General features: G+C 41.9%; 1 protein-coding gene across 5 annotated transcripts; it reads left to right on the top strand.

Annotated features, from left to right (window-relative positions):
• Positions 1-29,482: 29,482 nt before the first annotated feature.
• Positions 29,483-131,213, top strand: LOC145392977 (uncharacterized). 5 transcript variants are annotated; one of them, XM_080267272.1, is made up of 8 exons: positions 29,486-29,515; positions 44,739-44,916; positions 47,021-47,217; positions 60,815-60,902; positions 90,031-90,152; positions 93,201-93,353; positions 115,984-116,094; positions 130,845-131,211. In XM_080267272.1, the coding sequence occupies exons 3-8, from the start codon at positions 47,026-47,028 to the stop codon at positions 131,031-131,033; spliced, it is 855 nt and encodes a 284-aa protein (XP_080123398.1). In that variant the 5' UTR covers positions 29,486-29,515; positions 44,739-44,916; positions 47,021-47,025; the 3' UTR covers positions 131,034-131,211. The 5 variants fall into 5 exon arrangements, with proteins under 5 accessions (XP_080123400.1, XP_080123398.1, XP_080123401.1 ...); XM_080267273.1 differs by lacking the exon at positions 29,486-29,515 and adding an exon at positions 29,607-29,629; XM_080267274.1 differs by lacking the exon at positions 44,739-44,916 and having other exon boundaries at positions 29,483-29,515; positions 130,845-131,213.
• Positions 131,214-136,076: the final 4,863 nt, after the last annotated feature.

Below are 136,076 nucleotides of genomic sequence, written 5' to 3'. Positions count from 1 at the left end.
GCCATCAACATCTGCAAGTGTAGGGTATCTTGTCGTGGACATTAAAGAGGGAGATGGTCTCAAGGGGTAGTAGAGAGGCATATTTCCTTCATACCTTGCTCCCCTAAGCTCCCCACTTTTGGATGTGCAAGAGAAGTGCTGGACCAAGTACAGAAAAAACTCTGCTGCCTAGCTTGCATGATATAATTTCCTCATCCCTACCTGTGAGCATGGGCATCATTCTGTCATAGCCTAATATGCACTCACAAATGCCGCTTACTTCCCCTCCTCCTCAATGTTGCTTCAACAGCACCAGCAAAATGAAGCAACAGTACTCTCACTATCTCCCAAGTAGCCAGCAAAATGAAGCAACAGTACTCTTACTATCTCCCAAGTAGCACCCTGTACATACTCGCCTCTTCACTCTCCTATACAGTATAAGCACCAGCCCCGGTGATGGGGAATCACACAGGAGCAGCACTGGTTGAAGTTAGTTTGATGTCACTTTTTTTTTTTTTTTTTTTTTTTTTTTTTTTTTTTTAAATAGAAATTCACTGTCTATAAATAATTTTGGAGTTGTCAGGTAAAATCTTGTTCATTGTGTAACAGCAATGCATTTTTCACAAGGATCTTCTTTTCCCATCACCAAGAGTTCCATTTCAACATTTTAGGGGGTGCTGTGGTTTCCGGGGCAAGAGGTTTTGCCTACCAAGGGTGATATTCCCAAAAGCTGCTCAGCCAGTGCACCATATGGACCCGCAACTCCAGTGCATGAAGCACAAGACTTTCTTCATTAGCTTTTAAGTACTATATGACCCAAAGAATAGTTAGGGTTATGACTTTGGCTGATGACAGTCTTCAAATTATCCTAAAGGAGGAGAAAAGTGCCATAGAGCCCTTGCTGCCCTTTAAATATTGTTTAACGTAAGGAGCTCCTAAGCTGCAGAAACTCGTCACTGATACCTCATAGTAGGCCTACCCCACTGGAAAAGGAAATACACGCTCATCAGCCTATGTGACTCCCCATCCCACTCCACCCCCCTGCTTAGGCAGAAATTTACATCTACCCCATTGCCCACATGCAAGCAAATTGAAAGGGAAACAACCTCATGGGGTTCCTTGCCAATAGAAGTTGAACCCCTGCCTTCTCCCTTGCCAGGTCCACCCAAACTAAGCCTTAGTAAGTGCAACAACATTCTAACCACTCAAATTTGGTGGCTGTGTCAGAGACAGATGACAGTGATGACACCACAAAATCTGCCCTGTCAACTTTGCACAGTAAACCCTCACTAAATCAGACCTTCGCTCCAATACCAAGCCTGTTAAAGTCATGGGGCGGCTCTGTGTTCTGGGTTGGGGCCTGGTGTTGGGGGTGGTGGGGACCTGCTTCCCCCGTCCTTGGGTCCCAGTCCTTGACCCCACTAATTTTTGCTTGGTCCTTTTTCTTCTCTTCCTTCTTTTATCTTCTTTTCCTCTTGCCTTCCTGTGGTGTGAGAGCCATGCTGATGGGATGCAAGGCTGTCTCTTTTGTGTCAGTCACGAACAGCCTCAGGGAACCATGGGTATGGTAGCCCTTTGTCTCTTTCGCCTTTACTCTTGACTCGGACTCTCAGGAGTGGACTAGTTTATTTACCGTGTTGTACAATTTGACTCATCACGGTCATTAATGAATCTGCTCCCCTAATGCAAGGTGCAACGGGAGATGCTCCTTCTAAACCTTCTTGCGGTCAGGTGGATCCTCCTTCTCCTAATTTTCCGCCCCTTTCCTTCTCATCCTATCCTTCTGTTTCTTCTTCTTCCTCCCCCTTCCTCCTCCCCTTTTTCTGAACCCTCCCACAATATCTTCGATTTTCAGACACCAGACATGGACGAAATATTTCAACCAACGACGAACAACCTCTCTCTCCATCTCTCTCCTCCAACAAATAGGTCCCAATATCGCATTCTTTGCGCCCTGAAGGTGACCGATTCCTGACTGTTCAAACTGCTGTGCAGGCTAAGATATTATCACTTACTGACCCCTCTGGTCACCCTGTCATTGCAGTTCCAGATGTCCACCTAAACTCTACCACTGAAACTGTTCTGATCCCGTCCTATATATCCATAGGTGACCGCAATTTTTCTGACTAATCTGCTGATATCCAAGCAATCTTGTCTTCTTAATACCTTGCTGTACCTTCTGCTCAGTGCTCCATGCTTTGCCCCTCAGGGGCATCACAAATATTCAGCTAACATAGCAAGCAAAGATCACATTCAAGGGCTGCGACCTTCCCACCTCTGTTATTGTTGGTGGTACATTATTTCGGGTCAAGGAATACATGCCTTGTCCTCGACAATGTTCCTGTTGGCGATATGGTCACCCAGCTAAATACTGTAGGTCAGAGGCGGTCTACCCTGCCTGTGCTCAACCCTTCCACACCTCTTCAACCTGCGTAGCTGAGACACAAGTCTGCCCGGACTACCAAGGCTTTCATGCTGTCTCGTTCTGGAAATGTCCGGTCTACATCTTTGAAACTGAAGTCCCCAGTATTCATTGGAAAGAAGGTCTCTACCCCCCATGCAGTCCGTCAACGTGCCCATGACTTAGGAGTCTCTTCCCGTACCCCGACCTGTCTCCACTACCTCTACTGTCTCTTAGTCCTGCCCAATTGCAACTATCACAGCCTCTAACTTCTTTTCTGCACTCACCTCCCTATCTGACTTTCTTGCTCCCTTGGTGTCACCAGTCTCCAGCTCCTCTACTGTCTTGGCCTCTTTGCTTGTCTCTGCTCATACCTCTTCCTTACTTGTCCTTCCGTCTGTCACTGTTGTCTCCTCTCCCTCTGTTTCTGATTTCCCTTCTTCCTCCTCCCCTTCTCCCCCTTCTTGTTCTACTCCCTACTTTCAGGCCCCTCCTGTTTCTCGTTCCACCTCTTTCTCTGTTCTAGACTCCTCCACTCCTACCTCCTCCATGTTGCTTTTATTATCCACTCCTCTTTCTTCCCCTCATCGCCTTTCCTGTTCTGCTGCTCCTCCTCACTCTTCCTTTTTTCTCTTTATCAACAACCACTCCCTCTGCCACAGCATGGTGCCCGCCGTCCACCTCCCTCTGGTAAACGTGGGCTGCCCTCCACTGCTTCATGGGCCCCACAAAACCCTCACATTCTCCTCTGGCTAGTAAGATGCGTACCACCTGTCTCTTGTTGTCTGTGACTACTACACCAATGAAGATCCCTGTCTCAACTCCACGGTCTGGTCTCATCCCTACCTCAACTCTGCAAGCCACTCTACAACCTGTTCCCTCTACCCTGTCGACACCGCAGACGACACTCCCTACAATTGCCAGTGATGAAACCCTCACTGACATCATGGATTTTCTGGTGACTCTTTTTACAGGACCCCTTGTGTCCCGAAATCATGCTTCATACGGCTGATGTCCATTTGGTTTCTTCTGATCTCCCTCCTTCCCCTCCTGCCTCCCTCTCTTTTTGTTCTACTCACTCCCCTTTATCCCTCCCTATGCCACTGGGCTGTAGTGACTCTCCCACTCGTCCGCCTCTTCTGCCCTCTGCTCCTATTCCTACTATTGTACTAACTCTTTTTTTTTTTTTTTTTTCCAACTCTGGGCATAGGCTTCACAGCCTGCTCTCAAGGCCCAGTAGTCCTCCTGCATACCATACACCTGTACATGTATGGTACTCATCAGTCATAGATTTTATTTCCTGTGTATTATATTTTATCTTTTGTGATCTTTCTTGGGGTTTTTTACATTTTTTAGGTTTTCCTTTTATTTGGTGTTGTAAACTTTAGTTTGTCTGTTTTACAGTGGAACCTCCGAAGTTTTACGGCTCATTGTAATGACCTTCGTTATCTTCTATCGGTTCACTGTCCTTCATTAGTCGGTTTACAAGAATCCTGTTTGTCTTCCCCTCCGGTACCTTTACCTGACTATTGTTTCTTGTTTTGTCTTGCATCTCTTCCTGTTTCAGCTGTCTTAGTCCACAACACAGTTCCCCGTGAATGTCTATCCCTTCACACCACGGTTCCTTGTCATTTTATTTGTGTTTTTCTCAGATGTTGGATTACAGTGGTTACCATTTACAGTATTTCTCTCCTTCCCAGCCTATTGCTTTTCCTGCCATATCTCTTTTAATGTCCTAGTTACCCATCCCATTTTTATTGTTGGGAGATTTTAACTGTCGCCATGCTTTATGGAGCGATGCTGTTACTGATTTTTGTGGCCACCACCTTGAGTCTTTTGTTCTTAGTAAAGATTTCTCTTTATTGAATATGTGACCTTACGACGCATTTTGATGCAAGAACCCATACTTTCTCCTGTCTGGATCTCTCTTTCTGTTCAGCTTCTCTTTCTTTAGATTTTCATTGGTCTTTTCTTTCTGATGCTGCATATAGTGATCACTTTCCTATCAAACTTACTTATACTTCTTATTGTCCCATACTCAGACCTCCTCAGTGGTGTTTCCCGAAGGCTGACTGGCTGTCTTTTACTTCTTTAACGGTTCCTTCTGTACCCCTTTCTTCCTTTTTACTATTTTAGATATGCTCACCTTTTTAATGTTTTAGTTCTGAGTGCAACTTTGACTGCGATTCCTAGGTCATCCCATCCTTTTACTTCTAAATGTATGCCTTGGTGGGATTCTGATTGTACTGTGGCACTCCATGTTAAACGCCAATGTTGGAAAAGTTATTTACATAAACGCAACACCCCGAATGAACAGAGTGCGTTTCTGTTGTTTAAAAAGGCCCACGCTTTTCTTTGTAAGACTGTTAAATGGGCTAAACGCTGTAGCTGGAGGTTATGTGTTTCCACTATTACTCTGAATACGCTCATTGCTTCCATCTGGAAATGTTTACATAAAATATCTGGAAAGCATCTTCCCGTGCCTTCCCCTGTCCTCCACTTGGATGGAGAGTCAGTTGCAGATCCTCATCTTGTTGCCAATGGCTTAGGTCTTCATTTTAGTAATGTTAGTAGCAGCTCTCATCTCTCACCTGAATTCCATGCCTTTAAAGCTATGTCTGAATGTACGCCTGTCTTATGGCTGTCATCTAGTCAGTCTTATAATGCGCCTTTCACACTCCATGAATTGTCCTCCGCCCTTCACCTTTGTAAGAACACTTGTGAGGGTCCTGATGACATACACTGTAATATGCTCCGTCACCTTCCCCCCCAGGCCCTGGTCTAATTATTAGCTATTTATAATCGTATCTGGACAGAGGGTGTTTTTCCTCTTTTCGTACTGCTGTCATTCTCCTGTTTCTTAAGCCGGGAAAGCAAGGCCATGCTCCTCAAGATTATTACCGTATTGCTCTTATTAGTTGTCTCTGCAAAGTGTCCGAGCATGTGATAAATCGTCATCTTACGTGGCTTCAAGAATCCAAGCAGCTTTTGTCATCTTCACAGTTTGGTTTTTGAAAAGCTTGCAGTACCTTAACTCCCCTCCTAAATCAAGGGACCTATATCCATTCAGCCTTTACCACTCATGAATATGTTGTCACAGTGTTCTTTGGCAATGAGAAAGCTTATGGCAGCCTGGTGCTACCATATTTTATACACAGTTCATCCATGTGGTATTGATGGTAACCTTGGTGTTTTCTTAAAGAATTTTCTATCAACTCGTTTCTTTAGAGTCTGTGTTCAACATACTTATTCGGATCCATTCCCACAGTATAAAGGTGTTCTTGTCACTACCCTCTTTTTATTGGCTGTTAATGGGATTGTTTCTTATCTCCCAGTTGGGGTTCACTCTGCTTTGTACGTAGATGACTATGCAATACTGTACATTCCTCAGATTCTAACATCCCTGTCCTTGGTGCTCTTATTCAACATGCAGTTTCCACTGCCACAAAGTGGGCTAGTACCCACGGTTTCCGATTCTCTCCAATTAAGTCTCGTGCTTTTACTTTTACTCACTCTTGTTTTATTTCTCAACTGCCTCTTTTTGTTTTTCCATGGCATTCCTCTCCCATACAAAACCTCTGCTTTATTTCTTGGCCTTCTTTTCGACTCTTATCTTACTTGGAAGAATCATAAGGCCTCCTTGAAAATTTCAGCCTTGCAATGCCTCCGTCTCTTACAGACTTTGTCTCCTGTGTTGTGGGGTGCTGATCGGACTACTCTCCTTCGCCTCCACATTGTTCTCGTTCTCTCCAAACTTGATTATGGTTGTCAAGTTTATTCTTCCGCCTCAGACATTGTTTTCCAGTCACTTGATTCTATGCATCATTATGGTTTGCATCTGGCTCTTGGCGCTTTTAAATCTTCCCCAGTTGAGAGTCTCTGTGCTGAATCAGGAGTTCCTTCACTTTTCCAGTGTCATGCTTAACTTTCTCTTCGTACCTAGCTTTACTTTCACTTCGTACCCATGTTAAGCTGCACTGTTTTCCTAATACCCCTTCTCTGTTTCCACCCAGCCCTGACTTAGACACATTTTCCTCACATCCTAGGATCAAGCCACCTTTTGCATTTTGAGCTCGTACTCTTGCACTCCTCCCATACTGCTAGTAATGTTTTTTCTTTCTGCACAAGTCTTTTTTCCTCCGTTGCTATGTCCACAACCCTACTTCTGTCCTTCCATTTTCCATATTCCAAGTCCAATTCTTCTTCATTCATTCTTCATTCTCAGTTTTCCAACCATCTCTCCTGCCACTCCTCTGCAGTCCCTATATAAATTGATGGTTCAAAAACCACTGCAGGTGTTGGGTTCACAGTTGTCTTTCCTGACACCTTTTATCATTTTAGCCCTGCATATGCGAGTGTTCTAACAGCAGAGCTTTATGCCCTCTTGTTTGCATTCTGGTATATTGGTCGTGCCTCCTCTCCCTCATTTGTGATATTCTCTGATTCATATAGTGCTCTGTCCTTTCAGTCACCTTCTGCTTCTCACCCTTTAGTCCTTCGTATCTTGGAATGGTTGTTCCGTATCTCTTCTCGTCATAAAACAGTCCAGTTCTGTTTGATCCCAGGACATGTGGGCATCATGGGCAATGAATGTGCTGATCAGTTGGCTGGCACGGCTGTTGATGGAGATGCCTCTCCTTCCTTCCTCATTCCAGTCTCTGATTTTCTTCCTGCCCTCGTCCTTCCTTCAACACCGCTGCAGTCTTGTTGGGACTCTGTCACCAGTAATAAACTCTGTGTTGTTAAGCCCTTTATTTCTCACTGGTTGACTCCTTGCCACTGTAATAGGAGATGGGAGACTGCTTTAGCTTGTGTTAGAATAGGTCATACTAGACTTTCATTCATTTCATTCCTTGCCAGACGCCATGTATCCCAAACGGGGTGGCCAAGGGCTTAGAGTTAATTGTTTTACAGGGAGGGGCACTAATCCTCCACCAACCCCACTTGACATGTAGGGATGCCAACAGCATCTGGTGTTCCCAGGCAGTCACCCATCCAAGTACTAACCAGACCCAACGTTGCTTAACGTTGGGTCTGGTTAGTACTTGGATGGGTGACTGCCTGGGAACACCAGATGCTGTTGGCATCCCTACATGTCATACTAGACTTACCCACTGTTATTTGATGTCTGGCAACCGCCCTCCCCTCTGTACTCATTGCAGTACCATCCTCTCCGTATGCCGTATTTCCTCAGTTATAATAAACACCCCTTGTTAAACCCTTTATTTCTTGGTGGGTGACCTCTTGCTACCGTAATAGGAAGTGGGAGACTGCTTTAGCCCATCTTAGAGTTGTTCATACTAGACTTACCCATTCTTATTGATGTCTGGGGAACACCCTCCCCTCTCTACTCATTGCAGTACCATCCTGTCCTTATGCCATCTGTAAGCTGTATTTTCCTTGATTGTCCTCTTTATGCTCTACAGCGACATATTTCTTTTCCTTTCTTGTCTCGCCTCTAACGTCCCCCCCTTCTTGCCGACTTCCTCCGAGAATCACAGTATTTTTCCTTCCATACCTCTGTTGGTCTTCTTTCCAACATCTAATTCTGTTCCCTACTTCGGTAGCTCCGTCTGTAATATGATATACTTCTTCCATTAACTCATTTCTTTCATCACGCTGCATCTGTGTTCCAGCCTGCCCAGCATACACAGCTTGTAGCCAATGCTCCAGCTTTGTGCTGGATTTTGGCACTAGGTTCTTATTGTTCTAAATCAGACCTCAACACACCAAACTCTGGCTATATTGACCTTTGTGTGTCTACAGAACAATATTAACCCTTGCCAAGCTGCTGACCTCATATGAAACACAACAAAGGTCTGCACAAGCCAAGCTGTAAGTCTTATATAGGGTACAATTTACATTGGTTATAAAACAGTGATTCAGGGGAGGTAAACTGCCTTGTTAAATAAATCGAACAAAAGGTTGGATTTATCAAGGTGACACAACCGTCAAACTGAATGACTATGTGAGTGGCGGGTGTTGTTTTTCTTTGCTGTTGGTTCTTATGGACAGAAGATATTTTTTTCTAAACTTTATCAAGGGACAAGGTGTAACGCTGCAAAAAATTCAATTGGAATCACATAAAAGTATAATTTTGTTAGGTCCACCAAACAACAAGATTTGGTATAAATCAAACCTGGTGCCATTGAAGTCCATTCTGATGGACATTAGCTGTATCAAATTATCTGCTGTATTGTCAGTTTTTCCGCTCAGTTGGTTTATTTCAAGGGTTAACTGTACCCAATTTTAGGGACAAGGAACCTCCCATTTTTCTCAGCCTGGAGGGCCCTGTTGGAGGCAACATTGCTAGATTGCTAGAATTTGATAACCTCACCACAAACTCTGTGACCCAGGTGAGCATGCACATATGAAACCCATCCTCCTTCACTGGAAAGGGTGAAGGTACAGGCTGGATTCCAACTACAAAGCCACATAAGTCGCGGATCAGAGCAGATGGTCAAGCATAGGGCATCAACTTCCATTTCTAGGGTTTCCTGTCCTGACTTTAACCCCCACGGGGCTGATTCTTTGTAAGGTAGTTTACCTCCCCTGAGTCATTGTTGTAAAACCAGTGTAAATTGTACCTCATGTGAGGCTTGCAGCATGGCCTGTGCAGACCTTCATTGTGTCTCACATGTAGTCTGCAGCTTGGAAAGGGTTAAGACCAGACACCTTGACCCAACCAAACCTGCCTTCTGATGTGTGCAGCATATCCTTGCATGCTGAGACAGAAACGTGGGACTTGATTCCTGTGGTTTAAGTTCTACAGCACAGTTGATGAGTATAAACCATTTCTTAGGGGTGTCACAAACACCTGGGCCCTAGTCATCAGGAATTAAAGTGTGCGTAGTCACTGGTGAGACATCTCATAACTGATGAATTGGGCAATTTAGGTCCTTGGAGGAGACCAGTGAAACATCTAGCTAGCTACTTAAAAGGAAAGCTTGAACTAAAAGCTGAAAAATGAGAGTTTGCTTATCCATTCTATTGTCTGTATTGGGAATGACACCAAATTCTAGGACTCGTAGTGAGAGTTCCTATAAGCCCTAACGAAAAAGGGGGGGGGAGGTCTTGACATCTATAAGCAAAATAAGCTGGACATGCTCTACGAACTGGATGGTTCTTGCTAAACTAACTTTCAGTGGCAGAATCCTTAGAAAGTTCTCTAAGGTCCCGGACCTCATAACAGGCTCGAGGGCCAGATCTCTGGATATTCTCTGTATCCACAAACCCCTACCATCTTAGTGGGAGCCCTGTATTCTGTGTGACTACTGGAAGGTTACTCATGAAAACAGTCATGGAAGTGGCACCAGACCTATATGGGCATCTTCAGCTCCCTGTTGACTTCCTCCATTCAGAGATGTTGGAAAGAGATGTTTGGCAAGATAGAAAACTTCACCATGACAGTGGCATTCCCTCATCCAGTCATGCAACTTCACTGTTCTCAGGCACATACCCTTCATGTAGTGAAGAAGAGCCACTACCCAGAATCTGAAGGTGACAGCAGGTGGTAAGATCACCCAAGTGCCACCTCCAGCCTTAGCACTCCTTTGACCACAGAGAACTCATGGCCACAAAACCTCTGGAAATGGAAGTCCAAGGAGAAGCCTCCCCAAGGATACCCAAACAAGCAAGCTGAGACTGACTGGAAAGGGTGGATATCCAAGACTCCTGGAACATTGCTGTCCATCCAGGACAGTAATACTATGATGAAAGGAAAACGTACAGTTTCAAGGTTATGCACCATTTAACACAGTTAACATCTGTGGCATCAAGCGCAATATGTGCAGACACCTTGAGCCGTGGGTGGGGATATGACTCCACATAGGAACATGTTCAGTTCAGCCAGTATTGCTGCAAAATACAGAGGCTATTTACTATGGCATCAAGTGCAGTATACTGTATACAAACACCTTGAGCCGTGGGTGGGGATATGACTCCACACAGGAACATGCTTAGTTCGACCTGTATTCCTGCAAAATACAGACGCTTTACATTGACCTCAAAGAAGTTTCAGTCATCCTTATGTTCCTACAAGGAAAATAGGATTTGTCACATGACAGCATTCATTTTGAAATGAACAACATTTCAGCAGTGGTGTATATGAGCTAACAGGGGTTGTCAGGGTCTCCCCAACTCTTGGTAAAGTTGAAAAATCTTTACCCTCATGGCCAGCAGACAGCTCCATATTTCAGTCTCCCACAATGGTGGAGCCAAGAATCAGTGGTCCATGCCCATTCCCACCACAGGAACACAAACAATGAAGAGGTACTTAAGCCTTTCCTCACTGTCACAAAACAGTTGGGCCAAGTGTGTAGTGATCTTCATAGGACCTAAAGTTAATCACTGATTAAATATTCACACTGTTTCTCGCATAAGCTTCCACCTCATGGGTTTTCCTGAGAGAATTTCATAGGACAGCTCCACTGTGTTGCATCCACATCCTTGGCCATTGCATACACCCATGGTAGGGTCACTAGTTAAGTCTTCTTTCAGGTTGCCAGGTCATTATTTCTACATATTTGGACTTTGCAGTGTGATATAACCTATTAACACCCACTTTGGCATACAGAGTACATTAATGTAAGTCATGGCAAGCCTGCAGCCTCAGACACAGAACCAGGACCAGATGGTCTGTCCCCACTTTCAGGCATTACTAATCAAGGTAAAGAATACCTCTTTCCTCTTGAAGGGGCTAGCATCTCCTACTATCCCTTCTGCCAAGATTTACTAATTAGCCCATTAACATAGCTGCGATGCCTTCATACATTGACTTAATCAACACTGCCCATGGAGAGTTGTGGTCCTTCACTACATAAAGACTACCAGCAGCAGCCTGCATTCCACCCCCCCCAAGTTCTTTACGGCTGTTGTCATAAAAATGAAAATCAATGTCTCCTCTCTGTATTACCACCTGCAATTCATATTTTTTCACCAAGAATCATCACACCTGAATAAATGAAGAAGAATGAAAGAGAGTACAGTATACGGAAACCTCTGCAAGTAGGCATCCCACAAGTCAGAAATACGTACAAGTCGTAATGGCACATGAAAATCGTTGATGAAAATTATTTTAAATGTTCGAAATCGGTCAAAAAAATATCTTGGAAAAATTTCCCTGAGGTCGTAAAGTGACATCTAATGGAAGGCCCATCTTGGAATGATGACACATCAGTTTAGGCTGTGAGGCTTGTGTTGCTCCACAAGTCAGAAAATTCTCGTAAAACTACCCCTAAGACATGAAATCTCAACTAAGGAAGCCATATCTCAGTATGATGACACGCTGGCTGATCATATTCTAGCCTGTGAGGGCCCGCCAGCCACCTCCCACCCAGTGTTGCTAATATTGTGGCTTGCCCGCTAAATGTAGAGTTAAAAAAAAAGTCTGGGGGATAATAAATGATAAAGCTTACTCTGTATCTGGCATACTGTAGTCCTGTCTAGCACTGTTTTCCTTAATGTTCCCTAATTTCCATCTGTGTGGTTGATTTTTATCACCGTTTAGGCCACTTTAGCAGATTTCTGTGTTGTTCAGTACTGTACATTGTTTGGCAGCGCTGCTAAGTCCCACAACCTTCCTCCTCACTCTGCCGGGTCTGCCTCAGTCTGGCATCTGTTACTACTCGCATCAGTATTCTCTCGCATTCCACCCTGTATTCCACGCTTTTATTCCTAACCGGCGTGGCTTCCAAGGCTCCCAAGGTTCCTTTAGGCAGGAAGAGGATGAAGCTAAAGACCCTGAGCATTCAAGAGAAGCTGAAGATTTTGGAAAGGATTGATGTTGGTAGTTCGATGCCTGCCATATGTGCAGAATTTAACATGAAGCCAAACTTGTTTTACAATATACAGAACTATTGTTCAATTGTGCTTATGGTTAAGAAATGTTGCACAGAAGCGATCATGTGCTTCCCTAGCACCTCTACATACTACCATGAAGCCCTTCTTATGCTTGGATTACACCCTCTGCAAGCATAGTGATTTTTGTTTTTTTGTTTCTGGTTAGTCAGAAATCTCACATTTCCCATAAGTCAGAATTATAGTCAAGTCGGAATGGTCTCAGCCCCAATTATTTCGACTTTGAGAGGTTTTACTATATAGAGAGCAGGGCTCTAGCTGTTGCCTCCTGTCATGGACCAGCAAGGAGGACTTCCATACCCTATGTCCAGTCACTAGCTTCCATAATTAATGGCAGTCCTCATTTAACAGTTTGGATGTTTGTAGGTAAAAGATTACTTAATTGATTCTAGTTCATTAATCAAGAACAATACAATCATAGCACAGGCAATCCTTCAACATAGCCAACAAAAGACTTCTGGAAACAACTATTGAAGTGGCCAGCTTCCAGCAGCGATCCACTGGGTTCATGTCCAGATGAGCCTAGGGTTGCAACCTCACACAAGATGCACTTATATGTGACAATAATAAGTCACATGATGACTGTGCATAGGTTTGGTCCCAAAGAGGTCACAGGATTTTTTTTTTTTAATATGGTGTCTTTATTTCTTTATTATTTTTATGTAATGCTGTCTTGGTAAATAGGCTGGTCATGTATCCTTAAATGCACTGGACTGTGGTAGCCTAACCTCTGACTCTTACACCTCAAAGGGGGCAAAATAGCAACACTAAGTGAACACATGCAGTAATTCATCAACTCATTATTGATGCACCAACTACCTTAACTAAATTTTACATAAGTGATGAGAACATGTACCCTAACTACTCAGCAGCCTATGTAAGAGAGAGAGAGAGATTCTGAATCCAGAGGTGGGACTCAAGTATTCCCACTCTCAGCAGGAACATCATGAAAGAAGCTTTAAGAACAACCGACACAGTGGGAATTTTTCATTTCCTTGAATTGAGGATGTAGATGGCTGGGCTCATGTTCTAATGTATTAACATATCCAACAAAGGAATTAAAACTACAGAGTTTTCGAAGAACATGATTAACTCAAAAAGTATCACTGCGGTGCTGGTCCCTTTCCAGAGCAGATACTATTAATATAACTACGTGTACTGTATAGGTCACTGAATGTACGTGGCCTAAATTTGTAGTTTTCCCTTTACTAACCTCACCAGGGAACATAATCTGCTGGGACTGAGGAGTCAGTTTTAATGTACTATTATAATAACAAGGGACAGATAAATGTTCACACCTCTAGGAGAGGTAGCACTTGATTATGTGAACGCTACCAAGTTCCCTGAGGGTAGTCCTGGTCATTCTCTGAATTTTAGTCATCTGAGGAAGAAACCAACAAGAGTTCCCCCACCCCTTGTTTTGAGGTCTTCCTTTAGGTGACACATAATTGAATAGGCTTTTAAAAAAATGTTTTATCACAGCCAGAAGCTGTTTTTCTTGTCAGGAAGTCAAATACGAACCTTATCAGGTTTCCAGCCTAATGGATTATGGACCTGCTCTTCCTCCCTACACCACCACCTTTGCTGGGTGTTGAATACTCTGGGGTGTCAGAATGTTAAAAGAGTTGCACTGACCCATTTCAGTCAGTGGTGACCTTGGCTGTAGTATCCCATGCACATGGAGCCAGTGCCAGATTTTAAAAAACTTCAGGGATAGTTTCTCCATTCAATATTTATGGGCAGAACTGAGTGTCACCACTCCTCCTCTTGGCTCTTGACCATGTAAAGATGGATCCTTCAGCACCATTGCACATATTTAAAGCAACTGGTGATGGAACCTGTACTAGTATCCTTTAGGTGTTTTAATGAACTGAAGGTATGAAAATGGATTTTTTGGCTGAGCAAAAGTCTGTTATTTTTGTAGCTGGAGTGGGTTTCTCTGATGGTGCAAGAATGGAGAGCCAAAGGTTGAGGTGTCGGAAATCTATCAAGCATATTTTGTATCACTGCATTTTCAGTCCTCCATTACGCTCCATTCTAATAGTTTAACACATTTACCCCTGACTGAGAGCAGTAGTGATATGAACACTTTACCTTAGTAGCAGAGATGTAACAGTTTCGTATGTAAGAAATAGTTTTATGTTTTCAAAGGGCTAAATGACATAAATGAAAATTGGTAGTTATTATGCAATATCCCTTGAATGCTTTTGTAAGTGAAAATTATTAGTGTCATTAAGTAGTGTCTCTTGAATACTTCTTTGTAATTAGTCATTGGTCTTGAGTAAAGTTAGATGATTATGTTTTCATCAATTCATATACCTATAGGATGTTAAGTAAAACAATTTTGTATTAACAAGAATAAAGATTTTTGTTTATTGATCAGCCACTTTCAAAATTTCTTGTCATTCTTACGGCCCAAGGGCATCATTTAATGTACTCTTGCTAGTGGACAATTTTACTCAATGGAGGAAAGATCTCTAGTTGTGGGTGGAATTTATCATTGTTATATCTAACCCCTCCAGCTAGAAAAATCTATCAAAAGATGAATACAGGTGTCTGGAGATGGCAGAAACAATTTTTAGACATCCCATTGTATGCACTATAACAGTGTTAACCTAGGCATCATGGCCAAGTGGGAAATAAACACTACAGTTAAGCTTCATAAAGGCATAGCCTACTGTGTATCATACCATAAAGCATACACAAAACAGTTGCATTAAAGAGGTTTAAAGCAATAAATAGGTGGGAAATAAGTACTGTAGTGTACTATGCTGTACTTTAGGTTTGCGTCCTAAGGTTATAACTTGTTGCACAGAGGTAAAGCAGATATTAGACAACGACATTCAAGAAGTTTAAAGGAGTTAATTAATTGGTTTAAAATGTAATGTCTCTTGGGTTGTCACTTCTGCCAGTAGAGAACTATGCTCTTTTTATCCGTTTTCCATATGTACAATGTTTCTATCTGCACTTATAGCCACTGTGCATACAGAATCCATGCATACAGAGGGTGATTAGGCTGAACTTAGGTAATACAATTTACTGCTTTTGTTGTCATCATTTTGTTTGCACTGATGAAGATAAGCATCTTCTGTGATGGTTGAAGGTGACACAACAGCACTCGGGTGCACTAACTGAACTAGATCCCTGTGGAGAACCATAAGTCATACCTCATAATCTTAATATTTCTTCCAGCAGAATAGAAGAAAATTTTCAAATGAAAATAGTATATCTTCAGGTTCTCTATATATGAGTGATTAGCACATGCCTTTGATCCTGAGAAATACTGTACTACAGCAACACTGGATGCTTAGATTCTAAACATTATCAGGTGAGACTGGCTATACAGTATTCAGTTTCTTTTAAGTACAGGTATTGTACTAACCAGATTTTATTCAGCATTAGTCATGATTGTCCATTCTCTCTTAGCCTTCCCCTCATTGTGTGCGAGAGTAATGCATTGTTGCATTTAGGTTCCTTTAATTTGGTAAGTAGAATATTTAAGACAAGATTCAGTTTTGTATTTTGTTCCAAGGAAGTTTTCCAGCAATATGTTTATAAACTGTATTAATATAATTGTTAAAGAAATGTGTAAGGTGTGTAATATAGCTTGTGTAAAGGATCTGAAAGTCTTGAACTGTGTATATATATATATATATATATATATATATACTGTATATGTTTTTACTGTGTCAGTGTAAGATATTATGATCAGTAAGGAGTTATATGCCAAAGAATATTTAAATAATGTAATTTACTATGAATTCTTAAGTTTACTACTTATTTACTCTAAAAGGGTACCTTTGAATTAAAGTTACTTGTTTCAGCGAATGCATAGCTGTACAGTTGTAGCTATACTAGTACTGTATTTATATAATTTTGCCCCCCCCCCTTTTTTTTTTTTTTTTTTTTTTTTTTTTTTTTTTTAATGCTATTACAGCAGTGCTTGAACAAATCGTATTGAATGAATTATATTTTTAAGTGCTGAGAGAAACTTGTTTATATGTCTTTGTGATTTTATTCTTTAATAATGTAACATTAGTTTATACAAGTTCATTTAATACATAAGTATAAGTCTACTGAGCTGTAATATTTTTCCTAAGACTCGGAATGTTATGTTCACTTAGTTTTAAACTACCAGTACTTTTTTACTAAGAGAGTTAGTAGCTTCTTTATTTCTCCTCTCCATATCACAGTTGTGATGTGTTTACCATTTTCATTCAGCTAAGTTAATGGTTTGAAATAAGGAACAGATTTTTACTGGGAAACATCAGCTGATTCAAACTTAAACGTTTTCATTTGTTAAACGGGACCACCTGGAGTACAGAGTTCTGTAATCATCATCTCTGATGCCTTGTACCCACTTGGGAATCCCCCACTTGGTGTTGATTTCCTCTTCCCTCTCTCTGCACTGTTATATGCTGTTGTATCATCTACTTCCATGTTGCATATGTATTCTTTTCCCGTGTTACCCTGACTCTGACTTTCCAAGATGTTCTTTGACACCCAGTCTTTACTCTCTCAATGTACTTTCCTCTCAGCAGTGGCACAATTCATTTCAGTTACCATACCCTTTCCTCCATTCAGGTTTGCATAAACTTTCACGATCCATACTTTTGCTGCTGTTATGTTAAAAGGCATTTTCTGGATTGTATAACCCCAAATATCTTCTGTATTGTATAACCTACAAGTTTTTTTGTCTTGTTATCCAGGTTTCATTCTATACAAATGTTAAATAGTTCAGCTTCACATAGGGTCCTCATCATCCCCACACTAACCATCCTGCCCTCCTGGTTCTCCCTTAGTCTTCTGAAAGTAATGTCTTTTCAACTTCACACAGCATTTTGCCATTACACCTCACCCCCCAGATATCAAAAGCTTTCAGTCTTCTGAAGTACACTGCTCCCATTTTTAAACCCTTGGCTGCAGCATACTTATCATGTAGGACATCCATAGTGTGGGGTACTTAAGAAAATTTGATCCTTTTCACTTTAAGAATATTTGTAGAAATACCTACCCAACATCAATAAAAACTGATATACAAGTAAATCAGTCTTTCATCTTGCAATTGAAACAAACTAGAAGATTGTAGGTGCTCTTGTTCATATAAGATGAGTTTAAAACACCTTGTTTTGGCTGTCGAAACACGTTTTGGCTGACTAGCACCAGGCATGCAGGAAATAGCCACTCCCATCCACTGTGTGAGAGACAAAGGTTTTGTCCGTCTTGTCTGGCCACTCATCAGCCATAAACACTCATATCACCCAGCCTTCCTGTGTTATCAACTTAGATTTGGGTTGAGTGAAATACAGATGACACTTGCTTCTCTTGCAGAATGGGCCCACACTACATAGCACACATAACAGAAAATGGCACAGCACACATTACACTGAGATGCCAGCACAACATGAACAGTGTAGGGAGCCTATGGAACAACCTTATTGGAGCAGTATCTTATCTGTGGCCAACAGGTCTCCTTGGCCAAGCAGAATGGAGTTAAGCAGCAGCAGCAACAACAGACACTTATATTATGCCATGAGTAAACAAGGAATATTTGAAAAATATGCCGAGATTATGGAAAGCATCCTACAACCTACAGGAACTATCTTCTGAATGGCATGTTATAACCCAGGGGCTAATATTTACATATACACAAGAACAGATTTTAGGGAAAATGGATAGGGCTGTTGCCTGGGGCTGAGGTCATGAGATGGTTCATAATTAATGTACAGCATCAAAAACTATTATCATTGGAGGCAGATGAGAAAGATGACTTCCTATTTATTCACCGAATGTAATATAAGGTAACCATGATGAAAAGGAGTGAGACAAATCCTCTCCCCCTCCCTCCTCTCTCCTTGTACACATCGGTAAAAGGATTTGGTAACACCAGTGCCCATCACTTGTGTTTCAAGCAGTACTGTACCTCCTACAGAAGAAAAAGAGAGCAAAATTGACCTTTTTATGCACTTGAGAAAGAACCAAAGGCTTTTAGCCTGCCAAGTTGTTCTTTGCCGGGAACACTACAGCAAAGAGAGTAAAATTTAAGAGCCATTCTTTTTGAGGTGCCTGGACTCATTACATGTAAATGATTGAGGGTCACAGGCAGAGGGATATACAGACTGAGGAAGACAGTTCCAAAGCTGACCAGTTACATACATAAAGAAACGAGAGTACTGGTTAACTCTTGCATTAGAGAGCTGGACAGAAAAAAGATGAGAGTTAACTGCCAGATGGTGCTACAAGCACACCATAATGGACAAGGGATACAACCAGATAGTTCAGAAGAGCAGTGACCACCAAAGTAACAAGAGTAATGAGATAAAGGTGTAACAGTGTGGCAAAGAGAGAGAGAGAAGGGTGAAAGGGATTCGGCAAGAGGAAGGGAGTTAATGATAAAAAGCTTTTGATTCTTCCTGTTTAGCAGGGATGTGGGGAGTTACTCCACATGCGAGAGTTGTATTCCACACTGAGGCAAATAAAACCTCCATGCAAAGTCAACAACAGTGCAGGGTTAAAGAAGACCTGGAACTGGCTTAACATACCCATCTCATAGTTGGGGATTTTTCACAAGAGATAATGTTATCTTTTGATGATAAGTCCAGATAGCATGAAACCCAAAGGATACTGAGGGAAGATGATTGACTGAGATTCTCTTCTGGTTATTCCCCAGGGGAATACTGAAGGGTTATTCTTTGGATATCCCCAGCCCATGTGAATGTGGGCAATATGGTGAGTTGATGGTGATGATTATGATCAGAGATTGTAATCCCATGACTATCAGAACCTCACAAATTAATTACAATATTGAGGTCATTCCTAGCTAAAACTGTTGCCAGATTCTTAAAAGATTATAGAATTATACAGTTCCTCAGTTGACACTTTCACTCAACATGTTTTTCACTATAAAGTAAATGTGTAATCAGCAGGGGAACACTTCTCATGCTGTTGTTCATTACTGTCAGGATGTGGAGTGAAAAATTAGGGTTAGTACAATTCACACTAGCATTTATCTCAATATATCACTTATTTCTTCAAACTGCTTATGTACTTCAATACTTAATGCAAACAGAAATGTCAGTCATAACTTTCATTAGTATTTGATAATCACTTGCTGTCTTGAATATGATTTTTGAAATATTTGAGATCATTTTTCTTAATGGAACATAGACCTCACTCAGAGCCATTTGCACTTAAAGCATTAGTTGTAAGAAACACATGTACAGTGTTAAGTAAGAAATTGTATGTACTGTATATATCTACAGCCAGACACTATCCCAGAGAGATTGGCATGAATAAATCACATCTTGAACCTCCTTCCATCCTCCAGTATCAGACCGCCCTCCCTCAAGACACATCTTCCTTATTCATGTACCTCATGTATTTGTCTGCCCCGTCCCACCCACCCCATCCTTGGTCACTCTTTCCCTCTCTTCCCCTCCTTATATGCTTTCTGATATATAATCTTTTATTTTTCTCTTTCCTTTGTTGTTTTTCCATACCTGTCAGTTTACACTCTATGCTGTCTCCAGTCAGCATCCCATCATTCTTCATAGTTTGGAGTGGTTGTTTCATGTGTCCATCCTGAAGAACACGGTACAGTTTTATTGGGTTCATAGCCATGTTGGTATATCTTGTAATGAATGAGTGGATGAACTAGCTCAGTCTGTTATTCCATTTCCTGTTACTGTAACATCTTTGCTTGTGTCTCATTTTCTTCCTTGTGTTATCAGTTTTTATAAGGGGTCATTGCCAGTCCTTTTCTTATTCAGCTGGTTTCTGTAAATACTGTAAATCAGTCAGTCCATTTGTTTCTCCTTCATCTGCTCCTGGCCATTGAGAGTGATGCTGGGAAACTGCACTGGTTCGTCTTCAGAGTGGCTGTTGCAGGCTAACCCACTCCTGCTTTGTATCGGATGGAGAGTCTCCCCTTCTCAGTACTCATTGTTACTGTAATCTCATTTGTCAGTTCATCATATTTTACTTGACTACCCATTGTGTGCCATTTTGCACATTTTTTTTATTTTTATTTTTTTCTATTTTTTTTTTTTTTATAGTGACATTCTGTGTGAATCTCCTATATCTTTTCTGACCCGCCAACATATTCTTTCCAAAATCTGATTTCTTCCTCTTTTCTCTATGGCTACTCTTTTCTTTGTATAACCTCTTTTCTTTGTTTAATTACAATAGACCCATGCTATATCAAACTAACTGGGGGGAAGCCTTGCTCAATAAACCCAAAGTTTGATCAATCTAGGGGTCACCCCCCAGGTGGGAATTCAAACACATGATTGAAAATAAGCGACTTCATTATAATATTCTAATACTGTAAATGAAAACTATCCATTTTTCACTAACGTGGCCCATAATTTCACCCTTTTGCAGCTTATTTCACATCATTGTCATAGCACTCCGTCATGACTAGTGCAGAATTACTGTAATCTCTTATTACAACTTAGCAGCCACAGTGGGGAGAGGGCAGTTTCATGCCAGGTTGGAGTAGAATGGGTAAGAAATATATGTGTTAAGAAGCGAGATTTGCCAGTTAGGTAGTTAAGGAGCATCTTGATGTTTCTCGACGTTTACCGTAGGTATTGGTACAAGTCAGAGTTGCCAGTTTGCCTGCTGTTTGTGAGTGTAGTTATTTCGTAAGTTGTGCATTAATTTTTCTGCTCTTTTTCTTTATAATGTTTTATTTAAGTGATTGCTTGTTAAATTATGTAATTTAAGTTCGTATGGTAAATAATTTACAGTGTTATGTACAGTAATGTAGGAAAACTCTAGCATATTTCGATGTCTCCTTGTTGGTACCTGTTGTTGCTAGGGGCTGATATAGGACCAGCATGTCCTAGAATGTTGGAGAAGTAGATCATTCTAGTACAATGCAAGCTTATATAGGGATGCAGAAGAGACTAGAACAAGCTCAGTCAGTCTTGGTTAAGTTTGAGTGTAATGCAGTGTCAGTGAAGATTGTATATTTTCGGTACTTGTGAAAACAGCGGAGTGTTGGCAAATAGTGAAGTTTATCAACAGTACCTGTGAAATTAGTGGAGTGTTGTTGTCAAACATTAAATATAATAACAGTGAAATGTTGTCAAGCATCAAGTGTAATAACAATGAAGTGTTGTCAAGCATTAAGGGTAATAGCAGTTTGTAAAGTTTGTACAGCTCCAGTGCTTATGAGAAAAGTGAAGTTGGAAAGCAGTAAGTGGAATTACTTGGAAAATAAAGACAGTGAACTTTAAGAAGCCAGTGTTTATTTTCGCCTCAGCTGATCTTGTGTGCTGTACACTGAAAGGCTGACCATAGGAAGAGTAACTGACAGGGCAACGTCCTTCCTTACTGAACTACTGCTGTTGGAGCCTTTGGCAGTGTGGGACAGGGACGTAACATTGGTGCCAGGAGTGGGATTATTATTAGGGGCTACAGTGACTCTAATTTTCGACATGGAGGCAGAAGGTGTGCAGACAGGGTCTCGAGCTGGGCAGGAGGAGGAAATGTCCCTGACGACAATTGTGAAGCTATTACAGGCACAGAATAGACAGAAGGAATTCCAAGCACAGTTACGGGCCCAAAGTGAAGAGCTCAGGAATGAACTCAAAGAACAGTTACAAGCACAGAATGAAAGACTACAGGCCCAAAGTGAAGAACAGAAAGAGCTAAGAAACGAAATCAAAGTACAATTGCAAGCACAGAACGAAGAACAGAAAGAACGATATGAACAACTTCAAGAGGCATCAGAGGAGCAGCAGAGGGTATTACAACTGGGGATGCAAGGACAGCTAGATGCTTTCATGGGGGAAGTAAAGGAAGAAAAGGAACAATTGAAGGAGGAAGTATACGCTGATATATAGCAGCAGAAGTATGAGGTAAGCAATAATGTGACAGAGTGCAGACAGCATGTAGAAGACCAGTTGAAGACAATTAGTGAGGGCATAGTGATGAAATGCAGGAGAGCCTTGATGGATAGTGTGTGAAAAGACGGAAGAACAGACGGCAAGGAGTGTAGTAGGAATGGGAATCTTGACAAGAAATGCTGCGATGTGGTTGTGACAGGGTCAGCGTCAGATACAGAAGACCTGAAGGAGATACAGATTTACAACTAGTGCTAGGGTGGCTGCAGCAGAGTACAGTGCAACCATCTTGGGAAGAGGTTTCCAGGTTAAGCCCTGCGATCAAGAGCTAGTGGAGTCAGTAGGACCTTCTTCGTTTGTACAATGGACTACTGGAGCGTCAGTGGGAGACATCCGATGGCCTCAGCATGTATTGGCAACTGATTGTTTCGAAGAAGATGAGGGCCAAGAGCTTGGATGAGTCCCATAACCAGATCACTAGTGGGCACCTGGGAGTGAAGAAAACTCTAAGCCAGCTGGGACCGAGGTTCTACTGGATTGGCGTGCGTCAGGATGTTGAAGAGTGGTGTCAGGCCTGTGATGTGTGCTGTTCCAAGAAGGGACCCAAGAAATGTGGTTGCGCCCCTCTCCAGCTGTACCAAGTGGGTGCACTGATGGAAAGAGTCGCAGTGGACATTGCTGGACCTTTGCTACTCACTGAGAGAGGAAACTGGTATATATGTGAATACTACGGCACATCCCGCACTCTCAGAAACCGGCATGTCTGCCCCTTTCACGTCCCCACCTCTCCGGATCCGGCCCCGCACCCCACCCCAATGCCACCTTCCTCTACCTCCTACAACTGCTATATCTCCCCCTCCCCTTCTCTCTCTCCCTCTCCCTCCCCTGCCCCCCCCATCTCACCCCCGCCACGTCCAGCACCTCATCTGACAGCTCACCAACACCACTGAGCCCCCGCACCTCCCCCACCCCATCACCACCTAGTACCCGGGCCACCACGCCCGACACCAAGTGTCCCACCCGTGCTCTCGCACCCTCGCCGCCCACCACACCCCAGCCTCAACCTCGGCCCCCCTGGCAACAACCAAACCCACCAACTGCCGCCCGCCCACACCCCCACGGTCTCACACACCCCAGCTCCCATCCCTGCTTCCGCCAGAGCCGCCCACATGCCCACCGCACCAACCCCAACACCCACCCCCCGCTCCCTGCCTTGCGCTATCCACCCACCAACCACCCCCAAGCCAACCGCCCGTGCCCCACGCCCATACAAGCAGGCCGACGCCGCATGCCTCCATCGCCGCCCACACCCACCCTCAGAACCACTACTACCCATTCTGGCTGCCTCTCCCACCCACCCACCCGATATCCCCACTCTCCCACCCCACCCGCCTCGCCGCAAATTCAAACGCCAACTCCTACCTTAAGCCCTCTCACATACATGATACACCAAGTTCAGATCCCAACCACCTATACTCCCCAGAGACTCCACGCCACATTAACCCCGTCTTAAAACTCCACACTTGCCCTCCATCTCCAGCATTCAGCACAGCCCAACACCCGAGATGACACCTACCATGAAGATCTGCTGAGCTTTAAGGGCACTGCCCTTTGGGCGCAAATGGTGTGTCCGAGGACCTCGCCACCTCCTATGCCTCCTCTGCTCCTCCACCGACCAATCAACCTTGTTCATCACTTACGATGAACAGCATGAAGAAAATCCTGCTACAACAGCCTGGCATGCCCTCCTCTAACACCTCCAGCCAGTCTACACCAACTATGATACAAGAGTTTATCACCTCCAGTCACGAGGCCATGACTTTTTCCCAGCCGAAGGTGGTAAAATGCAGCAGGACGTCAAAACAGACCGCAACGAGCCACCAGAAGGAGCCCACGGAGGAATGTACATGGCGCGAATGAGCTTCAGATGGAAACGGCTTAAGTCATCCCAGGCCGTGCGCCCCTATGACATGGAACTCGCCCACCGCCACCATAACAGAAATACAAGATGACCTGCCAGGCAAGCTGGCCACAGATCAGACCGGGGTGGAACTGTTTCTCCAGTTCCTAACAGCACCCCTGAAACGGCCGATAGCCACTCACCCTCCTACAGGAGACGGCCGGAAGCCACTCTGGAGGAAACTAGCAGACGGTCTGATGCCGCTCCCGTCTTTGTCAGTAGACGGCCTGAAGCCGCCTGGAAGGTGTCCCTCGGAGAGATGGCCTGCAGCCGCTTTCCCTCCTACAGGAGATGGCCTGAAGCCACCCTGCAGGAAAAGAGGAGACGGCCTGAAGCCGCTCCCGCCTTCATCAGGAGACAGCCTGAAACTGCTTGGAAGGTGTCCGTCGGAGGGACGGCCTGCAGCCACTCACCTTCCTACAGGAGACGGCCTGAAGCCACTCCGGAGGCCAATCAGGAGACCGCCGGTAGCCGCTCCCGCCTTCGTCAGGAGACAGCTGGAAGCCGCTTGGAAGGTGCCCCCGGAGAGACAGCCTGTAGCCACTCTACCCTCCTGCAGGAGGCAGCCGGTAGCCGCTCTGAAGGTGTCCTGAGACAGCCACGGCCAGTAGCCGGGCCCTACCGCCAGAGACGGCCTGAAGCCGCTCCTTCATCAGGTGCTGAGCCTGGTCCACCTACCCACTAGTTGGAGGGAGCCCCCAGCCTGGAGGAGTATTGGAGATGCCCTGTGACCACCACCGGGCTCTTCTCCCTACAGCCGGTGGAGACGCTCTTGACGGACCCCGACGCCGGCTGACACTGCAGCTCACTCCTGATGACGTCCCCGACCTGCGGGGACCGCAGCCTCCTGACCGCCCCTCAGACTCCTGGGCAGGACCTCCCTGCACCCAGACGCCGGAGATCCTCATCCTCTGTCAGGTGCTTGACTCAGAAGTTCAGGCGACTATTTGGCCCCAGCCCAGAGGGCCGGACTCCCACCCCGAGCCCAGAAGCCTCGGGCCCCTATGCCCCCAGGAGCCCTGGATGAGACAGGACGCCCCTACATGCTGTCCCCCGCCCCCGGGGACCTAGCCACCCCTGGCGGATCCCAGCCCCGTCAGTAGGGAAGCTGAGACTCCGCTGCCGCCCATGCGGCTGACTGTGACGCGTCCCACCTGACAGTGAGTGGAAGTGAACACACGCAGCATGCAGACAGTGTAGGAGTGGCAGAGTAAAGTGGGCCGGTGGTTAGAGCATAAAAGAAAGTGGTGGAAAAGTTAGTGCAATAGTTAGACAGTGAAGGACGGGCCTACCATAGTGTACAGTGCCGCCGTAAGACAGTGAAGATCATACCTAGGCCCCTATGTTGAAGTTCCGGTACCGCCAGCTCCACCCGGGTACTTAGTAATGTAAAAGTGATCTATGGGCCAAGGCGCAGTGAACACTATGCAACAGTGACGGCACGTCTCGATCAGGTCATGCTTAGGCCCAGAGTCAAATATTAACGCTACTCTGGGAAATCAAGATAACCACCACCACCGGCCTAGGAAATCTAAACTCCCCCACCAACATAAGTGAGCTAAAGCGTCGTTCTCCCTAACCAATCTGATCCTGTACAGTATTCCATATCTGCAACCCAAGAATTATAATTGTTTAGCTTGTTTGTATTCGTGACATCGGCTCATTCCTGTGTAAGATTTGTAATACACATGTAAGATGTTGCCTTGAGTTTTTGTGTCCTGCCTCTCTCTTATTTGTCTAAACTCCGGTCTAGAAAGCGAACCCAGCTACTCACTAGGTGTTCTAGGGACGGGAGGCCGACATTACAGTTATCAAATCACATTCCAATTCACACGTTTAGAGGGTAGGTGGCGGGCACGAGTGTAGATGACGTCATAAACAGGGCAAACCATTGAAATGCCCCTGCCCAACGTCGACTGGACAACTACTACCTCACCACAGCTCGGTCTGCCGTGTGAACAACACAGGTGTGCCTGGTTGTAGCCAATGGCCGCCGGGGACTGCTCGATCTGGAAACACTGCTAAAAAAGCGAGGGATATCCACTCAGCCGGATGTGCCCGTCGGGCACTGCCCCCTCGTGTGGACGGGCCTAACCTTCTATTGTCACCTCCTGATGGTGTCGTGTCACTGCTCGCTGTTATCATTTCAGTTGTTCCCCTGTGTTTTTATGCCCTGTTCCTCTCGCAGTGTCTAAGCTCCGGTCTAGGAAGGGAACCAAGCTATACCTTAGGCGTTGTTAGGATGGGAAGCCAGCCTAAAAACACCTAGCCAGCATATCACATGTAGGTTTTGATCACGGATTGTGGTGTGAGTTATGCGGGGTGTTTTTAGTCCGACCTCTCGTCCTAAACACGCCCGTGACTGAGCGGGGTCCTCTTTCCGGACCGGAAGTAAAGGACCCACAAAGGAACAGGGCATAAAAACTCTGCAGTATACCTTAACACATCTATTGTCTTAGTTCAATACACCTTACAATATAGGAACAGAGAGACACTGGATATGGTTTAGACAGGATAACAGAGTTGACTTCCCAATACAAACGTATACACATACATCAAGGGCAGAGCATGGTGATATTCAGACATACACAGACTGTGAGTCACTAATACTCGTACACAACACCAGTATTACAGTTTGGGCATAATTGTCATTTAATATTCTGGACCGGATGCACTAGGGGTGGAAAGGACACAGGGTCAGGTTGGTGAATGTTACTATAAACTTGTCAGGGTGCGAGTCACGACACTCAGGATTGTCACTTAGCTGCAGCGACACTATTTCACTGGTTTCTGTCTATTCTCGGCACGCCACTTGTATAGACCCAGTGTTTCTGATCGTCTTTATGCCGTACTTATTAATTCTTATTTTCTGCCTGGACATTCATGTAACTGTGTGTCACTTATATTATTATTGTCTTCACTGTTTCACTGTCACTGTTCACTCCCGTCTCTGTGGTTAAGACATAAGAGAGGTGTTGAGGTCATCACTGTGCCCTTGGTTCCTGGGCTAACAGAGGTGGGACCCGGGCATGGGAGGGGCCCTACTGGGGAGCCCTCCTGCAGGAGGCAACGAACCACCCGCAGGGGTGTTGTCGCCCGGGTCTTCTTCGTCAGGGGGTGCAGGGAGGCTCTCCCGTCTGGGGGCCTCGACCTGATAGGTGGCCCTCGTGGTGGGGCCTCGTCGGTGAGGTGCAGGGAGGCCCTCCAGTCTGGGGGCCTCAACCTGATAGGTGGCCCTCAGGGCTGGGGCCAAACAACTCCAGGAGACGGGCCTGCCGCCTCTTACTTCGGATGGAGGGCCGTGGGGGAGTGGGGCCCAAGCGGCCCTGCTCTGGGGCCTGCTGGCCGGACTGGGGAGCCTGGGTGCTGCGGTTGCCTACAGGGCGGGGCGCCGTCAGGAGTAGACTGTGGCACCTCCTCTGCCGGGCATCCGTCAGGGACCGAGACCATCCAGGGGTAGGCTGCAAGACCGGGACAGGACCACGCCACCACTCTTAGAACGGCAGCACCTCCGGGGAACCACACACGGAGGGAGAGAGAAAAGGGCGTCCCACGCATCCGAGAGGTGGAGGGCCACCCGCACAAGGGATCTTCTCCTCCGGGAGAACCCCAGGAATCACGGATGAAGGGCGTACAGTGGCCGCTTCTTCCCCCACATGCACAGTGGCTGTTGTGGCGGTTCCGCAATTCCTAAGGGCAGCAGCTGAAGGGCATACAGTGGCCACTCCTTCCCCCACACGTACAGTGGCCATTGTGGCGGCGCTGCTCCTGAAGGAGGAAGAGGCAGATGAGGGGCATACAGTGGCCGCTTCCTCCCCGGCACGTACAGTGGCCCTTGCTGTGGCTCTGCCTGCCCAGCGGGAAGTAACTGAAGGGTGCACAGTGGCCGCTCCTTCCCCAGCACGGACAGTGGCCGTTACCACGGTGTTACTCCCGTAGGAGGAGGAGGAAGTGGATGAGGGTCGTACAGTGGCCATTATCGCGGCTCCACTTCTTCCTTTGCCAGTCGGAGTGCACTCAATAGCTAATGCTCCGAGGCCGTCTCCAGATGTGGCTGTAGCTGAAGGGCATACAGTGGCCGCTCCTTTCCCCACACATACAGTGGCCGTTGTGGCAGTGCTACAGGGGGAAACAACTGAGGGGCATACAGTGGCTGCTCCCTCCCTGGCATGTACAGTGGCTGTTACCGCGCGGTGTTGTTTGGGACTGAATCTGGAGCAGTCCCACCCCGAACCTGGTGAAGGTTGCTCCGCCCGCAGGGTCGTCTCTTCCTCCTGCGTGGTTGCTGTCGGGCCGGTTGGGCGGAAGAGGGACTTAAGGTAGGGGAGCCCCGGCGCCCTTCTCGCTCTGGGTCAGTCTCACCGTGACCCGGCCTGCCGTATTGTCCTCCTGGGGTCGTGGTGGGGCTGCGGCTCGGCGGTGGGGTGGGGGGTGGCGGGGTGGTTGGTCCGGCGGCGGCAGAGAGTGTATTTTAGTGTGTAATTGGTTATTGTTAATATATACGCGTGCCTTTGACCAGTCTTTATCATTCTTTTTCTGTGCCTGCCCTCCTCTCTTCCTATTTCTCCCATCTTTCCTGTCATTACTTATTGCTTTTCTTTCCGTTACAGGTGGCCTTACATTGAGTGACAAGCCAAATGGTTTCCTGTAAGCCAAGAAACCATTTACAACGCTGGGTGGTAACCATATAACCGAACCATACGTGCTCCCTATGTGTCAAGTGGGTTGGTGGAGGGTTAGTGCCCCTCCCTGTAAAACAAATAACTCTTAAGAGTCAAATGACCACCCCGTACGGGATTATGGCGTCTGGCAATAGATAGATAGATAAACAGCCTTTGACCAGTCGTGTTTGGACTTCCCTTCCTTGTCTGTGACTGACCCGGTCGAGAACAAAGAACCCAAGGCTGCACCGTACCTGAACCCGAGAAGTCGGGGCTCAGAATACACTGCATAACAGATCATATACACTAAATTTAGGAAATACAAATAGAATCACGGAAAGTGAGATGTGTACTGTCAAGTGTGGTTGGTGGAGGATTAGTGCCCCTCCCTGTAAAACAATTAACTCTAAGCCCTTGGCCACCTCGTTTGGGATACATGGCGTCTGGCAATAAATGAATGAAAAAAAAAAAAATTAATTAGACTGCGCAGGATATACGGCAGAAAGAACACAACTAATAGAATTACAACAGCCGTGTATAGAAGAAAGAAGTAACATAATTGGGAATCTCTTGTATAATAGAGGCGATATAAAAAGTGCTGGAAAAAGAGAAAGGAAAATGAAGGAGCTAGCTCAGAATTCGGGCGACTGATTAAAGTACGCATATACCCCCAGAAGAGGAGGCGTGACTACACAGAAAGATGCAGAAAATAAAACCATTTAGAGGAGCCATTGTAAAGGCAACACCTCAGCACCATCACATCACGGGCGGCTTGTAGTAGATCACCTGTGTATTCTGTTGTCAGGTAAGAATTGCCTTCACTAGCCAAAAGAAACTGGTGTTTTTCACTGCTCGTTTATCCTGGAGTGTGTGCATATTCAGCGAACGGCAGTCATCAACAAAGAGGAAGAAAAATAAGGTTGTTGTTTGATATTGGGACTTTAGAATTACGGTACTGTAAGATTGCGATATGTATGATGCGGGAGGGATTATCTCCTCACTGGTAATGGGTAGATTATCAGCATTGTTTTTAATGATCTAGGATTTTGGAAAAGGCATACGAGGATCTCAGAAAAACTAGCTGACCTGCCAAAGAATTTTGTTGCTGAATAGCCTATGGTTTGTCTATGTCAAGTCTATCTGTCTATCCATTGTAAGACGCCATAATGCCCTAAGGGGTGGCCATTTGACATTGAGTTATTTGTTTTATGGGCCTCCACCAACACACTTGTTGACACGTATGGTTTGGTTATATGGTTACCACCCAATGTTGTAAATGGTTTCTTGGCTTACAAGAAACCATTTGGCATTTCACTAAATGTAAAGCCACCTGTAAAGGAGAGAAAGGCAATAAGAAGTGACAGGAAAGATGGGAGAAATAGGAAGAGAGGAAGGCAGGAACAGAAAAAGAATGATAACGGCTAAGGAAGAAGTAGGCGCACTACATTGAGTGGATGATGGTCGCCACCACCTACCACTTGTAAAGATATATTTCTGAGTTTCAGTACGGTAAATTTCTTTCACTACCACAAACTCCCATCAGATAAAAATTGTGGCCAAACTGCAAGAGTGCCCCCATCAACAGTATCCCTGCTTGTCGTACGAGGCGACTAAAAGGGTTGGTGGTGGGTTAGTGCCCCACCCCGTAAAAAGAACTAACTAAAAAAGCAAATAAAGCGCCTCGGACCCGGACGGACCATATGTTGACGACTAAGGAACGGACAAAGGACATTCTGAGAGTAGGAACGTGGAATGTGAGAGGAGTGAATGATGAAGTGAAAGAGAGAGAGATTGTCCAGGTGCTTGAGGATGCAAAAGTGGATATATGTGGATTGACTGAAACTAAATGGAAAGGTGAAAGGATGAGAGAATGGGAATACGGTGTAGGTATATGTGCGGGAGTCAGTGAGAATGAGAGGGCAAGAGAGGGAGTATGTCTGATGATAAGCAAGAAGTGGAAGGAGAATATAAGAGAGTATGGAACAGTGGGTGCAAGGATTGTATGGGTGAGGATGAAAGTAGGTATACAAGCATGGGCGATTGTATGTGTGTATGCTCCAACAGAGGATCGAGTGGCAAGAGTGAAAGATGAGTTTTGGGGCGAGAGTAGAAGCATGTATGGACAAGTTTGAGAGGAGCGAGAGAGTGCTGTTGATTGGAGACATGAATGGCAAAGTCGGGAATGTACGAGTGGATGGAGTGGTTGGTCAGTGGGGGTGTGCCAGCAGAAGTAGATGGGAATGGTAGTGCTTTGGTGGACATCTGTGCTGGTAAGGGGTTGGCAATACAACACCTACTTTCTGCCATAAGATGATCCACCGGTATACATGGAGAGAAATGAGGAGGATGGATTGTGAACTTGTTGAACTAAAGGCAAGGAAAGACTACGTAGGTGTGGATGCGAGAATGAGAAGACAAAAGTTGGATGCAAGGTGTGGAGAGGGTGGGGGGAATGGAGTCTCGGACCATCACTTAGTGATGGCCAAGGTAGAGCTGCAAAGAAAGTGGTTGAGGAGGCGAAGGGAAGACAGGAGGAAACAGCTCCTGTGAGAAGAGTGGAGAAATTGCAAGATAGTGAGAAGAGGACAGAGTATAAGAGCATAGTGGAAGAAAGATTGGGATGGTCTGATCTAGAGCAGCTGGTAGTGGCGGACGACATATGTAAGATATTCACGGAAGAGATAAGCGCAGCGTGTGAGGTGGTTTGTGGAGTGAGGAGGAGATGCAATGGTGTTCAAGGGACAGCATGGTGGAATGATGAGGTGAAACGAGCTGTGGAACAAAAAGAATAAGGCATATGGTGAATGGTTGGCGGGTAGAGGTAGGGGAGAAGATGAGAGAGAGAAGAGAGAGGTATATGTGAGCAGGAGAAGGGAGGTTAAGAGACTGGTGAAGGAGAGTAAGAAGAAAAGTGGATGAAGAGTTTGGGAGGAATCTGAGTGTGAAATGGAGGGAGAGTAAGAAATTGTTTTGGAAGGAGGGTAAAGAAAGTAAGGATGTGTGAAAGGGGAAATAGTAGGGGAGTGAAAGATAGGAATAATAGATTGTTGGTAGAGAAGAGAGAGAAATTGAGGAGATGGAAGGAGCACTTTGAGGATTTGTTGAATGTAGAGAGTGAGAGCAGTGTGAGTATAAGTGGTTGGGGAATGGCTGGGAGAAGAAGAGATGAGAGGAGGGAGGAAGAGATCAGTAGGTCGGAAGTAGTGGAAGACGATGAAGAAGATTAAGCTGGGAAAGGCCCCAGGAATTGATGAGTATGTGGTGAAATGCTTAGGTATGGGGGTGAGATTGTTGTGGAGTGGATATGGAAGTTGTGTAGATTGGCTTGGGAAGAGGGAAGGGTTCCAGAGGACTGGAAATCAGGTATAATTGTTCCTCTGTACAAAGGAAAAGGGGAGAGAGAAGTATGTGGTAACCATAGGGGTATTTGCCTTCTTAGTGTGACTGGTAAAATATATGGTAGAATACTCATTGATAGGGTTAGGCATATGACAGAGGAGCTAGTTGGAGAAGAACAGGGGGGGATTTAGGAAGGGAAAAGGTGTGTGTAGATCAGATATTTGTTCTAAGATGTTTAGTGGAGAAGTATCTAGAGAAGGGAAGGAAAGTGTACGCTGCCTTCATGGACTTGGAGAAAGCTTATGACAGAATAGATAGGAAAGGTATGTGGAAGGTATTAAGAATATATGGAGTGGAGGGGAAATTGTTGAGTGCTGTGAAGAGTATGTACGAGGGAGCTAGGGCTACGGTGCGAGTGGATGGTGAGCTGAGTGAGTTCTTTGATCTCAATGTGGGACTGAAACAGGGGTGTGTAATGTCTCCATGGCTGTTTAATATATATATGGATGGGGTCGTAAAGGAGGTACAAGGTAGGGCAGTGGATGTGGGGGTGGCCCTAACGAATGAGGGTGAGATTTGGAAGCTTCCGGTGTTGCTGTTTGCTGATGATACAGTATTGTTGAGTGAAGATGAATGGGAGTTGCAAGGTTTGGTGAATGAATTTGGGACAGTGTGTAGGAGGAGGAAGCTGAAAGTTAATGTAAACAAAAGTAAAGTTATGGTGTTTGAGAGGAATGAAGTCACAGAGTGTGCAGTGAGGTTGGATGGTGAGGATATGGAGAATGTGAGTGCATTCAAGTACTTGGGTAGTGTGATGAGTAAGGATGGAACTTTGGGGGATGAAGTGCGTGAAAGGGGTACAGCAGGGAAGGAAGGTTGTAGGCATGCTGAAAGCAGTGATGAGAAATAGGGAAGTGAGTATGGAAGTTAAGAAGTCTCTGCATGATGGTATTGTGATCCCTACCCTGACGTATGGAAGCGAGGCGTGGACCTTGCAAGAGGGGAACAAGTCAAGAGTGAGAGCAGTGGAAATGAGTTACTTGAGAGGAGCATGTGGAGTGACATGGAGGGACAGGTTGACGAATGAAGAAGTGAAGGAACGTTGTGGGGTAGATGTGGATGTGGTTGAAAAGATTAGGAGAAATACACTGAGGTGGTTTGGACATGTGGAGAGGATGGAGAGTGAAAGACTGACTAAGAGGGTGTATGTGGGTGAGGTGGAGGGAGGGAGAGGGAGGGGTAGACCGAGGATGAGGTGGAGGGATGGAGTTGAGAGGTATATGAGGGAGGGGGGGGTGAGTTGGGGGGAGGGGAGTCAAATGGTGGGTGACAGAGTGACTTGGAGGCGTTTTGTCTGCGGCCACCCTTTGCGGGATTAGGGCGTCGGGCTATAGATAGATAGATAGATTTATAATAGTGTCTATGGAAATATTTATGGGTAAACATACACTTTATTTGAGAATGTAGAAGCACTTTACCAAACTGGTTCTTCTTCCTGCTAGTCTGTTATATTTTTCAGATTATCTCTGGGATGGTAAAGGAACGCTTCTTGTTAAATCCATTTCCTCGTTTTTAGCTATTCTTCTGTGACAACTCGTTTGATTCGTCAGTGTTATGGCGAAAGAGACTGCACAAACCTAAGTGTTTAACAAGATCAACTCTGATGTAGCTTAACTCTACCTAATAATTTCACCTAACCTAAGCTGCATTTAGGATATTGAGAAACAAAATCCACCTTAGAGTACATTGAGTGAGTTTCTTCCGCCAAGCCAGAAAGGAAACAGTCATAGGTACGGCTTAACCCGTTAACTGCTCTATACAGCCTGGGCTGGTCCGAGTGTGACTGCTCAATACAGCCTTGGCTGCGCAGGTGAATTTCGAATATAGTGCCATGGTGACCAAGGCTGACCCATGCAAGCATGTTTGAGCCTTCAAAACCGAAACCGAAAACCATACGTTCCAATAGGGAATCAGACACTTCAATGTTCATCCATGGCTTTATCAAGGTACCGTAAATATTGAGCTGATATTTTGTTACTATGTACTTTGGCATGTGTTCTCTCAATTCCTAAGACAAAATTTGGCCTTTGGGAAATTTCATTTTTACCCCTATGTCTGCACCACGGACACCTCCCTAAACCTGCCATGTGCAGTTAACGGGTTAAGGAACATGGTGATAAAAACACTGGGAAATTTTCAGCAGGAAAAGGTAATTTACAACACAGGTAATAGAAAAATACAAAAAACAGAAGAAATATGAATTAAATTGGTAAGGTCCTTCCACTACGGTACCTCAAGGAAAGCATACCGGTACACTTGCCTAGTTGTGTTATTGAAGATTGTATAATTCATTTATACTCCCAATAACATTTGTTAGCTACTAAAGAGCACCAGGTTAGGTTTGTCAACTTCAGCAGTTGTGTCCTGCAGAGGGCAGTGAGTTTAGTCAAATGGAAAACTCATTCATCCCCTGACCATTCAAGTTAGTTAGGTTAGGTCATTATTATTATTAATTACGGTACTGTATTATTATTATTATTATTATCATAGTGGTAGGTGGTGGCGACCATCATCCACTCACTTGATGTAATGCTGCCTACTTCTTCCTTAGCCTTTATCATTCTTTTTCTGTGCCTGCCCTCCTCTCTTCCTATTTCTCCCATCTTTCCTGTCACTACTTAATGCTTTTCTTTCCATTACAGGTGGCTTTACATTGAGTGACAAGCCAAATGGTTTCCTGTAAGCCAAGAAACCATTTACAATGCTGGGTGGTAACCATATCAAACCATACGTGCTCCCTACGTGTCAAGTGGGTTGGTGGAGGGTTAGTGCCCCTCCCCGTAAAGCAAATAACTCGGAGTCAAATGACCACCCCGTACGGGATTATGGCATCTGGCAATAGATAGATTATTATCATCATATATTATTATTATATTTTCATGCTACCTCACACTGCCTTTTTTGTTTCTTTGTTCAGTTGAAAGATTTCCATGTGTAGTAAATTATTTGTAATTATTATTTTTATAAAAAATAATTATTAACATTGTTTAAAATGTAATATTACTGAATCATTGCAATTTACTATGAATATTATATGTATACAATATTATAATCAATATTATGTACTAATAGATTAGCATATGTCAATGATGATTGCTGTCGGAGGACCTTCAGCGGCGTGGCTGAGCAATGTAATGAGTCCATATTATAATTACAAATCATAATAGATAGATAGACAGCTCCATGCAAGCCTGGGAAAGGGAAATGATCATGCAAGTTAACTGAGGAAATGTTGACGACACATAGGAAGTAGCGAAGTCAGGGGATGATGTAGGTAGTGTGTCAGCGAGATAGCAGGGGAACAAAGCCTAATGACATACACACATACTCACACACAGGTTTCTGGAACTTTCCAACCACAGTGTAACACACGTGACACGACCCCTGTTTCACCAGAATTTAGGAAGCAGAGAGGCAGAAGGAGGCTAGCATTTGAACCAACAGGTAGTGGAGAGAGTGAACAAGAAAGAGGGGCTCAACTAGACTTACTTATTATATTGTCTCTGTAAGACATACCCTGCTCATCTTAGATTTCTCTGAAGATAATAAATTAAGATCCACTCACTGTATTCATCTTTAATTCCTACTACAAGAAATCGAGAGTGACAACTAAACAACAAACCTTCTCTACAAGTAACTACAAAGTCTTTTATGACAACATGACGGTATCGTGATACTAACCCTAACGTATGGTAGTGAAGCTTGGACATTGCTGGAAGGACACAAGTCAAGAGTGAGAGCAGTGGAAATGAGTTATTTAAGAGGAGCCTGTGGAGTCACATGGAGAGACAGGCTGACAAATGATGATATAAAGGAGCGTTGTAGTGTGGATGTGGATGTGATAGGAAGCATTAGGAGGAATACACTGAGGTGGTTTGGCCATGTGGAGAGGATGGAGGGTGAAAGACTGACGAAGAGAGTGTGAGTGACGTGGAGGGGGGAAGAGGGAAGGGGAGGCCGAGGATGAGATGGAGGGATGGGGTGGAGAGGTATGTGAGAGAGGGGGGGGTGAGTTGGGAGCGGGGCAGTGTAATGGCGGGGGACAGAGCGACGTGGAGGCGATTTGTTTGTGGCCACCCCGAACGGGATTGAGGCGTCTGGCAATAGATAGATTGGTAGATAAAAAAATGCCCTGTTTATCAGTTTTCAACCTCCCTTCCTGCAGCATAAAAAACAAAATGGACAACAATGGCAATAAAAAAGTGACAACAGCAGTGAAAAAAGTCACTCGAAACACTTGAAAACCAATATAAAAACTATTTATCTGTAGCCAGATACCATGATCCCGTTACGGGGTGACGGATGTTTTATGGGGAGGGGCTCTAGCCTTCTGCCAATCCACTTGTTGACACCTGGGGAACATGTATGGGTTGGTATAGTCTGTCTCAGGAAAGATGAGGGTAGAATATCGTCTATTTTACTCTAAAGTCACTGTCAAAGGCCGAACGCATCTGACTTAACGACCTGTGGGAATACAGGCTGGCCAGGGACAAGGCCTGAGGGCAAGAGGCACACACACACACACACACACACACACACACACACTGGTGCAGTGGTAATGTTCTCGCTTGCCAACTGGTGGACGGGAGTTCGCGCCTCGCTCAGGTTGCGAAAAGTTTCACTGACGAAGTGGGTGGTTGCTGTCCCCCTTGAGCAAGGGGACGGGTATGTGCGTGTGTGAAGGTCACAGCCTTGCCCTTAGATCGGACTATATGAGCTCTCAGCTCCCTTCCGGGAGGGTAAAAGCTGACTATCACGACCATCAAGTAATCCTGACCGACCCGGTGAATTACACACACACACACAATGAATGGGTATAAGTGACCCCCTATGCTCACAGGTCAGTATGAACTGTGGTTTCTGTTTTTGGATGCAACTTTTTTTTTTTTTTTTTTTTTTTTTTTTTTTTTTTTTTTTTAAAAAAGTGCTAAAAATAAATGAAAAATATTGGGCCAGTTATTTGTTGTATATTTAGATTTAATAGCATATTATTCCTTTTATTTTACTTTTTTTTTTTTTTTGAGCTTGATTCACCTGTCATCAAGGATTTCTAAGTTGGCATCTCAGGTCACAGCACCTCCTGACTGACTCCTGGGAGATGACAAGACAGAGTTGTCTGCAGTTTTCCCCTTGCTTCAGTCAGAGCTGGATATCCATATTCGCATTATCCTGCAGTCCACCACCCTCCTTGAGACTTGAGAGAGAGAGAAGGAGAGGGGAGGTGGCAAAGGAAGGATGGAGAGAACATGAAGGAAGGAAGGACGAGAGAGAGAGAGAGGAGGTGGCAAAGGAAGGATGGAGAGAACATGAAGGAAGGACGAGGGGAAGGAGAGAGAGAGAGAGAGGAGGCAAAGGAAGGATGGATAGAACATGAAGGAAGGAAAGGCGGTGGGAAATGAGAAGGAAAGAAGGAAGGCGAGGAAGGAAAGAGGGAAACTTTGGTCAAAATATATCGTGTATTCATTTTACTGTCAATTTTAAATTTTATGGTACCCGTCGGTGTGTGTGTGTGTGTGTATGTGAGAGAGAGAGAGAGAGTAATCGACTGTAAATGTTCCGGCAAGTACTGACAAAAGAGGGTTTACAATGGGGGGAGTGGAGGGAGGGAGTGGTGGGATGTGGAGAGAGAGAGAGAGGAGGCAAAGGAAGGATGGAGAGAACATGAAGGAAGGACAAGGGGAAGGAGAGAGAGATTGTATTTTCATTGTAAATTTTAGAGTATAATGAATATTTATTAAGGAAATGCTACTGTTGATCCTTCGATCAGTAAAACTATCGTAAATCAGTTTATGTTTTTTCATTACATTTTTTTTCATAAAGAATAGTAATAAAACAATAAAATAAAATAAAATAAAATAATTTTTCTTCTTCTTCATCTTTCATGGCTATTTCATTGGCTTCCTTACCCTAACCCTCCCCACATTCCGACCCGGGCCACTCCCATCCTTCATCCCTCCTCATATGGACCGATATCTGGGCACTGATAGATAAATAGAGGCTACACATTGTTTTATTATTTAAGCGTCGTGTGTGTGTGTGTGTGTGTGTGTGTGTGTGTGTGTGTGTGTATGTGTGTAGAGGAAAGAAAACGGAAGAGGGAAGGAGGAAGGTCCAGAATCCCAAGGGGACCTCTTAATCCTTCACACGGTCACTCGTGTTCCGATTTTGGCAAAGGCTTTGTAAAATTCTCTCCCTCATGTTTCCTGAGACAGACTATAGTGTGGTTACCACCCACCGTTGTAAATGGTTTCCTGGCTTACAGGATGCCATTAGGTCTGGCATTCAATGTAAAGCAACATGAAAAGGAAAGAAGAGCAGTAAAAGTGACAGGAAAGATGGGGGAAATAGGAAGAGAGGAGAGCAGACACAAAAGAAAAATGATAAAGATGAAGGAAGAAGTAGGCAACACTGCATCACGTGAGTGAATGATGGTCATCACCACCCAATATAAAAAAAAAGTTTATAAAAAACTGCCACAGCTACAAAAAAATGGGTATACCTAACTGATGGGTCATTGTCCCACCCAGAGCACCCCCCATGACATAAACCATCCAAACTGCCACTAAACCTAACCTTAGAAAGCCACAGCAGCGTTAGCTTTTTATTCTGTTCATCTGTGCCAAATTCGACATGGATTAGGATCCTGCGCCTGGGGCACAAGCGGTTTTAGGAATTTTTGCATTGCCGCTATCTCTTGTTCGCATCATAATACGAGCACACTGCATTATACTTAGGACATGTCACTTCCGTAGTTGTAAACCTGTGATTGCAAAATACAGTAAGACCCTACTATAACAGACCACAGTAATCACTCTAATATCCGGACGCCCAATATCCGAACATCCCCACTATCCGGACATAAGAATGTTTCATACTGTACTTTTTTCATAATATACTTACCTCATTTCACTCTATAATGTCCTTTATTGGTGTGAATAGGGTGTTAGGAGCTATGCATATGCAGTAGGAAGGTGTTTTTCTGAGTTAGGCTAGGTTAGGGTCCATAAGTACCAGTCCAGGAGCCAGTCACCAGAATGTTTATTATTGTATGAACCTACTTCTAAACCCTCATTTTATGTTTCTTTTGCATTTATTTCAGTCATTTATGTGCCTTATTGGTGTGATTTGGGTGTTAAATAGGTGCTATGCATGTCCAGAGGGAGTTGTATAGGTGTTTCTCTGAGTTAGGGTCCATAAGTACAAGTCCATAAGCTGGGGCCCAATATCCGGACAGAACCAATATCCGGACCTACCTATGGCTCTATTACGTCGGATATTGGAGTGATTACTGTAATTGGGGCCCAAGCCATTCCGAAAAACTCGAAATTCCAATACAAGCGACATCTGGACTCCCCCCTGCTAACCTGGACTTTTTCCAATATATCTGACATTAGTCCAGATCGCATGAATGGTTTTTAAACTGTTTTGACTACCATTGCGGTACTGTACTGTGTTATAACTTCACTACATTAATCAAATGGTATAATATATATAATAGTACTGTACTGTACACTGATAAGCATGTCTTTCATTTACCTGGAACTGTCTCCCTCTGTCTGTATTTCCTGCTAGCTATGATCTCCAGTCCTTCAAATGCAGTGTGTCCAGGCATCTCGAAATGATCGGATCTTGATTTTGGCTCTCTCTTGTATTTTGTTTTCCTCTTGGAAGGAACAGTTATTGTGGGCTCGTGGCCTTTGGTTCCTTCTTCCTAGCATAAAAAAAAAAAAAATTATTGTGGTGAACATACCTGAAGTGGTCAGGCAGTCCAGACTGCTTCTGGCTTTATTGGACTTTTTCCGATGTTTAGGAATTTAGTCAGGTAGCTCTTCGAGTCCGATAACAGCAAATTCCAGTCTATTGAAGTGTGTTATATCGAGGTTTTACTGTATTTCAAAGCTTGCCACATTATTTCAGTAGTTATAAACCTGTGATTGCAAAATATTTCAAAGCTTGCCACATTATTTTGATAACACCACTGGAGTATGTCCCAGTGTACTGTACTGGAGCATAACCCTTACATAATGGCGACATATTTGAAAAGATGTGCTTGTTGTCGCAGGCAAACTGAGTCACACCCAGTATGTCCAGGGTGAGTCATGTCATCACTTCTCACACTGGTTCATTCAGGAATGATTAATAGGGTGGGAGACGGTATGAAATAACAACCATAAAGATTGAGAGAGGGCATCACAGTTGCAGATCACATTTTGGTTGCTCCTGCAAGATCCAGATCCCCATACCATAGTCATGGCGAATACGGTAATTTTCATAGTGATAATGAAACACCATAAATAAGTATAGAGAAGATCCACCATTTTGATTAGATAATGTCATGTAATGCACTGGAGAACCAAAACAAAAAAAATTGTAAATTAAGCTAAGTTAGGTTAAGTTGTTAGGTTGGGTTTGGTTAGTCAGGATGAACAATTTTTTTTTTTTTTTCCGACTCTGGGCATAGGCTTCACAGCCTGCTACCAAGGCTCAGTAGTCCTCGTTCATGCCATGTACCTCTACAGTACATGACACCACTTCGGCGCTAACACCCACTGTCCATATTAAATACATGCTAGGGCTGTCTCTCACAGGACTGGTGTAATGGTATTAGCGGTGGTATTTTTAAGACATGTAGGTGGGTCTTATGGTAGATCGGTAAAGTCTGATTTAGTGACATTCAAATCCTTAAACTGTTCCCTGCCCCAGTGGGGATTTGAACCTGGGTCCGGTAGGGCTGCAGGCCACCTCTCTACCGATTGAGCCACTGCCTCCCCCAGATTAGTGATGGATTGACTTTGAAGCTGAATCAACCTAAAAGTCCAGCATGGTGGATGGCTGCATGGCACAGTTTGAAAATAAAACTGATGAGGTTGTCTTCAAATTTATGCATTTCTGCAACTTTTTCAGTTCTTTCACAATGATACAGTTCTTTCACAGATATACCTATACAGTATATTATAATTTTGCATCATTTCGTATTGTTTATAAATCGCTCCAACATACTTGCATGTGTTGACACTGGAACCTAATGCAAACATGTTGGAGCCTTTATTGAGGAAAAATACAGTTGTATGTTCTGTGCATGGGAGCTCTTCTGCAGTTTCAGTAGAATTGTTTTCCCAAAGTTTTTAGTGTAGTGCATTTAATTGTGACAACCATTTCTACTGGAATACAAATACTGTACTATATTAATCTAACCTAACCTGGTGTCTTTACAAAGAACCGTATGGCACCCTCTGTGTGAGATGCAATTTCCATCGTAATTTAAACAGACCAAAATTTTTAAAGAGAATTAAATTTGATTTGCAATGGGTATTTAGCTAGCTACGGTATAAGAGAAAAGTTACTTAGAATAATAGGTTATGTTATGGAGGTCAGTTGGGCTTTCTAATTTGGTGTAAAGTTATTATTTTGTATATTTTTATTTATTTATTTTTTTTACAAGTGGCTCATAATGACTTGTTTTTACATTTGCCAACCCAGTGACTTGACATGTGATGTTACTGCCCCAAATTGGTATTCCCAAGTCTCAGTCATTCTTAAGGTTGAATTACACAGGTATAGCTTAGGTAAAGTACCGTATGGTCTGGTTACATTAATGTAAAAAATAGCTGGTTGTATTTCACTTGTTTTCCTGCCAGGAAGTTATTGTCATGCCAGTTTATAATTATGTTTCCACCAAAAATCAACATCAGAATCAACTGTATCACATCAGAATCCATCAGAAAAACTTGTGTTTCATGACCAAAACCATTATGGACAACTTGTAAAAGTTTACTAAGAACTCTGGGATATCATTAAGTAGTTACTGTATCTTGCCTTTTATTAAGAGTTTTTGGCTTGATACAACAGTACTAGAATATGCATGCTGCATTTTGGCCTTTAGGCTACTGCTTTTTCAGTCCTAATTGGATCTCATCAGTACTAATCTATGCTACAGCTATACACCCTATCCAGTGCATCGATAACTGCTGCTTCGCCAGACTGAACACAAGAAATAGGGGAACATTCCCACAATCCGAACAATTTGAATGTCCATTGCCTAGCTAGTCTGACACCGAGCCTCTCCCTAGGTTTGAAATGAGGCTCTCCCGGTCCTCTCATCATCCCTCTATCCCCTATCTTCTTTCTCCCCTGTCCCTCCTCCATCCCCCACCACGCTCAGCTCTGCCAGGTATGTCTCCCTCCCTGTCCCCCCTGCCCTCCCCCATCCCTGGTTATCTCCTCCATCCTTCAACCCTCCCCCACCCCCACTTGGTGCACTGCCAGGCATGTCTCCCTCCCTTTCACCCTGCCCTCCTCCACCCCTGGTTATATGTGTGTGTGTGTGTGTGTGTGTGTGTGTGTGTGTGTGTGTGAGAGAGAGTGGTGAGTGAGTAGTGAGTGAAACTGGGGGCAGGGGGGGGGGTGAGAGAGTGGTGAGTGAGTAGTGAGTGAAACTGGGGGCAGGTGTACTAAAGCAGTTTGGCTATCTTGTCTCCTTCCCTGTCCCCCCACCCTCTCCAACCCCCAATTGTCTCCATCCCCCACCCCTGCTTGTCTCCCTCCCCATCCCCCTGCCCTCCCCCATCCTTGCTTGGCGCACTGCCAGGCATGTCTCCCTCTTTTTCCTCCTGCCCTCCCCCACCCCTGCTTGCCTCCCTCCATCCCCCCACCATCCCCAACCCTCACTTGTCTCCTGTGTGTGTGTGTTCTTACCTAATTGTATCTGTATAGGAATGAGTCAAGCTTGTACTGTCCCGTGCATTAAACCACTTTTATTGTACATACCCTTGAATTTGTGAATAGTTTTGGCACTTACTACTTCATTCGATAGTGCACTCCACTGATCAGTTGCCCTGTTTGGGAAACTGAATTTCCTTACTTCTTTATCACCTCTCTTTTTATGTAGTTTTTTGCAGTGTCCTCTTGCTGATGCTTCCACATAGGCTATATATTCATTTATGTCTATTTTCTCTTTCCTTGAGGTGCATTTATATAGCATAATTATGTCTCCTCTTTTCCTTCTTTCCTGTAGTGTTGGTAGATTCAGTTTGTCTGATCATTTTTCATAGCTTAGATCCCTTAAGCTTGGTATCCATCTTGTAGCTGCCCTTTGTGCCTTTTCAGTTTTATCTATGTGTTTTTTGAGATGAGAATTCCATACTACTGATGCATATTCTAGGGTTGGTCTGGTGAATGATGTTATTATCTTTCTCAACAAGTCTTCATTTATATATTATGTGAATGCTATTCTCATATTAGCAAGCAGTGTATACATGTTACGTACCTTCTCACTGATATAGGGCCGATTCCACAGTTGTTTGTAGTGGTTTGCAAGCACCCAAACAAAAGAAACTGAACTGTGTAAATGACTTATGACTGAATTATATGATGATTTTGGTGACTAAACTATGTAGCAATCTTAATTATCTAACCATTTGACAGGGGTAGTGAAAGTGGATACTGAACTTTTTGGAAAAAATGTAGTTATTAAGTGTGGTTGGGGAGGAAGCAAACAAACGAAAACTACTGTGGAATCGCCCCATAGTCATCTAGAGATAGTCTGTTATTGATAATTACTCCTAGGTCCTTCTCTCTTTCTGATATGTGTAGGGTTGATCTTCCCTACTTATAATCCCGGTCTGGTCTCTCCTCACATTTAGCAAATTTAATTACATGACACTTGTCCACATTGAATTCCATTTGCCATTTATTGCTTCATTCATGAAGCTTGTTTAATTCCTCTTGCAGCTTTTTGCAAGAATATGTGTTAGTAATTTTCCTTTGAATTTTTGCATCATCCACAAACATATTTAGATAGCTTCCATTTCTAGTGATACTGTCTGTGTCATTTATATATGCTAAAAACAACTGGTGCCAGCACCTAGCCCTGTGGCACTCTGCTGGTCACTTCATGATGAGTAATTTCCCCTTAATATTGTTCTCATTTCCCTTTTTCTAAGAAAATCCTGCATCCTACAATTCATATTGCCTTGGATACCTCCTTGATGGTACAGTTTCCATAAAAGTCTTTGGTGCGGTACTCTGTCAAATCAATCAATCAATCAATTGCCAGACGCCATAATCCCGTAAGGGGTGGTCATTGACTTTGAGTTATTTGTTGTACGGGGAGGGGCACTAACCTCCACCAACCCACTTGTTGACACGTAGGGAGCACGTATGGTTTGGTTATAAGGTTACCACCCAGCGTTGTAAATGGTTTCTTGGCTTACAGGAAACCATTTGGCTTGTCACTCAATGTAAAGCCACCTGTAAAGGAAAGCAAAGCAATAAGAAAAAGAGACAGGAAAGATGGGAGAAATAGGAAGAGAGGAGGGCAGCCACAGAAAAAAACAAAAACAAATAAAGGCTGAGGAAGAAGTAGGCAGCACTACATCAAGTGAGTGGATGATGGTCGCCACCACCTACCACTATGCTTTCTTAAAATCTATTTAGATACAGTCCACCCATCCTTCTCTTTTCTGTAATGTTTCCGTAACCCTATCATAGTAGCTTAATAGATTAGTAACACATGATTTTCCCTTTTTAAAACTGAACTGCCTCTCTGTTATCATACTCTGTTCTTCTAGATGTTTTACCTAAACTTTCCATGTCAGTTTTTCTAGTATCTTACTTACAACACTGGTCAGAGAGCCGCTTCACCACTGTCCATCTCCTCTTCGGTGGTGGTGGAGCTGTATGGTGAGGTGGTGATGGGTTCTCCTCATTCTCCGAGGAGATGTCGCTGTCACCCTCCTTGGTAGCAGGAGAGTGATACCACTCATCACTATTCCCGTCATTACTCCCCACCATACTCTCCACCTCCAGGTGAGACCCAGTTCGGTCCTCGTCGCTCTTCCCTCCATGGGAAACAGCTCTGCCCTGATCTCAGGGCTGGTGAGCGGCCAATGGGGCCGGGGAGGGCGGCGCTGTGTGGAGGTAGGTGCAGGGAGAAAGGTGGAACTCGGACGTCCACTCATCACAGAAGTGCGTGGTGTACTGACGTGTGAGGTGTATGGGAATGTTGGGTAGGTCAATCTGAAGACGTTTAAAATGTTCATTCACTTCCCAAAAATTTTCGCCATTTTTTTATAGGCCACACCCAAACGATGTCTGCAGCCATGTATTGGCTAAGCATCATTCGACACCGGCAGCCACAAAGGGGTTAAATAACCATGATGATGTTGACAGCCCTGTCTCATTCATGCTTTTACCTTACACCAATTCTTAATCTGCCTTTCACACACACAACTTTTACTGCCTTCTGTAACCTCCCCATGACTTTAGATAATAACAGTTTTCACAAACCCTTCCAGTCAGCTTTTGTTTTATAATTTTTTCACACCACGAAGGCAGTGCAAAATTTTCTCTTCTTCATCGGATGCTTTTCAGCTAGCTTTATTCATTGCGGGTTCTCCTGGACCATACTTCCCAGTTGAGTGGCACTGAAACCATACTGGAGTGTGGACTTTCTTTACTTTTATCAAACTCAGTCCAGTACTGCATATTGTAACATGAAAAAAATCTGGACTAATGAATGGATAACACGTATTATATTAATAAACAGTCAGCTTCATCCCATTGTACAGCTCAGCCTCGCTTTACAACAGAAAACCAGTTAGATGGAAATTGTATATAAAATGTAGGGATCATAGCAATTGTATAAGTGAAATCAGCAATCGGATATCAAAAAATGGTGCTTTATAGAGGATTTTAGTGATCATTTAAACAAAAATGGAAATTGTATATTAACCCACCGCGTGCCAGTGCTGTTTTAAAACGGTCAAAAATAAAAAACATCACTGACCGCATTCTTCAAGATTTGCGGGTAAAAATTGGCAGGCATGTAAGGTAATTGTTCCTCTACTATCTCTCAGGCTGTCAAGGCCATACACTCACTCGCTCCCTCCCCTCGCGCTTACTCTGCCTTACTCTGCCTGTGTGCCTCACCCGGTGCTGTACATAGCGAAGGGATTTTGTAAATATTTTCATGTAAGTGTAAGTTGTAAATATTTTCTTGTAAGTGTAAGAACTATATAGTGAAGTCAAGTTGTAAATACCTTCTTGTACGTGCCAGGACTGTACGTAATGAAGTCAGGTTGTACCTGTCTTCCATTAAGTGTAAGATAAGGCATTCACAGTGAGAAAGACATGCAAATTGTGATAAATTCTGAAGTAATAAGTGATCAGAAAAGTTTACTGAACATTGCTATACCTTCCTAGCATAAATACCTGAGTGTACCATACATAGAAAACGGCTTTCTCTCACGTACTTGTTGAGCGTGTTAGAGTGGCTATACCTGCAAACGAGTATGCAGGACTGAATAAAACCGATTTCCGACCCTCGGTGAGCATTTTAATGGCAAAATTCGTTGTTTCCACATCAAAATCTATCATTTTAGCCAAAAAAAAAAAAAGGTTGAAAAATGGCCGGCACTGAGGTGACCCAGAGGGCTAAAAATGGCCGGCATGTGGCAGGTTAAAAAAAAAATGTGCTGAAATTTTGTGATTGTATAAGCAAACTTTCTTAAAATGAAGTTGATGTCTTAGGTACCTTTTTCTGTCATTGCTGTGATGTTTTTACTCATTTTAAGAGAGATCACTAATGTTTTTATTGCAGGACAGCAGCTGGAGTTATTGCTTGCTGTCTCACACATTTTCAAGGCACCTGTTAATGTATAGCCTGCCCACAACATTACTCTGCTGGGGAGTAGGGTATCTCTTGCAGAATGACACTCTGACAGCAGCATGGATATTTTATCAGCTTGCTACTGGGGTTCTGGGAGAGTCCTGAAATTAATACTGATGCAGATTCCAATATTATTTGTCTCCATGTTACAGAGGGATTTGAATATCTCATTAAGTTTTTCAGCTTAATAGTTCTGTGATTGCTTAGCATTTTCTGTGAATTATATCCACTGGCATTCCACAGGAACCATGTCACTTGGGCAGCTTACTGCAAACTACACTGACTCAGAGGGAGAGGATGAGGACCGGTTAAGTGATGACATTTCACGCAAATCAACCCCTTTAGGTGGGACCAGAGTGTCAGAGCTACGTGATGAAGGCAGCCGGCGAGGCACTCCACTAAGTGAAGAATCAGTTGGCTCAAGCACACCACAGAAAAAGGCAAGCCCATTCTTAGTACATCGTCAAATGCAGTATAGTTCCTGCAAATTGTTTCTTTTGTTAAGTACAGTGGTCCCATGGTTATTGCATGTAATTGGTACCGAGCCTAGTGTGTAATAGTAAAATTGCATGACAGTGAAAATGCTGAACCTGTGGAATTTGTCTTAATTAGAACTGGGTACTGCACTCGTAAACCCAGATTTTCCTCTTTACAACAATTGTGGTAAGTAATAGAAACACACACAGGCATGGTTAGGTTAATAGAGTGTGATGAAAATGGCTCGGTGAGATAGAAACACGTATCATAGAGAGACCTCAGGTGGGCTTGAGGCACGGGGGCGGAGAGATAGTGACCTTGACCATCAGGGATTAACTCCTCAAGTAGGGGCACATCCTTGAATCTCATTAAACCATCAGAAACCACAGTTACTACACCATCATTATTGGCAGTAACCAGCTCAGGTGTGTGATAATGATTTTTTTTTGTTTTTTTCTGAAAAATGCACAATAACAGCAAGAGTGCAGATCTTTATCTTGATAATGAAAACTGGCATAACCAAATGCACAAAAACCAAGGGATCACTATGTCATTATTTTTATTGTGGTAGGTGGTGGCAGCCTCCACCCACTCATATCATGTAGTGCTGCCTACTTCTTCCTTCACCTTTGTCTTCCTTCCTCTCCCTGCTTTTTATTACTCCTCTTTCCACTTCACTTAGCTCAACACTAAGTGGCAAACCTAGTAGTTTCCCATAACCAGGAAATCATTTACAACTCTGTGTGGTAGCTATATAACCAGATAACAGCATGATGTGGAGCTTCCTGTGGTGCCCCTGATAGCTGAATGGAGAGATGCATCCATCTAAGAACCAAACCTCCACACTTTTCCCAATGCCTCACTGCGGGGAGGTGGTGTCCACCACACAGAAGCATCATTTCATCGCATTTTACAACCCCGCAGCGGTTTCTTGCCTGTGGTTGATGCACCTGCTCAGCCAGGCATATCGGGTTACTCCTCAACAACAACAGAATTATCTTATATTTCCATTATTTATATACTGGATTAATATATAGTCCATTCACTTAATATGCAAATTTCTGTGACGCAAATGGCTAGAGCACGACAGGGGGGTGGGGAAAAAAAATTCAGTAGTGCACGAATTGGTTTTGAAAATGTGAAATCTGGGCGGCAAAGTGAGCCTTATCTGGTGTCGCACCACAGAGCGCGACCTACCCTTGTAGAGCACTCAAGGAAGTGACATGGGTCATGATGTTAGCGTCAGTCACGATGTCACAAGCCATGGCTGTGGGTAGTGAAAATCTGCCGATCCGAAACATAAGCAAAATTCTGGCAGCCTTTGACGAGTTTAAAGATGAAGTGACAAAGAACAAAAACTTTAAAGTGAGAGCTCAAGAGGCTCTGGATGCCATGGAAAACAGCCTCCTTTACTGCTGAGACAGGCATGCCAAGGAAGTGAACTGAAGGCATCAGACTTTGATCACCACCTCCTGTACTCCACCACAAGAAGATGATCCAGTGTCCTTAACATCAGCCGGAGATGATGACGATAGAGCATTAGTTGTGTCTGCCTTGGACTTTGAGGGGTTCATAACTGATGTTGAGCCTGATGGTGGTGGTGGTGATGGAGTCTGGTGGTGTGGAGGATGCTGGGGCTGGGGCACAATTACTGCCTCAACTTGCCTCGTAACCCCATCTCTTCAAGTCAGCTAAGCCTTTACTGCATAAATTTTAAGGTAAGTGACTGTTGTGTGGATTATGCTTACTGTGCACATGTGTTTAATATCCCAAAATACAGAGGCAAAATGATAGACTAGGGGACAAACGGGTGACTTTTGAGGCAGCCACCCCACCAATTAGAATTTTTCCTATAAAATATGTTATTTGTAAAACAAAATTTCTAGAGAGCGAGAACTTCTACCCCCCAAATTCTCGTGTATTAAGCGAATAGACTGTGTGTGTGTGTGTGTGTGTGTGTGTGTGTATACATCCACCACAAATTGACTTAGGACCTTTACACAGAATTGCTATGGGAGAGTTGTCTGTCTTTGCTTTATGTTTCCACCTCTACCAAGTGAATTTTGGGGGCAAGAAGTAACTTGCAACTCCTCTGGTGTTGGCGGTAGGTGGTGAAACAGCTCGTCAGTGCTTGCCCAGAAACGAGAGTGGGAATATATGTTCCCATTGCTCCAAGTTTGCACGTCCCTCTTTTTTTGTATGCATTACTGTTTGCCCCGTCATTTTCCTAGAGTCGAGTTTTCATGCCTGGAAAGTACTGGTCAAGGGATGAGAGGGTCCGTAGCATTGCATGAAGGCAGGATAATGTCCCTATCAACATGATTTGTGAACGTACTGGATGCGCAAACTTTACCGTCATGAAGATTCTTACTGCAGCGCGCGGCCTGCCACCTGATGTCGTACGAGAGCACAAGCATGGCGGTGGACGACTTGTAGAGGTACAGATACGTTTCTGAAAAGGGAAGTAATCAAGAATCCTCGACTGACAGTAGCAGAATTGAAGAGAATGTATCCCCAGCTGTTACAAGACGTCTCAATTCAAACTCTCAAACACCGCATGCAGAAGGAGCTGGGTTTTGCCAAGCTGCACCACCCAAAAACATGCTTCTCACTGAACACGTGGAAAAGTAGCGCATTCTGTTTGCCAAGAAGTATGCACACTGTACATCGGATGAGTGGAGAAAAGTTACGTTTTCCAATGAAAGCACATTTCAAGTGTTCCAGGTGTGCTCTGCCAAGGTTCGTTGCCCTGCCACCCACAGTCGATATGACCCTGCTTACATGGTGCCAACTGTTAAGCACCCACAATCAGTAATGGTATGGGGGTGTTTCTCAAATGAAATGGGAAGGGGGGGCCTCTACTTTCTTCCTAAGAACTTGATGATGGATGGTGGCTGATACATTCAAGTTCTGAAAGATCATTTGTTAAACTTTTTTGCTATTCATGGGTGCGAGTTTTTCATTCACGATTCGGCTCCTTGTCACAAGTCAAGAAAGGTGACAAAATGACTTCAGGATAAATAGATTGAGGTCCTTGACTGGCTTGGCAACAGTCCGTATCTAAAACCGATAGAAAACTGCTGGGCAAAGATGAAGAAAATCATGGCAGAGAAGAAGACACCCAATCTGGACAACCTCAAGACTGAACTGACAAATGTTTGGTGCAAAGAAATGTCCTTAGACTACTTTAAAGAACTAAGTGATTCTATGCCAAAACGCATCCAACTGGTCCTGAAAACAAGGGAAACATGATTTCATAATAATGAATGGCATTTTATGAACAAACATTGTGATATACTATGATTTCTGTGTTTTTTAATACCGTGTGGGGGGAGGTCCTAAGTCAATTTGCAGTAGCTGTATATATATATATTTATCTATCTATCTATCTGTCTATCTGTCTATATATATATATATATATATATATATATATATATATATATATATACATACATACATACATACATACATACAGTAAAATCTCACATTTCGACAGTTTAGAATTCGATGATTCGAATTTAGATGCATTTTGGAGTGGTCTGCCTACCTCACTTTTCAATGCAAAATCGCGAATTTTGATGCTGTCATGGACTTCATAAGCAGAAACAGTCAAAGATCATCACCTTCCTCAGGCCAATTACTAGGGGTTGCAAGATATAACCATCCAAGAGGGTGAGGGGGAAGATGTTGACACTGCAGATGTCCAGATACTCAAGGATGATTTTCATTTTGAGGAATTTGGGTTGGATACCTCCACAGAGGAGGCTACTTCAACTAAGTGGTCCACCCCTGCCACACACCACCAACACCAGCCAGCCAAGTGATAATATTCCATAACCTAAGGTTAGTACTGTATTGTACAGTGTGCTGTAACTACTGTAATAAAAACTGTGACAGGATACTGACAAACTGTAACAAATTTTGCTGTATTCTACACTACAGTACAGTATGGCAATACAGTGCAGAACTACAGTTACTTAACCAGATTTATAGTTCATAAAATTTCCAGGGAGTGTGGGCAAAAATATCATGATTTTACGTAGTGAAGCTGGGAGGCCCTGGACCAAAATTGATTTTTCCTATAAGAAGTTCAGTTTAAATTTCGATGTTTTGAATTTAGATACGGTTTTTTGGTACATACGTCCATCAAAATTTGATATTTTACTGTATATGAATATATATATATATATATATATATACCGGGTATACAGTAATCCCTCCAATATCCAACATAATAGAGCCATAGGCAGGTCCGGATAGTGGTCCTGTCTGGATATTGGGCCCCAGCTTATGGACTAGTACTTATGGACCCTAACTCAGAAAAACACCTATACAACTCCCTCTGGACATGCATTGTACCTATTTAAGACCCAAATCACACCAATAAGGGACATAAAAGACTGAAATAAATGCAAAAGAACCATAAAATGAGGTTTTAGAGGTGAGTTTATACAATATTAAACATTCTGGGTACTTATACAAGTCCTTGGCTCCTGGACTGGTTTGAACCAGTTTGCAGTCCACAGTTAATCCTCTGCACTCTAAATTCTAATTTCTTAACACTGCACAACACTGTAAATTCCTGTGTGTTCTAGTGGCGAGGTATTGCAGTTTATTTACTGTTATTCACAAAAAACAAGCACCTGTGGCTTGCACTGCTATGAGCATCTGCTCTCGATCGGAGTTTGGCTGTGACTGTTGATGATGGCGGGGTAATAGAGTTGCCAGATCTCAACGGCCACATTACCAATCTCCTCAACTTTCATTACCAAATTTAACTTTTCATTACCAAATTCGTAAAGCTAGCATTTATTCTTCACTAATTATATATACAAGTGGAAATACATGTAATCACTCTCCTTATAATTAACACCATGTTGATTATTTTCACGCTATGTAGGGTAGCAGATTAATCAGAGAGAGCAAACAATCCACCATCTCCATCCTGTGTATCCTCATACATGTGAAAAATCCATTTGGTAATGCATTATTCTGATTCATTACCAAACGAATTTTTCATTACCAAATTGTCCCACACTTGGTAATGAAAAATACCAAATGGCAACCCTGACAGGGGAGGGGGGAAGGAGAGGAAGGAAAGGGGGAAGGGACCATGGGGAGGATGCAGCGGTGCTCTATCGGACGTCGGAGGAATGACGCGCCACAACAATGCTTTCCCGTGCTGTGTGCGGCAAGTTCAAATTATGGGCGGGAAAAATTCGTTTTTTTATTTTTGGGGGGTTTTCGGACCATTTTGGGACTATTGGATCCCGGGACGATTATGTCCGGGTAGTGGGAATGTTCGGATATTGGGCGTCCAGATATCAGAGTGATTACTGTACCAAAAGTTCTTCAATTCGGCTATCACGGCTTCGGCTATAGTGCAGCCATAGCGGGACCAATTGGGCGTGATAGGCGAGGGTTGAGTGTATATATATATATACTGTATATATATCTATATCTGTCTATCTATCTATTTATCTATCTATCTATATCTATCTATCTATCTATCTATATATATATATATATATACAGTACTCGTCAGAAGTATTCAGCGTTGTCCGCCAGGCGCGCAATACTTATGGCCCAAAAAGAATCACCCATTTTTGGGGGTAAGAATTGAGCCACAAGTTTGAGCTCCGAGCATGACGTCACGGTAGCCTGAGGCCTTCCGACACGCTGGTTGGTTCCCGCCTCAGTCGCCCACGGGCTGCCTGAGAGAGAGGAACTCCGCCGAGTGTCCCTCTCAAATTGCGCCATTTTTTACCGAGTGTCCCGCAGTGTTTTGGCCTTTAAAGCTTTGTTATGGCACCTACCCGTGAACTATCGAGTGAAATCATATCCCAGATCATTGCTCTAAAGGAGGCAGGCCACCAGACAAAGGAAATTAGTGAATTGGTTTGTGTGGCACGATCGACAGTGTGTCGTTGGTGTGCGCGGTTTCGGGAGGAAAACAGTGGTGAAGTTCCCACAAAGAAACCGAGGTCTGGTAGGCCTAGGAAAACTTCCCCAAGGTCTGTTAATGTTTTAAAACGTGCAATGGAGTTTAATCCTCGTGTGAGTGCAAGGAAAATTAAGGAGAGCAACCTGGAAGTGTTTGGTGAGGTGTCAGTGAGAACAGTGTCTCGTAGGGTGCATGAGCTTGGTTACACAAGTCACAGGCCTGTGAAAAAGCCTCTTCTCTCTAGCAGCCAGAGAATTCGTAGACTTGCCTTTGCTAATAAATATCTAAACTGGGGTGAGGAGCAATGGTTGTCAGTGTTGTGGTCTGATGAGGCAACGTTTAGTGTTACCTGTAACAGAGGAGCAAGCAAAGGTAGTGACCCACTTGACCCACGGTATGTAGAAAGCACAGTTAAACATCCTGATTCACTCATGGTATGGGGTTGTTTCTCAGGGAAGGGTTTGGGGAAGCTTGTTGTACTTCCCAAGAACCTCAGAGTGAATCAGGATGTTTACCTGGAGCTTCTGTGTGATCATTTACCAGACTCCTTCAAGCTAACAGGTGCACGAGTGTTTCAGTAGGACGGTGCACCTGCTCACAAGGCCAAATCGGTCACCAATTGGCTTCGTGACTGCGAGGTATCATTCATGACAGACTGGCCAGGAAATAGCCCAGACCTCAACCAGATTGAAAACCTCTGGTACCTCGTAAAGAAGAGTTTCCAAGGGAAGGACGTGAGCTCTCTGCCTAAGCTGGAAGCCGCCATTCGTGACTCCTGGGACAAAATACCCCTCCAGCACCTCAGGAGCCTCGCCCTTTCACTTCCAAGACGTCTCAGGTCCATGAAGAAACGTAAAGGCTACCCTACGAAGCACTAAAGGTAAATAAAATGCATTATTTATATGTTTTTTCAATGTTGAAAGGTTTGTTTCTCAGGAGGGACGCAGGGCGCTCCATACTTCTGACGAGCACTGTATATACAGTAATCCCTCAATGATCCGGACATAATAGAGACAAAGTCATGTCTGGATAGTGCAACACCCTGCCACACCCAGATCTTACCTATACCCACCTCCAACCTATACCAAACTTATTTGTACAATTCCTGTTCTTAAATTGGCAGTGTTTTCTAGTCTTTCAGGATATTTAGACTTCAAAGCACACACAGGCATATCGAAAGTAATGGTAAATGCCAAGAAAACCATGCAGAAAAAACACTGAAAACCAAAAAACACTCTACCTATACATTACTGTATGTACAGTACCCCTCATTGTTTTGGTACTGTTTTCAGGTCATTCTGGCATACTTTACCATCGAAACATACATAGGAATATCCTAAATAATTTTCAACACCAGGAAAACCATGCAAAAAAAAAAAAAATCTGAAAACTAAAAGGCACCCTACTTAACCCGTCATGTCCCGAGCTATTTCGCACCTCTGACACCCCCCAATCCCAAGGTATTTTCAAAATTTTTTTTGGGGGGTAAAACCTCCGCTTTTGGTGAGAAGCATTGAAAATTCATAGAGAAATCGCTCAACCTGAGATTTAAAATACTCGATCCAGGTACCAGTACCTCCTTACCTGACTGGGTTTTCTAACAGGCTGGCACCAAAGAAAACGAGTTCTATGGGAGGGTAACTATTTCACACCACTCATAAACGGTATTTATTTATTTACTTGGTACGAATTTATATGTAGTACGAGAGTATATTGGTTTTCAAACAATAATATAGGCATTATAAGCATTGTTTCACTCACTAACTCATCACCATACCTGACCTTCTTTTGCCACATTACCTGATCATTATTTCTGACTGTTTCTTCCTGTAATGCTATGTAAACTTTGTCCTCCACATTGTCATCGATTGGGGAATCACTCTGGCCCTGAATGTCTTTACTGGCCAGGTCACTGGTAACAGGTGAATTGCCGAGACAATGGCATGAGGGGGGGAGGGGGAGGTTATGCAGTGTAAGGCATTGTCCCTGCTTGGCATCTTGAAGAGGAATAGAGGAAGGTGTCCCGTATATACGTACGAAAAATCAAGCACGAAAATTGAAAATTGTGCAAATTAGAGACCTTGCAATTGCACAACGTACCAGTACGTCGCCGGGACTGGCAAATGCAAAATGTTGCTACGTACCCATACGTCGACGGGACGGGGCGGGTTAAACACTAGTGTATGTACAGTACCCCTCCTTATTTTGGTAGTGTTTTGGGGTCATTTTGGGATATTTTGGCATCAAGACATACATAGGAATATCCAAAATATTTTTCAGTACTAAGAAAACCATGAAAAAACAAAAAAAGGAAACCATAAAACACCATACCTAAACACCACTGTATGTACAGTACCTCTCCTATTTTTGGCATTGCTTTTCAGGTCATTCTGCCATATTGTGTCCTCAAAACACACATAGGAATATCCTAAATAAATTGTAGCACCAAGGAAACGATGAAAGAAACCTAATGCTACCTGCCGAAAGACATTCGATTGGGGTACTTACCACCCAGTGCACTGCTGCCAGGCATCATAACCCACCACCTCCAGCAGGTTGTCCCATGTGGTCTAGTGGCAAACACTAATGCCTAACAGAGGTTAAAGAACTCGTCCTTGTCGTCCTCAGCCTGCTGGAGCTGGGCGATGACTGATGATGTGCAGTGCAGTGATGGTGGCGTACCCACCTCAGGAGACTCTGAAGCCAACAGCAAACTTATGTCTAACGGAGACTCAGTGGCTGTCGACGTGCTTGGTTGCAGGTCCTAAGGTGAATGGGGGAAACGAGCTGGTGGTGGTAGTAGTGGTGGTGGTGAGAATGGGCTGGCACTCATGGGGGTCACAGAATTGATGAATGAGCCGATCCTGGTCTGGCGGTAGGACCAACGATTCTGCCAGAGGATGACAGCATCCCAGACTGCCTGCAACACCATCACCAGGTGGAGCGGCACCAACTCCCTGTCACAGTTTGGGTGCTCGGCATACTTCAGCACCCCTTCCAGGTAACCACAGAGGACACTGAGACAAGGTACAGAAGGAGTTATGGCAGGCTGCGAGTCAGGGTCCTCATTGTCATCCTTGTCGGTCCCGCTGTCCTCTTGCATGCCCACAGAGGGAGCAGTGGCGATATCCTCATCAGACATGGTCAGGTAACCAGGATCACCGCTGTCGTCTTCCAACCAATCCTGCACGTCATCAACGTCCATCTGCTCTCCTGCCTGTCTAAGGCATCTGTGGAAATCATCCATGTCAAAGCCCTTGAAGTCGTGCTTGGCTTCGATTTCCTGCAGGAGTTGAAACCAACGGTTCACGAGGGTTTTGACGGAGACTTCCTTCCACGTGTTCGCCCAGTTGAACATGGGCGACTTCAGATCATAATTCCAAAGATTCTGCAAGGTCTGCTCCCCATGTGTGTTCTCCACCACATCCTGGTCCTCCAGCACCACCATCATCTCGTTCATGAACCTCTGGTGGTACAGTCTCTTGGCAGCCACGATAACACTCTGGTCCATTGGTTGAATCAGAGCAGTCGTATTAAGTGGTAGAAACATGCACCTAATCCACCCATCATAAGTAACCAAATCCTTCTCAGGCAGAAACACAGCAACATTGTCCAGGAGCAGGAGTGCCTTCACCTGGTCGTGAGCGATTCTAAGGACCTCTGTTTGATGACGGATAACCTCCTCGACGAAATGTCTGTGGAACTAATCTCTGAACATCTTAACTAACGGTAAATGAGGCCTTCACAGAATGATACCACACAACAGGCAGGCTATCCATCAACCCACGGAGACCACATGGTTGTTTTGGACGCCCAACAACAACGCATTTGAGGCGGTGTGTCCTCTTAGCATTGGCACAGCACAAAACAGAGACACATTGTTTGGACAACTTCCGACCAGGCACAGACTTCTCCCTTCCTCAGCCAGGGTGTGGGTGAGCAAGGAGCAGTAGAACAGATCAGTTTCGTCAGTGTTATAGACTTGACCAAGGGCAAGGCCCTCATCCTTGATCACGCGCTGCAATTTCTGGCAAAACGAGTCTACTTCTTCCACTGCTGCGTCTAAGGCTTCACTGTGTACCTTACGGCCAGTAAGTCCATTGTGTAGTATGAAGCGATAGAGCCATCCCTCAGATGCCTTGAAGTCCTGCACATTGTGCAGGCATGCAAACTTCTCTGCAGCAGCCTTCACCTCAGTCCCACGCACTAACACACCGGCACCACGTTGCTGACGAAACCACATCAAAGGCGACTGGTCGATAATGGCGTGCCGGGCCTGGGCCCTGCTGTCGCCACGATGTGTGCTTTCGGCAAAGTCCTGTCCGTACTGTGTAAGCTTGTTGTGTGACTTCTTGATATCGAACAATGTTGAACAGGCTAGATCACATTCATGAAGAATGCCTCCTGTGGTCCAGCCTGCGTCAACCTTGCCCAGTATCTCATGCTTCATCTCCAGACTCAGAACCTTCCTCTTCCACTTCTCAGGTGGTGGTGGGGCCATCACCACACACACAAGAATACAGCAGAGCAGGGCCACAACCTGAAGAAGGTAGGGAATCACCACAAATGCAACCGCAGTCATGGCCATCATTGCAAGCAGAACCATTCACAAGGGACGGAAAGGCAGGAACTGAGGTGTGGACTTCAGTTCACAAGCAAGTAGTACAGTACAGCGCTGCCATATCGCATCCAACGGTTGCTTTCGAGCAGAGAGGAAGCAAAATGCAGCAGACTGACATCTGTCTATAAGGTTCACTTCCGTTTGCCCAGGCAAGGGTTAGTACTTGACGGCAACAGCGGATGACCAATAGCTCACCACCCCAGGCAGTGTATGACTCATGTGGCCTGCCAGGCGACTCTGACCATTCGGTAGGGAATCGGACAGGTATGTGTGATGGGGGGTTTCCGCACTAATCCCGGAAGCCGGGGGACTCCCGCCTTTCGGTGTAGAGGTGGATGAGTGGTTTTACTGTACATTTACTTGTGGGTTGTGGTCTGTGTTACACACGTAGTGGCCACCAGTACCCCTCAGCCGGGAACAATGCTTGCCTCCTCCGTTCAAAAATGACCATAGAATTTTCTTGAAAATATGCTTGATGTCCTTCCTAGGCAAGATTACATAGGATATCTTTACCTAACCTTACCAAACCTAACCTTTCCTACTAGGGCTGCTTGGCTAAGGTGGCTGACTGTGGTACTGAAATGAATACCCATACCGAATGGAAGTGTGTTGTACAGTACAGTACCATACAGTACAGTATTGTGCTGTACACACATACTGTACTGTGCTGTGTACTGTACAGTACTGTAGTACCATCATATGCATTGGTACATTATTACTGTACTAATACACTTATTGTAATCATAGCATGTGAAGGAATCTCTTTGTGTGTGAGGTGCGTTTGTCTCCTGGTGGCCACGCGATTTTTGACCTTCAGTGGAGAGGCAGACGGTCGCTGTCACCGAACATGTACTTGTGGGTTGTGGTCTCTGTTGTACGAGCGGTGGCTTCCTGTGCCTCTCAGCCAGGAACGACGCTTGTCTCGTCCTTTAAAAAATAACCATAGGATTGTCTTGAAAATATGCTCAATATGTTTCCCAGGCAAAATTACATAGGATAACTGTATTTTACCTTACCAAACCTAATCCATCCCAATATGGCTGCTTGGTAAAGGTGGGTGACTGTTGCATTGAAACGAATACCCATACGGAATGGAAGTGTACTGTACAGTACATACAGAAATTACTGTACTGTACTGATATTCTACTCAGTGTGAGAAGGTCTCTCTCTCTCTCTCTCTCTCTCTCTCTTTGTTTGTGGTGCGAGTGCCTCCCGGTGGCCGTGCGATTTTCAACCTTTGGTAGAGAGGCGGACGGGCGCTGTCACCGAACATGTACTCGTGGCTTCTGGTCTCTGTTTGATGGTGGTAGCCCTATGGATGTGCGACTTTCTGAGTTCAGTGGAGAGGCGGACGGGCCCTGTCACAGAACATGCACTTGTGGCTTGTGGTCTGTGTTACACACGCTGTGGCAATGAGGAAAGAGCTAGCCCGGTGGCTGTGCGATACTAGACATTGGGTGGGGATGTGTTTGGACATTTTGGCACCACTTGCAGGTTACACTCATATTGCTCGGGTGCTGGAGGTTCATTGGGAGTGATCGGACGATCGCGCAACTTTGACCATTAAGTTCCAGCTCATGGCTCGAGTCCAGCGGCCACATGTCGGCTGGACATGTCGGCTGGCCGGCCAAAGTTCTTGGGCACTTATACGTCTGGATAATATCAAGTTAATTTGGATAACAGTTTAATAGAGCCAAGGCCCAGCTTCCGAATTATGAACATGTCCAGATAATTGTTGGATCACTGTATATGTACAAGTACATAAAAGTAGCCCCAAACAAATATTTTTCTCATATTCACGTTTTTCTTGTTTATCCCTTTTGTTGTTATTATTGTAAAGTTAGTTGCTGTCTGTGTGTCACAGAGGAGGAGAAAGATGATACAGTAATCCCTCCAAGATCCGACGTAATAGAGGCCAAGCAACATCCGGGACTTGGTCTTGTCTGGGACTTGGGAAAAATGCCCCTGGACAGGTACTTATAGACCCCAACCCAGCCTAACTTTGAAAGCCACCTAAATAACTCCCTACTGGACATGCACAGCACCTGTTTAAGACCCTATTCACACAAATACGGGACAGAAACCTTAAAGTAATTGAAAAGGAACCAGAGAATGAGAAATTAGAAGTGAGGAAGGAAAACATTTAGCAGTGTACAGGGTACTTACGACACAACCGTGGCTGTCGCGAAGATTAATCCTTCCCCTCTATGGCTTTGACAGTGGTGAAGGTGCTCATAAAGCACGTACAGTAATCCAGTGTTGCACTGCACTTAATCTTTTGCACTGTGAATTATAATTGTTTAACACTGCACATTCCGTTCTTACTTGCGTCACGCCAGTTGCAACACACCAGTGTTGCATTCTGTGCTTAATCCTTTGCACTCTGAATGCTAATTTCTTATCACTGCACAACACTGTAAATTCCCATGTGGTCTAGTGGCGAGGTATTGCAGTTTATTCACTGTTTATTCACAAAAGTGAGCACGTGGGCAGCCATGGCGATCAGCTTGCAGTCACAACGGTAGGTAGGTTGGAAATGGGAAGGATGCAGGGGCGCTCTAGCGACATCGCTGGAACCACCTGCCAAAACACAGCTGTTCATCATTGCGTGGCAAATATAGATCAGGAGATACCAAAAACTGACTTTTAAAAGTGTTTCATGCAGCGGAAAGAACACTGGGCTACGTGTGTCAAGTCAGAAGGGGCCTACTCTGAGGGGGATTAGTGTACTAGCTCAACAGGTTAGCTGTTTATTTATTTTTTTAGAGCTTAATGTCAGATACTTTCTGAACAGACCTCATGCTAAGGGCTTGGCTCTCCAAGGTATGGCATCATCACCATCGTCATCGTCATTTTCATTATCAAGCATACATTTGTAAATAGGCTATATAGAATTCTCAGATTTCCATAGTGTGATTATGTCTACATGACTGTGGTAGTTAGTGCATCAGATTAAATCAAGTATGTCATCATACTGATTCGGTTTAATTTGCAGGTTAACAGATTAGTTTCATATGCAAATGAAGATGAAGATGAAGGGGAGGATATGGACAGAGAGGAGGAGGACGATGACTTGGATGAGAGTAAGTCTAAATTTCAATATTATACTGTACTTGTTTATTTGACATTTCATTAATCATTGTTGTGTTTGATGCATTATAGCATTGACAGTAGGCATCCAGCATCTGAGTGCATGCCATGGTCATAGCATAAAATGTCCTGTAACCAGCTGTTTTAGAGTTTTATTCAAGCTTTGACCTTTGTTGTAGTCTATTAACTCATATGCTTCAAGTGCCATATATGTACTGCAGCAGGAGGAAGCAGCTGTGCTTTAGCTGCTGTTTATGTGGTGTACCAGGTTTGATGCCACATATTAAATCCAATATGATATAGTTTTGGATTATAAAGAATGCCTTTATGGTGTCTCATTAATTGCCACTTGTCAGCAGTCCTCTTCAGTCATCCATAGGTATCTGAAGGGGAACACATATGTTTCTTTTAACTGCTGCATTGCTATATTGCATAACGGGTATATGAGGGGACAGTTAAATAAAATTTTGTGAGGTATAGCTAGATTAGAGTTATTTAAAGAGTTTGTGATGAATCTTAAAATATTTTGTGAATTTCATGGTAGTGTGTATAAAAAACTATTGCTATTGTCCAACCCTGGTCCATCTGATCAAGCAGACATGTCAGCTGCAGGTAAGCAACTGCCTTTATAGGATTGTCCCATAGGTTTCCTGCACCAGTTGTTGTGTCTGCATCCTAGTGTGGCATGTGCTGCGCAGTGCTCCATTATAAGTGTTAGATTGTGTGGACCTAATCTAAATATTGTGTGGACCTGATCTACAAATTGGGCACTGGTCATCGATGATTTCATCCAACCCAGATCTAAGCTGGTAGTTGAGGAGTGCTGGGCGATGTTGTGCTCTAAGCCTAGCTGAGTGAACTTGATCATCACTACTTAAAGACACATCCAATGGGTGGATGTCAGGAGGGAGCATTTGTAGTATGATATTGTGATCGAGATGTTGTATTGCCCTGTGCATGAAGTGAGTATGTAGATGTTTTTCCATTGCTAGTGTTTGAATGTCTGGAGATGGGATTTTGTATGTGTGTGTGTGTGTGTGTGTGTGTGTGTGTGTGTGTGTGTGTGTTTCTGGCTCTAGGCATAGGCTTCACAGCCTGCTCCCAAGGCCAAGTAGTCCTTCTACGTACCATACACCTTCTGCATGTCACCACTTCAGTGCTAACACCCACTGTCCATATTGAATACATGATAGGGCTGTCTCATTCAGGACTGGTGTATTGGTTTTTGCGGGGGTATTTTTACGACATGTCGGCGGGTCTTTGGTAGATTGGTAAATTCTGCTTTTTATGAAATTCAGATCCTTAAACTGTTCCCTGCTCCAGCAGGGATTTGAACCTGGGTCCGGTAGGACTGCAGGCCACCTCTCTACCGATAGAGCCACCGCTTCCCCCATTGGCATTGAGGGTGTGGTAATTCTGCAGGTTTGTCTAGGTTACCTCCTGAAATGTTGAAGGCCTCAGGAGATATGAGTAGGTTTAGCTACTGGTTTGATAAATTTGATTACATATGAGTGTGTTGTCCCATATAACTGGCAGAAGAGTTTAATTGTAAGAACCTTTCTCATAGTCATCCCCAATGCCCTCCCCAACAACCTACGCAGCTCTGAATACATGTTTTGGTTTTCACAGTTGCCCCCAACCACCCTTCATTCGCAGGCTATGTTTAGGCGTTCGTCAGCATTATTGGAACATTCTCTGGGGAGTATGGGGACTTCCAAACAAATGGGCCAGAATCAAATAAAATAAAAGAATCATTTCATGCATATTTGTGTCATTGCTTTCAAACATGATACCTGATGTTATATTGCTGAGATACTTAGTCATCCTGTAAAGAAAATACCCCATATTAATATGCTTTTAAGAGACTATAATTTACCCAAATACAAAGCAACGTATTGCAGTTTATTTCTCAGCCTGTTGGAGGTCCTAAAGCGGACAGACCCAAGAGATATAAAAGAATCATTTTCTAATGGATATTTTCATCAAAACTGTTATATCAGTTGTCTGTTGTATTACTTGTATAATTAATACACCCCAGTTAGAAAATGTATCTATCTTTCTATCTATTGCCAGACGCCTTAATCCTGTAAGGGTCGGCCACAAACAAATCACTTCCGTGTCACCGTGTCCCCTGCCATTTCACTGCCCTGCTTCCAGCTTACACCCCCTGCTCTCATATACCTCTCCACTTCATCCCTCTATCTCATCGTGTTAACCCATCCCATCTGGGTGTCACATATACTGTACATGTCCTCCCAAAACCGTCTGGCATGTAGACATGATCTAGTAATTCGTGCCTATGTTTGAATATTCAGCTGATTATTTCCACCACGCACAGCAACTGGCAACCCTCTGGCACATCCCAGCCGCGCTTCAGTTGCCTGTGTATCTATGTCATGGATAGACCTATGCAAACAAGTTTTCTTGTGACCGGACCCTCGAGTGAGCGCCCGCAGCTGCTGACTTCAACACCATTGAAGTCCAAAGGCGAGAAAAGAAAAGGCCTTAGTGATATTGCAACAGGGAGAGAGCTTGAAGTGACATTATCGCCAATTGTGAGTGGAGAAAGTGACTCTTCCTCTCAGGAAAGCGACCGCCACAATGAGTGTTGATATTTATGCTTCGTGTGAGGAGGAGGTGACTCCTCCACTGTGTGAACATTGTTTCCCCCAGTATGTTCATCTGGCATTTCCGATGATGGGAATGGTTCAGAGGTTGTTGACGATCCTGGAAAGGGGGATATTAGCACAGTCGAGGAGATGGAAGAGGAGGTAGGGAGTGGAGAAATGGAGGAGGGAGGAAGGAGGGCGGAGGAAATGTGGTGCGTCAGGCCTCATACGGCCCCTCTGCCTATTTACATGAATAATGGAAGCAGAAAGTTTGTTACATGATGAAATCAGTGCCTTATATTTTATTGAGAGGTTTTGTGTGTGTATGTTTGTTATGATGAAAAAGTACAAATCACAAAAAAAAAATTGTTATAGTGGAAAATATAGTGGAGTGGAGAAAGGGAGGAGAGAGGAGGAAATGCGATGCTCCGCATCACAGCTGTCTGTTTATGTGAATAATGGAAGCAGAAAGTTTGTTTCATGATGAGATCAGTGTCTTATTTTTTATTGGAATCTTTCGTGTGTGTATATTTTCTTACGATGAAAAAGTCTAAATCACAAGAAAAAATCACAGGAAAATACAGTATTTTCGATTATGGACAGTACGTGTATAACTATTTTGTTCACAATTTTTTTTTTTAGGTTTACTGTAGTAGTAGTAGTAGTAATAGTAGTAGTAGTAGTAGTTGTAGTGATAGTTGTAGTAGTAGTAATAGTAGTAGTAGTAGTAGTAGTTGTAGTGATTGTAGTAGTTGTAGTGGTAGTAGTTGTAGTAGTAGTGGTGGTTGTAGTAGTGGTAGTTGTAGTAGTAATTGTAATAGTGGTAGTTGTAGTAGTAGTAGTTGTTGTAGATGTAGTAGTAATAGTAGTAATAATAGTGTTTGTAATACCCCGACTTCTAGTTGCACAGCAGTGCCAGAATCGAGCAACGATGCAAGCCAAACGAACATCTCCGTGTGTGTGTGTATTTACCTATTTGTAGTATACAGGAATTGAGCAATGCTCATGTTGTCCTGTCTCCATATCCACATTTATCAAGTCTACCTTTACACACATGAATATTTTTCTCATGCACCACCTCTTTGTCTAAGTCATTCCAAATATTTAAGTATCTACCTAATATACCTAATTGTGATATACACGGAATGTACTATGCTCGTGGGTTTCTGTCGCTGTTTCTCAATAAGTCAAATTTAACTTTAAACTCGTTTAAGTTTTTAGACTGGACGAAGGAAAGCTATATTTCTTGATATCCTTCAAGCAGCTTGACTTTTTCAATTTCATTCCATGTCCTCTTGTTGCTCTCTTATCCCATACAAACAGATCTTCTTTGTCAATTTTATCTACTCCCACCATGGTCCTGAACACCGCAATCATGTCTCCCCTCTTTCTCCTTTCCTCTAATGAAGGCAAATCCAGTTTTTCCAGCCTCTCTCTGTATGACAGGTCTGTCAGACTGGGGACCATCTTGGTTGCTGTTCTTTGTATTCTCTCAATCTTGTTTATATCTTTCTTTTTGTGTGGGGACCACACTACCGCTGCATATTCTAACCTGGGGCAGATCATGGCCACTATCAATTTTTTCATCATTTCCTCATCCATATAATGAAATGCTACTCTTATGTTAGTATGTTAGTCAAGAGTTTATAAGTCTCTCCAACTATCTTGTTAATGTGCTTTTCTGGTGACAAACTATCTTGGACCAGCACTCCCAAATCTTTCTCTTCTCTCCTTTTTGTGATTAATTCATTACCCAAAAAATAATTCAGTGATGGTCTCCTGGTACTTTTACCCATTTCCAATATTTTACATTTCTTTACATTAAATTTCATTTCCCACGTCCGGCTCCAATTATGTATCCTATCCAAATCCTCCTGCAGTATTTTACAATCCTCCTCAACCTCTATCTTCCTCAAGATCTTTACATCATCAGCAAACAGACTTGCATAACTGTTCACTCCATCTACCATATCATTTACGTAAATCAGGAACATTACTGGCGCCAACACTGAGCCTTGAGGGACTCCACTTGTTACTTCCCTCCATCCAGACATCTTTCCCTTTATTACTGTCCTCATTTGTCTGTCTCTCAAAAAGTCTCTCATCCATTCCAGAAGTTTCCCCTTTAGTCCTCCTATATATTCTAGTTTCCACATTAGTCTCTTATGAGGTACCTTGTCAAAGGCCTTCTCTAAGTCTAAGTACACACAATCCACCCAACCATCTCTCTCCTGTACCACATCAATCGCTCTTGAGTAAAAGCTCAACAAGTTTGAAACACATGACCTTCCACTTCTGAATCCAAACTGACATTCAGCCAAAATATTCATCTCTTCCAGATATTTTATCCATCTGTCTTTCAGGATTCTCTCCCACAATTTTGCGACCATGCTGGTTAGAGACACTGGTCTATAATTCAGGGGTTCTTCCCTGTTTCCTCCCTTGTAAATTGGTACCACATTTGCCCTCTTCCATTCTTTTGACACTTTCCCCTCTTCCAGTGAGCATACAATTAAGCTGTGAATTTTATCCGCCAGTTGTTCTCTGCATTCCTTCAGTACCCAATTAGAAATTCCATCAGGTCCTGGGGCTTTCCTTACATCTTGAGTTTCCAGTAATTTATACACTTCCTGTACCTCCACTTTTATATCTTTCATCACCGGAACATTTCTAATCACTCCCTCCCCTTCCACAAGCTCCTTTTCTTTAGTGAAAACTGACTGGAAACGTTTGTTCATTATTTCTGCTTGCATTGCCGCATCCTTAAAGACCTCTCCTTCTACTTTCAGTTTGGTGATTCCTTCCTTTTGTTTCAGTTTGCCATTAACAAATCTATAAAACAGTTTGGGTTCATCTTTGCATTTGTCAATTATACCTTTTTCAAAATTCCTTTCTTCTTATTCTTCCTTTGTTCTGTCGTTACCTCTCTTTCTCCAATTGTTCCACGCCTTATCTCTCTCTTTTTTTGCTATCATACACCTTCTATTAAACCACTCCTTTTTCCTGTTTTCTTTCCCTCTTACTCTTGGTACAAATTTTTCCACTCCCAAATTATAGAGGTCTAGAAAGATATCCCACTTCCTCTGTATCTCTCTTGTTTCTCTGAATTTTCTCCAATCCGCATTTTCAAAAAAGTTTCTCAATCCTGTAAAATTTGCTTTCCCAAAGTTGTATCATCCCTGTCTATGAAGCTCGTCTCTTGGCTCGACGTTTCCTATTAACATCTGGAACTCAATGACCACGTGATCACTTTTTCCCAAAGGACAGAGATATTCCAATGATTTTATTACATCGGGTTCTTTGGTGAACAGTAAATCTAACCTTGCTGGTGTGTCCTCACCTCGAAACCGTGTCTCTTCTTTGACCCATTGCGTCATCACATTATTCATTATTATATTTAATAACATAGTGCCCCACGAATCCTCGCCGCCTCCCGAGTACCATTCCTCCCAGTTCACCTCTTTACAATTAAAGTCACCCACCAAAATTATATTATTGCTTTTCTCAATTATTTTTTGCAAGTAGCTAGCCATATCTGACAACATCTCATGGTATTCGTCATCCTTCCATGCTCTCGTCTTTGGGGGAACATACACTACGGCCATATCTCTCTTAACATTCTCTCCAGTTTCTAATTTCATATACACTCAACCCTCGGCTATCACGGGTTCCGCTATAGCGTATCTCGCTATCACACCTATATAAAAAACTACCCAAATACCTTTATCACGCACTAAATGCCCGCTATCGCGCACCAGAAATGCTCGAAATTTTCAAGAAGGCCGGGCTCCGGTGCTCCGCCCAGCCAACAAAAGCTTCACTCCGTGATTGGTCGTGTGATGTCAGCGGCAGCCAAGCGCTGATTGGCCACCTGACCGAGTCTCCTGCCCGCCAAACCATTCAAGTGTGCACCCCCAGACCGTGAACAGTGACAGCGAGAACAATAATCTTTTTTATGATATGACCATGGCCACCATACCCCCTCCCTGTCCCACTACCATCACCCAACATAATGCTGCGGCACCTGGCAGGGAAATAAAGAAAAGGAAGAACCTAAGTTATGCAGATAAACTGGAAATGTGAAACTTACAGACAATGGAGAGACCAAGCGAAGTGTGGGGAAGAAAAATAACATCAGTGAATCAAGTGTGAGGGGTATTTATAAGAATCATGATCACATCATAAAATATGCTATTTTTTGGACTATTGTATGTTAATATGTGGTACAAAATGGGTATCTTAAGGGTAACGATTGAGGTCATGGCACCAATTAGAATTATTTCCATAAGTTCTTCAATTCGGCTATCACGGTTTCAGCTATAGCGCAGCCATAGCAGGACCAATTGGGAATGATAGCCGAGGGTTGAGTGTATATCACTTCAGCCCTGCCTTCTCCCATTTCCACAGTATCTACATTTATGTTGTTCTTCACTGCTATCATCACTCCTCCTCCCTTTTTACCTTTTCTGTCTTTTCTCCACAGTTTGTATTTACCATCTCCCAAATGAACATCAGTATCTTCTCTTAATTTGGTCTCTACAAAGCACATGACATCAGGTTCATGTTCTCTCAAGAAATCATTAATTTCGATCCTTGTCGATATGAAACCATCAACATTAGTATATATCACCTTCAAATTATTTTTGACATTATTAATACCCTCTTCTCTCCTACTCTGTCCGTACCACTTCCTCAACTTCTGATCTTTCACAGCCATCCCCCCTAGTTTCCTTCACTTCTATTTCCTTAAATACCATTTCCTTACTTTCATATCCAATACTCTCCAAAAAAAAGTATTACATTCTTCCTCTGTCCTCTTATCATTTTTTTCCTTTACTTCTTCCTTTAATGATTTTAAAACTTCTCTTTCTTCTTCATTCAGATCTTTTCTTATTATAATATTTTCCATCCCCGCCTCTTTGCTTAATTTCCAGGTCACTTTAAGTATCTCATTTATTACACTTTCTGATGTAAACTTGACTCTCATTGGTCTTGTTTCCCCTTTCTTGTAAGGCCCTATCCTCCTTACTTCCTCAATTTCTTTTACCCACTTGTCTCCTTCGGGGTCAATCTTGCCTAATGTTCCTCTCACCATGTTCGTGTCTCTCTCGAGTCTTATGAACCTAACCTTTTCTTCCTCTTCCCTGTTTCCAAATACTACCACACATCTGTTCCTTTCTACAGTTTCTCTCACTATTTTCTCTTTTTTCTTCAGTATTTTCACTACATTTTCTTCCATTTCTTTCTTATTCATTTCCCTTTCTTCCTGGATGATCTCTCTTAAGCTGACCACTTCTTTCTGTTCTTCTTCTGTGTGTGCCCACTTTGCCTTATGTTCTTCTAATACATTACTCACCTTCTCCGTTTTATTAGTACTGTACTGTCTTCTAGTTTCCTCCTCAGTTCAACATTTTCCCGCTTCAAATTCCTAATTTCTTCATTGGCTGTTTCATTGGACTGGATCAGACTCTGTATGGTGGTTTCCGTATTTTCAGACACATCTTTTATCACTAGATTCTCTACTTTCTTTTCAAGTTCACTAATCCTCATAATTAATGTTTTAACCAAGTCCATAACATGGTATTAGCATCAAATCCTTGAAATTCCAGTCCCTCATTGTTTATATTTTCGGCCATGTTTAACCCTTTAACCGCGGGTGTCATTCCAGAATGACGTTGCAAAAACTGGACCAAACCGCGGGTGTCATTCTCGAATGTTTGTGAATATTTTGAATACCCCGCGTTTTTTCCGTGCGCCAATTGTTTCAAGGGAGAGTAGCTATTAAGTTCTTTCACTCCAGCTGACCCCCACCTCCCTCTTCCCCCCCCTGGGGCCCCACCTCCCACCCCCTGGGCCCCCCACCCCACCCCTGACCAAGCGCGCATCAGTATCTGTCCAGCTGTGTGAGTGACAACACATGTTGATGTGGCAGTGAAGTGCAGGCAATTACAGTGCCTTTTACCTGTCTCAATGAACACAGAGTGGGTGTTTATCGTATGTGCAGTGTTCATATATGTTTATAGTATTATTATCAGAATGTGATTGGCATTTGGTAATGGTGTGTGAGCGAAAAATAGTGATTACAACACCGCTGATGTGGCAGTGAAGTGCAGGCAATTACAGTGCCTTTTACCTGCCTCAGTGAACACAGAGTGGGTGTTTATCGTATGTGCAGTGTTCATATATGTTTATAGTATTATTATCAGAATGAGGTTGGCATTTGGTAATGGTGTGTGAGCGAAAAATAGTGATTACAACACCGCTGATGTGGCAGTGAAGTGCAGGTAATTACAGTGCCTTTTACCTGCCTCAGTGAACACAGAGTGGGTGTTTATCGTATGTGCAGTGTTCATATATGTTTATAGTATTATTATCAGAATGAGGTTGGCATTTGGTAATGGTGTATGAGCGAAGGTAATGATGTGTGAGCGAAAAATAGTGATTTTACACCCCTCACTTCTAACGGCACTGCCCGTCCTGTGAAAGTCAACAAAGTCATGAAACCTACATCAATGGAAAGCTGAAGGTTAGTACTTTCTAATGGTACCTTATTTTTTTCTCTAGCTTTATTCTGTGCAGAGTTATTAAGGTTTAAAGGTTTGTTTACATTTGGCTGAAACCCCCGCGGGAGAGGACAGTCAGACCAAAACAATACCCGCGGTTAAAGGGTTAATGTAAAGTACCAAAACAGCTGTTACCGAAAAAACTACAAACATTCATGTATACTATAGCCAATAAATCTTTACATTATTGGTAGTCTATTAACTTTCATTATTTTAAATTTAAGGCAAGACCTTAGGAGTGTGTGTGTGTGTGTGTGTGTGTGTGTGTGTGTGTGTGAGAGAGAGAGAGAGAGAGTGTCTGTTTGTTTGTCTGTAAGGGTATGGCCACACTGAATGCCTTTGCTGGGAGGGTAGTAGGTAGCGGCCTGCCTAGCTGGTGAGAGGCAAGAACGAACACATATTGTCTAAAGCGACTGGGCACACCGCACACGGATAGTGGGTTCCAGCCAAGCGTAACCGCTACCCTCCCCGCTACGGGACTGACATGTCGGTTAAAATCACTTAGACACTAGCGGGACACCATACACTCTTGACCTACACCTGATCCAGGAATGAGTAATGAGGAGTTAATTGGTGCAGTTTTTCAGAGGAGGGCACTGTGGGACCCCACGGGCCCCCTACATAAGAAATGTAGGTGCCCTTAAAAAACTTTGGGAAGAAATATGTAAACAGCTAAATATAACAGGTAAGTTATAAGTTGTGCTGACGATTAATATCTTATTAGTTGGGCCACATTTCACTGATGGATACAGTGAATCACTTTTATACCTTAGGAATATTGTTGAGCATGTAGCTGTTGATTCATTGTGTAGTATGGCATGATTAGGCTATACTAACTTATTCTTTGATACAGCCAGCCATGTTTCTCTAATGAATAAAATGAATTAATGATGGACGACAATGCAGTTTTTTTATGAATACCAAGCATGCAACCCATTCTGCTATGCAGTATGAGTACTTCATATCTGACAAAAAGCTTTGTCTGTGTCTAGTATAGACCTACATTAGACAAATGGGGAACAGAATTACAGGCTGTAGTAACTTTGAACATATTTATTGAGCTTACAGATATTCTCACAGAGCACGTATAAAATAAAGAAAAACAGTATGCAATGCCGGATTATGGTGTGTAGAAATTAGACCCAATGGAGTTATTTTTCCTGTTACTGATTATCACTGACTTAAACATGTGAGTAATGCAGTCCAAGTATATAAAACAAATATTCTCCATGCAACTGACCCTGGCTAAACATGAAATGTGCTATGTCGTACATTATAGTTAGCCATTTCCTGTAGCCAAAATGTTTTCTGTTAGAGCATAATCATTTTGCCAGGGGACAGCTCCAGTTCCCTAATTTTTTAGCGTTATTTTTGAAATGATACTGACAGCCTCGAGGTTGTAATGTCCTTGGAACTAGTTCTATAGAGACACATAAATGACGTGAGTCAGGACCTTCTTTCTCAAAAATGTAGTTGTGTAAAACACAGACAGCCTTAACAACTGATGTTACTGTTTTAACATCTGTTTCAGTTGCCTTTAGTAATACTCTCCATTTGCTACATAAAATCACAAAACCACACTCAACACTTCTGCGGGCTCGTGATAAATGGTAGTTAAATCTTCTCTTCCTGTCATCAAGCTGTCTTTGGGGAAACGGTCTCATGAGATAAGGTAGCAGTGGGTATCCTTCATCAGCTACTGTGACATAGGGAACAGTGATATTAGTGTCAGGAAGTGGATGTGGAGATGGCACGTTAAGTTCTTCCTTTTCTAAAAGTTTGTAGAGATGATGATGATCTGAAAACACTGGAGTCACTCTGTCGACCTACCCCTCCAACGTCAACAGTGAGAAATTTACCACCGGCGTCAGTCATTGCTTGAAGAGATATTGAAAAATATTTCTTATAGTTGAAATATTTTGAACCACTCTTGACAGGATACTTAAACTCACAATGCTTTCCATCTAAGCTTCCAATGCAGTTTGGGAAATTACATTTTTGTAGATAACTTTGTGCTGATGCCAGCCATACCTCTCTTGATGGGTAAGGTAAATATTCCTCATGCAGGACCTCCCAAATAGCTTTGCATGTTTCCTTGACAATGGCAGCCACAGTGCTTTTCCCAACACGGAAGCGTATAGCCAGTGATCGGAAGGATTCTCCAGTAGCCAGAAACCTAAGGAAATAATCATAAATCTAATGTAAGAAGCAAATACACAGAGTATATTTTATGTACTCTCACTCTTAACAAGATTGTTGTTGCATTTCACCTCTAAAAATGGCAGAAAGCAACAATGATCAGCACGTATTATTATACGTGACGTAATAGCCTCATTAGGGCATTGTTCTTTGGGGATTACAATCTGCCTGTATACTGTGTATAGATAGATAGATAGATAGATACTTTTTTTTTTTTTCCAGAAAAAGCTGCCAAGGGCAAATGGAAAAACCTTAGAGATTCCTACAAACAAGAGCTGAAAAAACAGGGGGCAAAAAGATCTGGTGCCAGTGTTCATAATGTGAAAACTAGTACATGGCCCTATTTTTGTCAGATGTTCTTTCTAAAAGACATCATGAACCCTGACTCTAGAGGTTCAGATTTAACACAAGATGAAATTGCATCAGTACATGATGAGGAAGATGTCAGTGTCAACTTAGGTAATGAAACGCAGATTTCAGAAGTAAGTTATTATGATGAGTTAGCGTCACCTTCTCCACGGCCACAGTCTCCATCAGACACATCTTATAATACTCTTTCTGGACCATCAGCATCTTGAGATTCTAGTGCTGGATGAAGAGCTAAACGACATCCACTGAGCCTTCAATGCATGAACAAAAAGAATGATGCACTAATTGCTATAGAAAAAAGGAAACTAGAAATTCTGGAGAAGAAGCAGAAGGATACTGAGGATGAAGATCTACATTTTTTCAAGAGTTTGCTGCCATATATGAAGAAATTGACTGGTACAAAAAGGCTTCGAGTTAGGTCCCAAATGCAGAACCTGCTGTTGCAGGAACTTGAACAGTTGGAGAATTATACCCATAACTCAAGTCCAACTTCTCCAGTATCAGATTCTAGCGATGTACACATGCAACCAGTTATACATCACCACAAGCCTCCAGTGCTTTTAACATGTTGAGTTACCAGTGAAGTGTTACAGTTACTTAGCATATATTACTAAATTACGTAAAGAACCATTACAGTTATTTGGCAGATGTTAGATTTTTTTTTTTTTTTAACATAACTGCCTCGCATATGTTTCTTACTTACGTAAATTATGAATTTAGAAGTGATATGCATAATATGGTCTTCAGAGAGGAAAATTAACAAATGATCCATTACGGCTGCTTTTTATCATATACGTATGAGATTTTTTACGTATTTTTGAGGTGTTATTCAGTTGATTCCTTATAAATGAACAAGAACTGTTACATTTCACTACCTTTGTACAAGTATTAACCATTTCTTTACAGGTTTGTTTAATTCCTTTAATAAGTCTCATGTACATTATGTCTGCGTGGTTGTGATTTATCTTAAAACTGATACAATTATGTATTATGTGTTACATCAAAAGTATGTATCAAAATTTTATGAAAATGTGTTACATCAAAAGTATGTATCAAAATTTTATGAAATGTGTACCATGTTCTGCAAGGAAGAAAAATAACGAATGAACCATTGAAGGTATTTTTATCTGATGTGCAAATGAGAAATTAGATTTTTTGTTTCAAGTATTTTTAAGAGGCTGTCCAGTTGATTCCTTACTCTTGAACAATTACTGTAACATTGCACCAATTATTGCACATTATTCTTTACCATTTCCTTAAAAGTTTGTTTAACTTGTAATGAATTTGATGTATGTTATGTATATGTGGTTGTGATTTATCTTGAAAAGTCTTTACCTCAAAGTTATAACCAGTCTCTGTTCAGCACTAAGTGGTTCTCTGAATTTGGTTGTCATTTTTGTAAATTGCACTTCCAGTTTATTCAGCAAACAATCAAATATTCCCTGAGTCATCCGTAGATGCTCAAAAAACTTATCGTCGTACATTCGAGCTTGGCAGTATACATTGTTGAATTCACCTGTCTTTCTCGTTGCTTATTGAACTCGTGAATCCAGCAAGATCTGTTAACATTCAGGTCATCAAATTTCAAAGGCACAATTTCACCTAGAAGCAATTTTCTGGAGAGTTTTGACAGTGACATTGCACCGAGTGGGCGTGGCAGGCACTGGTCACGACTGACTTTCCGCGCAATTTACCCACCTCCGATGTGGCTACAGCATTGCTTACCTCTATCCACTAGGCAACCTGCTACCTGCTACCCTCCCAGCAAATCGCGTTCAGTGTGGCCGTAGCCTAAGGCAGGGTGGTGGTGAGGCAAGCAGGCAGCCTGTCTCAAGGTCATTGCTATGGTTACCAACCACCAAGCAGCATGTACACCCAATTATGGAAAATTTTTCACGTAAATAGTGTTTGTGGTGGATTGCGGTCTTCTGGAAGTATTATCGAATTGGTATTATTGTGGAGGGCTAGTCTAAGCCATAGTTGTGTTACTGAACCTTTGCCATGCATGTGGACACCAGCAAAAAAAAAACAAAAACTGCCCACTTTCTCCAGTCACTCACTCTCCCTACATGCGGACCATCTGATGCAATCAGCTTGAAGTCAAAGGATTGTTGAGTATTATGACACTTCATTTATTATTTTTGGCTAAGTATTAACTGAGATATGAAGGTTTAAAAATAGACGATTTTCACAATTTTCTTAGGAATGCCCGGCTGTGGGAAGGGTTCGCGGGAAGATGTGCCAGACGGGATGGGTTAATATAGTAATATGATACCCGTTAATAAACCAAACCATCACTCAGACGTTATTATATATTGTTACTTTTCCATAGTTGTTTTTATTTATTCTTTCTTACAGCACTCCACTCTAGATATCATCCCTTTGGTTTTATCCATATTTACTCTCAAAACTTGTGCCCCCATTCTGTCTCTTCACTTCCTGCATCTTTCCTCTGCCTCCCTTTCATTCTCTGCAGTCAACACAAAGTTATCAGCATACAACATCTCCCATGGAAGGCCACATTTGAAGTCACATGAGAGAGCTTCAAGCACCATAAGGGGCCCAGGATTGAACCCTGATGCCTGCCAACAGTCACTGAAAATTCATCACTCAGATCTCCATTCACTCTCACTTGGGTGCGAGCACCCACATATATAGCCATAACCATTCTGACGAGAAACTCCTCGATCCCAAGCTTTCTCATTTCCCACTTCGCCACCTCCCTAGGGACTCTTTCAAAGGCCTTCTCCAAATCAACAAAAACAAAGTACAGATTCCTTTTCTTTTTTATATACCTTTCCTGAAGCTGCGAAACAATGAATATGGTATCAGTGATCCCTTTGCCTGGCATAAACCCAAAGTGCCTTTCATCAGTATTGACCCTTTCCCTATACCTTCTAGGACCCTCTCCATTATGTTCACTATCAGGCCCATAAGTTTTATGCCACTATAATTTACTCTTTCCAGGGCATGACCACTTCCTTTGTACACATTTACAATGACAGTCTTCAGCCAGTCATCAGGGACAACATGCTCGTTTATAATCATATTTTTCAAATTAGTGACTAATCCCACTCCTATAGAGGCATACCTCAATATCCGGTGGTTCTGTGTACTGGTGGGAACGTTCAGACAGTGAGTTGCCAGATACAGAAGCAATTTTCCCCATGAGATATTGAAGAAAAGCTGGAGATGCATTCCAGGCCCAAGCTCAAACTCTCATATACCTCACCCAGTGAATAGAGACTGACTCAGAAACACCATGTTTATCCTCATAAACAATACTGTTGCTAAAAAATGAGACATCAAACATCACATGTAGAAAGGTAAGGTGGTGGGAGGTGCAGTGCTGAGTTGCATTCAGGGCAACAGATACAGCGAGAGTCGGAGAGTGTGTGTCGTGCAGGGCGGGCAGGCTGCCTGCTAAATTGGGGTGAGGAACAGGAGGGAGACAGGGAGGGAGACAAGCAGGGGTGGGGGAGGGCGGGGGAATGGGGAGGGAGTCAAGCAGGGATGGGGGAGGGTGGGGGGATGGGGAGGTAGACAAGCAGGGGTGGAGGAGGGTTGGGGGACGGAGGGAGACAAGTGGGGGTGGGGGAGGGTAGGGGAATGGGGAGGGAGACATGCTTGGTAGTGCTGAGCATGATGGAGGATGGAGGAGGAACAGGGGGAGGGGGGGGAGTCGGGGATGGAGAGAGGACGGGGAGAGCCGTGCGCACCACCACATCCACATTCGGATGCACTCATTTCAAACATAGGAAGTGACAGGGTGTTCAGACTAGCAAATCGACAGTTGTTTGGATTGTGGGAATGTTCCCCAGTTTCTTTTGTTCAGTGTAGCAAATGTTCAGTTATTGGGGCACCGGATAATGGGGTTTTCCTGTATCTCCTGATGTCTTCATCATTACAGCAGTCAACTCAGGCACACCTGCCACCTTCCCAACTGCATCCTGTCATTTGCCCTGTGCACAGTAATGGCATCAATCAAAGACCAAACACAGGATCTGTTGCCAAACCTTCCTCATTCCAGTCAAACTCCTCATTCATCAACTGATTATAATGCTCTCCCCAGGCATCTTTAACCCATTAGCTCCCAGAGTTCCTGTGTGGGGGGCTGTGCTGAAAGGGTACGAAGGGTACTGCCCTCAACCTATCGGCTTATAGTCATGAAGCTTATGGGTTCCTACCCCGGGGTTCCCTTCTTTGTTATCTTTTGAAAATGCCCAGTTTCATCCTATACTGAGGACACTGGGAGTAAATGGGTTAATATCCTCACTGTCCACTATTGCCTTCCCCTCTATCATTCTTCACGCATTATTCACCTAAAATGTATCTGTTTTCTCTCCTTATGTGATTTGCCACCTTAAATGCCATATTCCTCTTGTGTTAGGACTATTTAGGTTATCCAGTATAAGTCTTGTGATTCAGATTTTGCCCTGTATACCTCTTTTCTAATCCTACTCTTGACAGCCAAATATTCCGCTCTGTTACCACGTCTTATCCATTCCTGGAAAACTCTTCTTTTCTCCTTAACTGCGGCTTCAACACCCTCATCCCACCACCATGTTACCATATGTTGATGCTTTGATAAAATATTTCAGGGAATATGATTGGTGAGAGTTTAATGAAACAATTTGATGTGGAAAATAAATGCTATCAGCTTAAGGAAGAATACATTGAATGACCAGCCAAATGATTTCCTGTAACCAGGAAATTTTTCAGTACTCAGGGTGTTAACCTTATGACCAATCAACATGTGTTCCCTACGTGTCAACAAGTGGGTTGACAGAGGGTTAGTGCCGCCCTTCCCTGGAAAACAACTAACTAAATATACAAACAAGAAGCCTTGGATCAGGATGGACCAACAGATGACAATCAAGGACCGGACAAAGGACATAGTATGGACTGCAACATGGATTGTAAGGGCTGTGAATGATGAGGTGGAAGGGAGAGAGATTGTCCAGGTGCTTGAGGGTGCAAAAGTTGACACATGTAGATTAACTGAGACTAAATGGAAAAATGAAAATGTGAGAGAGTGAAAGTATGGATGGGGTATATGTGTGGGAGTAGGTGAAAATGAGAGGGCAAAAGACTGTATGGACTGCTGTGTACAAGAGATGGAAGAAGAATATAAGAGAGTATGGATCACTTGGTTCAAGGATTGTGTGGGTAAGGTTGAAAGTGAGAAGACAAACTTGGGCGATTATGTGTGTGAATGCGCCAGTGCAAGATCGTGCAAGCAGAGTGAAAGGAGAATTCTGGGCAAATGTGGAAATGTGCATGGAAAAGTTTGAGAGGAAAGAGAGAGTGTCTTTGATTGGAGATATGAATGGAAAAGTTGGGAATGTGAAGGTAGATGGAGTAGTTGGTGAGTGGGGTGTGCCTGCAGAATGGCAGTGCTCTAGTGGACATTTGTGTGGGGAGGGGGTTGGTGATAGCCTATACCCTCTTTAGGCAGAAAGTGATCCACAGGTATACATAGCAAGTGATGAGAAGGGTGGGTGGTGAAATGAATGGATGGAATGCAGTGATTGATTATGCATGTGTGGATAAGGGAATGAGAAGATATGTAATGGATGCAAGAGCATCCAGAGTTTGGGGGAGTGGACTTTCTGATCGCCACTTGGTGGTGGTGAAAGTCAAGGTTCAAGTGCAATGGAGGCAGTGGTGCAATGGAGGCAGTGGTGGGCAGTGCAAATGAAGAAGGACCTTGCGCAAGCACAATGCGCAATCCACAGTTCACTACCTTGCGCAAGCGCAAGTGCGCAATCTGACAAATATTTAGCTTGCTCAGTGTCGCAAAGCACAAGCACAAACCATTTGCATATATTTGTGGGAATTACTGTAAAATATTGATATATGATTAAAATAGCATACTTCCTTTCTTCTATCTATCTATCTATCTATAGCCCGACGCCCTAATCCCGCAAAGGGTGGCCGCAGACAAAACGCCTCCAAGTCACTCTGTCACCCACCATTTGACTCCCCTCCCCCCAACTCACCCCCCCCTCCCTCATATACCTCTCAACTCCATCCCTCCACCTCATCCTCGGTCTACCCCTCCCTCTCCCTCCCTCCACCTCACCTGCATACACCCTCTTAGTCAGTCTTTCATTCTCCATCCTCTCCACATGTCCAAACCACCTCAGTGTATTTCTCCTAATCTTTTCAACCACATCCACATCCACCCCACAACGTTCCTTCACTTCTTCATTCGTCAACCTGTCCCTCCACGTCACTCCACATGCTCCTCTCAAGTAACTCATTTCCACTGCTCTCACTCTTGACTTGTTCCCCTCTTGCAAGGTCCACGCCTCGCTTCCATACGTCAGGGTTGGAATCACAATACCATCATGCAGTGACTTCTTAACTTCCATACGCACCTCCCTGTTTCTCATCACTGCTTTCAGTGTACCAACAACCTTCCCTCTCTGCTGTACCCTTTCACGTACTTCATCCCCCAAAGTTCCATCCTTACTCATCACACTACCCAAGTACTTGAATGCATTCACATTCTCCATATCCTCACCATCCAACCTCACTGCACACTCTGTGACTTCATTCCTCTCAAACACCATAACTTTACTTTTGTTTACATTAACTTTCAGCTTCCTCCTCCTACACACTGTCCCAAATTCATTCACCAAACCTTGCAACTCCCATTCATCTTCACTCAACAATACTGTATCATCAGCAAACAACAACACCGGAAGCTTCCAAATCTCACCCTCATTCATTAGGGCCACCCCCACATCCACTGCCCTACCTTGTACCTCCTTTACAACCCCATCCATATATATATTAAACAGCCATGGAGACATTACACACCCCTGTTTCAGTCCCACATTGAGATCAAAGAACTCACTCAGCTCACCATCCACTCGCACCGTAACCCTAGCTCCCTCATACATACTCTTCACAGCACTCAACAATTTCCCCTCCACTCCATATATTCTTAATACCTTCCACATACCTTGCCTATCTATTCTGTCATAAGCTTTCTCCAAGTCCATGAAGGCAGCATACACTTTCCTTCCCTTCTCTAGATACTTCTCCACTAAACATCTTAGAACAAATATCTGGTCTACACACCCTTTTCCCTTCCTAAATCCCCCTTGTTCTTCTCCAACTAGCTCCTCTGTCATATGCCTAACCCTATCAATGAGTATTCTACCATATATTTTACCATTCACACTAAGAAGGCAAATACCCCTATGGTTACCACATACTTCTCTCTCCCCTTTTCCTTTATACAGAGGAACAATTATACCTGATTTCCAGTCCTCTGGAACCCTTCCCTCTTCCCAAGCCAATCTACACAACTTCCATATCCACTCCACAACAATCTCACCCCCATACCTAAGCATTATTTATTATTATTATTATTATTATTATTTTCTATTATTTGTAATTTGCACAAGTGCTCAATCTAATATTTAGCTTGCACAGTGTCGCTAAGTGCTAGCGCAAACCATTTGCATATATTTGTGGGAATTACTGTAAAATATTGATATATAAATAAAATAGCATACTTACTTTCTTACTTTTATTTATTATTATTATTTTCTATTATTTGTAATTTGCACAAGTGCACAATCTAATATTTAGCTTGCACAATGTCGCTAAGTGCTAGCGCAAACCATTTGCATATATTTGTGGGAATTACTGTAAAATATTGAGATATTTAAATAAATTAGCATACTTTTATTTATTATTATTCTATCTATCTATCTATCTATTGTCAGACGCCTTAATCCCGAAAGGGGTGGCCACTGGCCACAAACAAGCAACAAATCGCCTCCATGTCACCCTGTCCCCGCCATTTCACTGCCCTACTCCCTGCTCACACCCACCTCTCTCATATACTTCTCCACTCCATCCCTCCATCTCATCCTTGGCCTCCCCTCCCAATCCTAACACTTCCTATCACATCCACACCACAACGATCCTTCACTTCTTCATTTGTTAGTCAGTCTCTCCATGTAACTCCACATGCTCCTGTCAAATAACTCATTTATATCCACAGCTTTTACTCTTGACTTCTGTCCCTCCAACAAGGTCAAAGCTTCACTTCCATACGTTAGAGCTGGTATCACAATACTGTCATGTAGTACCTTTTTCACTCGTGGAAGTTCAAACAGAGGAGTGAGCGGGGGCTGCGAAGCGGAGGGACAGAGAAACAAAGGCTGTGATGTTACCGGTTTCACTTTTATCTGCATTTTCGCAATATGTTTTATTCATATACAATAACGTGTGTAATTCCTTACAAAAATCATTAAAACATTTAAATCAAATATCCACAGCCTTATAAATTATTAGGCTGTGGATATTTGATTTAAATAATATGTTTTAATGATTTTTGTAAGGATTTGCATATCCAAATAATTTATAAAATATTAAAGTACATTATCTCTGTTGAAGCATTTTAAGAAATGCTACTACCCTCCGTCCCTCCCGCCTCCCCCAGAACCCTCGCGACCAGCCCGAGCCTTCCCCATCCCTTGTTCAAACATACGGGAAGCTCCCAAGACCACCTGTCCCTTGGACTGCTCAGTGCGCAAGCCACAGGACAGGTGCGCAAGGCAGGTGCACAAGTGCAAATTTAGCTGTGCAAGTGCAACTAAATTTGCACTGGTGCACCTGCCTTTTCATGTGCAAAAGTGCAATATTGCGCATGGTCTCATGCGGTGCGCAATGCACAAATGATATTCACCGGAGCACAATGGCGCACAAGTGTGCTTTGCGCAAGTGTTTGCACACCTGCCCAGCACTGAATGGAGGAATAGGAGGAGGGAAGGACAGGAGGAAGAAGTCCATACAAGGAGGGTAGAAAGGTTGCAAGGGGATGGAAAAAAGACAGAAAATAAGAGAGAAGTGGAGAAGTGATTGGCTATATATGATTAGGAGCAGATCGGAGAGGTGTAATTTGTGTGCAGGATATTCACAGAAGAAATCTGTACTGCGTGTGAGGTGGTGTGTGGAGTGAAGAGAAGACAAAAAGGGGTGCAAGAGACAGCATAATGGAATTATGAGGTGAAGCAAGCTGTGGCACAAAAGAAGAAAGCATTAAGTGAGTGGATAGGAAGCAGAGGCATGGAGGAATTTGAGAGATGGAAGAGACAGTGATATGTAGAGAGCAAGAGAGTGGTGAAAAGATTTGTAAGGGAGAGTAAGAGAAGAGAGTGGATGAGGAATTTGGAAGGAAAAAATTGAGTGTAAAGTGGAGGGAATGTAAGAAAATGTTCTGGAAGGAGGTAAAGAGACTTAGGCAGGGTAATAAAGAAATTTGTAGGGGAGTGAAAGATAAAAATGGTAGATTGATAGTGGAGAAGGGAGAAAAAGTGAGCAGATGGAGAGAAAACTTTAAGGAATTTTTAACCTCATGACGCCTCTGTGTCGCCCTGTACCCCGCCATTTCATCACCCTCCTTCCAGCTCACACCCCTCTCTCTCATATACCTCTCCACTCCATCCCTCCATCTCATCCTCAGCCTTCCCCTCCCTCCCCCCCACTTCACTCACATACACTTTCTTTGTTAGTCTCTAGCTCTCTGTCCTCTCTGCATGTCCAAACCACCTCAGTGTATTTCTCCTAACACTTTCTGTCACATTAACTCCACACCACAACATTCCTTCACTTCCTCTTTTGTCAGTCTGTCTCTCCATGTAACTCCACATCCTCTCAAATAACTCATGTCCACTGCTCTCACCCTTGACTTGCATCCTCCCAATAAGGTCCAAGCTTCACCATCATAAATTAGAATGATATCAGAATACTATCATGCAGTTACCTTTTTACATCCATTCTCACTTCCCTATTTCTTATCACTGCTTTCAAAGAATCAGGCGTCTTTCTTTATTTTTGTACCTTTTCAAGCATTTCATCCTCCAAACTTCCATCCTTACTCATCACACTACCCAAGTACTTAAGTGCACTCACATTCTCCATTTCCTCATCATCCAGCCTCTTTGTACATTCAGTGGCTTCATTTCTATCGAAGACAATAACTTTACTCTTCCCTGCATTCACTTTTAGATTCAATTTTGTACACACTCTCCCCAATTCATTCAACATTCCTTGCAGTTCCCCTTTGTCTTCTTTTGACAATACAGTATCATCTGCAAACAACAGTACAGGAAGTTTCTAAACACTGCCCTCTCTCATTAGGGCCATTCCAACATCCACTGTACCTTGCACCTTTTTTATAACCCCATACATATACAGACTGAACAATTATGAAGACATGGTACATCCCTATTTCAATCCAACATTCAGACAGAAAAATTCACTCAGCCCACTATCCAAGTGCACTGCAGCCTTAGCACCCTCATTTATACTCTTCACAGCATTCAGCAACTTCCCATATGTAAACAAATGAATTAGAGAAGGTGCAAGGAGTGGCTACAAGAATTATGCCAAGCTTAAGAGGTTTGCAGTATGAAGAGAGATTGGAAAGGTTGAGATTGACTACAAGAAAGAAGAGAAAGGTCTATCTATCTATCTATTGCAAGACGCCTCAATCCCATTCGGGGTGGCCACAAACAAATCGCCTCCACATCACCCTGTCCCTCGCCATTTCACTGCCTTGCTCCCAGCTCACACACCCCTCTCTCATATACCTCTCCACCCCATCCCTCCATCTCATCCTCGGCCTCCCCCTCCCTCTCCCCCCCTCCACCTCACTCACATACACTTTCTTCGTCAGTCTTTCACCCTCCATCCTCTCCACATGGCCAAACCACCTCAGTGGATTCCTCCTAACGCTTCTTATCACATCCACATCCACACCACAACGGTCCTTTATATCCTCATTTGTCAGCCTGTCTCTCCATGTGACTCCACAGGCTCCTCTTAAATAACTCATTTCCATTGCTCTCACTCTTGACTTGTGTCCTTCCAACAACGTCCAAGCTTCACTTCCATACGTTAGAGGTGGTATCACAATACTGTCATGTACTAACTTTTTCACTTCCATGCTTACTTCATTGTTTCGTATCACTGCTTTCAAGGAACCAGCAACCTTTCTTCCCTGCTGTACCTTTTCAAGCACTTCACCCTCCAAACCTCCATCCTTACTCATCACACTACCCAAGTCCTTAAACATACTCACATTTTCCAATTCCTCACCATCCAACCTCGCTGTACATTCACTGACTTCACCTCTCTCAAAGACCATCACTTTACTCTTCCCTACATTCACCTTTAGATTCCATTTCTTACGCACTCTCCCAAACTCATCCACCAAGCCCTGCAGCTCCCCTTCGTCTTCACTCAACAACACAGTATCATCTGCAAACAACAGTACAGGGAGTTTCCAAACACTACCCTCTCTCACCAGGGCCACTCCAACATCCACTGCCCTACCTTGTACCTCTTTTATTACCCCATCCATGTACAGATTGAACAACCATGGAGACATAATACATCCCTGTTTCAACCCAACCTTCAAAGAGAAAAATTCACTCAGTTCACCATCCACACGCACTGCAGCCTTAGCACCATCATACATATTCTTCACAGCATTCAGCAGCTTCCCATCTACTCCATATATTCTTAATACTTTCCACAATCCTTGTCTATCCACCCTGTCATATGCTTTCTCCAAATCCATGAAAGCCGCATACAACTACTTTCCCTTCTCTAGAATCTTTTCCACTTAAGATCTAAGAATGAATATCTAATCTACACAACCTCTTCCCTTCCTAAAGCCTCCCTGTTCTTCTCCAACTAATTCCTCTGTTCTTTCTTTAACTCTGTCAATAAGTATCCTACCATACACTTTTCCTATAATACTAAGAAGACAAATGCCTCTATGACTACCACACACTTCTTTTTCCCCTTTTCCTTTGTACAAGGGAATAATTATACCTGACTTGCAATCCTCCGGGACTCTGCCTTCCTCCCAGGCCAATCTGCACATCTTCCACATCCATTCTACTACTATCTCTTCCCCATGCTGCATTTCACTTCACACTCCATCAATTCCTGGGGCTTTCCCCAATATAACTTTCTTCATTGCTTCCACAACTTCTGTCCTACTGGTTTCTTCCTGTCTTCTCACCTCCCTCCTTCTCCCAGCCATTCCCCAGCCACTTATACTCGCATTACATCCATCCTCTATGTTCAACAATTTTTTAAAGTGTTCTCTCCATCTGCCCACTTTTTCTCCCTTCACCACTAGTAATCTACCATTTTTATCTTTCACTCCCCTGCTAACTTCACTTCCACCCTGTCTTACTCTTTTCACTTCTCTCCAGAACATTTTCTTACAGTCCCTCCACTTTACACTCAAATTCCTTCCAAAATCTCATCCACTCACTTCTTACTCTCTCTTACTAATGTTTTCACCTCTTTCTTCTCTTCACCTCTTTCCAGAACATTTTCTTACAGTCCCTCCACTTTACACTCATTCCTTCCAAATTCCTCATCCACTCGCTTCTTACTCTCTCTTACTAATGTTTTCACCTCTTTCTTTCTACATATAACTCTCTCTTCTGCCTCTCAACTTCTTGCACACCCCTATTTCTCATCCATTCATTGTATGCTTTCTTCTCTTGTGCCACAGCCTGTCTCGCCTCTTTCCACCATGCTGTTCCTTGCACCCCCCTCCATCTTCTCTTCATCCCACACACCACATCACATGCTGCATATATTTCTCCTGTGAATATCCTGCACACCCCTTCCACGTCCCCCATCTGTTCCAATTCATATTTGCCCAATCATTTCTCCAGTTCTCTCATATTCTGCCTTTTTCTCATCCTCTTGTAACCTTTCCACTCTCCTTGCAAATACTCCTTCTTCCTGGCCTTCCCTTCTTCTATTCTCCATCTTATTTGGATCTTTATTCTGGCCACCACCAAGTAGTGGTCAGAAACTCCACTCCCCCAACCTCTATAAGCTCTTGCATCCATTACACATCTTCGCATCCTTTCATCCACACACACACATAATCAATCATTGCCTTCCTTTCATTCATTTCACCACCCACCCTTCTTATCACTCGCCATGTATACCCGTGGATCATTTTATGCCTGAAGAGGGTATTGGCTATCACCAACCCCCTCCCAGCACAAATGTCCACTAACACACTGCCATACTCATCTATCTCAGCAGGCACACCCCACTCACCAACTATTCCATATATAATAATAATGTATATGTACATGTGGGGATGGGCTTCCCTACCTCTTATGAATAAGGGTAGAGTTAGTTGCTGGTACAGTGCAATATTTTTTCCAATTATAAATGGCAGAATGGATGGCTCAAGCCATGTGCCACTACACGCCTCGGATAAACCTCATTGGTTATGATACAGCCACTGCGCAAATGATGATCCTGGAAGAAAAATAAATGTAAACTACACTGAAAATAGGAAATTATTTTGGAAAGCATTTAAGAATGTAGAAATGAGGGTAGAAAAAAGTGTGAAAGTTTGAGTGATGAAAGTGGAAGAATGCTAGGAGCTAGAAGTGTGGTAAGGAGCACATTGAAATAATAGTTTGAAAGGTTAATAAAAAGGAATAATGCATACAGAGTGATAGAACATGACTGGTTTTTGTGGTGTGCTGAGAAAAAACATTGTGTCAAAAAAACGTGAAGTAAAGAATTCTGCGATTTGGCTGAAGAATGGGAAGGCAACAGGTGTTGATGAGAGTGTATTTATATTTAATTTAATTGAAGAGAGTGGGGTAAAGTATTTTCTAAAAACATGTAAGAAAGTTTGGATAAGTGGAACTGCACCAGTAGAGTGGAAGAAAGCTATGACTCTACTCTTGTACAAGGGTGTAGGTGACCAAAGTAAATTGAAAAAAACATGCTGAAGAGTTGAGGGGAAGGATGGCATTAGAAGAATGGCATTGGAGCATAGTGGTGTTGTGATAAGGGGTAAAATGAGATGGTTTGAGCATGTGGGGATGATGAAGAATGGCAATTTGTTGCAGAAAGTGAGAAGTCTGAGCAACCAGGGTAGGGTTATGAGAGTCACACCAAAAAAAGATGTGGAACAAAGTCAGAGAGTGTCACCTCAGAGATAAGAGACTGAATAGGGGTGCTGCCAGAGATTGAGCAATGTTTAGAGCTGCCATTAAGTGACCAAGGCTGATGCATGCGAGCATGTTGGAGCATTTATAAATGATATGATGTGAAGTCTGTTGAGTGTGTTAAAAGTTTTATAATGGTAATGAAGCCTATGTGAGGGTAGGTGGTCATCTAGGTGAATGGCTTAATCACGTTGTTAGAGTTAGAAAAGGTTGTGTGATACTGTTCAGTTTATTGGATTTGGTAATACATAAAAACTTAAGTTATGGAGAGAGGAATTTGGATTGAAGTGAATGGTGAAGAGTGGAATATGATGCTGTGTTTCTTGCTGATTGTGAACAAGAGGTTTACAAGAGTGGTGTAGCATTGTAATCCCTAGCCGCTGGGTGATGGTATGGACCAACAGAGAAGAGGTGGGTGAGGCTGCTGGGATTCGGTAGGAACCACACTTGTTTTCCTGGCACAGTTTGAAGTGGCTGCCACTTTATCTCATTACCAAAAGCTGGGAGGGACTCCCACCACTGAGCCAACCATACCTCATTTGTCTCTGTGACTTTGCCAGGTGTAAGACGATGTTTTCTTTATCCTTCTCGTCCTATTCCGTTCCCTCCTTACGTGGACTTTTGCCTCATCCAGCCTTGCCAAGCCTTTTTCCAAGGATATTAGGAAAGGACTCAGTGATAGTGCCATAGGACGTGCCTTGGACACCGCTGTGTCTAGTTTATCTAGTAATGGAGAAGTTATCATGTTGAGAGCGAAGCCAAAATCAGGGCTGCATTCCAATGCACAAATACTGCCTACCTCTTGTGCCAAAAATTCCTCATCATCATCATGTCATTACTCGTCGACGTGATGACCTACAGACCTGGGGATACTTCCATTTGCAAGAAGAAGAGTTGGTGAGTAATATGGCCTTTAATTTGTTTCCCTAACTGCTATAGTTTCCAAAATATTTAGGTTTGAAAACAGGCTGTTTTCGGAAAAATTCCCATAGTGAGAGAACAACGGCGCCATAAATTGCCCAGTGTTTAGGAGTTAAGGGTGTCTGCGAGCATCATGCCTTGAAGATAAATTTGGATAAAAGTAAAGTGATGTTTGTTGAGAGAGAAAGTGACTCCCAGTGTAGTGTGATGTTGAAGGGATAAAAGACGAATTGGTAAGGGAGTTTAATTATCTTGGTGCAGTGATAAGGAAGAGAGGTAAGTGTGCAAAAGAGCTAGAAAGTAGAGAAGCACAGAGATGGAAAGTGGCTGCTGCTATGAAGGCCTTTATAGGAAACAAAAATCAGAATGTGGCAGCTGTGGAAAGACTGAGTGAAGGAATTTTAAAACCCACATTACCTATGAGGGTGTCTGGGGTACAACCCCCTAAGTGCCATGAAAAAAAGAAAAAAAAAAAAAAAAGGAGAAAAATGCAGTTAAAGTTTTTCCACTTTCAGAATGCCATAGCATCTGAAGTTAATGATATATCTTGTTTTTTTTTTTTTTTTTTTTTTTTTTTTTTTTAATGGCTGAAAACATCTACTCTCACAATATGATAATTTCAATATGAAAAGAATGTAAATGCAGAACTGATTAAGAAAAGTGGTGATAAGCACTCAGATTGGTGGAAACAGCGTCTTTCCCGCTCTCATTTGCCACTGAGTGCTACACGGTATGGCTCAGGGAACATCATTGGTGACCAGCACCAACACCATGCAGGTGGAATTAGTGGTTTGTACCTCCAAGCTCACAATGCAGTCTGGTTGGCTGACAGTAAGGACAACAAAAAACAGTGTTTTCATAGGAAATTCACCCTTACTGATATTAGGCTTTCAACCTCCAACATGTGCTCCAGAAAGAGGAACACTGGGGCATAATAGTGGTATACTAACTCAATCTCGACTTCTATTGGCCAACGTTAATGCTTGTGTGGGCCGACAACAAAGACGACGGTACCCTGCTAACAATAAGAGTATAGCCTCTACTGATATTCTTATTCCACCTTCCAACCTGTCCAAATACAACTACCTTGGGACAATACAGTGATATGCTTAATTTTGGCCTGGCTGACACTTAGGGAGTTGTATCCCATTATGCCACATATGGGTGTGAGACTTTCGTGTGGTGTGAAAAAGACAATTTACAAGTAACAGCAGTTGAAGAATACTTGTGTGGTATGGAGAGTGGATAGGATGAGGAGTAATGTGATTCATGAAATATGTATAATATGGAATTATGTAGACACTGGATTTGAAGAGAGTGCACTTAGATGTTATGGTCACATGGAGAGAATGGAATGAAAAGGGGTATGTCTGAGTAAGTTTGAAGGTAGAAACATGGTAAGCCAGGAAAAAGTTGGCTGTATAGTAAATGATCAGTTGAGAAAGCTAGTTATGAAAGATGATAAAATAAGGGAACAAATTGGGATTGAGCTGCTTAGAATAATTTTATACAAAGGAGTGCATGGCAAGGGTTCGGTGCCCTTAGTTTTACCCAGTGAAATGATAGTTATCGGATTGACTGTTGCTGTTTGGTAATGTGAAGTGTATGAGTGTGGAATTATGCATATAAGTTGGAGTCAGGATTCCCCGGGAGCTTGAATGGTGAGTAAATGAGAGTGATGCCCATTCACTCTTTCCTTGTCCTTCTGCCTACGGGTGACTTTATACTCCCTCTTCTGTCATTCTTTCCTTCATTCTTTCCTCTTCCTTCTCCCTGTGGGTGACTCTACACTGAGAGACAAGCCAAATGATTTCCTATATACCAGGAAACCATTTGCTATGCTGGGTGGTAACCATGTAACCAAATTTTGGTGCCTGGTGGTTTAGTGGGTACTTATGAAGCTCCAGTTGGACTGAGCCAGTGAAGGTTTATATCCAATGGGTGGTTGGGGTTGATTGCTCATGTAATGCCACTCAGGGATAAGTGAGGCTGGTCACTGTCATCTTAAATGTTGGGACCAACTGCCTAGCCCCGGGCTCCTACGCTCCTCGTGGGGCAGTGTAGGATTGGATGATAGATGGATGGATGGATACCTATTTTCTTTTGCATACTGTTGATTAGTTCTTCATTATTTGAGTTTTTCTTGCTCCTCGGAGTGTGGATCATACCTCACCCTGTCATTAGATGGGAAAAAGAATTCAAGATGATGGTGATGATAATTTACCTCCCAGAACAGGAATTGGACCTTGGCCTTATACAACAGTTCAGGATTACAATATACAGTAATACTGTATAAGTGCTCTCCAGTCACCAAATGGGCTAGGTTCAGTTCCTTAGGGATATAACTGACATAATAGTCACGTAAGGGATTTTGTAGTATCTGAGTTATTAGTTATATTTATGTTTGTTGTCTTGTAACAGTGCTGACCTCGGAACCAATGGACACGGGCACGGATGAGGGGGAGGATGAGAAGACTAAAGTCAGTAATTTAGGGGTTAAGTTGCCACCAGCACCTGCAGGAAAATGTTCTGCTAAATTACAGGCAAGCAGAGTTTATATCATTATTTTTAAATAAAAATGTAATCAGGAATTTCATATTTCTTTAGGAATGGTGTACTTGTAAGTGCAGATAGTGTGAATTATGAAAGTTAAGATACAATAGAATTAGTAAAAATGTTTGTTTACTCTTAGGATGTATGTAAAGAAATGTACTTCAAATGTGGTATTGAATATTGTCTGTCATGGGTGTATTGTGGTGTGGTGTTTTAATATAGGTGATCCATTTATTTTAAAACAAGTGTTAATTGAACCATAGAAAAAAAAAAAAAATGTATGTTAAGTGCATAGACATTTTTAGAGAGGGGAGTATCTCTAGGAGTGGTTCAGTTTATCAGTCACATCTGAGGATTGTAATGTGTGGATTGCAAGCCACAGCTCAGGCTGGGTAGCATTGCATTGCAAGCCACAGCTCTGGCTGTGCTGGCCGTGCATCACCATTAACTGCTCCACCACCACGCAAACTTACGCATGGCGCTACGCAAAGATAGAGAGAGAGAGAGAGATTTTTTTCTTTTCACCAGATGATGCCCCAGATGTTTATCTTCAAGTTTATAATGAACATTTTTTTTTTTTTTTCCCACTACTCCCCTACATAAACTTACATATGGCCCTACACAAAGATGGAGAGAGAGAGAAAAAATATATATATATATTTTTTTTCATCAGATGATGCCCTGGATGTTTATCTTCAAGTTTATAATAAACAAAAACTTTTTTTTTTTTTTTCTTCCCCACACCACGAGGTGGGATAAAAAAAAGGGTAACTGCACAATCCATGGGTTAACAAGCAAGATGGTTCACTCTAATGAAGCCCCATACTGTATAATGTGTCACTACAGTAAACTCTCAGTTATATGCCACAATTCAGCCAACCTCCAAGTTGGATGTTGCTTAGTATCCCCCCATCAGCTCAACATCCAGCGTCAAGCCGGATAATTTGTTACTATCCATCTCGACCCTGTATCCTAAAAACTTTCTCACAAGTAAAAGATGAAAATTAGGCATAAAGTAAAATACAGTATTGATACAGTCACTAATAGAGTACATAGTGTACCATGTTATCACCTAGTGTTGGTATCAATGGAGGGTAGAGTTGTACACTGTGCAGTACAGTACAGTGCAATTAACCGCTAAAGGGCGGTCAGCATTCCCGAATGTCCGCTAAGGAAAGGGCAGTTGATGTTCCGGAATGCTTTTCTTTTGTGTGGGCCAATTATGTGAAACAAATGGGAGATATGGCAACAGTGCCCTTTAGGACGTGAATATATCTCATGACGTCACCTTGAGTCACTTCCAGTTGATGCAAGTGGCCGTAAACAACAGAGGAGGTGTGTTGTGTGCAAGAATTCAGTGAGACGCCCAGGTAAACGCAGAAATGTTACTATGTGATTCTCTGAATGTGGTGTAGGTCTCTGTATCAATTGCGTTACAAAATACCACACACTAAAGACATATTAGTGTGAACAGTTGTAATATACAGTTGTACATAGTATGATGTACATATGATTATAGTTGTAGCGACGTAAGATAAGAATAATTTTACATTATAATGTAGTGTGTAGTGTTCAAAGTGCACTACAAAGACACAGAACAGTGTAGATAATGTAAAAATGATATATTTTGGGTTGCTGTTACATATAAGAGCAAAAAACAGGACTCACTGCTCACCTGCTCTCAGTTGCATGCCAATGAGAGTGAACTTGATGTACCACCACCTCTCTCACTCACCACTCACCACCACCCAGCCCACGCACAATTTGAAGAGAATATTATCAAATTCTTTGTTTTTTCCAGTATTCTGATCCATTTATGCATATTTTGCCTGATTTCATAACACTTTATTTTTCCAAAATAATTCGTCCCATATGGATGTAAAATTGGGAAGTAGCCTTCCATTTAAGGGTTAATCCCTTACGGTCTAGGCACTGTTCGTACAGTAATTTCAGAATCGCAATAAAGCACCAGGACACTAGGCACGGAGAGATCTAAAGCTTTGCAACAATGTGTGAGGCATGGGAGGCCACAGAGTAAGTTACAGCACTAGGGCTTTGGCACTGTGTGGTCACGAACAGAGCACACAGATATGTCTTCTCTACACGAGAGCTATGGAAGAGAATGAGAGAGCAATGGTAGGCTCGGTGCACTGGGTGGGTTGCTTCTGCAACGTATTCTGATTGGCTGGCTGGCATTGCCAGGTTTTCCTGTGTGCCGGATGGCTCCTGCATCTGAACCGGATGCTACAACTCACTGCCAAATATTGTATAGGCCCACCAGTTGCTTTCTGTATCGGCGCTGGATATTGCCAAATTCTGCCAGATATTGCTTTAATAGAGATGAGCAAAAAGTGCCGGATATTGCATTGAACCAGTTACTGCGACGGTGGATAATTGAGAGTTTACTGTATCTTCCTAAGCGTTTTCACACACAAGGTACTTCACTCTATTGAAGCCTCATATGATCCCACATCTATCTAATACTTCTTTACTTGTTAAGTGTGGACATTGTAATTGAAGTATACATACCATACTGCAAACATGACTGTGATTAAAACTGGTCATTTGGTGGTTCAAGCAAGTGATAAAAGCTATGAAATCAAAGGGGATTTGGATTGGAGTTGTAAATTTTGAAGGCTTGAATGATGAGTGAATGGCTGGATGATCCATTTCATAGGGAAGTGTGTTGATAGCTTCTTCTCTCTTGTTTTTTCATCTTTATGTGGGACATTTAATGATGGATAAATTGGTGCCACCGTGGTATAGAAAACAGGATAAAGGCATAGAGAGAGTGAATGAACAGCTTTGAATACCAAGTAGAGTAGACACTGTGAAGATGCTAATTTTCAAGAGACATAGTTTGTCACTTCTCAAAAGAAAGAGTACTGTATCAGCAAGTTGTGTTAGATTTTGAGAAATACTTAAATTTCAAAACTATTCAGTCTATTATAGGCCAACCTTTATGTGTATACAGTACTGTATATGCTGTTTTATACACTGTTAATACAATATTTTGTTTATATCTCCAACCTCCATAGGAAAGAGTGAGCAATCGCCTAAAGGAAGTGATGCAAGGGAACAAGGATTACAATAGCTGGATCCAAAATAATAAGGAGTTTCGTAATCCTGGAATTTATGAAAAACTTATTGACCTTCTTCAGTTGGACGAGATGGGCACCAATTATCCTTTGGTAAGATGAAATAATATATATTTTATTCAGTTTATCTCCAGTTATTTTTATTCATCCAAGGAAGGCCCTTACACTGAAGGGGTTAGGAACAGTCTCCACAGACCCTTTCAGGACACTGCTGTCTCTTTTGTACCTTAGTTTATTCTTGGTACTGTATTTCCAAGTAATAAGTTTCTTCACCTTAGTGGATACCTCATGTAGTATTGTTAATGAATACTGTTTGTATGCTTATTGTGTTCTGTACTCTGAATTACTACAATAAAACCTCAATACAATGGACTTCACTACACCGGAACTCACTTTTATTGGATCCAGGAGCCGATCGGACTAATGTCTGATGTTTCTGAACGAATTCCGAAAAATGTGACCAGTCCGGACCAGGGAAAGTACTCTGTATCAGAGTATTTACCACACGGTTTGTGTGGTCATCCATCTGTCAGTGGCAGGCTGGCAGCATCAGTACTTGCCTCAGTGTCAAACTTTCTCCTCCAATTCCACCTTAGACGATTCCAGTGCTGATCCTCCATCACTTCCAGCCTCTGACTTCCTCATGGCTGACATTAAAATTTCTTCAGCTGATGTATTTTCTGCCATCACTGGCCTCAGTACTAACAAGGCATATGGGCCTGATGGAGTCCCTCCTGTTCTCCTCAAGAACTGTGCTTCTGTGCGTACACCCTGCCTAGGTAAACTCTTTCACCTTTGTCTTTCAACTTGTACCTTTCCTTCTTGCTGGAAGTTAATTCAGCCTGTCCCAAAGAAGGGTGACCATTCTCAACCCTCTAACTATCGTCCAATTGCTTTAACATCCGGTGTCTCAAAAGTTTTTGAGTATTCTTAACAAAAAAATTTTAAAATATCTTTCCTGTCACAACCTTCTTTCTGATCGTTAGTATGGGTTCCGTCAGGGACGCTCCACTGGCAATCTTCACACCTACCTTTCAGACTCCTGGTCATCCTCCTTTCGGGACTTTGGCGAAAGCTTTGCCATTGCACTTGACATCTCAAAGGCTTTCGATCGAGTCTGGCACAAATCTTTAATTTCCAAACTGCCCTCTTACAGTTTCTATCCTTCCATCTGTGCCTTCATCCACAGCTTCCTTTCTGGTCGTTCTATAGCTGCTGTTGTAGACGACCATCATTCTTCTCCTAGATCTATTAACAGTGGTGTTCTTCAGGGCTCTGTCCTATCACCAACTCTCTTCCTTTTATTCATCAGTGATCTTCTAAGCTGTACATCTAACCCTATCCACTTGTATGCTGATGATTCCACCCTTCACCTTTCCATTCGGTTCCCGCAACGTCCATCCCAGCAGTTACTTCAACAATCAAGAGATGAGGCTATGTCACTCCTAATGTCCTACCTGGCTCGTATCTCTGACTGGGGTAAAAATAATCTTGTTTTTAATGCATCTAAGACTCAGTTTTTGCACCTATCAACCCGACAGAATCTTCCAGAGGAGTACCCGTTAAAATTTAATAATATCCAGCTCAATCCAGCATCATCCTTGAACATGCTTTGGGTTTCATTCACTCAGGATTTGTCTTGGAAAGATCATATTACATCTCTTGTAAAATCTGCTTCCAAGAGATTAGGTGTGCTAAGCCGACTCTATACCTTCTTTACCCCTGCACAGTTGTTGACTTTATACTTGGGATTTATTCGCCCCTGTATGGAGTACAGCTCTCATGTGTGGGGAGGCTCCCCACATACAGCTCTTCTCAGTAGGGTGGAGTCAAAGGCATTTCGTGTCATTAACTCTGCTCCTCTTACTGGCTTCCTTCAACCTTTGTCTCTTCGACGCTCTGTTGCCTCTTTATCTCTTTTCTATCGCTTCTTCCATGGTCACTGTTCCTCTGAACTGTCTACTTGCATTCCTCCACCTTTACGATGGGTGCATAGCACCCGTCTAGCAATAAACTCTCATCTTTTTTCTGTCCAACTCTCTAATGCAAGAGTTAACCGTTATTCCCAATCCTTCAATTATGGAACAGGTCAACTCTGGAACTGTCACCCTCTGGTCTGTATTTCCTACTTCCTATGATCTCCAGTCTTTCAAACACAGTGTGTCCAGGCATCTCGAAATGAACAGATCTTGAATTTCTCTCTTTCTCTCTCTCTCTCTCTCTCTCTCTCTCTCTCTCTCTCTCTCTTTCTCTTTTTTTTTTTTTTTTTTTTTTTTTTTTTTTTTTTTTTTTTTTTTTTTTTTTTTGACGTAACTGTTTTGTGGGCTCATAGCCTTTGTTCCTTCTTCCTTGCATAAAAAAAAAAAATCAGCGTCATTTCCTGGTCTGTGGGGCAGTAGGGTAATTTAATACAAAATCTTAGCAAAATATAGGGTAATTGCAAATTTTTTGTATGGGTGATACCTTATTTTGCAGCAAAAGATAATTGGATAGGGACTATGCAAAAAAATAAAAATAAAATAAAACAAACAAAAAAAAAAAAAAAACTTGGCTATCACTCCCAATTGGTCCCACTATGGCTGCGCTATAGCCAAAACCGTGATAGCCAAATTGAAGAACTTATGGTAATAATTCTAATTGGTGCCATGACAGTAATTCTAATTGGTGCCATGACCTCAATATTCACCCCTAAGATACCATTTTTTGTACCACATATTAATATATAATAGTCTAAAAATGAGCATGTTTTATGATGTGATCATGATTCTTATAAATACCCCTCACAGTTGATTCATTGATGTTATGTTTCTTCCCCACACTTTGCTTGGTCTCACCATTCTCTATAAGTTTCACATTTCCATTTTATCTGCATAACTTAGGTTCTTCCTCTTCTTTATTTCCCTGCCAGGTGCCGCAGCATTACATTGGGTGATGGTAGGGGGACGGGGAGGGGGTACGTTGGCCATGGTCCTATCATAAAAAAAGTTATTGTTCTCGCTATCACTGTTCAGGGTCTGAGGGCACGCACTTAAATGGTTTGGCAAGCAGGAGACTCGGTTGGGCGGCCAATCAGCACTCGGCTGGTGCTGACATCACACGACCAATCACAGAGTGAAGCTTTTGTTGGCTGGGCGGAGCACTGGAGCCTGGCCTTTTTGAAATTTCAGAACATTTGCGATGTGTGATAGCAGGCATTTAGTGCATGATAAAGGTATTTGGGTAGTTTTTTATATAGGCGTGATAGCGAGATACGCTATAGTGGAACCCGTGATAGCCGAGGGTTGAGTGTATATATATATATATATATATATATATATATATATATATATATATTTGTTTAAAAGTGCTTAGGATTATGGCAGCTAGAATTTAGCAGTTATATTTGGTGGTTCAGTTAGGCTGGAAATAGGTTAGGTTAAGTAAGGTTAAGTTAGGTTAATACCACTACAGTTTAGCTTAAACTGTAAAATGTAGCTATTATGTATGATGGTTCAGTTAGGTTAGAATAATCCTAACCACTGGCTTTTAAAAATTCTCTGTTACCCTCTAGAGTCTGCTGTCAAAAGAAAAACTGCTTCAGCGATAAGTAATAAGTCTCTCATCATCATAGAAAGTGCTTCTTATGACTGTGGCAGCTGGCAGGGCAACAGCTGCTCAGGCCCTAGTCTTGCACAGTACAAGAGGAATCACATTTTTTTGTTGTTGCTATACTGTATACAGGTATACCCCAAGATATGATACCCCTTTATGCGATACCCTGGCTTAGCGACTATTTGCTTCAGCGATAAGTAATAAGTCTCTCATCATCATAGAAAGTGCTTCTTATGACTGTGGCAGCTGGCAGGGCATCAGCTGCTCAGGCCCTAGTCTTGCACAGTACAAGAGGAATCACATTTATTTGTTGTTGCTATACTGTATACAGGTATACCCCAAGATATGATACCCCTTTATGCGATACCCTGGCTTAGCGACTATTTGAAAAATAAGGACAGTGAACTTAAGAAGCCAGTGTTTATTTACAATGCCTGTGCACTGCTTCGCAACAGTAAGAGTTGTCCGTTGTGCTGGGGTGCTCCCGACGCGATGCTTGCCACCACAGCTTCCTGGTTTTTATTTCTCTTGGAACAGTGATGAATCCTTTTTCTTGTGTGATTCTGCTTGTGTTCATGCAGTGGAAAAAAGAACCAGTGGCAGGTATTTCCTGACTTGGCCATGATGAAGCAAACCTTGGCTTATCAGCAGAACCATAATCACACAACTTAACTGGGGATCACAGTCTTGTTTTGTCTCTGGGTTTGGCAGTTTCTGACGTCACGGCCACTCAAGGCTCGTGCTGCCATCAGCCTCTTTCTGCAGCTTTGAAGGCTTACATCTCCAAATTTTTACTTTGGCATGTCAAATTAAATACTGTATATCATAGGATAATTCAGCACATTTATCACACAAATAAATTGTTTACTTAAAAAAAAAAGTAGACTCAACCAGTCCATTGCCATGCTTGACTACAAGTGGTTTATTCCCGGCTAGATATTGTTATAATGGTGGGACGTATTACACAAAGCATCAGAAAAGCATCATCATTGAGGCTGCATCCACAAATTTTGTGTAATTTCCATGAGTTAATGATGTTGCAAACTGTTGAGTTAATGATGTTGCAAACTGTTGCATGATGTTGCTGCGTATTATGCATTCACTGTTTAAGATTGCGCGATTTAGGAGATTCCACTGTACTGTATATCTGTGTCACTACATGAAAGTGTCTCTCTCCAACACCATGCATTGTGTTAAAAGCTGGAAGTATAGCATGACATGTGTAATAGATGTTCTTACCTATTTATATCTTTACAGGAATGAGTCAAGCTCATACCATCCCATGTATTAAACCAGTTTTATCATACTTATCTTTAAATTTATGAATAGTTGTGGGACACATTATTTCATGCGGTAGTGCATTCCACTGTTCAGTTGCCCTAATTGGGAAACTGAATTTCCTTATGTCTTTATCACCACGCTTTTTAAGTAGTTGTTTGCAGTGTTCTCTTGCCGATGCTTCCCCATAGGTTATATGTTCATTTATGTCTGTTTTCTCTTTCCCTGAGTGCATTTATATAACATGATCATGTCTCGTTTTTTCCATCTCTCCGGTAGTGTTGGTAGATTCAGTTTTCTAGTCTTTTTTCATAGCTTAGATCCCTTAAGCTTGGTACCCATCTTGTAGCTGCCCTTTGTACTTTTTCAATCATATCTATGTGTTTTTTGAGATGAGGATTCCAGACTGGTGATGCATACTCCAGGGTTGGTCTGATGAATGATATTATCTTTCTCAGCATGTCTTCATTTATATATGTGAATGCTCTTCTCATGTTTGCCAGCAGTGTATACATGTTATGTACTTTCTCACTGATGTGGCCAGTGGGATATAGTCTGTTACTGATAATCACTCCTAGGTCCTTCTCTCTTTCTGATATGTGTAGGGTTGAACCTCCTAACTTATAATCCCAGTCTGATCTTCTTTCACTTTTACCGAACTTAATTACATGACACATGTCCACATTAAATTCCATTTGCCATGTATTGCTCCATTCATGAAGCTTATTTAATTCTTCTTGTAGCTCTCTGCAAAAATCTGTGTTAGTAATTTTTCATTGTATTTTTGCATCATCAGCAAACATATTTAGATAGCGTCCATTTCCAGTGTTACTGTCTGTGTCATTTATATACTGTATACTAAAAACATAATTGGTGCCAGTACTGAGCCCAGTGGAACTCCGCTAGTCACTTTTCTCCGTGATGAATAATTTCCCCTTAGTACTGTTCTCATTTCTCTATTTCTGAAAAAATCCTTTATCCAACAGTACAGGTTGCCTTGGATTCCTCCTTGATGGTACAGTTTCCATAAAAGTCTTTGGTGTGGTACTCTGTCAAAAGCGTTCATGAAATGTAAATAGATACTGTCCACCCATCCTTCTCTTTTCTGTAATGTTTCTGTAACTCTGTCATAGTACCTTAACAGATTAGTAACATATGATTTTTCCTTTCTAAAACCGATCTGCCTTTCTGTTACCATACTGTGTTCGTCTGGATGGTTAGCCCAAACTTTTCTTATCAGCTTTTTTAGTATCTTACAACACTGGTCACTGATACCGGTACTGGTTGGTAGTTGAGTGGATTTTGTCTATTCCCTTTCTTGAATAGGGGAACAATGTTTGTTTTCTTGCAAATATCAGGTAGTTTACCTTAAGGATTCCTTGAATATTAAATATATTTGTCAAGTTAACACTTCTTCCCAGTCATGTAGCACCCAACTTGAAATTTCGTCAGGACCATGTGCTTTTCCTTTGTCTCATTTACTTAACTCTTCCTGTACTTCTTTTTCTGATATTTGCATATCTGGTAGTACAGTATGTGTGGGCATGGCTGTTCCATATCATCTCTCTCAAAACTATTTTCTTCTGTAAAAACTGATTGGAAATTTTTATTTAGTGTTTCACAAATATCTTTTTCTTTTATATTGATGATCCCCGTGTCTGTAATGGACTGTATTTTATCTTTAACTTTGTTTTTGCTTTGGATGTAGCTGTAAAATAACTTAGGGTGATTACTACCTTGTTTTTTTTTTTTTATAATGTCTTCCTCAAACTGTCTTTGGGCTTCCCTCCTTATCCTTGTATAATCATTTCTTGCCTGTTTATAGTTGTTATATGCCCTCTCACTATTGTGTTTTCTGTATCTATTCAACAGCGTCTTTTTTTTTTTTTTTTTTTTTTTTTTTTTTAACATTCTGTATCTTTTCATTTCTGTTTCTTTGTGCTGAGGGATGTAATTTTGGACTCCTCTTTCATGCAAAATCACAGAATTTTTTATATATAACATTTAGATCTTATTTTTTAAGCACCTTTTCCCAATCTGTTTCTAAGAAGTACTTCTTTAGGTCATGGTAGTTGCCCGTTTTGTAGTTTTGACTCCTTTTGTAACTCTTATTACTAGTATCTGTGTCATATCTTGAATCCAACAACTTAATTAGTGATAGACAATATGGTTTTTGCCTCAAAAGATCCACCATTGACATACTCAATCTCCCAACTCAAACCATCCATCAATCAATTGATCTACATGGAAAAACTCATGCAGTAGCTCTTGATATTTCTAAAGCTTTCAACAGAGTATGGGACAGTTCCCTGCTGTCCAAACTCCCTTGCTATGGACTAATGTCTTTTGTCCCTTTGATTTCTTCATATCTTAGTGACAGGAAAATAAGAGTAAAAGTAGATGATGTATATTCCAATTTCCACTCAGTTAACACCGACGTGCCACAGGGATCAGTTCTGGCACCAACCCAATTCCTGGTATTAATGATCTCTTATCTGTCACCCACAATCCCATTCACTCATACACAGATGACTCAACACTACATAGTTCATTCACACTCAGACACTACAAAGTCTAATATCTCTACCTCTCAACTCAGTACAGCCATCTCCATAAATCAAGACCTATCTATGATCAGTGAATGGGGACAAAACAACCTTGTATCTTTTAATGCTAGTAAAACTAAATATGTACAGTTTACTAATAGACAGATATTGCCAGATTCATACATTACCTTCAGTGCTACTAATATTCCCATCTCCAAAAGTATTGAAATTCTTGGCATCTCACTTAACAATGTCCTCAGCTGGACCTCTCATGTCAGATCACTTGCTAAAACCACCTAAAAAAAAACTTGGATTATTGTACAGAGTTCGTAACTACTTCGCTGATGAGCAGTTAGCTATAATTTATAAGAGTCATGTGCGTTCTCAGCTTGAATATTGCTCACCCTTGTGGAATGGCTGTGAAGAGGTTGCATTAAAACAACTAGACAAAATTCAGAACAAAGCTGTTAGAATTATTAACAACTCTGCCATTACAAATAAACTACCTCCCCTGCAAGTAAGTAGGAATGTTGCCTCCCTTGCATTATTTTACAGATATTTTTTTGGCAAATGCTCAGACGAAGTTGCGTCCATGGTGCCACCACTCCATACCTTCCCTCATGCTACATGGGCATCTGGTAGCGCTCATGACTGGAATGTCACTCAGCCATATTGCAGAACTTCTTCCTATCAGAATTCTTTCATTCCCCGAACTGCATCTCTCTGGAACTCGTTTCCCCTGAGTTGTTTCCCTCCAAATTTCGACCCACAGCTGTTCATGTCTAACTGTTACAGATATTTTATGAACAGAGCACACCAGTAATCTGGTGAATGGATTATTTTTTTTATTCGTTTGTTTTTCCTTCCTCCGTTCTGTTATTATGCAGTCCTGGAGTTGCAATTTAATACTGCATGGTCGCTTTTGCCAAATGGAGGATGATACATTATATTGTATAATTTTCATGCCTAGTAAATTTAAGATCTAGTGCTGATGGATCATCAAGTCCTCTTTTTCTGGTGTTTTCTTTACATGCTGTGTTAGGAAAAACTCCTGAACAAGATCCAGGAGCTTTTGATCCCAACAGCTTTCATGGTATCTTACATCTAGAGTATTCCAATTTATATTTGAATTGAAGTCTCCAGTTAATATAATTCTTTTAGATTCCTCTTCCATTCTATGTAGCAATGATCTGAAACTCTGAATTGTACTTTCTGCCAGGTCTTCATGTTTTCCTCTTTCCCAAGTGTTTGTTTTGGGTGGCATGTATAAATTTGCTACAATTACTTTCTCTTCAGATGTGTTGATATCTGTTGCAATCATTTCTACTAGTGAGGGTATATCTAGTTCTATTTCTTTGACTTGTAGATTTTTCTTTGTTAAGATTATAATTCCTCCTCCTTTGCTTCAATTTCTGTCTAGTTTCTATATATTGTATTCCTCTAAGTTTAGGGTATCATTTGATATCATTGATGTTAATTTGGTTTCAGTTAGGCAAATAATATGTTTTTTTTTTTTTTTTTCTTTGGTATAGTCTTTCATCTCTGATAATTTAGACACCATTCCATCTACATTTGAGTATGTCAACTTAATCATCTCATTTACATACTTGCCATAGCTTGAGCCTACTACCTTCCCTCTTTTTAATCCGTGTTGGTTATGTACCACTTTCATACATGGAATCCACTTACTTTGTAAAAAATTGTACTCTAAAAAAATGTACTCTTCTCTTTCTCTGATCTTTCCTCATTCTTTGTTTTTACTTCCTTCCTGTGTGTATTTGCCTATTTGCCTATTTGTATTTGCCTATTTGTAGTACTGTATACAGGAATTGAGCAATGCTCCTGTTGTCCTGTCTCCATATCCACATTTATCAAGTCTACCTTTACACACATGAATGTTTTTCTCATGCACCACCTCTTTGTCTAAGTCGTTCCAAATATTTAAGTATTTACCTAATATACCTAATTGTGATATACACTGAATGTACTATGCTCGTGGGTTTCCATCGCTGTTTCTCAATAAGTCAAATTTGGCTTTAAACTCGTTTAAGTTTTTAGACTGGACAATCTCTTTGTCCAGGCTATTCCATAAGTCTATACTTCTGTAAGGAAAGCTATATTTCTTGATATCCTTCAAGCAGCCTGACTTTTTCAATTTCATTCCGTGTCCTGTTGTTGCTCTCTTATCTCATACAAACGGATCTTCTTTGTCAATTTTATCTACTCCCACCATGGTCCTGAACACTGCAATCATGTCTCCCCTCTTTCTCCTTTCCTCTAAGGAAGGCAAATCCAGTTTTTCCAGCCTCTCAGTATGACAGGTCTGTCAGACTGGGGACCATCTTGGTTGCTGTTCTTTGTATTCTCTCAATCTTGTTTATATCTTTCTTTTTGTGTGGGGACCACACTACCACTGTATATTGTAACCTGGGGCGGATCATTTCCACTATCAATTTTTTCATCATCTCCTCATCCATATAATGAAATGCTACTCTTATGTTAGTCAAGAGTTTATAAATCTCTCCAACTATCTTGTTAATGTGCTTTTCTGGTGACAAACTATCTTGGACCAGCACTCCCAAATCTTTCTCTCCTCTCCTTTTTGTGATTAATTCATTACCCAACAAATAATTCAGTGATGGCCTCCTGGTACTTTTACCCATTTCCAATATTTTACATTTCTTCACATTAAATTTCATTTCCCATGTCCGGCTCACAATGCTGGTCAGTGATACTGGTCAGTAGTTGAGTGGATTTTGTCTGTTCCCTTTCTTGAATAAGGGGACAATATTTGCTTTCTTCCAAATATCAGGTAGTTTACATGGACTCAAGGATTTCTTGAAAATTAAAAATAATGGTTTACTTAATTCCTTTCCACATTCTCGTTGCACCCAACATGAAATTTCATCAGGACCATTTGCTTTTCCTCTGTCTACTTTACTTAGCTCCTCCTGTATTACTTTTTCTGATATTTGTATATCTGGTAGTATGTGTGGACATGCATGTTCCACATAGTCCCTCTCAAAATTTTTTTCTTTTGTAAAAACTGATTGGAAATTCTTATTTAGTGCTTCACAAATATCTTTCTCTTGTGTATAGGTAATTCCCTCATCCGTAATGGATTGTATTATATCTTTTACTTTGGTTTTGCTTCTGATGTAGCTGTAAAATAGCTTCGGTTGATCACTACTTTTATTTATGATATCCTCCTCAAACTGTTTTTCGGCTTCCCTCCTTATTGTTGTATAATCGTTTCTTGCCTGTTTGTAATTATTATATGCCCTTTCACTATTGTGTCTTCTGTATCTATTCCACAACAAATCTCTTTTTTCTTTTGATTTTTTACATTCTGTTTTGAACCATTTCTTTCTTTTCTTTTCTGCTTCTTTGTGCTTTGGGATGTACTTCTGGACTCCTCTTTCATAAAATTCACAGAATTTTTTATATACACCATTTAAATCTTGTCCTCTAAACTCATTTTCCCAATCAACTTTTAAGAAATACTTCTGTAGGTCATGATAATTTCCCTCTTTATAGTTTAGGCTCTTTTTGTAACTTTCATTGCTGTTAACTGTGTCATATGCTATCCTGAAGTTGCAATTTAGTACTGCATGGTCGCTTTTGCCGAGTGGAGGGTGATATATTAAACTGTCAGTATCATTTTCTTGCCTAGTAAATATGAGATCTAGCATTGAAGGTACATCGAGTCCTGTTTTTCTGGTGGTTTCCCTCACATGTTGCGTTATGAAAAACTCTTGCACGAGATACAGGAGCTTTTGGTCCCAACAGCTTTCTTGGCTAATTATATCTAGAGTATTCCAATTTATATTTGTATTAAAATCTTCAGTTAGTATAATTCTTTCCGATTTCTCTTCCATTTTATGTAGTAATGCTCTTAAACTCTGAATTGTGCTCTCTGCCAGGTCCTCATATTCGTCTCTTTCCCATGTGTTTGATCTGGGTGGCATGTACAAATTGGCTACAATTACTTTCCCTTCAGATGTGTTGATCTCTACTGCAATCAGTTCTACTTGTGAGGGTATATCTAGTTTTATTTCATTGACTTTTAGATTTTTCTTAGTTAATATTATAATTCCTCCTCCTTTTTTTAAGTTTCTATCTCTTCTCCATATATTATATTCCTCCAAGTTTAGTATGTCATTTGATATCCTTGGTGTTAATTTTGTTTCAGTTAGGCATATTATATGTGGTTCATTTTCTCTGACATAATCATTCATCTCTAATAATTTAGATACCATTCCATCCACATTTGAGTACATCAACTTTATCATCTTGTTTATATACTTGTCATGACTTGGTTCTACTACCATTCTCCTTTTTATTCCCTCCTGTTTATGTACCACTTTCTTACCTGCAATCCCATTACTTTGTAAAAAAATGTGTACTTCTCCTCTTCTGATCTTCCTTCATTTTTTGTTTTTACTTCCTCCCTCTTCTCATTCAGTAATTCCAGTTCCTCTTGTGTTAGGCCTCTTTTTATCCATACATTTTTGAACTCCTCTTTTTCCATAAGATTCTTTGCATTTTTTAGTATCTCCTCCACGTTGTTTACACTCTGGAAAGTTACCTTTAGAGGTCTTGACTTGCTTTTCTCATATTTCCCTAACCTTGTGTGTTCCTCTATGTCTTTACTACAGATTTCCTCTGATACTTCTTTCAATAAGCTCATTACATTTGCCATCTCCTTTTTGTCTCTTGAGATCTTGTTTTTTACTTCTTCCTCTTCTATACCAGTGATTACTATAGATTTGTTGATATCTACTGAATCACTGACTAACTTTGGATTGTTTTGTATTATTCTTTTCACTTCCTTTTTAATGCTTTTTTCTTCCACCCTTGTTTCTAAGTCTTTCTTTACTTTCACCATTTCAGCATACGTGGTTTCCACATCATTTTTGTAGCTCTGCACAGCTTCATTCACCTGTGTTATCTTCTCAATATCACTGCTCTGGTCTGTCAGACTGCTTACTTGCCTAATTGTCTCTGTATCATTTTTGAACTCTTCCATAATACTCTCGTGGTTGACTACTGTACTTGCCATTTCACTCATTTTCCTCCTAAGTGTACTCAATTCCACTGTTAGTTCACATATGGTTGTGTCTTTCTTGTTGACCTCCCTTCCTAGTTTTTCTATTTCTTCCTTTTGCAAGTGCATCTGCTTCTTTATTTCATCAATTTCATTCTGGAAAGCCATTTCCAGTCTGTGTACATGCTCTACCAGTTTATTGTGAGTCTCCATTTCAACCAGTTCTTGATAGAAATCATTATCTTGCTTTCTACCTCTATCCCTTTTCTTTTCCAAATTTGCTTTACTAAAGTATGTGGCCATTTTGCTATACTAAAAGCACAGAGTACTTACATTCCCTGGGGCAGTTGTAGTCTAAACAAACAATCACCTGATTGAGCGCATTCTTTTGCTACTCGGTTCTCTTTTCTTTATGAACAAGTCTTGTTTACACTTTTTTTTTTTTTTTTTTTTTTTTTTTTTTTTTTTCTAACCTGGTACAGAGCTTGACTCATATAAAGATACTAATTTAGGTAATGCCACTGGCCGTGCTGGCTCGGCATGGAGCGCTTTGTGTGTGTGTGTGTGTGTGTGTGTGTGTGTGTGTGTGTGTGTGTGTGTGTGTGTGTGTTCTTACCTAATTGTATCTTTACAGGAATGACCCATGTTCATACTATCCCTTGTCTTAAACCATATGTATTGTACATATCCTTAAAATTGTGAATTGTTTTGGCACACACTATTTCATTCGGTAGTGCATTCCACTGATCAATTGCCCTATTTGGGAAACTAAATTTCCTTACGTCTTTATCACCTTTCTTCTTATGCAGTTTTTTGCAGTGTCCTTTTGCCGATGCTTCCCCATAGGTTAAGTAATCATTTATGTCTATTTTCTTCTTCCCTGATATTCATTTATATAGCATAATCATGTCACCTCTTTTCCGTCTTTCCTGTAGTGTTGGTAAATTCAGTTTATTTAGTCTTTCTTCATAGCTTAGATCACTTAAGCTTGGTACCCATCTTGTAGTGGCCCTTTGAACTTTTTCAATCTTGTCTATGTGTTTTTTGAGATGAGGACTCCAGACTACTGATGCATACTCCAGGGTCGGTCTGATGAATGATGTTATTATCTTTCTTAGCATGTCTTCATTTATGTATGTGAATGCTGTTCTCATATTTCTATCTATCTATCTATCTATAGCCCGACGCCCTAATCCCGCAAAGGGTGGCCGCAGACAAAACGTCTCCAAGTCGCTCTGTCACCCACCATTTGACTACCCTCCCCCCCAACTCACCCCCCCCCTCCCTCATATACATATCAACTCCATCCCTCCACCTCATCCTCGGTCTACCTCTCCCTCTCCCTCCTTCCACCTCACCTACATACACCCTCTTAGTCAGTCTTTCATTCTCCATTCTCTTCACATGTCCAAACCACCTCACCCTCTTAGTCAGTCTTTCATTCTCCATTCTCTTCACATGTCCAAACCACCTCACCCTCTTAGTCAGTCTTTCATTCTCCATTCTGTTCACATGTCCAAACCACCTCAGTGTATTTCTCCTACTCTTCTCAACCACATCCACATCCACATCCACCCCACAGCGTTCCTTCACTTCTTCATTCGTCAGCCTGTCCCTCCACGTCACTCCACATGCTCCTCTCAAGTAACTCATTTCCACTGCTCTCACTCTTGACTTGTTCCCCTCTTGCAAGGTCCATGCCTCGCTTCCATACGTCAGGGTAGGGATCACAATACTATCATGCAGTGACTTCTTAACTTCCATACTCACTTCCCTATTTCTCATCACTGCTTTCAATGTACCAACAACCTTCCTTCCCTGCTGTACCCTTTCATGCACTTCATCTCCCAAAGTTCCATCCTTACTCATCACACTACCCAAGTACTTGAATGCACTCACATTCTTCATATCCTCACCATCCAACCTCACTGCACACTCTGTGACTTCATTCCTCTCAAACACCATAACTTTACTTTTGTTTACATTAACTTTCAGATTCCTCCTCCTACACACTGTCCCAAATTCATTCACCAAACCTTGCAAATCCCATTCATCTTCACTCAACAGTACTGTATCATCAGCAAACAGCAACACCGGAAGCTTCCAAATCTCACCCTCATTCATTAGAGCCACCCCCACATCCACTGCCCTACCCTGCACCTCCTTTACAACCCCATCCATGTATATATTAAACAGCCATGGAGACATCTCACAACCCTGTTTCAGTCCCACATTGAGATAAAAGAACTCACTCAGCTCACCATCCACTTGTACCGTAACCCTAGCTCCCTTGTACATACTCTTCACAGCACTCAACAATTTCCCCTCCAGTCCATATATTCTTAATACCTTCCACATGCCTTGCCTATCTATTCTGTCATACGCTTTCTCCAAGTCCATGAAGGCAGCATACACTTTCCTTCCCTTCTCTAGCTACTTCTCCACTAAACATCTTAGAACAAATATCTGATCTACACACCCTTTTCCCTTCCTAAATCCCCCTTGTTCTTCTCCAACTAGCTCCTCTGTCATATGCCTAACCCTATCAATGAGTATTCTACCATATATTTTACCAGTCACACTAAGTAGGCAAATACCCCTAAGGTTACCACATACTTCTCTCTCTCCTTTTCCTTTGTATAAAGGAACAATTATACCTGATTTCCAGTCCTCTGAAACCCTTCCGTCTTCCCAAGCCAATCTACACAACTTCCATATCCACTCCACAACAATCTCACCCCAATACCTAAGCATTTCACCACACACTCCATCAATTCCTGGGGCCTTTCCCAACTTAATATTCTTCATCGCTTCCACTACTTCCGCCCTACTGATCTCTTCCTCTCTCCTCTCATCTCTTCTTCTCCCAGCCATTCCCCAACCGCTTATACTCGCACTGCTCTCACTCTCCACATTCAACAAATCCTCAAAGTGCTCCTTCCATCTCCTCAGTTTCTCTCTCTTCTCCACCAACAATCTATTATTCCTATCTTTCACTCCCCTACTATTTCCCCTTTCACACTGCCTTACTTTCTTTACCTCCTTCCAAAACAATTTCTTACTCTCCCTCCATTTCACACTCAGATTCCTCCCAAACTCCTCATCCACTTTCTTTTTACTCTCCTTCACCAGTCTCTTAACCTCCCTTCTCCTGCTCACATATACCTCTCTCTTCTCTCTCTCATCTTCTCCCCTACCTCTACTCGCTAACCATTCACTATATGCCTTCTTCTTTTGTTCCACAGCTCGTTTCACCTCATAATTCCACCATGCTGTCCCTTGCACACCCTTGCATCTCCTCCTCACTCCACAAACCGCCTCGCACGCTGCGCCTATCTCTTCCGTGAATATCTTACATACGTCTTCCACCCCTTCCATCTGCTCTAGTTCATACCTTCCCAGTCTTTCTTCCACTATGCTCTTATACCCTGTCATTTTCTCACTATCTTGCAATTTCTTCACTCTTCTCACAAGAGTTACTTCCTCCTGTCTTCCCCTTCGTCTCCTCAACCACTTTCTTTGCAGCTCTACTTTGGCCATCACTAAGTGATGGTCCGAGACTCCATTCCCCCACCCTCTCCACACTCTTGCATCCAACACTTGTCTCCTCATTCGCTCATCCACACACACACGTAGTCTATCATTGCCTTTCGTTCAACAAGTTCACCATCCATCCTCCTCATTACTCTCCATGTATACCGGTGGATCATCTTATGCCGAAAGTAGGTGTTGGCTATTGCCAACCCCTTACAAGCACAGATGTTCACCAAAGCACTTCCATTCCCATCTACGTTAGCTGGCACACCCCACTGACCAACCACTCCATCCACTTGTACATTCCCAACTTTGCCATTCATGTCTCCAATCAACAGCACTCTCTCGCTCCTCTCAAACTTGTCCATACACGCTTCTACACTCGCCCAAAACTCATCTTTCATTCTTGCCACTCGATCCTCTGTCGGGGCATACACACATACAATCGCCCACGCTTGTATACCTACTTTCATCCTCACCCATACAATCCTTGCATCCACTGTTCCATACTCTCTTCCACTTCTTGCTTATCATCAAACATACTCCCTCTCTTGCCCTCTCATTTTCATTGACTCCCGCACATATACCTAAACCATATTCCCATTCTCTCACCCTTTCACCTTTCCATTTAGTTTCAGTCAATCCACATATATCCACTTTTGCATCCTCAAGCACCTGAACAATCTCTCTCTCATTCACTTCGTCATTCACTCCTCTCACATTCCCGGTTCTCATATTTGCAAGCAGTATATACATGTTCCGTACCTTCTCACTGATGTGGTCAGCCGGAGATAGTCTGTTATTGACAAATACACCTAGGCCCTTCTCTCTTTCTGATGTGTGTAGGGTTTTATTTCCTAACGTATAATCCCAATCAGGTCTATTTCCACTTTTACCAAACTTGATTACATGACACTTGTCCACATTGAATTCCATTTGCCATGTATTACTCCATTCATGAAGTTTATTTGATTCTTCCTGTATCTCTTTTCAAGAGTCTGTGTTAGTAATTCTCCTTTGTATTTTTGCATCATCTGCAAACATATTTAGATAGCTTTCATTTCCAGTGTTAGTCTGTATCATTTATATACACTAAAAACATGATTGGTGCCATCACTGAGCCCTGTAGTACTCCACTAGTCACTTCTTTCCTTGATGAGTAATTTCCCCTTAGTACTGTTCTCATTTCTCTTATGAGAAAATCTTGCATCCAACAATACAGTTTGCCTCGAATTCCTCCGTGATGGTACAGTTTCCATAAAAGTCTTTGGTGTGGTACTGTGTCAAATGCTTTCTTGAAATCTAAATACAGTAGATACTGTCCACCCATCCTTCTCTTTCCTGTAATGTGTCTGTTACTTTGTCATAGTAGCTCAACAGATTAGTAACACATGATTTTCCTTTTCTGAAACCAAACTGTCTTTCTGTTATCATATTGTGTTCTTCTAGATGATTTACCCAAGCTTTTAAGCTTTTCTAATACCTTGCTTACAAAACTGGTTAGTGATACTGGTCGGTAGTTAAGTGGATTTTGTCTATTCCCTTTCTTGAATAAGGGGACAATATTTGCTTTCTTCCAAATATCAGGTAGTTTACCTTGACTCAAGGATTTCTTGAAAATTAATAATAATGGTTTACTTTGCTCCTTTGCACATTCACGTAGTACCCAACATGAAATTTCATCAGGGCCATTTGCTTTTCCTTTGTGTAATTTACCAACCTCCTGATGTTTGTATATCTGGTAGTACTGGTATGTGTGGGCATGCATGTTCCACATAATCCCTCTCAAAATTGTTTTCCTTTGTAAAAACTGATTGAAATTTCTTGTTTAGTGCTTCACAAATATCCTTCTCTTGTGTATAGGTAATTCCCTCGTCCGTAATGAATTGTATTTTACTTTGGTTTTGCTTCTGATGTAGCTGTAAAATAGCTTCGATTGATCACTACTTTTATTTATGATATCGTTCTCAAACTGTTTTTGGGCGTCCCTCCTTATTCTTGTATAATCGTTTCTTGCCTGTTTGTAATTATTATATGCCCTTTCACTATTGTGTCTTCTGTATCTATTCCACAACAAATCTCTTTTTTTCTTTTGATTTTTTACATTCTGTCTTGAACCATTTCTTTATTTTCTTTTCTGCTTCTTTGTGCTTTGGGATGTACTTCTGGACTCCTATTTCATAAAGTTCACAGAATTTTTGAAATATAGCATTTAAATTTTGTCCTCTAAGCTTCTTTCTCCAGTCAATTTCTAAGAAGTACTTCTTTAGGTCATGATAGTTTCTCTTTTTATAGTTTAGTCTCTTTTTGTAACTTTCATTGCTGTTAACTATGTCATATGCTATCCTGAAGTTGCAATTTAGTACTGCATGGTCGCTTTTGCTGAATGGAGGGTGGTACAGTATATTAAATTGTCAATATCGTTTTCTTGCCTAGTAAATATGAGATCTAGCATTGAGGGTACATTGAGTCCTCTTTTTCTGGTGCTTTCCCTTACATGTTGCTTTAGGAAAAACTCTTCCACAAGATCCAGGAGCTTTTGGTCCCAACAGCTTTCTTGGCATATTTATCTAGAGTATTCCAATTTATATTTGTATTAAAATTTCCAGTTAGTATAATTCTTTCTGATTTCTCTTCCATTTTATGTACAGTAGTAATGATCTTAAGCTCTGAATTTTATTCTCTGCCAGGTCCTCATATTCGTCTCTTTCCCATGTGTTTGATCTGGGTGGCATGTACAAATTGGCTACAATTACTTTCCCTTCAGATGTATTGATCTCTACTGCAATCAGTTCTACTTGTGAGGGTATATCTATTTCTATTTCTTTGACATTTAGATTTTTCTTAGTTAATATTATAATTCCTCCTCCTTTTTTTAAGTTCCTATCTCTTCTCCATATATTATATTCCTCTAAGTTTTGGATGTCATTTGATGTCCTTGGTGTTAATTTTGTTTCAGTTAGGCATAGTATATGTGGTTCATTTTCTCTGACATAATCATTCATCTCTAATAATTTAGATACCATTCCATCCACATTTGAGCACATCAACTTTATCATCTTGTTTATATACATGTCATGACTTGGTTCTACTATCGTCCTCCTTTTTATTCCCTCCTGTTTATGTACCACTTTCGTACCTGCAATCCTATTACTTTGTAAAAAAAATGTATTCTTCTCCTCTTCTGATCTTCCCTCATTTTTTGTTTTTGCTTCCTCTCTCTTCCCTTTCAGTAATTCCAGTTCCTCTTGTGTTAGGCATCTTTTTATCCATACATTTGTGTGTGTGTGTGTGTGTATTTACCTAGTTGTATTTACCTAGTTGTGGTATGCAGGAAATTAGCTGCACTTGTGGGGTCCTGTCTCAGTTTCTCAATAAGCCATATTTTGCTTTGAACTCATTTAAGTTTTAGACTGGATGATCTCTTTGTCCAGGCTGTTGCACAGGTCTGTGCATCTCTGTGGAAAACTTCAATTCTTGTGATCCTTCAAGCAACTTGGCTTTTTCAGTTTCATTCAGTGTCCTCTTGTTACTCTCCCATCCCATACAAACACATCTTTTCTGTCAATTTTATCTACTCCTTGCATGGCTCTGAACACTGCAATCATGTCGCCCCTCTCTCTCCTTTCTTCTAAGGATAGCAGATCCAGCTTTTCCTGCCTCTCTCTGTACGACATCTGCCAGGCTAGAGACCATTTTGGTTGCTGTTCTTTGTATTCTCTCGATCGTGTTTATATCTTTCTTTTTGTGTGGGGACCACGCTACTGCTGCATATTCCAACCTGGGGCAGATTATGGCCATTATCAATTTCTTCATCATCTCCTCATCCATGTAATGAAATGCTACTTTTATGTTAAGAGATTATGCATCTCTCTAACTGTCTTATTAATGTGTGTTTCAGGTGACATACTGTCTTGGACCAGCACCCCCAAATCTTTCTCGTCTCTCGCTTTTGTGATTGGTTCATTACTCATCAAATAATTCAGTGATGGCCTGTTGGTCATTACCCATCAAATAATTCGGTGATGGCCTCTTGGTACTTTTACCCATTTCCAATATTTTACATTTTTTTGCATTGAATTTCATTTCCCACATGCAGCTTCAATCATGAATCCTATCCAGGTCCTCTTGCAGCATTTTACAGTCTTCCTTAGCTTCTACTTTCCTCAAGATCTCTGGATTATCAGCAGACTTTCATAACTGTTCATGCCATCTACCATATCGTTTATGTGAAGCAAGAACATTACTGGCGCTAACACTGAACCCTGTGGGACTCTGCTTGTTACTTCCCTCCATTCAGACATCCTGTCCTTTATTACTGTCCTCATTTGTCTGTCTCAAGAAGTCTCTCATCCACTCCAGGAGATTTCCTTTCAGTCCTCCTATTTGCTCCAATTTCTACATTAGTCACTTGTCAAAGGCTTTCTTCAAATCTAAATACATCCAGTCCACCCAACTGTCCCTCTCCTGTAGCATGTCAATTGCTCGTAAGTAAAAGCCTATCACATTGGAAACACATGACCTTCCACTTTCTGAATCCAAACTGACTTTCAGCCAAAATGTTCATATCCTCCAGATATTTTATTCCTCAGTCTTTCAGGATTCTCTCACAATTTTTTGACTGCGCTGGTCCGGGACACTGGTTTATAATTCAGGTGTTCTTCCTTGTCTCCTCCGATATAAATTGGCACCACATTGGCCCTCTTCCATTCCCTGTGCACTTTCCCTTCTTCCAGAGAACACACAATTAAACTGTGAATATTTTACGCCAGTTGTTCTCTGCATTTCTTCAGTACCCAATTAGAGATTCCATCCGGTCCTGGGACTTTCTTTACATCTTGAGTTTCTAGTAATTTATGCACTTCCTGCACTATTTTTATCACTACATTTCTAGTCAGTCCCTCCTCCTCCACAAAATCCCTTTCTGTAGTGAAAACCAATTGGAAACATTTGTTCATTATTTCAGCATGCATCGCTGCATCTTTATAGACCTCCTCTTTTGCTTTCAATTTGGTGATTCCATCTTTCTGTTTCAATTTGCCATTAACAGATCTATAAAACAATTTGGGTTCTTCCTTACATTTGTCAGTTATCCCTTTTTCAAAGTCCCTCTTGTCCTCTCTGTGCATTCTTGTATATTCATTTCTAGTTCTGCTATATTCTTCCTTTGTTCTGTTATTACCTCACTTTCTCCAGTCGTTCCATGCCATGCCCCTCTCTTTTTTTGCTGTCATACACCTTCTGTTAAGCCAATTCTTTTTCCCATTTTCTTTCCCACATACTCTTGGAACAAGTTTTTCCACTCTTGAATTGTAGAGGTCTAGAAAGATATCCCACTTCCTCTGCATCTCTCTTGTTTCTCTGAATTTTGTCCAGTCTGCATTTTTGAAAAATTTCCTCAATCCTGTAAAGTTTGCTTTACTAAAGTTGTATCTTCTCTCCCTGTAAAGCTCATCTCTTGGCACCACCTTGTCATCTGGAACTCCATGACCACATGATCACTTTTTCCTATAGGACACAGATATTTCAAAGATTCAATTACGTCATGTTCTTTGGTTAGCAGTAAAACTAGTCTTGCTGGTGTGTCATCACCTCTGAATCTTGTCTCTTCTTTGACCCTCTGGGTCATTACATTATTCATTGCTGTATGTAACAGTATAGTGCCCCACGAATCTTCACTGCCTCCTGAGTCCCACTCCTCCCAGCCATCAGAATTATGTTGTTGCTTTTCTCAGTCACTTTCTTTATATATCTAACCATGTATGACAACATCTCCTGGTATTCATCGTCATTCCATGCCCTTGTCTTAGGGGGAACATGTACTACTGCGATGTCTCTCTTGCCATTCTCTCGATTTTCAAATTTCATATTTATCATTTCAGCCCTACCCTCTCCCAGTTCCACATTATCCACATTTATGTTGTTTTTCACTGCTATCATCACTCCTCCTCCCATTTTTTCTTTTCTGTCTCATCTTCACAGTTTGTATGTACCATCTCCCATATGGATATCAATATATTTTCTTAATTTGGTCTCTACAAAGCACGTAATATCTGGTTCACGTACCCTCAAGAAATCGTTGATTTATAACCTTGCCAATATTAAGCCATCAGCATTAATACACTGTATGCCACTTTCCAACTTTTTTCATTATTCTTTATCCCTCTTCTCTCCCTCTCTCTTGTCGGTACCGCTTCCTCAAGTGGTACTGACTTTGCAATAGAACACTGTCCACTCTTCCTCCATTCTCTGTTCGTTTTTTTACCTTTGCTTCCTTTACTAGCTCCTATATTTTAGCTCTTTCTTCCTCATTTGCGTCTTTATCAAAATATTCTTGAACTCCTCTTTGTTTGATAATTTCCGTGTTCTGTTGATGATTTCATTTACCATTACCTGAGACTTAAACTTTAAGTGGGCTTGCCCCTCCTTCCTCGTACTTTCCTAGCCGAAACACTTCTTCAATCTCTTCTTGAGCTTCATTGTTACCCTCCATAACTACTGATACTATCTCTTTAACCTTACTCAGTTCATCACTTTCCCTTTCTGATCGTACTGTCATACATTTTTCATTTACTCCTGAAATTATCACACATTTTTTCTTGTCTGCTATATCCCTGACTAAAGATTCTCTAATATTTAGCACATGCGTGCATGCATGTGTATTTTAAGCTATCATCTATTTTCCTTTAGATTTCATTGTTTATCTCACTTTTTACTTTCTTTTTAGGATATGTTCGATCCACATTGTTGGGGAAAAGAATCGTACTATGATGAACTGGCCCGAGTACAAAAGGAAGAAATGGATAGGAGGGAAAAAGAAAGAAAGGACAAAACAAAAGTAAGTAATGCAAGCTACTGTATTATACATTACGAGATGAATGCTGCCAATAAGGTATATATATACAGTAATCACTCTAATATCCGGACGCCCAATATCCGAACATCCCCACTATCCGGACATAAGAATGTTTCATACTGTACTTTTTTTCCATACTATACTTACCTCATTTCACTCTTTAATGTCCTTTATTGGTGTGAATAGGGTGTTAGGAGCTATGCATGTGCAGTAGGAAGGTGTTTTTCTGAGTTAGGCTAGGTCAGGGTCCATAAGTACCAGTCCAGGAGCCAGTCACCAGAATGTTTATTATTGTATGAACCTACTTCTAAACCCTCATTTTATGTTTCTTTTGCATTTATTTCAGTCATTTATGTGCCTTATTGGTGTGATTTGGGTCTTAAATAGGTGCTATGCATGTCCAGAGGGAGTTGTATAGGTGTTTCTCTGAGTTAGGATCCATAAGTACAAGTCCATAAGCTGGGGCCCAATATCCGGACAGAACCAATATCCGGACCTACCTATGGCTCTATTACGTCGGATATTGGAGTGATTACTGTATATATATATATATATATATATATATATATATATATATATATATGTATTACCGTATTTCGCGGCATGTAAGACGCAGCATTGTGAAAGACGCACCCTAATTCTGGCAGGGCAGTTCTGTGAAAAAAAAGTTTGCCCCAACCAAGACTGCAGTAAGGTTTCTTGATAAGAGCCATTACCACACAGATACACACTCACCTTTCAAAATCTATTCATTACTGATCATCAGCCTTTGGTTTCTTTTTTTATATACAAAGAATGGTACAGGAAAAGAAAACAATGCCCCTTCTTGACAAAACGTGACTGATATGAGCCACTATCACTTAGATACAACACTCACCTTTCAGAATCTATTCAGTACTGCTCATCATCCTTTAGTTTCTTCTTTTATGTACAAAGAATGATACAGGAAAAGAGAAAACAAAACCCCGTCTTAACAAAACGTGACTTCAAACCACTAGGCAATCTCAAATTTGCTGATAAATATGTATCAGTAAACTGATATAAACACTGTTTTTAATATTCTATGAATTTAAAACCACAAATGAAGTCAATAAACTCTATTCTTTCATTCACTGACGAAAACATAAAATACAATGAATGTTCACATCAGTTCATTTATCCTAAAAGAACCCCGTCATATTCCAATACACCTGTTACGGAATTTCCTCACATTGCCTTGACTCAAGCACAATATCAGACGACTACCATCATTAATCATGCACTCTAACTAACCTGTAATTACCTCCACAAATAATATAAAAAGATAGCACTTGTAAATACACAAATTACAATGTTTTACAACCAAAGTTCAATTTAGCAAGGCTGCTTGGGAACAGGATAGACAGCTGTTTTTACTCTCTTCTCTCAGTATCACTCCTTCACTGTCAGCTATGTTTGCCTTGCAGCATCAACAATTAAAAATGTATGCTTCACTGATCATAATTTACTATAAACATTCATTTCAAAACATACTATGGTGAAAACATCCATTGCTACACCTTAGTAACACTGCTGCCTCCCAGTCGCTAGACAGCAGTCTCTACCCCTTCCTCTCAGTATCACTTCCTCACTGTCAGCGATGTTTCCCTTTGCAGCATCAACAGTTAAAAATACGTTCTTCACTGATCACAATTTACTAAAAACAGACATTCATCTCAAAACATGTCGAGAATGGTGAAACTATCTCTTAGCAACACTGCTGCATCCCAAGCGCTTAGACAACTGGCTCAACCCTCTTCTCCCAGTATCACTCCCTTTACTGTCAACTGTTTTCCTTCCAGCATCAACGATTAAAAATGCATATTTCTCTTACCAGAATTTGCTAAAAACAGACATCCATCTCAAAACATTCGAGTACTGTGAAAACATCCATTTTTGGTCTTAACACTGCTGCCTCCTAGTCGCTATGGTACACACACACACACACACGCACACGTACACACCACATGCAACATTCGCTCACCTCTGAAACATTTACATCAGTCAGTTTTGGAGTACCCAGTGGCTTTATTATATGCCAAAAACATCAAAATGTATTTGGTTGTTCAATATAAATATCATCACTTAAGGACATGAAACATCTCAAACAATTTATTCATCCAAACATCGCCAAGTGCAAGACTAAAGGTGTACAGCACCATTGATCCTAAATTTTCCATGGTTGCATCTGTCATGATCACCTAAAACCTATATTCACTTCATATTACTGACATGGTGAAAATTTCACTGCCTTTCAAATCCTGAGAATTCATCACTACTTCCCCCAAGTCCTGAAGCATCACTGGAAGTCATCACCACGGTCATCATCACTGTTTCACTGTCACTTTCATACAGTAAATGGTCCTCAGTACCATCCATTGAATTGCTTATACCACACTTCATACGATTTTAACTTGGCAACCGTTTTAACTGAGCACAGGCGATATTCAGACTTGGGGCATTTGATACAGCCCACATTAACCTCCTCAGTACATGTTTCCTGAACTGAATAAAATCATATGGCGAGCATGAATAAACTACACTATAAAATACATTGCTGGGCTGAAGGGATTATAATAAGCGGATTATCAGTTCCCTAGTCTGACTCTTCCCACTTCTACTTCCTTAACTACACCCACACCAAACTCTCACCTACACCTTAGATTCTGGTCGCTGGGCGTAACGTCCAAAATGGCAAACGGTTTTACAACCTAACCTAACAAATTTGGACGTTACGGCCTAAATGATCCCCATTGCCGATCATGAGAGCTTTGCTTAGGCAGCAGAGATGCAGAGAGTGAACGTTGTCAATCATTCTGATCGCTTCGTCTGCTAAGAATACAGCAGAAATGGCGGACGCTGATATGAATGCCCGTCAGGCACTGCTATTTCAGATATTGCATCAGTTATGCTACTCAGTGAATTTTATCCTATTTTCATAACAAAATACTGTAACTGGGTGTGCCCTGAGTTGCACAGACATTGCTAAAGTACTTCACTTGGCTGAAAAGTGAAGCTGTAACTGCTAGCTTGCTAGAGTAGGGTGTACGCTAGACACTAAACTGCTAAGTTGCTAAACCGCTAAACCCTTTGACGGTATTGGCCAGTTGAGCTGAAAACAATCCCGTGAATGCTTTGTGTTTTTGAACTTGCATGTTTTAATATCTGCTGCATATATACACTCACAAAATGTCACAAAAGTAACTGACCTAATTAGGGTTACTGAATTTCCATACGTGACGAAAGTATGTTTTGGTGACTTGGCAGTTTCACTAGCCAGCATCTCTCCAGCATGATTGCTTTGCTAGTTAGTTAATGGATGGCAAGCAAAGTGGTCATGATTGCCTTTCAGAAGGTTAGCAGACAGTTCACCAGTGAGCACGTTAGCTTGCTAGAGTAGGGTGTACGCTAGCCACTAAACTGCTAAGTTGCTAAACCGCTAAACTCCTTGACGGTATTGGCCAGTTGAGCTGAAAACAAACCGTGAATGCTTTGTGTTTTTTAACTTGCGTGTTTTAATATCTGCTGCATATATACACTCACAAAATGTCACAAAAGTAACTGACCTAATTAGGGTTACTGTATTTCCATACGTGATTTAAAGTCTGTTTTGATGACTTGGCAGTTTCACTAGCCAGCATCTCTCCAGTATGATTGCTTTGCTCGACAGTGAATGGATGGCAAGCAAAGTGGTCATGATTGCCTTTCAGAAGGTTAGCAGACAGTTCACCAGTGATCATGTACGTTAGCTTGCTGGAATAGTGCGGATGCTAAACTGTTAAATTGCTAAACCGCTAAATATCTTCACGATGTTAGCCAGTTGAGCTGTAAACAAACCCGCGAAAGTTTTATGTGTTTCTGATCTCGGGTGTTTCTGAAATCTGCTGCATATACACACTAGTGTATATTATTTTTAAGAATAAAATCAAGTCTGCGTACTGTAGAAGACACCTGTGGTTGCTAAGCATTGAGATGATCATCTTTATAAGAGTTTCTTCTCAGTGAAGCCTAACTAACCTGCCTTAGTCTAACGTGCAGGACGCATGGGGATATTTTAAGGTAACTTTGAGACAAAAAAGTGCGTCTTATATGCCGCGAAATACGGTAAATACTGTTTCAGCAACAACATACGTACTAGTGGAAAATCCAAAGAGTTGTTTATTTCAGACAGAAAAACTATCAGCTGATGGAAACATAGTAATTCCTTACTTGACATTGTTAAGATAGTAAAAATTACCATTGTTAGTGGAAGTCACGTCAGGTTAGGATGGTGTTCCTGCGAGAAAGCATCCTTTCTCACATATGGTGTGGAGGGAGGGGAGATCAGGGAACTAACTGTGTCAAGGTGGTTGGAAGAATTCTTTACAAAAGGAGTGTATGACAAGGTTTGGCACCCCAGTTCCTTCGTGGAGGAGTGATGTCATCAGATTGGCACTTGGTGACACTTGGTATGAAGTGTGTAAGTGTGTATGTACAGTATAGGCCCGTGAGGTATGTTTATGCCAAGAAGATATAGTCAGGATTCTGGGGCTTGAATAATGAGTGAAATTGAGTGACCCATTCAGTGAACAGATTTTGGGTTAATTTCTCCTTCTATCAGGTTTTCCTTGATCACTTTAGGTGGGAAAAGTAGTCTGGATGATGATGATGATGACGATGATGATGATGAATATAGGGAAGACTGCAGATATCTGTGAAAGTGTGTTTGATGTCACTGCATGTATCTTTATGTATGTAACAGTAAGATGCATTTTTGAGCAGCAGCATGCTGAGTGTGCCTGTGTTAATTAAGAGCTTCATAGTGAAAATTGTATTATTGGAAATTATATTAGACAGGTGTTGTATACTAATTTCTTTGAAGAATTTTTACTTGAAAACATTTACACTCTATACATGTGTGTGTGTGTGTGTGTAATATATACATATACATTATATATATATATATATATATATATATATATATATATAGATAGATATATAGATATAAATATATATATATATACATATACATACAGTCGGCGCAATGGAAGTCTGGACCCTCTAATTCGCACCATATATTTGGTAGGGTCCAAGAAATATTGTAGGAAAATATTGGTGGATTTTTTTCTGGTGGTTTCTAGCGACTTTACAGGCTTACCAGCATGTGCTGTGCGTATATGAGCTCAGTGCCTGCCTGACTGTGAATGGGAAAGCACGTCAGATTTTCTTGTCCTGCCTGGCCTTTGGTAATTTCAAAGCTCTCGTTTTCACACCCTCCTCTGCCTTAGTGAATCATTGGAGATGGGTCCCAAGATACAAACTGTTGTATGCTCCTCATGGGGCAACTTAGGTTTGGATGATGGATGGATGGATGGATGGATATATATCAATCAATCAATCAATCATTTCCTGTGGCACCCTCGGGGATGCACAGGGCCTCGATGAACTCACACCACCACATCCTGTCTTGTGCTAACTCCTCAAGATCTCCCCAACACTCATCTCCAGCTTCCCGTCTCATTGTCCTCACCCACGTCTCTTTTGGCCTTCCTCTACCTCTCCTACCAAGTGCCACCCACCCTGGTGTACCTCGTACTATTCCCTGTCTCCTATACACATGTCCTAGCCACTTCCATCGTGAGAACCTAACATATTCATCGACCGGCTGCACTCCCGTTATTTCTCTAATTCTACTATTTGGTATCCTTTCCCACCACTTAACTCCTAATATTCTTCTAAGTGCTTTGTTTTCAAACACCAAGAATTTATTTTCCATAGTCACTGTGCTGTACCAAGACTCGTGTCCATAAATTAAGATACTCCTAACCATTACCTTATAAAGTTTGATTTTTGTATGCACAGAAAAATTGTTATTATTCTAAATATTTTTAAGCATTCCCATTGCCTGATTAGCCTTCTTTAACCTTTCCTGGAAATCAAAGTTCAAAGAACCATCCTTGGCTAAATAAGTACCTAAATATTTAAACCTATCAACTTGCTTTACAACCATACCTCCAATTACACATTCCTGCGCATTTTCCATATTCATATTGATTATTTCAGTTTTTCCACAATTAATAACCAAACCCACCTTGCGACCTTCACTCACCAAACAGTCGAACACTCTCTGCATCTCTTCTGGCCCATCACAAATCAAAACTATATCATCTGCATAATCTAAATCCAAAAGTTTCCTGGATATATATATATATATATATATATATATATATATATATATATATATATATATACATATATATATATATACAATATATATATATATATATATATATATATATATATCCATATATATATATATATATATATATATATATATATATATATATATATATATATATATATATATCCATATATAAGGAGTAACCTGTATTTTAACCCTCCAAGTACCTTGCTCGATTAATGTCAAGACAGAAAATTTGTTTCATTAACTTTGCTTGAAAGTAGCCCATAGCCATAGAAAAACTGTTAGACCACAAGAGTTAATTCATTTGTCACTGAGACTTGAGCTACAAGCTCAGGTTTGTATATCTTACTGTTGGCATCCAGCAACCCTGGAATGGTAAACATAAAAGAATCCACATAAGTTGGGTGGTGCCAGGCACATACTCTCTTGTTTTTTTGGTATTTTCCACCTACTGTATAAAGTATAGGATCCTGAACATATTGGTGTACAGAAAAATGCAGCCTGTTATGATATCATACCCTATTATGATATGATCTATTTTGGGTATTATTTTACTTTAATCCCACCATGTCGCTGGATAATGGGACTTACCTCTATATGTCGGGTGTATTGAGTACATCATTTTCTTCTCAGTAAACATCCGTCGCAAATAAATACTTTCCGAGATATATGTTAGTTTTCTTAATTATTTGAAGGATCCAGGAGCCAATCAGGCGTCGCAAAGAAAGAGGGACTTTTGAAACCAGCCAATCACAACAGTCGTAAGTAAAACCAGCCAATCAGCTTGAAGTATTTGTGGGTGACGCAAGTACGCCCGAGATTTGAAAGTCAGTCACAGTCATGGCCTCCGGTGCTGAAGAACGTGTTGTCGATTTCAAAGCTTGTATCGGGTGTAAGACGGACTACTGGCAGATTAGCAAGTACAGTAATCACTCTAATATCCGGACGCCCAATAACCGAACATCCCCACTAACCGAACCTTATCGTCCTGGGATCAAACATTCCCAAAATGGTCCGAAAATCCAAAAAAATTGGGGAAAAAATCGATTTTTTTGCCGTCCGTAATTTGAACTTGCCGCGCGCACCGCGTGAGAGCATTGTTTTGGTTCGTCATTCCTCCGATAGAGCGCCGCTGCATCGTCCCCACTTCCCGCCTGTCTCTCACCGCGACAAGACCTACGCTCTTCGCCATGGCTGCCCACATGCTCGCTTTTGTGGTGGTGCCGTACTTGCTGCAAGGCCTCCTGCTGCTCTCTGCCCTACTCTTAGTGTGTGTGATGATGGCCCCGCCTCCTGAGAAAAGGAAGAGAGTGGTGTTGACTCTGGAGAAGAAACGGGAGATATTGGAGAAGGTTGATGCGGGTTGGTCTTCCTCTCGCATTCTCCACGAGTTCAACCTGGCCCGGTCGACTTTGTTCGATATCAAGCGTTCCCGAGACAAGCTCATGCAGTACACGGCTGACTTCTCGTCGAGAAGCAAACGCAACGTGGAGAGGAAGGTTATGTTTACCCCCAAGTATGCAGAGATCGACCGCTCCACGTTGATTTGGTATCGACAGCAACGTGCAGCTGGTGTGATGGTACGTGGAACGGAGCTGAAGGCTGCTGCTGAGAAGTTTGCAAGGCTTCACGACGCCCTAGACTTCAAGGCATCCGAGGGTTGGCTCTTCGCGTTCAAGTTGCGACATGGCCTTACTAACCGTAAAGCACATGGCGAAGCATTGGACACTAACGAGGATGGAGTGGACGAGTTTCGGCACAAGGTGAAAGGCTTGATCGACAGGGAGGGCCTCACTCTCGGTCAAGTCTATAACGCTGACGAAACTGGCCTATTCTATCGCTCGGTGCCAACGAACACTCTCGCCGATGAGACGGAGAAGCGTGTACCTGGCCGCAAGCTTTCTAAGGAACGGATATCTGCTTTGTGTTGTGCCAATGCTAACGGCATGCACTGGCTTAAGCCCGTTATTGTTGGCCGTGCAAAGCAGCCTCGGTGCCTTCGTGGGGTGATGGATGTCCTTCCTGTCGTATGGTACCATTCTTTGAAAGCATTTTCACAGCTGTGATTTTCAAAGACTGGTTTCACCATCACTTCGTCAAGGAGGTCATACATTACCAGACGAAGACACTGGGAATTCCTCGCGACCAGGTAAAGGCTCTCCTTCTCCTCGACAATGCACCTGCCCACCCGTGCGACAAGGACTTGGTTGCTGAGAATGGCCGTATTAGGTGCATGTTTCTGCCACCTAATACGACTGCTCTCATTCAACCAATGGACCAAGGAGTGATCGTGGCAACAAAGCGCCAGTACCATCGGAACTTCCTGGACGAGGTGATGGTGGTTCTCGAGGACGAGGACGAGCGCAGGGAAGGACGTGACACTCGAGGCAAGCGGACTTTGGAAAACCTTCGCCGCTACAACATCAAGTCTGCGCTGTACAACTGGGCTAGTGCATGGAAGGAAGTCCCTGTGAAAACTCTTGAAAATGGTTGGTCTCGTCTGCTTCTCGGAACAGATGTGGAGTACGATTTCCTAGGGTTTGACGTGGATGACTTCCATGCACGGCTACGTACGCACGGCGACGATGTTGATGTGGACGATGTTCGTGAGTGGTTGGACGACGACGAGGGCGATCCTGGGTATCAGACGTTGTCTGATATCGAGATCGCGTCTTCGGTTGCTGGTGTCAGTCCCGAACTTGAAGATTCCGACGACGAAGGCGATGATGATGCAGACTCCGCCCAGCAGGACGCTACTCCAGCCATCCCCAAGCTGAGCACACTCCGGGAACATCTAGAGTTCGTCCTAGACTACCTGGAACACCCGGACTGCGACAGGGAGATGGGGCCCTTGGGACTCGTGGAGGAAGTGCGTGCTTTCCGGCAGCGCATCATCAATCGCCAGAATCGTCGGTCCTTGCGTCAGTCAACGATTGACAGTTTTTTCAGGCCCGTGACCCCCGCTGTGCCAAGCCCTGGTTCCACTCCATTGCCTCCCCAAGACAGGCCCTCATGCTCCGAGCCACAGCCCAGCACATCAGCTACAGTGGAGTCACCGCTCGACGTGAGTTTGCGGCTGTCTTCAGAGTCTTCTGTAGTCGGTACGCCATCACCACGAGCCACCGATGCACTCCTTGGACGCCTGCCAGTGATACTCTCGGGCTCTGACTGAATAAACAGCAAGAACTTCTCCACTAGACCACACGGGAATTTTGAGTGTTGTGCAGTGAAAAAAACGGTGTGTTGTGTTAAGGTTTTCAAGTTGGGAGAAAAGACTAAGTAGAAAAGAAATTTAACGTAACTAACCTTCTTTGTTTTGGCTTTGGAAACTTAAAAAAACTTGGGAAAAGTTAATGTGCAACACTTAGATTTAATGGAACATTATTTGGACTAAAGTGAACACTGTGAAAAGAACGGACTTCTGTGTGTTATTGACTAAGTTCAGTGCAAGACTTCAGGAAGAGTGTAGTGCAAGTGCTTCAGGAAATCGTTCTTACTGTCAGAGTCCGAGAGGAGGCGGTTATTCATCGAGGTGGCCAGGGACTTGCTGTAAGTAGCTAAAATGTTTCATGTTGTACTATTTCCCATACTATATTTACCAGAATGTTTCATATTGTATTTTTTCCCATACTATACTTACCAGAAAGTGTCATACTGTACTTCTTTCCATACTAAACTTACCTCATGCATGTGCAGTAGGAATGTGTTTTTCAGAGTTCGGTTAGGTTAGGTTCGGTTAGAGTCCATAAGTACCAGAATGTTTATTAATGTATGAACATACTTCTAAACCCACATTTTATGTTTCTATTGCATTTATTTCAGTCATTTATGTGCCTTATTGGTGTGATTTGGGTGTTAAATAGGTGCTATGCATGTCCGGAGGGAGTTGTATAGGTGTTTCTCTGTGTTAGGGTCCGTAAGTACAAGTCCATAAGCTGGGGCCCAATATCCGGACAAAACCAATATCCGAACCTACCGATGGCTCTATTGATCCGGATATTGGAGGGGTTACTTATCATATTAATAACGAAACATCTATTGAACTTCTAAGAAAACACGGGGTTTTGCCAAGTGCAGTGCAGTGTAAAGAGTGTGATTTGCCCTGCAAATATCGGGAAGACAGACATCAGTGGTACTGTGGCCGGTGGAAAAAAAAAAAGTAGGAAGAGTAAGGGGAAGGTGCTGTGCAAATTCACCGTTTCTGATCTCTAGGTAAGCATTCCCCTAGGATAGGTTAGGTTAGGTTAGGTTAATGTCATGGGGGGTCTGGGGGGCGAAGCCTCCCAGTTAGGAAACACGGCCAGGGCTGGGGGGTCTGGGGGGCAAAGCCCCCCAGTTAGGAAACACGAACTCAAGGAGCTGAAAATTATATTTTTCCGAAGGATTTTAGTGTTTTTCGTTTGATTTGGATACCAGTTCCAGTCGGAAATCACTCGATTTTCCGTGTTTCCCCCACCCAAAACCATGCTTTCCCACAGGTCCCCCATTATTCTTTCTCAGGAGTTTCAGAATGCAATGTTTTAGTGTTATTCATGTGATTCTGGTGGTAATTTTCAGTGAAAATTACTCGTTTTCGTCATATTCCCCCAATAACCTTGGTACAGGGGGGGGGGGTTTACGGAAAACGAGTGATTTGCGACAGAAATGACTATGAGATTCACATGAGAAACACTATAAAACATTGCATTCTGAAACTCTTGAGAAAATATGGCAGGGTGGGACTAAAGTAAAAATTTACCCTATTTTGCTGTAAATTTGGAAAAATCAATGTGTTTTTGAATGGGTCAACTGATGTATCCCCCATCATCTGTTTCGCACATAATCTGTGAAGTTGAACTGATTTGTAAAAGTGTGTTTGGCATTCAAGCCCTCTATGGATTGCAAAAAATCCATATAAGTTTGTCATTACAAACTACATGAGTCATGGTCAGCAGCATTTCCATAATATCCTGTTTATTGTCATTTTGCTCTCCAGCTTGCTACTCAGTGGCCAGCCAAACAAGCTTTGTGTGTGATCCCTTGCTGTAGACTTTGCAATATCCAGAATGATAGAATAATGTTAGAATCCAGTAGTAACTGAATATCAAACATAATTTTTTTTTTTTACATTAATAGTTGAAAAACATGCATTATTTAAATGATATACAGTAAAAGTCCTTTAATCCGGCCACCAGTAAGATACTCCAAATTCATCAGGGCAAAATTTTTCAAATTTTTCTTGGCTTTATTCGAATTCATCTGGGATTTTTCAAATTTTTCTGACCTTTATCTGGCTTGGATTTGCCCTTTGACTTGGATGCCCCTGCCTGGAACTATTCATCTACACTTCCATGCATTTTTAGTGTCTAAAGCAAAAAACCCATATCATTAATTGTTTATTTAATGATGATGTACATATTTTCTAATGTTTTCAGGGGGCCCTCTGAATAGTCCGAAAAAACCAATAGGCTGGTCCGAACGATCCTCGGTCCCCTGTGATTCGGATTACAGGAGTTTTACAGTATATTGAAATTCTGTTCCTTTATACTGTATTGCATTAAAATTATAATTTTTACCTGAGTTGTTAAAGTAAAATATTTACTTTTTGTATGCACAGAATGAAGCATACCTCTGCTATGCCCTCATATTGCTTTGATAGCACAATTTTTTTTATTATTTTTTTTTACTACACTTCTGTACAGTATATGAGAAGCAAAATGGTTGTAACTGTGTATTTGTGTTAAACTTAAACACCTGTACTTCTGGCAAGCTGTGGATATCAGATTTTAAGCAGTGTTTACGAAAGTATTTATAATTTTTTAAATACACTAATGTTTGTGCCTATAAAGCATATAATTTTCAGTATGTTTATATGTTTCATGCAGTTTCAGTGGTTGATCAAGAAACTTCATTCAGCGATCCACTTGGTCAGCACAAAATTATATATAAAAAGAGCACTTTCATTTTATGTTGGAAATCAGCACCTTTCAGGAGTCACTGTGATGCCATCAGTGGTACTTAAAAGAGTTAAAAAAAATGTTATGTACCCATAATACAGTAATCCCTCGATTATCTGACGTAATGGAGCCAAAGGCATGTCCGGAAAGTGGATCCTTCTGGATAGTGGACTTCTTCCCTGGTCCCCCTTCGTACATAACCTAAGTCTTATAGCCATTTTAAAAGGCCACTACAGTACATCATACAGTACAACACTTGTTCCTGTTGTTTAACACTACTCTGTCTAGTCAAGTAGACCTGTAAACTGCAGCCAAGAAATTACCATGGTCAAGCAGACCCATCAACCATAGCAGTCACACTGCAGGGTCATACCAAGCATTGACATGGGGGGAAAAAAAAAAAAAAAAAAAAAAAAGGCTGCACAAGAAAAATGCAGTGGGCACACAAACCATAATGGTAAAATGGAATAAAATTATGGTAAAACTGAATAAAATCATAGTACAGTACAGTAAGCTAGAATTAAAATCGTCAACACTCACGATTCCTCACAGTGCATTGTGCAGAATAACCTGCTAACTCCTTGACTGTGACTGTTGCACTGCGGCTGACAAAGCTGTTGCATTGCACTGTACATCCTGTGTGGTCTAGTGGTGTACCGTGATGAGCCTGAAGCAGGTAGGAAACAACCAAAAAACCACCACATGCATCACCATAACAACTGTCCAAGAAGGGCTGTTCACTACACAGTTCCCGGGCGGGAACTGGGAACAACCGAGGGGGTCTCTAGCGGATGCTGGGTGAACTGTCAAGCCAGACTGTGCAGCGCCACCGGGCTATTCCCTTCCATGTGGGCAAAAATGTCTGCATGGACATAATTTCCACCCAGACGCAAACCTTTTATCCGGATAAAATACAAGAATGTACATATAATGGTTTAATACAGCCAGATCACAGCATCCGAGTCATGGATCGTTCAGATAATGGATGTCCGGATAATTGAGGAATTACTGTAACTGTACTGTACTTTCTTTTTTGTAGAATGACTGCAGTTAAATCTGTTAGCTTCCATCACTCAGGAATCACTGCGATGTCACCAGCGATATTTAACCCTTTGGTGTTTATGAGTGCAGTGCAAATTTCATGCACTCATTACCATTTGACACAGGCTGCGTCTGTGCACATTTCAACCGCTCGTTGCATTCGACACTGATTGCGTCAAACGAAATGGCCCCTATTTTTTTGGTTATGGATTGATTTCTGAGCGAGAACAAAGAACTACTTGTGTCACCGTGTATCCATCCACTGCGCTCAACCTACTCTGCATCCAGCATTGCCCCACTGCCCCAGTCAGTGTGCTACAAGCCTTGCTGGAGGGTAAGATAATTTCCTTTTGCATTTCATAATATCATCCCTAATTGACGTACAGTAATTCTACACCGAAATGTAGCCAGATAAATTCTTTATAACTTTTTCTCAGTAATATTTTCCATAAAAATTATATTTCATTGTGAAAAAATGAAAAACAAGTAAAAAAAAAAAAAAATTAAGGCATAATTTACATTCCGCTGATCTTTTTTTTACACCATAAGCAAGTACATTTATTCAGGATTACAGTGGGGAAAAAAAAAAAAAAGATTATCGAAGCCTAAATAAGAGTCTATCTATCTATCTATTGTCAGACACCATTATCCTGTAAGGGGTGGCCACTTGACTTTGAGTTATTGGTTTTACGGGGAGGGACACTAACCCTGCAGCAACCCACTTGTTGACACGTAGGGAGCACGTATGGGTTGGTTATATGGTTACCACCCAGCGTTGTAAATGGTTTCTTGGCTTACAGGAAACCATTTGGCTTGTCACTCAATGTAAAGCCACCTGTAAAGGAAAGAAGAGCAATAAGAAGTGACAGGAATGTGAGGATAAATTGTTTTTGAACTACCGAGTGTGCAGGAATAGCACGATGAGGGGGAGGGGGTGTCTCTGTGTGGCCGTGTGCCAAGGCCCACCTCTCGAGTACTCGCTCTCGGTTGGACATGGCTTTCGTTGAATGGTAACATAAGGGTTAAAAGATTTAAGATATACTATATACTCATAGTAACCTAGGCAGCAGGTGGTGGTGACCATCATCCACTCACTTGATGTAGTCCTGCCACCTTCTTCCTTCACCTTTGTCATTCTTTTTCTGTGTGTGCTCTCCTCTCTTCCTGTTTCTCCCATCTTTCCAGTCAATTTTTATAACTGTTCTTTCCTTTTGAGGTGGCTTTACATTGAGTGACAGGCCTAATAGTTTCTTGTAAGCCAGGAAACCATTTTACAATGCTGGGTGGTAACCATATAACCAACTCATATATCTTCCCTACGTGTCAACAAGTGGGTTGGCAGAGGTTTAGTAGCCCTCCCTGGAAAACAACCAGCTCAGAAGGCAAATGGCCACCCTTTATGGGATCATGACATCTGGCTATAGATAAATAGATAGAAAGAACTGTATATGGTACTATATTTTTTCCCAGAACGACCGCAGTTAAATCTGTTAGCTTCCATCACCAAGATCTTTTATCAGTGTGGCCTAATACTGTACATTTTATATCTGCAGGTTGACATTATTTCTGGCACAAAGAAACCTGTCGAGGAGGAGTCCAAGAAACGGAAATCAAGATTTGATCAATGTGGGCCAAGCACCAATGTTATTAAGCCTTTAGTAGCACCCCCAACCCTCACTGCAGTGCCATCAGGGACAAAGACCACCATTGATGCTTTTGGTAGCCTAAAGAAAACCAAGTGAAATTAACATTTATGTATGTTGTACAAAGGTATTTTGTAACTTCATTACTATATTTTCATTTCTTTTTGTTTGCATTTTATTCTTCCCCAGTATCTTAATTTTTTCTGTTCACTCTTACTAGCTGCAACCTTGTGGTTTACAATGCCATTTGAAGCAGCATCTAAATGAAGTGGACTCTCATGTGATATTTACACATGATATTTATTGTATTAGGATGAGATGTGAAAAGAAAAATGTTTAAGACTAAAAGTTTTATGACAGTAGTTTATCATTTGTAAGAGCCAGTGGATATTTGAATGAATGATTCATTTTCAGTGTTGGAGTTTGACAAGCATGTGATAGCATAAATTTAGATGGGATGGTGAAAGAACTATGTAAAAACTACAGATATGCACATGAAGCTGGTGATGAATGTTGACATATGGGCTGTTTCAGATGTGAAGCATGTTGTTGATACCGTGCTTCGTGTTTTATTGTAGTGAATGTGATTTATCCAGACTGGTTATTGGGATCATAAATACAGTATATAGGTACCGAATATAAGCTGCAGGTTCTGAGAATTAATGTTTCTAAAGATTGAAATGAGACTTGTCAAAAGTCTAAAGAAGCTAAGATTTGGGTCAGGGTCCCATGCTTGACTAGGGTCCAGTATGTTGGAGCAGATGTGTGTAGCTGTTTGGAATATTAGAGGTGTGAATGAATGTAAAAGACTAGAGGTAGTGTAGGTCTTCAAGAAATTAAGTGTGATGTGAAAATGTTGTGCAAGACAAAAATGAGGGAGTGAAGAAGATGAATAAGGTCTAATAGGTTTATGGTTAGTTATGAGCTCTTGCAGATAGTTAAAAGGGACAAATAGCCAGGAGTGAAAATCTTGTAGTTATATAGCTATGGTATTTTACACACACACACACACACACACACACACACACACACACACACACACACGAACGAACAGCCAGAGAGCAGACGTCCCAGCCATCGCTGCTAACCTTAAGTAGTTTCAGGAATTTTGTCTGTCCTGTCTCCTAAGGTCTTGTCTTAAATTTAAAATAATGAAAGTTAATAGACTACCAAAAATGTAAAGATTTATTGGCTAGAGTATACATGAATGTTTGTAGTATTTTTCGGTAACAGCTGTTTTGGTACTTAACCAACATCAAACATGGCCGAAAATGTAAACAATGAGGGACTCGAATTTCAAGGATTTGATGGAAACACCAATGTCATGGACCTGGTTAAAACATTAATTATGAGGATTAGTGAACTTGAAAAGAAAGTAGAGAATCTAGTGATAAAGGATGTGTCTGAAAATACGGAGACTACCATACAGAGTCTGATCCAGTCCAATGAAACAGCGAATGAAGAGATTAGAAATTTGAAGCGTGAAAATGTCGAATTGAGGAGGAAACTAGAAGAGAGTACTAATAAAACGGAGAAGGTGAGTAGTGTAGTAGAAGAACATAAGGCAAAGTGGGCACACGTAGAAGAAGAACAGAAAGAAGTGGTCAGTTTAAAGAGAAATCATCCAGGAAGAAAGGGAAATGAACAAGAAAAAAATGGAAGAAAATGTAGTGAAAATACTGAAGAAAAGAGAGAAAATAGTGAGAGAAACTGTAGAAAGGAACAGATGTGTGGTGATACAGTAAAAGTCCAATTCTTCAGCATCCAATTCCCCGGCAAATCTGACATTTCAGCAGTTTTGAGAAATAGTCCCATTTACGAAAATCTCTGATCGTTCGGCAGATTTTCCGATTTTTTTCGTCCCCTCTACTGCTGGGGACTTCTTTCAGCAGTAGCAGACTCCAATAAACCCCTTCTATTGTACATATGTAAATAAGGAACCTACTATAAGTTTAGGTAAGTGCATGTGAACTTGTAGGCCTACTGTATCATTACATTTATATACAGTATGTTCACTAATTTCTTTATTTTTCATATTCATGTATAGTACTGTATTCATTACAGTATTGTACAGTATCAAACAGTATACAGTACTCTCTCCAAACACATCTGTAATGATATGAGTAGTGATGATAGTGTTCACTGAAACATATAAGGTACTGAGTGGGTAGGGTTTTTGATAATTCGGCAATTTTGATATTTCGGCACTTGCCTGGTCCCATAGATGCCGAAAAATCGGACTTCTACTGTATTTGGAAACAGGGAAGAGGAAGAAAAGGTTAGGTTCGTAAGACTCGAGAGAGACACGAACCTGGTGAGAGGAATATTAGGCAAGATTAACCCCGAAGGAGACAAGTGAGTAAAAGAAATTGAGGAAGTAAGGAGGACAGGGCCTTATAAGAAAGGGGAAACAAGACCAATGAGAGTCAAGTTTACATCAGAAATTGTAATAAATGAGATACTTAAAGTGACCTGGAAATTAAGCAAAGAGGCAGGGATGGAAAATATTATAATAAGAAAAGATTTGAATGAAGAAGAAAGAGAAGTTTTAAAATCATTGAAGGAAGAAGTAAAGGAAAAAAATGATAAGAGGACAGAGGAAGAATGTAATACTTTTTTTTGGAGAGTAATGGATACGAAAGTAAGGAAGCGGTATTTAAGGAAATAGAAGTGAAGGAAACTAAGGGGGATGGCTGTGAAAGATCAGAAGTTGAGGAAGTGGTACGGACAGAGAGTAGGAGAGAAGAGGGTATTAAAAATGTCAAAAATAATTTGAAGGTTATATATACTAATGTTGATGGTTTAATAACGGCAAGGCTTGAAATTAACGATTTCTTGAGAGAACATGAACCTGATGTCATGTGCTTTGTAGAGACCAAATTAAGAGAAGATATTGGTGTTCATTTGGGAGATGGTAAATACAAACTGTGGAGAAAAGACAGAAAAGAAAAAACGGGAGGAGGAGTGATGATAGCAGTGAAGAACATAAATGTAGATACATACTGTGGAAATGGGAGAAGGCAGGGCTGAAGTGATATATATGAAATTAGAAACTAGAGAGAATGTTAAGAGAGATATGGCGATAGTGTATGTTCCCCCCAAGACGAGAGCATGGAATGATGACGAATACCAGGAGATGTTGTCAGATATGGCTAGGTATTTACAAAAAATAATTGAGAAAAGCAATAATATAATTTTGGTGGGTGACTTTAACTGTAAAGAGGTGAACTGGGAGGAATGGTACTCGGGAGGCAGTGAGGATTCGTGGGGCACTGTGTTATTAAATATAATAATGAATAATGTGATGACGCAATGGGTCAAAGAAGAGACACGGTTTCGAGGTAAGGACACACCAGTGAGGTTAGATTTACTGTTTACCAAAGAACCCGATGTAATAGTCATTGAAATATCTCTGTCCTTTAGGAAAAAGTGATCATGTGGTCACTAAGTTCCAGATGATAATAGGGAACGTTGAGCCAAGAGACGAGCTTCATAGACAGGGAAGATACAACTTTGGGAAAGCAAATTTTACAGGATTGAGAAACTTTTTTTGAAAATACGGACTGGAGAAAATTAAGAGAAACGAGAGAGATACAGAGGAAGTGGAATATCTTTCTAGACCTCTATAATTTGGGAGTGGAAAAATTTGTATCAAGAGTAAGAGGGAAAGAAAACAGGAAAAAGGAGTGGTTTAATAGAAGGTGTATGACAGCAAAAAAAGAGAGAGATAAGGCGTGGAACAATTGGAGAAAGAGAGGTAACAACAGAACAAAGGAAGAATATAAAAGAATTAGAAATGAATACACAAGAATACGTAGAGAAGAAGAAAGGAATTTTGAAAAAGGTATAATAGACAAATGCAAGGATGAACCCAAACTGTTTTATAGATTTGTTAATGGCAAACTGAAACAAAAGGAAGGAATCACCAAACTGAAAGTAAAAGGAGAGGTCTATAAAGATGCAGCAATGCAAGCTGAAATAATGAACAAATGTTTCCAATCGGTTTTCACTAATGAAAAAGAGTTTGTGGAAGGGGAGGGAGTGATTAGAAATGTACCGGTGATAAAAGATATAAAAGTGGAGGTACAGGAAGTGTATAAATTACTGGAAACTCAAGATGTAAGGAAAGCCCCAGGACCTGATGGAATTTTTAATTGGGTACTGAAGGAATGCAGAGAACAACTGGCGGATAAAATTCACAGCTTAATTGTATGCTCACTGTAAGAGGGGAAAGTGCCAAAAGAATGGAAGAGGGCAAATGTGGTACCAATTTACAAGGGAGGAAACAGGGAAGAACCCCTGAATTATAGACCAGTGTCTCTAACCAGCATGGTCGCAAAATTGTGCGAGAGAATCCTGAAAGACAGATGGATAAAATATCTAGAAGAGATGAATATTTTGGCTGAATGTCAGTTTGGATTCAGAAGTGGAAGGTCATGTGTTTCTAACTTGTTGAGCTTTTACTCAAACAATTGACGTGGTACAGGAGAGAGATGGTTGGGTGGATTGTGTGTACTTAGACTTAGAGAAGGCCTTTGACAAGGTACCTCATAAGAGACTAATGTGGAAACTAGAATATATAGGATGACTGAAGGGGAAATTTCTGGAATGGATGAGAGACTTTTTAAGAGACAGACAAATGAGGACAGAAATAAAGGACAGGATGTCTGGATGGAGGTAAGTAACAAGTGGAGTCCCTCAAGGCTCGGTGTTGGCGCCAGTAATGTTCCTGATTTACGTAAATGATATGGTAGATGGAGTGAACAGTTATGCAAGTCTGTTTGCTGATGATGTAAAGATCTTGAGGAGGGTAGAGGTTGAGGAGGATTGTAAAATGCTGCAGGAGGATTTGGATAGGATACATGATTGGAGTAAAGATCTTGAGGAAGGTAGAGGTTGAGGAGGATTGTAAAATGCTGCAGGAGGATTTGGATAGGATACATGATTGGAGCTGGATGTGGGAAATGAAATTTGATGGAAAGAAATGTAAAATATTGGAAGTGGGTAAAAGTACCAGGAGGCCATCACTGAATTATTTGTTGGGTAATGAATTAATCACAAAAATGAGAGAAGAGAAAGATTTGGGAGTGCTGGTTCAAGATAGTTTGTCACTAGAAAAGCACATTAACAAGATAGTTGGAG

The sequence above is a fragment of the Coenobita brevimanus genome, chromosome 23 (genome assembly GCF_032717465.1).
Source record: "Coenobita brevimanus isolate Jiangsu-jjx chromosome 23, ASM3271746v2, whole genome shotgun sequence".
In the NCBI taxonomy this organism is placed as follows: Eukaryota; Metazoa; Arthropoda; class Malacostraca; order Decapoda; family Coenobitidae; genus Coenobita; species Coenobita brevimanus.
The sequence above is the reverse complement of the archived record's forward strand: the minus strand, read 5'-3'. Positions and strand labels throughout refer to the sequence as shown.

What these genes read in the sequence shown, in the direction of transcription:
- LOC145392977 (XM_080267271.1), top strand. An exon ending in CAAGCACACCACAGAAAAAG is followed by an intron (nt 47,218 to 60,814) that starts GCAAGCCCATTC and finishes TTTAATTTGCAG; the next exon opens with GTTAACAGATTAGTTTCATA. An exon ending in AATGTTCTGCTAAATTACAG is followed by an intron (nt 90,153 to 93,200) that starts GCAAGCAGAGTT and finishes CAACCTCCATAG; the next exon opens with GAAAGAGTGAGCAATCGCCT.